Source organism: Mesoplodon mirus (genome assembly GCF_964341445.2).
Source record: "Mesoplodon mirus genome assembly, chromosome: 12".
Taxonomy (NCBI): Eukaryota; Metazoa; Chordata; class Mammalia; order Artiodactyla; family Ziphiidae; genus Mesoplodon; species Mesoplodon mirus.
The window spans coordinates 82785600-82913275 of record NC_138988.1 but is presented as its reverse complement, the minus strand read 5'-3'; the positions used below and the strand labels follow the sequence as shown (position 1 = coordinate 82913275).

The 127676-nt window shown below is 49.0% G+C and overlaps 10 protein-coding genes across 24 annotated transcripts; 4 read left to right on the top strand and 6 right to left on the bottom strand.

Moving 5' to 3' along the window:
- Nucleotides 1–2273: 2273 nt before the first annotated feature.
- On the bottom strand, nucleotides 2274–4692 carry PRRT1 (proline rich transmembrane protein 1; the record flags this gene model as incomplete). Its single annotated transcript, XM_082639085.1, has 4 exons — nucleotides 4619–4692; nucleotides 3168–3703; nucleotides 2629–2814; nucleotides 2274–2450 (listed from the first exon to the last, which is right to left on the bottom strand). The coding sequence occupies exons 1-4, from the start codon at nucleotides 4635–4637 to the stop codon at nucleotides 2274–2276; spliced, it is 918 nt and encodes a 305-aa protein (XP_082495211.1). The 5' UTR covers nucleotides 4638–4692.
- A 1485-nt stretch (nucleotides 4693–6177) lies between these two features.
- On the top strand, nucleotides 6178–14467 carry PPT2 (palmitoyl-protein thioesterase 2). 4 transcript variants are annotated; one of them, XM_082637329.1, is made up of 10 exons: nucleotides 6178–6595; nucleotides 6866–7003; nucleotides 7490–7705; nucleotides 7951–8104; nucleotides 8570–8665; nucleotides 8757–8864; nucleotides 9659–9742; nucleotides 9862–9946; nucleotides 13434–13488; nucleotides 13669–14467. In XM_082637329.1, exons 2-10 carry the CDS (start codon nucleotides 6869–6871, stop codon nucleotides 13810–13812), a joined length of 1077 nt encoding a protein of 358 aa, XP_082493455.1. In that variant the 5' UTR covers nucleotides 6178–6595; nucleotides 6866–6868; the 3' UTR covers nucleotides 13813–14467. The 4 variants fall into 4 exon arrangements, with proteins under 4 accessions (XP_082493455.1, XP_082493458.1, XP_082493457.1 ...); XM_082637332.1 differs by having other exon boundaries at nucleotides 6492–6595; nucleotides 6866–7007; XM_082637331.1 differs by lacking the exon at nucleotides 6178–6595 and having other exon boundaries at nucleotides 6915–7177; nucleotides 7512–7705.
- An 87-nt stretch (nucleotides 14468–14554) lies between these two features.
- On the top strand, nucleotides 14555–18207 carry EGFL8 (EGF like domain multiple 8). 4 transcript variants are annotated; one of them, XM_082637327.1, is made up of 8 exons: nucleotides 14555–16102; nucleotides 16316–16438; nucleotides 16546–16658; nucleotides 16759–16854; nucleotides 16961–17131; nucleotides 17222–17301; nucleotides 17379–17532; nucleotides 17832–18207. In XM_082637327.1, the coding sequence occupies exons 1-8, from the start codon at nucleotides 16002–16004 to the stop codon at nucleotides 17879–17881; spliced, it is 888 nt and encodes a 295-aa protein (XP_082493453.1). In that variant the 5' UTR covers nucleotides 14555–16001; the 3' UTR covers nucleotides 17882–18207. The 4 variants fall into 4 exon arrangements, with proteins under 4 accessions (XP_082493453.1, XP_082493454.1, XP_082493451.1 ...); XM_082637328.1 differs by lacking the exon at nucleotides 17379–17532; XM_082637325.1 differs by having other exon boundaries at nucleotides 17379–18207.
- On the bottom strand, nucleotides 18134–25942 carry AGPAT1 (1-acylglycerol-3-phosphate O-acyltransferase 1). 2 transcript variants are annotated; one of them, XM_082637334.1, is made up of 7 exons: nucleotides 25918–25942; nucleotides 21158–21354; nucleotides 20796–20929; nucleotides 20328–20503; nucleotides 20077–20172; nucleotides 19890–19962; nucleotides 18134–19367 (listed from the first exon to the last, which is right to left on the bottom strand). In XM_082637334.1, the coding sequence occupies exons 2-7, from the start codon at nucleotides 21343–21345 to the stop codon at nucleotides 19183–19185; spliced, it is 852 nt and encodes a 283-aa protein (XP_082493460.1). In that variant the 5' UTR covers nucleotides 21346–21354; nucleotides 25918–25942; the 3' UTR covers nucleotides 18134–19182. The 2 variants fall into 2 exon arrangements, with proteins under 2 accessions (XP_082493460.1, XP_082493459.1); XM_082637333.1 differs by lacking the exon at nucleotides 25918–25942 and adding an exon at nucleotides 25208–25472.
- Nucleotides 25943–27988: 2046 nt separating this feature from the next.
- RNF5 (ring finger protein 5) lies at nucleotides 27989–30390 on the top strand. Of its 6 annotated transcripts, none has more exons than XM_082638292.1 (6): nucleotides 27989–28170; nucleotides 29126–29144; nucleotides 29241–29353; nucleotides 29488–29517; nucleotides 29594–29711; nucleotides 29818–30390. In XM_082638292.1, exons 1-6 carry the CDS (start codon nucleotides 28031–28033, stop codon nucleotides 30028–30030), a joined length of 633 nt encoding a protein of 210 aa, XP_082494418.1. In that variant the 5' UTR covers nucleotides 27989–28030; the 3' UTR covers nucleotides 30031–30390. The 6 variants fall into 6 exon arrangements, with proteins under 6 accessions (XP_082494418.1, XP_082494420.1, XP_082494419.1 ...); XM_082638293.1 differs by having other exon boundaries at nucleotides 27995–28170; nucleotides 29463–29517; nucleotides 29818–30031; XM_082638296.1 differs by lacking the exon at nucleotides 27989–28170 and adding an exon at nucleotides 28290–28406 and having other exon boundaries at nucleotides 29444–29517; nucleotides 29818–30031.
- A 171-nt stretch (nucleotides 30391–30561) lies between these two features.
- On the bottom strand, nucleotides 30562–33800 carry AGER (advanced glycosylation end-product specific receptor). Its single transcript, XM_082638840.1, has 11 exons — nucleotides 33655–33800; nucleotides 33370–33476; nucleotides 33044–33236; nucleotides 32803–32867; nucleotides 32600–32687; nucleotides 32322–32504; nucleotides 32048–32178; nucleotides 31492–31633; nucleotides 31192–31218; nucleotides 30949–31075; nucleotides 30562–30826 (listed from the first exon to the last, which is right to left on the bottom strand). Exons 1-11 carry the CDS (start codon nucleotides 33704–33706, stop codon nucleotides 30727–30729), a joined length of 1215 nt encoding a protein of 404 aa, XP_082494966.1. The 5' UTR covers nucleotides 33707–33800; the 3' UTR covers nucleotides 30562–30726.
- A 1487-nt stretch (nucleotides 33801–35287) lies between these two features.
- Nucleotides 35288–39413, bottom strand: PBX2 (PBX homeobox 2). 2 transcript variants are annotated; one of them, XM_082638838.1, is made up of 9 exons: nucleotides 39178–39413; nucleotides 38118–38191; nucleotides 37632–37879; nucleotides 37342–37532; nucleotides 37023–37158; nucleotides 36747–36903; nucleotides 36274–36362; nucleotides 36065–36151; nucleotides 35288–35942 (listed from the first exon to the last, which is right to left on the bottom strand). In XM_082638838.1, exons 1-9 carry the CDS (start codon nucleotides 39396–39398, stop codon nucleotides 35850–35852), a joined length of 1296 nt encoding a protein of 431 aa, XP_082494964.1. In that variant the 5' UTR covers nucleotides 39399–39413; the 3' UTR covers nucleotides 35288–35849. The 2 variants fall into 2 exon arrangements, with proteins under 2 accessions (XP_082494964.1, XP_082494965.1); XM_082638839.1 differs by lacking the exon at nucleotides 36274–36362.
- Nucleotides 39414–40323: 910 nt separating this feature from the next.
- On the bottom strand, nucleotides 40324–42573 carry GPSM3 (G protein signaling modulator 3). The gene is made up of 4 exons (XM_082637124.1): nucleotides 42074–42573; nucleotides 41758–41866; nucleotides 41342–41541; nucleotides 40324–41094 (listed from the first exon to the last, which is right to left on the bottom strand). The coding sequence occupies exons 1-4, from the start codon at nucleotides 42113–42115 to the stop codon at nucleotides 40957–40959; spliced, it is 489 nt and encodes a 162-aa protein (XP_082493250.1). The 5' UTR covers nucleotides 42116–42573; the 3' UTR covers nucleotides 40324–40956.
- A 1074-nt stretch (nucleotides 42574–43647) lies between these two features.
- On the bottom strand, nucleotides 43648–66959 carry NOTCH4 (notch receptor 4). 2 transcript variants are annotated; one of them, XM_082639542.1, is made up of 30 exons: nucleotides 66778–66959; nucleotides 65895–65976; nucleotides 65416–65708; nucleotides 63478–63825; nucleotides 63256–63378; nucleotides 62909–63145; nucleotides 62629–62784; nucleotides 61977–62171; nucleotides 60399–60512; nucleotides 59205–59318; nucleotides 58996–59118; nucleotides 57813–57972; nucleotides 56814–56959; nucleotides 56251–56403; nucleotides 55911–56028; nucleotides 55585–55672; nucleotides 55072–55225; nucleotides 53203–53387; nucleotides 51210–51462; nucleotides 50848–50960; nucleotides 49349–49872; nucleotides 48390–48773; nucleotides 48105–48280; nucleotides 47342–47561; nucleotides 47081–47162; nucleotides 46848–46986; nucleotides 46038–46333; nucleotides 45650–45797; nucleotides 45029–45126; nucleotides 43648–44860 (listed from the first exon to the last, which is right to left on the bottom strand). In XM_082639542.1, exons 1-30 carry the CDS (start codon nucleotides 66839–66841, stop codon nucleotides 44171–44173), a joined length of 5976 nt encoding a protein of 1991 aa, XP_082495668.1. In that variant the 5' UTR covers nucleotides 66842–66959; the 3' UTR covers nucleotides 43648–44170. The 2 variants fall into 2 exon arrangements, with proteins under 2 accessions (XP_082495668.1, XP_082495669.1); XM_082639543.1 differs by lacking the exon at nucleotides 63478–63825 and having other exon boundaries at nucleotides 43649–44860.
- Nucleotides 66960–82764: 15805 nt separating this feature from the next.
- LOC309813156 (butyrophilin subfamily 1 member A1-like) lies at nucleotides 82765–96573 on the top strand (the record flags this gene model as incomplete). The annotated part of the gene is made up of 9 exons (XM_082637739.1): nucleotides 82765–82849; nucleotides 85457–85804; nucleotides 89349–89630; nucleotides 89746–89946; nucleotides 90215–90235; nucleotides 90330–90356; nucleotides 91435–91461; nucleotides 95472–95498; nucleotides 95909–96573. 9 exons carry the CDS (start codon nucleotides 82765–82767, stop codon nucleotides 96571–96573), a joined length of 1683 nt encoding a protein of 560 aa, XP_082493865.1.
- Nucleotides 96574–127676: the final 31103 nt, after the last annotated feature.

Below are 127676 nucleotides of genomic sequence, written 5' to 3'. Positions count from 1 at the left end.
TTGGGAATGGAAGCGTATTTCAAAGGGTTAAGAAGCAGTGGGTATGAAAGAAAGATATTTCTGACAGCAATACACCCTATTCAACAGGGGAAAAGTGAGTAGGTAGTGAGGAAGTGCAAGCTGCAGATGTCAGTTCTTTTTTCACGAAATTGGGTAAGGAAGGCACATGAAACCTGAAACATCCAAAGGAGAACCCATGATTTCCATACTCCATCCCATCCTCATCCCATGTCTCCTATCACAGTGCATGGCTTTCCTTCTTGATTATAAACTTCATGAGCTTCAGTGTTCACACCTGCTGTCTCGGACGATGTCTCAGCAGTATCCTGCATGGAATACAGGATAGGACCCTGTCCTGCAGGTGTACAACTGAAGATACCAAGTCCACCGCTTGTGCCTCCTCCCCCTCCCCAAGAGGTCTCCTGGTTGACCTCAGAATAGGAGAGAGCAACTAGCTCCAGGCAGACTTGAGAGGCTATGGACTTCCTCCCCGGCACTCAGCTTTGGTCAGAATGTTTGTGTGCCCTCCCCTCTCCCCCAGTACATATATTGAAATTCTAATGTGCAATACAATGGTATTAGGAGGTGAGGCCTTTGGGAGGTACTTAGGTCATGAGAGTAGAGCCCTCATGAGTGGGATTAGTGCTCTTATAAAAGAGACCCCACAGAGCTCCCTAGCCCTTTCGGCCAAGTGAGGATACAGTGAGAGGTCTACAACCTGGAAGAGGGCCTGCGCCTGATTGTGCTGGCACCCTGATCTCAGACTTGCAGTAAACTTCTGTTCTTTATAAGCCATCCAGTGATGGTATTTTTGTTATAGCAGCCCGACTCCCACAGCTCTTTGCTCCCTTTGCCTTCCCTACACTGGTACAACACACCAAGTAGGGCTAATCCAAGTTGTCTGCCACCCTTCAGCCTGCAAGCAGGAACAGCTGTGGGCAGCTGGCATCTTTTCCCTGCCCCATGCCACCCTATCCCTGGCCAACTTCTTCAGAATGGTCTGCCTTCTTTCCTCCTGACTTCCTGGAGTTCTGGGGATAGATCCCTGGGTCTGCTTGTAAATCTTCCCTCCTCTCCAAAGTCTTAAGCCCAGTCTGGTAGGGAGTGGAAAAGGTATGCTGGGTAAAGACATCCCTACCAAGGATGGATCTCAAGGTCTTCCCCAGTAGGATTCCCAGGGAGGCCCCTTACCCCATATTTGTGTTTGTCTCTCTGGTGTCCTGGGAATCTGTCTCCTCTCACTTTTGTCTGTCAGTTTTCTTCCCCCACTTTCCCCACGCCCCCAGAAGGGGAGATGAGGGGAGGTGAAAGGGGAAACCAAAAAAGCAGGGTCTTTGCAAGGCTGCAGTCTTCGGAGTTGCATGTGATAAATCCACTTAATCTATTTAATATTGTCTTTCAGAAATTCACACACACACTCACACACAGATCAGAACAAGGTGAGGACTACCGAGGGGACGGGGAGGGACCGGCTCCCTCCGGACACCGGAAGGTTTGTACCCTAGGTTCCCTTCTGCCCGACCGCCCAGGAGTTGGGATAGGAGGAAGGGAGTATTTACAGAGAACGGGGACGTAATCTTCATCCCAGGGTGAAGGTTCTGAAACCGGTAACCTCCCAAATCTCATTCCAAAAAAATCAAAAGTAGACAGAGGTTCCGGGATTAGCAAGAAAGGAGGCGGGGATGAGGTGGAGGAGAAACGGAACTGTACTCGCAAAAATGGGAGTGAGCGTGGGGGCGTGGCTACCCTGGGGCTCGGCTCTCGCGCCGGGCAAAGGGGAGGAGTCTGTCAGTAAGGGGGCGAGGCCTGGCGCCACAAACCCAATCACCGGACTGAATCACCCCGCGGGGAAGAAAAGAAGGCGGAGCCTGCCGACCTGGAGGCGGGGCTTTATCAGAGCCGGGGCGGAGCCTATACAGGAGGCGCGGCTTTAGGGACAAGTTTCCAGGCTGGGGAGCAGTGACCGAGGGAGCTCGGCCAGGGGCGCTGTATTTAGAGGGGGTGGGGGCCTGGAGCGACTGAGGGGCCCGGCATCTGGCCGGAATCCCAGGAAGCGGCGTCCCTGTTAGTGTGGGTTTTGGCGGGGTTCCTGAGGAACTGGATTCGGAGCGTGGCCGCAAGGCGAGAGTTTCCGTAGAGGCCTAGTTTAGGATGTAACCAAGTCCGGTGGCCCCAGAAGCGGGTGTGCAGGGGGCCCGCTGGATCCGCGGCTTGACGGCAAAACGCGCTTGGGAGGTCGAGGGGCGCAGAGTGGGGCCGGGCCGTAGGCGTCCTTACGGATCCCAATAGTTCTCGTGGTGCTGTGCAGCAATGATGATGACTACGGTGAGGATGGTACAGAGCACCATGGCTGCTATGCCCACGGCCAGGGAGATGAAGGAGAAGTTCCGGGCCTCGCGTGAAGCGATCTCGGCTGACACCATGTCTCCGCGGGCCAAGGCCGTGCGCACCTGCGGGGGAGGGTGGGGGAGAGCAGATCAGAGAGCTGCTACCTCGGCCGCACGCCTCAGCCTCCCTCTAAGGTGCTCCCCAAAACGTCCAGCACTCCCTGGGACTAAGGAAGACCTCGCGAGCCCTACTCTCCATACTCCGCCTCCATTCCCTCCCCCCTCCCCCGCCTCCACGCACCTGCACTGCCTTGAAGATGGCAATGATGCCCGTAGGCCAGAAGCAGCAGATGGTGGTCAGCACCGCGATGGGCATGTAGTCATGGGGCGGGCGCCTCGGCTCCAGCAGGGCCAGCCCTGGGCCTTGGGGCGGCGGGGGAAGCGTGGAGGTTACTCCCGTTCCCCCCGGGGTCCCGCCGGCATAGGGCTGTGGAAGGAAGGTTGTGGGGAGAGGACGTCACTCTTACCCTCCTTGAGCCCACCAGCTTTCCACGTCTGGCAGAGAAAGAGGGTTGTTTCCTTCTTTCAAACCTCCTCTGGACTTTTAGGCTGTTTCCCCTGCCAGGCCTTGATCTTTGACTCCAGCTGACCACCAGACCACTCCCTCCCCGCCCCGCCCCATCCCCAGGCTTTTCCTTAGTCTCTCCTCTCCCTTGGCCCCAGAACGCCGCCTGGTCCCCTGGCCCTGTTTCTCTATCCCACCAGCCCCCAGTGTATCCCCAATTCCAGGTCCTGTTCCATCCCCCCCTCCCCCCAGGCCCCTGTCCGCCCCGTACTCACCGCGCCCACCGGGTAGACTGGCACGTAGGCAGTGCAAGGCTGCAGCTGTAAGGGGTAACCGGGGGCTACGTAGCCCCCCAGTGGCAGCGTGCCTACCGCTCCAGTGTGCGTGGGCACCACGAAGCCCGGGGCCTGGGCAGTGTGAGCGGGCGCCGGCGGGGGCGGGGCGGCGGCGGCGGGCGGCGGCGGGGGTAGTGGGCCCTCGAAGCGAGTCTCCTGCAGGTAAGGGTCGGGTGGCATGCGGGGCAAGGTAGCGCAGCCGGGTGGGGGTACCCCAGCGGCCGGGCCGGGCGGGACGTGATGCGGAGGCCTCGGCAAGGTGGCGGAGGATGAGGGACCGCGCTGAGCGGCGGCCCCGGAAGCCAGGCCCCCAGCCCCTAAGCGCGGGAGGGTGGCAGTGCCAGACTGGTGGTAGTGGTGGTGGTGGTGATGGTGCGAGGAAGGGGCTGTCTGTGGGGGCGGGGCGGGAGGTTCGGCCGGGGGCTGGGGGGCATTGTAGGGTGGTGGAGAGGTGTGAGGGACTGAGTCGGGGAGGCCTGGGGGCGGTGAGCAGAGGTGTGGGGAGAGATAAGACAGATGAGATAAGGAGGGGCAGGGGGAGACACAGAGGGTCAGGGATGGAGGAAGGTAACGGGAGAGACAGAGAGGAGATGGGTGAGAAGCCATCTCTCATTCTTGGGGCAGCAGAGAGGTTGTATCTAGGCCATCAGCTCCCCCCACCCCGGCCCCGCTTTTCAATCTAGTTTTGAGGTCATAACTCTCTTCCGCTCCTCTCCCTTCTTCAGCAATGGGCACACAGCTTTAACCTGCAGATCCAAACTCATATGCTCCTTGGCTTATGGCTGCCTTTGGGCTAGCCTATGCGAGCTACTCCTGTGTGTGCACGTGTGTAGACATGCAACACTGTTAACATGTGCTCAGTTCAACAGTTGTATAAACACATGTAGGATAACATGTTCCTCTCTGCCATTCCTTCAGTGGGGAGGGGGTGCCCTAGTCTCTTTGGGAGTCTCAGTACCACTTTTAGGACAGATTAAAGAAGGGTCCTCTGGATTTTACTCCCCTGGCAACCCCCATCTGATCATCTCTCCATATTTCCCCATTGGATGTCTCCATGCGAGCCAGTGTCATCTGTCCATCTGTCACTTGCAATGATGCTATCCATGCAGTACCTGGCTGATGCTAAGTCACTCTTGTACTTCCCTCACCCTCTCAACCTGCCCCCCTAACCCATGTTGTTGACAAGGGACTGAGGCTGAGACTGGCAGGAGGAAAGGAAGAGAAGGGAGGGATATAAAAAGAGGAGGGGGTTTTGGGGTCGGGGTGTGGAGAGCTGGATACAAGGGGAATGAAACAGAACCAACCGCTAGGGAGGGGTAAGGGAGGGGGTGGCGGGGGGGAAGAGTCAGGAGACACTGGAGAGGGCTGGAGGTTTTGTTGTTGTTTTCTACCTGACTTTTCGGATGACATGCCTGCTGTCTCGCTGGGACAGGATCCGTGCAACCGGAGTCTGGAGTCAGGGTCCCTGGCTAGCACCGGAGTCTGGGTGCGCAGATTGCGCAGCCGGCAGCAGCGCAGAGATGGAGAGATGAAGACTGTGGCGGCGGGGGGCGGAGGGAAAGCAGGGAGGGGGGGAGCTTAAAGGGACCGAGGCGAGGGAGGGGGAATCCTCCAGACGCATCCCCACTCGGTCTCCGCTTTTGGACTACGTCTCGCCTCCTCTCACCCCGGCATTCAAGCCCCCAGTTTGGGCTCCTTTGGAGTTGTCATGGAAACTGGGAGGCAAGCAAGACCAGGCAAGGCGGGTGGTACTAAGGGAAGGAAGGAGGGAGAAAGAACTCTCTAGAGTCTTCCCCTCCAAGACTGGCCGTAGTGATTATATTGTGGGAGGCAGCGAGCAGATTGAATACCCCAGTTCCCTCTGGATCTTTTTCACCCCAGTCAGGCCTCCCCTCCTCAGCTTCCCTGTAAGATCTCAGGATCTTCTCCCAAATCCTTTGCTCTTCGTTTTCCCCTCTGTAGGAGAGATGACTGTATGAGAGAGAACCATAAAAACAGAACCAAAAACAAACAAACAACAAAACAAAACAAAATAGAGAGAGGGAAAAAACTGTGTGCAGAGTTGAGGCCGGCCATGGCCTGAAAAGTTCTCAGGGTTATGACCTTGACCTGCCACCCTGGCCTGGGATGAATCGGGAGGTAAAGTGAGAGGCTCTTGGTCTATAGCAGTTCAGAGGTAGGAGGCCTGTGGTGTGTTGGGGGCTGGGGGGTGCAATGTAGGGCGAAGAGGAAGCTTGGGGGATATACAGATACATTTCCTCTCCAGGATGAAGGAGCTGAAGCCCGCTGGGAGGAGGGGATGGATCAACTACTCATTGCTGGCAGCTCGGTTTGGGAATACGTGCTTGGTCCTCCTTCCCCCCTTTACTTATTGGGCTTCTCAGAGTTTCCAGGGCCCTCAGTGCTCAGATCCATTCCTGAAATCTCACCCACCCACCACCCCCGCCAAGACGCAGCGCCATTGCCTGAGTCGACCTGGGGGCACAGCGGTAACTGCAGTCTTTTTATTTTGCTTATTGTATCTTGGGAGCTTGTACGTGGGGATGGGGGGTGAAGATCAGCAGTCAGCCAAGATTGACCAGAGTTGGGCTTTTTGCAAAAACGTAACTGGGAGTCATTATTACCCATCCCACCCTCCCCCTTTAGACTAGTACTTCTCGGCCCCCGTCTGAGGCAGTCGCTCTCCGGAGCTCTGTCCTTCCCCTCCGACTCCAGGCAGAAACTACAGAGCTGTAAGAGAGGCGCTTGTCAGGGCGATTCCCAGGCCCCAGAGATTTAGATCACAGCCCCATACCGCTCACTTGGCTTCTAAGGCGTTCGCGTTCGCGTGAGCCCCTAACCCCCTACCGCCACCCCATCCTCTACACAGCTCGGGGCGCAAGTTGGTTTTATTGGGAGAGACTTAGACTGGCAAAGACCTTGTGAACAGAGAGAGGAATTCAGAGAAGCTGTGATTTTTTTTTTTTTTAAATCAAGGGAAACGTCTTTAAATGCTAAGTAAAAGCCCTAACCCAGGCACCTGGGTATCAGTAGGGGTCACAGGTAGAGAGGTGCGGGACCCCTGGAGTTCAGAAGTCCAGACCGGGTGGGAAGGTCTGAGTAAGGAGCCGCCCACAAGGAGCTCCAAGTTCAGGACGGGGTTGTGGAGTCACTCTGGTGGAAAGACTCATCCGAAAGCAAAAGAGCCTGAGTCATTGCTGCCCTAGGGGCCCTCCGCCCCTGGGGGGCGGGGGTGTGTCACAGATGGGCCCCGGAGTAGAGTAGGGCAGAAGAAACTGGGCCAAGCTGCACTTTTACCTCGAGGGGCCTCGAGGGCTCTCCGTGTCTCTGGAAACAAGGGCACTACAAGCACTTCAGGATGAAGAGTTGTAAGACGCAGATCCGGCGCGGGCGGGAGGGAAGGGTTAGGAGTAGGGTCCGCCTGGGCTACCTTCAGCCCTCATCAGACGGACGACGAAATGCGAAGGACTGCCTTTCCCCAGTCTGTTCTCCCAGCGCCTCCCTGGGGAAAGAGAACTCCGTGTTCCGTTGCGGAGCCGGACGCCTGAATTGGGAAGTAGGGCGAATCAAGGCCGGGAAATGGGACCCTTGGGTCGCTGCTGCCGCAGGGACTGAAGAGGCATTCTCTCAATTCCCAGGACATGTTTGCTGCTTCTGCCTCTCCCCGCCGGTCTAAGTGGATCGCTCCACCTATTTCCTCCCCCGCTCTTTGGGCGCAATGGATTGTTCCATTACCCCTCCAGTCTCGGGCCTGCGTTGCGGGGGACACTGGCACGGTTGGTAGGGAAAGCCCCGGACGTGACGGCTGAGTGCGACCCTGAGCAGCCTCCCCTCTCCCATCCGTCATTCCCCTGCGCGCGTTCTCCTTACACCCTTCCCCTCCCCCACGTGGGTTCCAAGCTGCAGGGAAGTAAACAGCGAGCAGAGCGAGGCTCACGGACCCAGGCCAGGTGGGACTTTGCACTCTCCCGGGGTCCTGCGCTGCTGCTCAGGGGTCTTTCTTGCAAAACCCCTGTCTTGCATGGCTGGGATGATGCATTAGGAAGATGCTGGCCTGGGGACAGAGTCCCCACTGAGTTGGGGGCGGGGCTTGGGTGAGCGTCAGTGCGTCTACAATGTGGTTGGGGGGTGTGTTTGTGGGGGGAGGACTAGAGTAAAAGTAAAATATTTTGTGACAAGGACCTGGTGTGGGAACGGGCAGGGGAGGCTTGATTGCCGGCGATGTGTTCGGAAGGCAGGGGGTGTTGTCATCTCTCTCACAGGCCCTCATCGCCCCCTTCTCAGGCGGGAGCATGCTGGGGCTCCCGGGGCTGCGGCTCCCCCCGGCGGGGTTCCTGCTCCTGTTGCCATTCCTGATGCTGCTGCTGCTTCCCGCAACCCCCGCGCCCCATCGGGCTTCCTACAAGCCGGTCATCGTGGTGCATGGGCTCTTTGACAGCTCGTACAGCTTCCGCCACCTGCTGGAATACATCAACGAGGTCTGGCGGGGGACCGCCGGTTGTGGGGCGTTGGTGGCGTCTGCAGAGGCTGGGGAAGGAGAATGGGGAACTGAATGCTGGGCCTGCCAACTTCCTCGGGGAGCTGGTGCTGGTGTGGGGAAAGTCTGGGGACGAGAGATCCTTGGTTCTAGCAGGGCACAATAGGCATGTGGGCGCTGGCCAGGGGGCGGTGTGGAGGGGCTTCATCGTCCATCCCCGGTTGGGGCATTGCCCCCTTCCCACAGACACACCCTGGGACTGTGGTGACAGTGCTCGATCTCTTCGATGGGAGAGAGAGTTTGCGGCCCCTGTGGGAACAGGTGCAAGGGTTCCGAGAGGCTGTGGCCCCCATCATGGCAAAGGCCCCTCAAGGGGTGCATCTCATCTGCTACTCGCAGGGTAGGCAACTTCCCCCACCCCAGCTCCTAAGCCCTATCTGAGGCTTGATCCTTATCTGAGGGACACTGCCTAGTGTTCCATTTTTTGAGCCACATTGCTTCAGCCAGAGCCCTGATACTTGAGCCCTCCTTTTCTGACTTTCCTCAGTACCTGGGTCTTATCTCTGTGTGTGTCCTGCGTGGGAGGGAGGCTCCCTGCACTGCTGCCCCTTTCTTTGCCCATTACCCATGGTTCTTGGACAGAAAAGGTAGTGGGACAGTAAAAAGCACCCCACAGTTAGTCGGGACACCCAGTATCGAATTCTGGCTCTGTCACTTACATGACATGGATGTTTTGACACAGGGTGTGTGCCTTCTCTGGGCTTCAGTTTCCTTTAGGTACACTGTGTGTGTGGGGGTGCGGACGGGGGGCAGTGTTGGCCCGGCTGTCCCTAAGTCCCTGCCCAATGTGGTGTTCTGCCTGCAGGGGGCCTGGTATGCCGGGCACTGCTGTCTGTGATGGATGAACACAATGTGGATTCTTTCATCTCTCTCTCCTCTCCACAGATGGGACAGTATGGAGGTGAGTGGGCACTGTGGGCTCCATGGGGGGGGGACCCTGAGTCTTGAGGGCACAAGCTTGGAGCCACCTGGCACTGCTGTTCTCTTGCCAGACACGGACTATTTGAAGTGGCTGTTCCCCACCTCCATGAGGTCTAACCTCTACCGCATCTGCTATAGCCCCTGGGGCCAGGAATTCTCCATCTGCAACTACTGGCATGGTGAGTAGGACATGCCAAACTGGGGCCTCCATGGAAAGGGCATCCTGGAGGATAGGGCCTGCTGCTCCCACCTCTACCATAACCAACAGCAATGATAATGATAACTTAACAGTTATTGAGCACTTACTATGTGAACAGGCACTGTTCAAAATGCTTTATGTGGATCACCTTATTTGCCTTAGAGAGTATAGCCTGCTGCAGGGGTTGGCCGACTGTATCCTTAAAGGGCCAGATAGTAAATATTTTGAGTTTTGCAGGCCGTACAGTCTCTGTCACAACCACTCAGTTCTGCCACAGTCATGTGAAAGCAGCCATATATCGTATGTAAATGAATGTGTCTGTGTTGGCAATAAAATTTATTTACAGAAACAAGCAGTGAACTGGATTTGGCTAATGAGTCATAGTTTGCAAACGCCTGGTATAGTTTTTAAGACCATGGATGCTGCTGGGTCCAGACTGCTTGGGTTTGAAGCCTAGCCCTGCGGCATGACTTTGGGCAAGTTACTCAACCTTCCTGTGACTCAGTTTTCCTCATCTGTATAATGATATAGTACATACCTTATAGGGTGGTTATGAGGATTAAATAAATTAATGAATGTAAGGTACTTTGAACAGTATCTGGCTCATAGTGTTAGAAAAAGGTGTTTGCTATTATGTTTACAATTATCATGGCTACTATTATATTACTGTTCACCTTGTCTATTACTTTAGCCTCCTGATTGGTCTTCCAGCCTCTGGTCTTGCCTCTTCTCCCTGCTTCTCTGACAACCTTTCTAACTGCTGTTTGTACCCAGACCCCCACCATGATGACTTGTACCTCAATGCCAGCAGCTTCCTGGCCCTGATCAATGGGGAAAGAGACCATCCCAATGCCACTGGTAAGACCCCAGGCTCCTACCCTGGTCCCATTTTCTGCTTCTCTGACCCCCCGTGTTCCCCTCTCCAACCTGGCCTGACCCCTGTGACTGACTCAGGCTCTCTTCTTCCCACCCTGCAGCTTGGCGGAAGAACTTTCTTCGTGTGGGCCGCCTGGTGCTGATTGGGGGCCCTGATGATGGTGTCATTACCCCCTGGCAGTCCAGGTAATAAGGGACTGTGTGGCCTGAAGACTGGCTAAGGACACCTCAGCCCCCACCAATCTTTATCTCATTTCTAAAACTGGCCTGCTCCTTCCACTGTTCAGTTAATACCCCTACCCTCCACTCATCTTGTCACCCAAGACCAAAACCTGGGAGTCATCTCCTAGCCTCTTATATGTAGCCAGTCACTAAGCCCTGCTGACTCTACTAGGTAGAGTCTGCTTGCTCTCCCTCCCTACCAACTCCCCTTTGTAAAAACTTTTAACTTTGAAATATTTACAGATTTGTAGGAAGCTGCCAAGATAGTTTAGAGAGGTCCTGTGTATCCTTCACCCAGTTCCCCTCAATGGTTGTATCCTATGTAACTATAGCACAATATCAAAACCAGGAATATGACATCGGTACGTCTGTATAGTTCCATGTGCCATGTCATCACATTTCCTACCACCTCTTTTACTTGCCTGGACTTCTGTAATAGCCTCCAGCCTCGTCCCCTCTATCCTATTCCTCAGGAAAATCCATGGCTTCATGGCACTATGTGCCTGCCTTTGATCATCGTAAGTGGTCTGAAATGTCACCTGATCTACTTTAGTCACTCAACAAATACTCTGTGTGCCTAGGCACTGTTCTGGGTCCTGGGGATGCAGTAGTAAATGAAAGAGAAGTCTGTGGTGTTATGTAGCTTACATTCTTGTGGGGGAGACAGATAATAAATGTCGATCTGTATGCCAGGTGGTGATAAAATAAGGCAGGGGAAGGGATTACAGGATGGCCAGGGCCTATATTAGCTGGTGGCCAGAGAAGTCCTTCTGGAAGAGTTGCCATTTGAGCAGAGACTGAAGGAAGTGAGGGAAAGAGTTGCGCATCAAACTGGGGGAAGAACAACCCAGGGGAGAGGAGTAGCACCTGCAAAGGCCCTGGGGCAGGTCTGAGGAATAAGGAAGCCCATGTGGCTAGAGTGCAGGGAGCTATGGAGAGGGTGGGAGAGGAGGTGAAAGAGGTAGCAGGGAGCCAGTTACGGAGAGCCTTTGTGGGGCAAAGTAAGCACCACGCTTTTTTTCCTGAAATATACACAATATAAAATTTTACTTTTTTTTTTTTTTTTTTTTTTTTTTTTTGCGGTACGCGGGCCTCTCACTGCTGTGGCCTCTCCCGTTGCGGAGCACAGGCTCCGGACGTGCAGGCTCAGTGGCCATGGCTCACGGGCCCAGCCGTTCTGCGGCATGTGGGATCTTCCCAGACCGGGGCACGAACCCGTGTCCCCTGCATCAGCAGGCGGACTCTCAACCACTGCACCACCAGGAAAGCCCTTACCATTTTTGAGTGTATAGTTCGGTGGCATCAAGTCCATTCACATTCTTGTGTAAGCATCACCACTATTTATCTCCAGAACCTTTTTTTCCTTCCCAAACTCAAACCCCAAACCCTTTACAGAATGGTAACTCCCTCATCCCTGCCGCTCCCTGGCCCCTGGCAACCATGGCCCTTGATTTTTGAAAATTCTGAGTGAGAGGGGAACACATTGGAAGGTTTTAAGTGAATGAGTAACATGCCTTATAATAGTTAGAGGTTGGATTTATTTTTATCTCATGTCAAACAATCCTATGAAGATAATAATGGCTCAAGGTTATATAGCACCTTTGATGTCCCAAAGCATTATTCTAAGTACTTTCCAAATAAAGCTCATTTAATTCTCACAACAACCCTATAGGGTAATTACTATTATCCTCTTTTGACATATAAGGAAACTTAAGTACAAAGAGATTAAATAACCTGCCTACATTCATAGAGTTAGTAAGTGGTGAAGTCAGGCTGTCTGACTTAACCACAGTGTTTTGCTTCCTCTCTACAAAGGAGGTATTCTTATACAGGGCAAAGAAGATAAGCAACATGATCAACCACACACAGTGGGGAGTGTGTGGCAGAGCTGAAGTTTAAATCCAGGTCTTTGTACCCCTACTGCTTTCCTACCCTGTGAAATCCAGCCCTTCAACAAGGCCTCCAGGCCTCCAACTCAGCAACCCCCGCACCCAGCTGTGCCTTACCTCTGTGCTGCTCTTGCTGTTCCATTTGCCTGGGACAGCCTTCCTTAGTCCAGGGTAATCGCTGGGAAGCCTTTGTTGATGCTCTAAAACTAGGGTAGTAGCCTCTCCTCTTTGCTCCCATAGCCCATATTGGCATCTGTTCAGTTATTTATGGCCTGTGTCCACTCAGTGCCCATGCCAGTTAAATATTCTTAATTTTAAAAAATTTAAGAGCTTTTTTTTGTTTTGTTTTTGCGGTACGCGGGCCTCTCACTGCTGCGGCCTCTCCCATTGCGGAGCACAGGCTCCGGACACGCAGGCTCAGCGGCCATGGCTCACAGGCCCAGCCGCTCCGTGGCACGTGGGATCCTCCCGGACCGGGGCACGAACCCGTGTCCCCTGCATCGGCAGGCAGACTCTCAACCACTGCGCCACCAGGGAAGCCCAAGAACTTTTTATTTTGAAATAATTTCATACTCAAGAAATTACCAAAGTAGTACAAAGCAATCTTGTATACTCTTCACCTAGATTTCCCAAATGTTAACATCTTACCGAGCTTACCTTAGCATCCTCTCTCCCTCCCTCTCTCTCTCCATATATATATATATATACACACACACACATATATATGTACAGAGTATGTGTGTGAACCATTTGAGAGCAGGTTGCATGATATCTCTTCACCCTTGAAAACTTCAGTATGTCAGTGTCTATTTTCTATGTACAGGACATTCTTTTACATATCCACAATACAATGATCAAAATCAGGAAATTAACATTGATACAGTACTCTGTAGACCTCATTCAAATTTTCCCAGTTGTCCTTATAGAAAAAAATCCAGTGCAAGATCCAACCCAGGATCCCGTGTTGCATTTAGTTGTCATGTCTCTTTAGTCTCTCTCTCTTTTTTTTTTTTTTTGCGGTACATGGGGCTCTCACTGTTGTGGCCTCTCCCGTTGCGGAGCACAGGCTCCAGACGCGCAGGCTCAGCGGCCATGGCTCACGGGCCCAGCCGCTCCGCGGCGTGTGGGATCTTGCCGGACCGGGCACAAACCCGTGTCCCCTGCATCGGCAGGCGGACTCTCAACCGCTGCGCCACCAAGGGAGCCCTCTTTAGTCTCTTTTAATCTGGAATACTTCCTTGGTCTTTGTACACGACGTTGATATTTTTGAAGCGTATGAGCCAGCTGTTTTATAGAATGTCCCTCAGTTTGGCTTTGTTGGCTATTTCCTCATGATTAGATTCAGATTATGCATTTTTGATGGGAATTCTGCAGAAGTGATGCTGTACCCTCAGTGCATCACCTCATGAGGTACATGATACCCAGTTAAATATTGGTATTTTGAGTGTCCTCCCTGCTGCTTGTGTCCTCAACAGGCCATGAGTTCCTGAAGGACCCTAGCCCACCTTGATTTTCTCCAGCTCTCCTGATAACCTCCCCCTTACCCCCCAATCTTTTTGCAGCTTCTTTGGATTCTATGATGCAAATGAGACGGTCTTGGAGATGGAGGAGCAACTGGTGAGTTCGTTGGAATTACTTGCCCTCTCTGCGCGCACTGTCCCAGCTGTCCATGGCTCTCTCTGCCACTGACACGGGAGTTGAAAGGTTCACCCTGTGGGGAGGGGGTCTGGGACACCAGCAGGAACTTACTTTGTCCTCCCTATGTCTTTCTACCATGCCCCTTTGCCCACCTTGAAGGTTTATCTGCGGGATTCTTTTGGGTTGAAGACTCTCCTGGCGCGGGGGGCCATAGTGAGGTGTCCAATGGCTGGGATCTCCCACACGGCCTGGCACTCCAACCGTACCCTTTATGAGACCTGCATTGAACCTTGGCTCTCCTGAGGGATCCCTCAGGAACTCCCCAGCCCAGAGACCAAGTGGTAGCCTTGGATGTCAGGCCCTGGTGTGCCCGTGACCACCTCATCGCTCCCCCACTGCCCCCACCAACCAGGGCTCCCAGGGCCCCTTCCTCCGCTCCTCTGTGAAAGGCAAATCCTGGTTTCCGCCATCTCGTGTCCTCTCGTTTGGGGCTCGCTGCGAGCTCCCCCATCCTCTTAAGGCCAAGCTTGGGAAGTGAGAAGCCAGGTTTACTCGTGGCTGCTCCTCGACTCTGGCTGGAGACGCAGAACCCAGCCCCTGCCCACCACAGGGGTCTCCTTCCAGGCCACTCAGGACATTTTTAGCTTCTGTTTTCCCCATGTTCCCTGTTCGTCTGAACTCCCCTGTTGTGAGCCCTCCCAAACCCCAGGAAGGACCACCCATAGAGTGGGGTTCTGAGGCTCCCCTATGGGGACATTTCCGTTCTTGAAGTGTCAGTGTTGGGGAATATCTGTGGCCCATGAGGCCCATCTCAGGTTTGGGGATCCCCCAGTCCCTATGTTCAGTATTGGGGTGCCCTTGGGGAGCTCAGTTTCTTTGAGGCTCCAGCCCCTCTTTTAGCTACCCTTGAATGGGTGTTACCCCTGTATTTATGGAAATAAAGAACCATTTACTCAGTTTGGCTTGACTTATTTCCAGGTGAGGGAGACCTGGCTCCCCAAGGAGGGTGGGGATGGAGAGCCTGAGGCCCGGGTGCCCGGATGCCTGGTCTGGGGTGGGACCCCCTTGGTGCTTCCGCTCTCTCAATGCCCATTCTGTGTGGGTTCCTGATTCTCTGCGGGTTCTTTCCTGCTGAGGACAATTCTCTTCCTGTCCCAGCCTGTGATTGGGGGCTGAGCCCAGGGCTCTAGTGGTTTGGGCCCCAGCCTCATGGGTGGAATGCGCCAGCCACCCCCAGGCTAGACGAGGGGGCTAAGGGTCAGGGTAGGCATTTGTTGTGCCCCTTTTTGACCTTTGTAGGCCAGAGCTGGGTGAGGGGCTGGACAATGAGCCTCCTCTTCCTTGAAAGAAGGAATCTTGGTGGAGACAATAAGGCCCTGTCTGCTCTGGCATGGGGGGCGGTGGCTGACTCAACTTTGCATACCCCCCACCAGGCCCTAACAAATGTCATCAAGAAATGGGGGCAATTTTCCCTTTACTGCCCTGGGCAGTCCCCACCACACCCTTCTTTCTTTCCTCATCTGATCTTGCCTTTTCTCCCATGACTTGACCCCACTTTGTTCTCTGCCAGCTCTGCCTTTTCCTGCCCCTCAGTTCTTCCCTAGTCTGTGTTGGGTTGAAGGGTGGAGGGCAAGGGCCAGGGGTGCTGCTGGTGTTTAAAGCTAGTAGTCTCTGCTGATTTGGGGGAGTTCCAAAAATAGGGGGCCTCATAGGGTTGAGAAGAGACTTCTAAGGGGCCCTTTGCTTGGCTGCGGGGGTGAAGGTAGTGGGATCTGGACCCCACTGAACTGACCAAGCTCCAGCTGTGGAGGAGGCTTGTGGGAGGGGGCAGGAATGGGAGGGCTCTGTCTGGCCCGCCCCTCCTCTCCTTTGTAGCCCGCGCAGCCCGCCCACCAGTCTGAGCTGCTGCTTCTGAGGCTGGTGGCCTGAAGTCTCCAGGAGAGGGGGAAAGACAGGTGGGGAGAGAACGTCAATGGGGAAAGACTGGGGGTCACTCAGAGTCTTAGAGTTGAGTGTGAGTTGGGTGTGTTGTCTGAGTGAGGGGAGTGGGTCCAGGGTGTATGTGGTGGTGTGGGTAGCAGGAATGTGTTGAAGGTGGGGTTTCCAGGTGTGTGGGTGTGTACAAGGTGTAAAGGGGCGTAATGGTGCACATCTGATATTTTGAAGGTAGGAGGATTAGGATGGAAGAGGGCACGTCAGAGCCAGGAGGGTCATGAGGGGAGGTGGAGGGAGTGTGTCGGGCTGTGAGCTTGTAGGGTGCTGCATGGACCATGATGTGCTAAAGGAAGGGGGGTGTTAGTTAAATGTACCTGCAGGTGTAGACAATCCTGGTGGCTAGTGCAAGCGTGCAAATGAATGTCCTGCCCCACTTAAAGGGCACCAGCAGACTGCTCTTGGAAGGGTTGGAACTGGAGAAGTTAACAGGAGAGGGGAAGGGCCTCCACTAACCTCTTCTTGCCTGCAGCTGGCAGAGTCTGAAGTCAAGGAGAAACATGGGGTCCAGGGCTGAGCTGTGCACTGTCTTAGGCGGACTCTCATTCCTCCTGCTACTGATGACAGGCGAGGGGGCCAAGGGTGGATCCCTCAAAGAGAGGTGATAACAGAGGGGGCAGGGCCAGGGGTGAGGTCTTCATGAAACCTGCTGGGGCTGGGGCTTCACAGGTGACAAAACAAAGTTTAGAATGGGGGGGAGGCTGTCATTTTTAGGGAGGGTGGGGCCTCAGTGGAGCCTGAAGGGAAGTGGGGCTCCTGGCTCCCCAGGGCCTGGCCCACTCAATGCCTCTCACTTTCCCCCGCATGGGTGCAGTCAGGGGGTCTGCTCCAAGCAGACGCTGGTGGTCCCACTCCGTTACAACGAGTCCTACAGCCAACCCGTATATAAGCCCTACTTGACTCTGTGCTCTGGAAGGCGTGTCTGCAGCACCTACAGGTGAGGGGTGGGGAGCCTGGGCTCTGGGGTCTCCCAAGAGGAACGAACCCCCCAAACCGGGACCAGGACCCATATGCCAATGTCCAGAGCCCGGCGCTGTGTTCCAGGACCACGTACCATGTGGCTTGGCGGGAGGTGAGGAGGGAGGTGCAGCAGACCCACGCCGTGTGCTGCCAGGGCTGGAAAAAGCGGCATCCCGGGGCGCTCACCTGTGATGAAGGTGAGGCTGGGTCTTCCCAGGCCTCGGGGGAGGTGCGCCCCGCCGGGCTGGAGAGCCAGGCCTTCCGCTCGGTTCTGAACCCCGCTTCCTGCGCCCGCAGCCATCTGCGCCAAGCCCTGCCAGAACGGAGGCGTCTGCGTTCGGCCAGACCAGTGCGAGTGCGCCCCGGGCTGGGGTGGGAAGCACTGTCACGTGGGTGAGTTGCCTCGCCCTCCCTCGGGGTGGCGCCAGGACCTCCCTACCCGCTGTGGCACCCCCCTCCGCCCCGCCCCCCTCAGCCCCCTCCTCTTTCCGGTAACTAGACGTGGATGAATGCAGGGCTGGCGTCACTCTCTGTTCGCACGGATGCCTCAATACAGCCGGCAGCTTCACCTGTGGCTGCCCACAGGGCCTGGTGCTGGGCCCGGACGGGCGCACTTGCGCAGAAGGGGCCCCAGAGCCCCCAACCAGTGCCAGCATCCTCAGCGTGGCCGGTGAGTGGGTGGGTGCGTGGGGCATGCGGGGGGCCGGACCAGAGGCGGGGCCCGGGCAGTGGTCACGCTCGGCTTGGTCCTTTGTCCCAGTTCGGGAGGCTGGACACGGTGAGCGTGCCCTGAGGCGGGAGATTCGCGAGCTGCGAGGGCGCCTGGAGCGGCTGGAGCAGGTGAGTGGAGATGCCTGGGGCCCAGTCTGGGTGGCAGACCCCACCCCCAACACCCTGAGGTGTCTCTTCCTTTGTAGTGGGCCAGTCAGGCTGGGGCCTGGGTCCGAGCAGTGCTGCCCATGCCCCCAGAAGAGCTGCAGCCCGAACAGGTGGCAGAGCTGTGGGGCCGAGGCGACAGGATTGAGTCTCTCAGTGACCAGGTTCTGCTGCTGGAGGAGAGGCTGGGTGCCTGTGAGTCCCCATGCCCCTCGCTGTGGGGACCCCCATCTCCCAACAGCTGCCCTCAGCTCTTGCAGACACCTTTTCCCAACTCAGTTTTCTCTTGTCCAAAATCTCTTCTCCTCCACTCACTCACCCCATACCTTCCCCAGATTTGCGCACTTTACCACCCCTTCTCCCGGTCTGTCTCCAACTTGGTGGTTCCACTCACTGGTGAGTGGGACTGTCAGTCCTTCAGTGTCCAGGGCCCGCTCCAGGCATCCGAGAAGTCCACAGTCAATGTGTCTGCCTGTCTCCTTGTCATTAACCAGGCTCCTGTGAGGACAACAGCCTGGGCCCAGGCCTCAATCGGCGGAGCTAAGGAGCCTCTGCAGAGCCCCTGCCCCACTAATTTATACAGAAACTGGACCCACTAATCCTCTGGGATTGGCCGGCTGGGGAGCTGCAGTTAAGGCTATCTGCCACTAAGGAGCAATGCACAATGGAAACTTTGGAAAGCTGAAGAAAGGAGGAAGGCGGGTTGTCTTGCCTGCCCCTGGGTCTTCCGGCTGGGGCAGAGGCCTGGATGAGAACTGCTTTTTTAACTCCTTAACAAACGCAGCCAGAAAAGTGCCCAGATCTCTCTCAATCTTTATTCTCGGTTTCTTGCTGTTATCCAGATAATTAATAAAAATCAACCACGCAAAACTGGGTCCCACCCTCTCCTTTTGCTCCCAGCCCACCTCCGTGGTTGTGAGCACAGGTCTGGGGTGGGAGGCAGGGAGTGGCTAATGCCACAGGGAGGAAATGAAAACTGGCTCAGAGAGGGGAAGCCTCAAAAGAAAGAGAAATAAATTAAAAGCCCTCCCATCCCCTCCAGTCAGGGTTCAGTTCCTTTCCCCAACTCCCCAGGGTGAAGTGAGTGCAGCACCTGATGTCTGCCTCTTCCCCTTGTGTCTGGTTAGAATGGTACAGCAGGGCTGTAGGGGGCTTGGTGGGGCCAGGACCACTGAACAACTATACCCAGGGGATGAGGGGAAGCAGAAATGTGGCATCCAAGAGTGTGCTCAACCCTGGGCACTTGGACAAGGGCAGGGATGAGACCTCTGAGTGACAGAGTCCAGCCCCCACTGACAGGAGGCTCCACGGGAAGGAGGGAGAAGGTGCTGAGGAATGTTTCCAGGATGAGCCTGGGAGAAGTGTTCCAGGCATCAGCTTCCAGCCACAGCGTGAGGAGTCGTCCTCACAAATGGATGAGTCCACTGAATCCGTGGACATGGGAGTGAGAAATTGTTCCACAGAATGGATGAATCCACTGGCCAATGTGGGATGGAGAGGTAGAGAAGACCACAAAGGAAGAGGGTCCACTGGGGACAGAATGGAGTGTTCCTACCCTTGTGTAGGCTGAACTGCTGAAGATGAGGGGGAGGCAACTGTCCCACAGACAGGATGGCACAGAAGGTGGGGTTCAGAGTGGAGCCCGCACCTAGGCAAGAGACCGTTGGGGAGCGGTGCTGGGAAGGGGGCAGGGAGCGGTGCTGTAACCACATTCACTTCAGAAGTTGAAGATTCCAAAGAAGAGAACAAGTGGGGAGAGGGGAAATGAGGAAGAGGGCTTGGCCCAGCTTCAGGCCCACTGGGCTGGTAGGTGTGGAGACGGTGGGGGGTAGGTGGGAAGGGAGCTCAGAGCTGGGCCTCGCCCACCCCTCCAGGCTTCTTCAGATAGTCACCACCACCCCTGCCATCAGTGGAGATTTCCCGGAAAACGGTGAGCATGGAGTGTCGGACTGTGTCAGCCAGAGCTGGGACGTCATCTGGTGTCAGCCCTTCTGTGGGCACTGGGGGCAGCACCCGTACCTGACATCGCCCTGGGAGGGGGGTGAGCACCATCACAGCCTGTGTACCAGGACTCTGCCCACAGGTGGAGCCTGGTTTCCGAGCTCACCGGATACTTACTCCCCTCCTCAACCTTTCAGTTCTCTGCCGTGGACAGCTCCCCCTCAGCTTACCAGCTGCCACCTGTTCTCTGAGGCCCTCCCACACAAAGCCTTCCCCAGCCCCAGTCCAGACACCTCAGCACCCTGCCAGCCCCACTGTCTGGGTTTAGTGTTCACCGCCGAATGCTCTAACTGCACACACAGGCTTTATCTTTCCGGCTAGACAGTAATGGCCTCTCTTGGAGGGACCAAGTGTTACCCATCTAGCAGGGTATAGGGGGTGCTTAATAAATAATAAATACTTATTGGCTGATGTGGGGTCACATTAGATGATCCTGTGGACATCTCAGTGCTGACGCTGACTGAAGCTCCTGCCCCACGGGGATGTCCCACTAGCCTCTCCCACAGCCCTTCTGGCCGCCCCCCAACCCCAGATCTGCACGGAGCCCTCACCTGAAGTGAAGCGGCGCTCCTTCTTGCAGTAGAAGTCTTGATAGGAGGACATGACTATGGGAACGATGGGAACCTGAGGGAGAGGAAAAGCGATCAGCCTTCTGAGGCCCCGGGGACCAGCCTCTGCCAGGAGAGGAAGGGGTGGTGGGGGCTTGAGGGTCAGCAGTAGACGGGAAGGAGTAGTCACCTGGGCCTGCACTGCGAGGTGGAAGGCGCCACGTTTGAAGGGCAGCATGGAGCCATTGTGGTTTCTCGTGCCCTCGGGAAAAACCCAGACCCGCACCTGGGAAGGAAAGAGAGTCAAGGAAGATGCACATACAGAGGGATCAGAAAATGGCTGTGACGCTCCAATGGGACTTGTGAGGCCTGGTGGCCCTGCACGTCAGTTTGTTTACAACTGTTCTACTCCATAACCCCCGTTTCCCCAGGGTGACTCACATCCTGTGTGAGCAGGGTCTGGGCGACCTCAGACATGACACTGATGGCATCCCCAGTGCGCTTCCGGTCAATGAAGATGACTCCCGCCAGCCAGCAGGCCAGCCCGGCAGAGCCGGCCCACAGCAGCTCGCGCTTGGCAATGGGCACACAGCGGCCTGGCAGCACCTCCATCATCCCTAGGGCAGAGGTGGGGGTGGGGTGAGGATACCTCACCCAGGTCATCACCCAGGGACTAGAGCTAAAGGAAGAGGCAGACCTGGGGGCGAGGGGTAGGGGAAGCCCCAGAAAGTAAGAAAAGGTGACTAAAGGTATATGATCTTATGAGGGCAGCTCTACCCCAGGCAAAGAGGCCTGCAGAGGGAGCAAGGGGGCAACGCCCCAGATGAGGGAGGGTTGAGGACCTCTAGGGGGAGGAGATCCCAGGGGGGGACTGCAGGAGGATGGGCGTGGCTAGGGGAGGCTGCTCACCAAGCAGGTCGAGGGAGCTCTGGTGGTTGGAGACGACAACGTAGGGCTGTGAAGGAGGGAAGTGGTGCGCCCCTCGTACCTCCACTCGGATCCCGTACAGGTATTTGATGTGGAGCAGCATCAGACGCAAGATCCTGTGGAGGTTCCACATGGCAAGGGGTTCCTGTGGGACCTGCTGACGTCCACCTACAGGCCTCAGCCCCCCTCCCCCGGCCCCTGTCTTCCTGGGCATCTTTGCAGTCTTCTCCGCTTCCTTGTCCCTGGGCTCGCTCAGTGTCTCCTACACACTCAGTGCCCTCCCCAGCCACTGCCTGCTTCTGACCCTAAGGTTCCCTCATCACCCAAAACCCCTTGCCCCTCACTTCATGTTCTCGACGTTGCGTCCTCGCACGGCACACACAGGGATGGCGAGCACAGCCAGGAAGAGGATCCAGCCATTGTAGAAGGCCATCTTGAAGAAGTACTTGGCACTGGGGCTGCAGAACCACAGAGTGGGCAGCAGGAGGGAGAGCAGCAGCAGTAGAGTCCATACCCCTGGCCACAGCTCCATCCTGGTCACCTGCAGGGGACGGGGCGAAGGACAGGGGGCCTGGTTCCTGGACTGGGGGCGGGGCGGGCAAGGTGCAGAAGGGAGAGTTTGGGGGGGCTCTGGGGGCCAGGGCTCCCATTAAAACCTGTCCAGAAAGCCTCTCTCGGATGGGGGCGGTGGGGATGGGAGCTCAGGACTGCTCTCCCACCCCTCTCCCTGAAGGATCCAGATACATTCAGACATGAGACACAAGGTACGGACATCCACAACTCACAGACACATGACAACAACAGGACATTAATAATAGCTAACGCTCGTAGCTGGTAAGGATCTTATAATGGTCTATCCCTCTGCTGTCCAATATGGTAGCCACCAGCCACATATGGCAACTGAGCACTTGAAATGTGGCCTAGTCTGCATTGAGGGGTGCTTAGAGATATAAAATACACATCAGATTTCAAAGACTTTGAATGAAAAACAGAATGTAAAGTATCCCATTAATAATCTTTTATATTGATTACATTGTGAAATTATAACCTTTTGGACATACTGGGTTCAATACACTAAAATTAATTTCACCCTGCTACTTTCACCTTTTTTATGTAGCTACCAGAAAGTTAAAAATTACATATGTGGCTTGCATTACAGTTCTGTTGAACAGGGCTGGTCTATATACTATGTTAAGTCCTTAAATATGAAACACACGATTTACGTTTTAAAGGAGACAGACCCAGAAAGGTTAAAAAAACTTACTTGAGGTGATATGACTCCTAAGAGGCACTTCCTAGCTTAAAGCTAAGCAGCTTGTGCTCCTAACCACTTGGTTATGCTGCTGCCTGTACATATACACACCAGTGCACACACAGCACGCAGCAGATACAGTGGAAATGACAAAACACAGACATTCTCCAGGGGCTGACTGGCAAGAATAAAGGCTGTGTCACTAACGCAAACTCAGACACACACAGTCATACAAAGACCGACCTGTTCACACACATACGCAAATTTACAATCACACCCATGACCGATAAAGGATGGTAAATTCATACCCAGTAAAACCCCTCTCCACCCAGGCAGGCTCCCTGTTCCCAGATAAACCCATGCACATACCTCTATCTATTAATCCTGCCTCCACAAACAGGCAAACAAATCCCACCACCCACTTCCCTCCCTCCCAGCAACACTGCAGGCAATGTGGTCAGACATGCAGTGTGTAAGGCGTCACCAAGCGAAAAAAGGAGGGCAGAGAGTGAAAGGGTCATTACACCACCTGCCCTGGGAGAGGAAAGAGCTCAGGAGGAAGAGGCACAGGCATGCGGAATCTGCTCTTCAGGCTCTTCCTCCTTCCTCCACTCTGCCTCACGGTTTGGGGCAGGGTCACAGTTCACACAAATGGTGTTCAGGCAAATATCTGTCACTTGTATCAAGGCCAAAGGCACGCCCTTCCAATGACAGAAGGGCTGTGCTCCAAGGTAAGTCCACTGCCAAGGGTGAATGTAACAGGTGGTAGAGGAAATGGGACTCTGCCAGCTCTAGGACAATAGGCTTTTTGAGTTGCTTCATCCTACTGCCCCCGCGAGGTGGAACAAGCGCGTCTCCCCTGGACTATCTGCAACAGGCTCCTAACTCTTCCCCTTCAATCCATCTTCCACATGGCAACCACAGATGTTTCTGTGACACAAACTTGAGCATCCCTCTTGCCCAAAGGCCCTTCTTGACCAGTTAACTTCTGCCTACACCTCTGGCCACATCCCTGCAAACGCCTTTTCGCTCTAGTCAAACTGATTTACTTCAGTTCCTCAGACACACCATTATCTTTCACGCTTCTGTGCCATGAACATGCTGTTCTCTTTGGCTGCAATGTTCTTCACTTGCCTTATACAGCTCAGTGTCACTTTTTGGAGGTCTTCCGGAACCCCTCCAGGCCTGTGTTTTCATTACACTTTTACCTTGATCACTGATTCTCCAAGTGCAGAAAAATAAATTCTTGGACCTCACCCCAGATTATTGAATCAGAACTTCAGGCCGTTGGGCCCATGAACCTGTATACTATTTTAAACAAGCCATCCAGGTGAGTCTGATGTGCACATAAGTTTGAGAACCACCCATCTTGACACTAGACAGGGTGTAACCACTTGAGGTTATCTTTGTTTCCCTCCCTAACGTGTAAGCAGCTTGAGGACAGAGATTGTCTTATTCCCAATGCCCAGGACAGAAGGAAGCAGAGAAGATGCTCAGTAAACATTTGCTGAACAGATTATAAGGCTGTGTACATACCCACATAGCCATAATTAACTAGACAACAGTTCTGAACACCAATCAGATAGCTACCCTCTCAAGGACTACTAACTATGAAAAGAAAAGCCACCAAGAAAGCAATGAACACACCAGGCCTAACAGTAACCTACTCTGGATATACATACACAATACAGGGTCACGGTGAAGTCAGAGTGACATCAATCTAGACAAGATGGCACATACAATCTTGCACACACGAGAAACATACAGAAAGGGGATTAACATGCCACAGGGGAAAGATGCCGCTGTCATCAAATACATGCCAACAGTGCAAAGAGCGGGGGACAGATAATGTACATGGCAGAGCTGACGCTGTGCTATGCACTGAGCTCCATGGACACAGACTGTTCACAGGCACCGGATGTAACGTGTCTGAAGAGACACAGGCCAGCAGGGTCAGCAAGGTAAGGCATATGGGGATGGTTCTTTAGGGACATGGAGGCCCAGTTACCTTTTTCTCTAATATGTGACATTAAGTGACTCTCTCCAGAGCAGGGATGTCCGAGGATTTATAACCATAATGGAGTGTCAAGTGAGTTAATGAGCATACTGCTCACAAAATATATTGGCAATAAAATTATAAAATAAACAGTATATGTAACCAGAAGCACACAAGCTGTGGACGTGTCACATCAGCACATCGTGCGAAGGGGCACACATGTGTGCGGTGTGAACTGGGATTGGGAAAACACATGCAATAAACAGGCCAATCCGATCACAACATGAGTGTGCGCTAGTCGCTAAGCCACGAGATCCCACACACGAAGATGACTGCATATGGTGGGACTATGCACGTAACCTGTGAGCCCAAACAAAATAAGGTATGACCTCTACATGCTAAAGTAAACATGCAAAGTAAACATAAGATGTGCAAGAAACATGAAACCACATAACAGATGCAACAGATGAGAACACACACATGTGAACACATCAAGACTGGACATGAGACACGGACATAAGATATGAGAACAGGCAATTCTGATGGAAGATAACACATCATTTCTCCACAACCCATGGAGAGCACAGGACAAACTGACCGCACACGAGCCATTAAACACATCAAAGGCACACCCACTCAATGTAGAAAACATGGCCCCCCACAAGGCATCTGTATGTCAGTAAGGGTCGAACACAGCATGGAAGGCCACTGAGAAACAAGAGGTCCTGTGCCTTGAGAGAAACAGGTGTCTCAGGGCATCCCTAGGAAGCACATTCTGCTGGGGAAAGGAGGGCACTAAACTGCCTTCTGCCTGCCACTACCCCCAAGGGTCACGTGGGGCCAAAGGGCAAGAAAAGGAACTGGGGAAGGTGTTGGGGCTTTCCTCTCCAAGATTCCCTGTCCACACCCCCATCTCAAGTTCACAGGGTCTCTCTCCATCTCTCCTCCCTCACGTCTCTTCCATCCTTCCTCCCTCTCAGGCCCCCTCTCCTTTCCCCAGCAGCCCTCTCCCAAGTCGGCCCGTATCCTTTTCCCACCAAGCCTCTCCACAGCCCACCCTCCCAGACCCAATCTTTCCCCCTCCCCTCCTCCACATCCCTTTTAGCCCCCTCCTCCCTCCTCCTCCCATCCCTTTCCTGCCCCCACCTCAGTGGGGTGGGGGGCCTGGGGGGCTGGCCCCCTCCCCAGCCAGGCTGCGGCAGCGGTGGTGGCGGGTGGCTGTGTCTCTGCCTCAGTCGGGGTGTCGGTGCCAAGGGGGCGACAGGATTTGGGGGTGTCCTAGCCCCGGCCGATGGAGGGGAGGTGAGAGTGGGAGGCTGGGCCCATAGCGGTAGGAATGGTGGGGGGTTGTCCCCCCAGCTCCCTCCCTCCCTCCCTTTCTGCTGTCTCTCTGAGGGCTGGGGCTGCTGCTGCCGCTATCCCCCGCCACCCCTCCCCACGCCCGCTGGTTTCCGGGGCTGGCCAGGAAGTAGGGGGCGGTGATGGGCGCCCTGTTTTGCCAATCGCCTCCCGGGGACCCAGGCATCTCCTCCCCACATCTTTCAGTCTCCTCTTGCTAGCTCCACCCCACGAGAGCTCAGCTGGACTCCGTCTCGGTCTCTCTGGCCTTTTCTGGCTCCAGCTGCATCTTCTTTTCTCCAACTTCCTTTCAGCACACATGGCTTGCGTGTCCCTTGGTGCTGTATTCCTTCCTTGGCCCGTTCCTTCTCATTCTCCATCAGCTCTCCTCTTATTGTCAACTTGTTTCTTTTCTTCTTAACTCCCACATCTGCTGCTTATTCCCTCCAACTCCAACCCTTTTCCATCTCCCTCTTCCTGTTCCCCCATTCAAGTCCAAATATGTATCAAGCACCTACTATATGCCAAGCTCTGAGTTCTTCACCTCTCTTCTTCTTCTCGCCAGGACTCCATCTCACCCCACCTCACCCTCCAGCCCTCTTGTCTGGTTTCTGCCCTTTGTCCCTGCCACTATCTCCCAGCAGTCCAGCTCCCTCCTCCACTGACCTCCTCCCACCCCCCACCCCTTCCTGGTCTTTGGAGAGACGGGACACTCTCAGGCCCTCTCCCTGCCCGTTTCCTTCTGTGATGTACTTTAACCTCAGTACCTTTTCTTTTCTAGTTTCTTCCTTCTTATCAGTCTCCTTACTCACCCAAGCTGAGACTACCCCTCTCCTCAACATAGAAAAAATGTACTCTTCTTCCAGTGGAAACTGGGCATTAGGGTTGCTTTCTTGAAAAAAATAAGTGAGGAAGAATGCTGATTCCTTTGGGATAAGCATGCCTCCTTAATTCTGTAGTATGTACCTAGCTCTCCCTCCAGCCCCTGCTGCCCTCTCCCCCATACTCCCATCATCCCCTTATCAGGATCATTCCATCACTCCTCCCTTCTTGGTCTCCACTTCTGCCTCTCAATAGGGTTTCCCCCTAAACCTCTACACGCTTCCCGAACACTAACCTCCCCTGCCGTAGGCAGCTCCTAACTTCTCACCGTTCCTCCCTGAGTCACGTGGGACCTTTTATCAGGATGTTGTTGAAGAACCCTCAGCTTGTGTCTGGCCACCAGCCCCACTGGACACCTTTGTCCAGAAAGAGTTTACACGCCCTGAGGAACAAGATGTAAAGAACACTGGTAATGGGAGGACTGTTACCTAGTTCTGCTCCTTGAGCCACAGTGAGGGCCACTGACTGTAGAAAAGGCCCAAACTCGTACGAAAGGCCCAAACTCTGAAGCAGCTTGCCCAAGTCCCAGGGGTCCAGCCCAGGAGGAAGACCCCAGTTCTGCGGGGCACAGTACAAGAAGGAAGGGGCGGGCCTAACCCCTTTCCGCCGCGGGTCGCCTAAAAGGGGGTGGGTCTTGCCTCTTCACCCACTCACAAAGGGGTGGAGCTAGACCTTTTCTGCTCTTAAGGTTTAAAACGGTGTCTAGGGCAACTCTGTTCTACTCTGTGTCACATTAAAAAGGGGATGGGCCTTTACTTCATTTCTGCTTTGTAAATCACCTAAAGAGGGGCGGGCTGAGTCGTCCAGCCGAGGGAGATGGGTTAACACCAGCACCGCAGATCGATGTTCGCACCATCCAAACGTCGGGCTAATCCCAGTTCTGCTCCCTTCTTCACTAAGAGGGAGGGGCGGACCCAAGTTCTGCTCTTTACGTCACCGAAGGAGGCCGGAGCCATTTTGAACCCTGCGACCCTAGCATTTGTCCTCTTTTCCGAGCTCTTCGCCGTCTTTTCCGACCTCGGCCAATCAGGGGCGAAAAAAACGGCCCAATCAGTCGAGAGACACCGCAGTCGGAGGACCCGGATGAGGCCGAGACAAGGCTTTTGAACACCAAATCCCGCCAATTGTAGAGCAGTCACCATGGCGACAATATAGCGGTGAAGGGGTGGGACCAGAGAAAGCGCAACTCTCATAGGATTGGCCCACCCCTTCCCTCCGCCTACTGCGCACGCGCGCTTTACCTGGCCTCCATTTTCCGTCGAGTTCTAGCCAATTAGTTGCTTAGGAGCTATACGCTCCAAAGTCCAAAGGAATCCGGACGTTCTCTGAAAGAGGAAGTAAAAGAAAGACTGGGGCTTGTAGTGGGCGAGGTCTAAATAGTCTTGAGCCAATTGCTTCTGGCCTTTGGTTATGACTGGCAACTACTCAGACGAATAAAGCCCTCCCTGGCCGGGGCGACAGGACGTATGGAATATCTACCAATCCCATGGCACTGCAAACTGACTATGACTGTATTAGCCAATAGTCATTATGCAAGGGCGGGACCGCGTAAACCTCTTTCCTCCCCCGCCCTTTGGGCCAGTCCTTTCTTTCGATTCTGTATGATTGGCAGGCACTGAGACCAATAGTGATTAGAAAACCTTGAAGCCTGCCAAAAGATCGTGGGCAGGAGGCGGTTTCTCGTTTGTTGCGGCGTCTGTATGTGTGTTTCGGGGGATTAAGGGGCACGCGGGGGGCAAAGTACCGGCCATGGCAGCAGCGGAGGAGGAGGACGGGGGCCCCGAAGGGCCAAATCGCGAGCGGGGCGGGGCGGGCGCGACCTTCGAATGTAATATATGTCTGGAGACTGCTCGGGAAGCTGTGGTCAGTGTGTGTGGCCACCTGTACTGGTGAGAATCTGAGAGGGGTGCGAAAAGGAGTGGGGCTCTGATTTATACTGGGGAGGCTGGGGGCGGGGGGACCATACAGTCATACAAATAATCGGAGGGCACATTCTCATAGGTGAGGCGTGAGGGGGGTTCTTACGTGTTTTTGGGTATGTGTGGGCGAGAGGGTCACGTCTGTACAGAGGAGAACTGTGGAAAGGAAAGTCAGCAACTAGGAGCCAACCTAGTTGTGTTAAGAGGTGCGTAAAGAGGAAGTGGGGGGCAGGGGGTGGGCACTGCACATCTGTGCAGGCGAGACGCGAGCCACCTTACCCCAGGGAAGGGAGGGGTCTTAGCTGTACAGGTGGGATCGGATTAGACTCAAAGGTTAGGGGAGGCACGCATCAGTTGAGTAGGGGGAGATCTAGGGAAGGTGGGATCACATGCAGGTGAGATATGGCAAGGGGCGGTATGAGAAACTTGGGGACAAGGGCACTGTGGAGGGGCAGCCCCCAAAGGTTAAGGAGTTGTGGAAATAGGGACTTTGTTGGGCATAGGAGAGAGGAAAAGGAGTAGCGGGAGAAGGTGCTGGTAAAGGGGGTTTGGTCTGGGAGTGATGGGGCAAGGATAGTGCTGGGGCTGAAAGAGGAGACCTGGAAATGGGTGGTTGAACAGGACTGGAAATTAAGTTGAAAGGCAGAGAAGGGAGGGGTGAGGATTTTTGTGTGTGTGTGTGTGTGTGTGTTTGCTGGGGGAGAGGAGAGAGGAGAGGGTTGAGCATGTGAGGATGGATGTAGCTTTAGGTGTTGGAAGATCAGAGAAGCAGCAAGGCCAAGTTGGCTAGTATGGTAGGGGTTGTGGAAAATATGAAAAGAAACAGCAGGTAACACCTGGTAAGAGGGGGAAAGATGGGACTCTGAGGTTGGGTCTGTGTCTCTCTTTTGTGTAACTGGTTTGACCTTTCTCGTTCCCCTTCCAGTTGGCCCTGTCTCCATCAGGTGCGTACGCAGAGGAGATGAAGAGGGAGATGGGGAGGTCTGAGGAGCTGGAAGACCCTTCTGTGTACTGGAAACCACTACATTTTTTTCCCCCAGTGGCTGGAGGCACGGCCAGAGCGGCAAGAGTGCCCAGTGTGTAAAGCTGGGATCAGCAGAGAAAAGGTTGTCCCCCTTTACGGGCGAGGGAGCCAGAAGCCCCGGGATCCCAGGTGAGAGAGGGGAGGTGATGCTGAGGGAAGGTGGAAGGTTCTGCTTGGGGAGTGGGGTCTGGAAAATGAGCGGCTATTTCCTGCTGATAGTCCCTCTCCTCTTCCTCAGATTGAAAACCCCACCCCGCCCCCAGGGCCAGCGACCCGCTGCAGAGAGCAGAGGGGTGAGTCTTGTCTGATTGTATTCCTTCCTTGCCAAAGACTTGCCCCGTTCCCCACTGACTTTCTTCGTCTCCCTAGGGATTCCAGCCATTTGGCGATACTGGGGGCTTTCACTTCTCATTTGGTGTTGGCGCTTTTCCCTTTGGCTTTTTCACCACCGTCTTCAATACCCACGAGCCATTCCTTCGGGGTACAGGTAAGAGCCTTCCCTCAGCTACTACCAGCGAGCCCTCTGAATCCCCTCAGCCCCGCTTCCAGCCTACGAGTGGATACTTCTTCCACAGCTTTCTTCTCTTCCACAGGTGTGGATCTGGGACAGGGTCACCCGGCCTCCAGCTGGCAGGACTCCCTCTTCCTGTTTCTCGCCGTCTTCTTCTTTTTCTGGCTGCTCAGTATTTGAGCTGTGTCTCCTTCCTGCCCACCTCCAGCCAGAGGAAAATCAGTACTGGGGGTCCCTGCTGACCCTTCCTTACTCCCGGACCCTCCCCTGTAAGCCCTCCATTTTTGTTGGCTAAGGGCAACCCTGGCCACTTTCCAGGAGGGTGTGGGGAGGAGGAGTGACACCTGTGCATGGAACGGGAGAACCTTTGCTCTGAACTGCTCGCTCAGTGGCATCGTAACTCCCAGCTCTGGGAGAGGAGGACGGACTGAAGACAAGGTCTGTCTCCCCTCTCTCCTGATCCTTTGCTTTCCCCCACATTTCTTGATTTGATGTTGAAAGGTGGGCAAGGCCCCTCTGACTCTCCCCCATATTCCCCTTGTTGATTTAATTTAATTTTTCTCTCCCCGCTGTCTAATGTGTGTCCTGACTCTTAAGTGCTTCCTTCCCCTCACTACCTCCTTTATTACAAATTCAATAAACAAGGTGAGATGTATTCACGGGAACTCTGCCCACCTTTGTCCATCCCTCCTTCCTTCCAAGACAGGAGCATTTCTCTCCAACTTCAGTAGATGTCGGTGTGGTGTGGCGAAGCATGGGGGTGAGACCCTCTCCTTCACGGCTCTCAAGGGTGCAGGGGCTGAGGGCATCACACATACACAAGAGCAACTGTGTCAGGTGTTTACTCATCACTGTTTGTGAGAGGCTCTGGTTGTGGAAGAAAGTTTGGGGAGGTGGGGTAGAGATTATACAGTGGAGAACTGGTCTGGGGCCAGAAAAGAGGGTGGGGGAAAAAAAGGGAGCTGACGGATGGGGTCCGGCTGTGGGCTTCTCAAGGCCGTCCAGCACTGCTTTCTGCCGCCTCGGGCCCTTCGGGCTGATTCAGCTCTGTGCGCTCCTCCTCTTCCTCCTCCTGGTTTTCTGAGGCCTTCCTGGGGAGGAGGATTGGGGAGAATTCTGCACATGGTTCCCAGCACTCCGTCATTTCTCCCCCCACACCCCTCTTTGCTGCCTGGAAGCCCTTAGTCTGAGGTGTCTGGCTTCCTCCACTCACCTCTCCTCTCCTCTGCGTTGCCGCCTTTGCCACATGATGACCCCAATGAGCAGGACGGCTGTCCCCAGGCCTCCCAGGATCCCCAGGACCAGGGCTAGAGTTCCCAGCTCCGGCCCTTCCACAGAGCCTGTAGGGAGACAGGGAGAATTGAGGGCACGGCCCTCACAGCTCCTTTCTTGTTGACCATCCCCTCAGTCATGCTGAGGTCTGTCTGCTTCTCTCTGAATTTATCCAACCCCTCACCTGCAGTTGGCCCCTCCTCGCCTGTTTCTGGAAAACAAAGTCAGAAGGGAAGGCTTCAGTTTGGGAGAAGGCTAGTGGGAGCCCCGGCGGAGCCTTTCCCTTTCTTCAGTTTAGAGGGGAGAGGGGACAGGCTGGGCTGCTCTCGGGTTGTGTGGGGCAGAGAAGGCCTGGGTGTGGCTGCACTGAGGGAAGCGTGGGGTGGCTCTCGGGGACAGTGTTAGCATAGGGTAGGGAATTGGAGCCTGCACTGTCCCTCAGCCGCCCCCAGGGTCCCTGGGATTTGGAGAGAGGTCTCCTCACCGATGATGCTGACGCTGACAGCATGGCTCTCCTGGGGCCCATGGCTGGGATGGGTGGCCACACAACTGTAGGTTCCCTGGTCCTCAGGCCCTACGTCAGGGAGGAGCAGCACGGAGCTGGGGGGAAGGGGCAGGGGCATGCCCTGGTGGGGAAAAGGGGACAGGAGACTATTTTTTTTTTTTTTTTTTTTTGCGGTACGCGGGCCTCTCACCACTGCGGCCTCTCCCGTTGCGGAGCACAGGCTCCGGATGCGCAGGCTCAGCGGCCACGGCTCACAGGCCCAGCCGCTCCGCGGCATGTGGGATCCTCCCAGACCGGGGCACGAACCAGTGTCCCCTGCATCGGCAGTCGGACTCTCAACCACTGCGCCACCAGGGAAGCCCCAACAGGAGACTACTAAAACCCCTGCCAACACATCCCATGCTGCTGCCTTTGCCTCCACATCATCAGATACCCTTGTACCGCCTCGCCTGCCTCACTCTCCACGAACCCCCTGCCCTCCTAGTTGCCAATGACGTATCTCGCTACCTGCCAGCCCCCTCTCCAGGTCACTCACATCCTTGATCCAGTGGATTTGAGGAGGGGGCTGGGCAGGGGCTTCACAGGTCAAGGTCACGGTACCACCAGGAGCTACTGCTCCACCTTCTGGCTCCACCACCAGCAGGACTTCCTCCAGCGGCACAGGCTCTGGGGGTGGGGAGGGGCATGAGGTTGAGAGTTACACCTGTCTACGGTCCCAGTGGCCACGGGCTTAACCCTCTCCTTCCTGAGGGTCATACCTTCCGACAGGTGCTCACCCAAGTTGGGGCCCTCCCCAGTTCTGCACTCACCCCAGACCCTGAGCTGGATGGGGGCCGTGTGCAGGGCTCGGCGCCGGGGAAGGCCAGGGCTGAAGCTACAGGAGAAGGTGGGATGGGGAGCTCCTCCCCGGGCTGGGGTCACCATCAGCTCCGAACGGAGTGTGAAAAGCCCTGTCTCAGGGTGTCTCTTGGTCTCTTCCTTCACAGACACTCCTATGGTGGGGGGAGGACAAGGCAAGACATTCCAGAGTGGGTATGGGAGAGCGATCAGAAAGAAGGCGGCTAGGAGGGGAGACGCTGGGACTCACCTTTGCCATCAGGTATCAGGGTTTTCCCATCCAAGTGCCAGCTAAGAGTCCCTGCAGGGTAGCCCCCCTTGGACACACATGTTCCCACCTAGGGAAAAAGTGACCTCATCATCTTTGAAAATAAGAGAATCCATACACATACACACAGCTACGCTCCCCTCCCATTCTCAGGACTCCTTTCCACATGTCGCCTTTTCTTCTACCTTATCGGGGACACCAGCCATGAGTTCAGAGGCAGGATCAACAATTTCTGGCTTCCCAGGAATCTCTGAAGGAGGGAAAATTCCAATCAGAGGCTGCAGCTTTGAAGATACACCCCGGCTGTGGGAACGGGGGCAGCTGAAGTCAAGTTCTCACATGCCAGGGCCCAGGAGTCAAGGGCTGGGGTAGAAGGCTTTTCCTTAGATGAGAGGTGGGCTGTGAACAAGGCCCTGGAACCCTTACGATAGACTCGGACTCGGTAGTTGGACTTGGTCTCCTTTCCATTACGGCTCATTGCCCGGCACCGGAAAGTCCCCTCATCCTGGATCCCAACAGCCGGCAGGAGGAGGGAGCCGTTGGGGAGGACACGAGCCACGCTATCCCAGGGGCCTCCCTCGGGAGATAGGACCTTCCAAGCTTCTGTCCGGCCTGTGTTCTGGGGACAGAGGAGAGGGGCCTCAACAGTGCAAGCCGTTTGGGAAAGGGCTGATGAGGTAGGGAGGTGGGGAGGAGGGGATGCGAAGCGTCATTGGTCTCTCCGGAAGTGGGGGGACAGGAGCCCCACTTACCAGTTTCCATTCCAGCTGCTGGGGTGGTTTCTTGGGGGCCCCCTTACAGTTCAGCACCAGTGGCTTCCCGATCCTGGCTGTGATGTTTTGATCCCCTACTACTGGCCCTGGGAGACAGCACAATGGAGGGGCAGGAAGGGAGATGGGAGCTAAGAAACCCAGAACAGGGCGGATGAGGGGGATGGAAAAGCAGTGCCCAGGTTCCTGGAAAGTTGTGGGGAGTTTCGGGGACGGGGCAGAGTGCTTTCTGCAGGGAGGATTGGTGTGGGGGGGGGCAGGGCTCACCCCACAGACTGAGGACCAGCACCCAGGCTCCAGCTGCTGCCCCTGCTGCCATCCTGCTTCCTTCCCAGGCTCCTGGCTCTGTCTGCCCCTTGCTGCTGTGGCCACCACCCTAGGTGGGGCTTGTACCCTCTCCCCTGCCCCCATCTCCCCCGTCTTGTCCCGTCACAGGGAATGCTAGGAATTCATGCCTCTCTCGGACAAGAGTCCTTCAGGTACTGGGAGCAACAGTTGTCACCCCACCCCTGGGCACTGCCAGCCTCTGGGTACAGCCACATCCATGGGGGTGGGGAGTGCATCTCCTAGGGTCTCTCATCCCCTCAGGACCCCCAACCTATTGCACCAGACCACCCAGGGCTACTGGACGACTAAGCGAGGTTGCCAGGCAACAGGGTTCAGGTCTGGCTGTTTCCCATGGAGAGGAGGCAGGGGTGAAACCTGGGGCCTGGGTGGTGAAGGCAAGGCCGCGGAACTCGGCTGGGGGTGGGGGGAACCCGTTTGGGGCTTTATGAGAGAAAAAAAGTTCTCATGTTTTTGAAAAGAATTCTCAACTAAACCCAGGGAAAAAAGAAATTTCTTTATTTAAAACTGCGTTTTTTGTTTTTTGTTTTTTTCTGTGAAACTACAAGTTTACAAGTGAGGAGAGAACTGCCCCCGGCCCATGCCTCCCGCCCCCACCCATCACACTCCCAACCTGCCCCCCAGTCCTGCCTGGATCTTTGACGGGAGGGGTTCCCTACTGACAGTCCTGTGAAATCCTGAGGATATTTGAGGGGTTCAGATAGTAGGGTTCAGGGCCGAGGGTGGGACAGTGGTGATGTTACCTTCCCTCATACCTGGCTTTTTGCAGCCTCCCTCCTCTCTCTCCCCACCCTCTCGATTTTGGACTGAGAACAAAAAAAAAAGATACCTCGTTTCTGGGGAAACTGAGGGAGATACATACACCAACACCCCAACCCATATTTAACATATTTGGCAATAACCCCCCTCCCCATTCTTCCCCCTCCAATCTGCAAATAGTGGTTTAGAAGAAAGATTTTAGATGTGTCCCTCACAGGGGAAGGTGACATTTGCTCAAAATTACCGAGTCTGGCCCTGCCCAAGGGTGGTGGGGAACAGGCTGGCAGAGCAAGCCCTGACTGCTTCCACACCAAACGCAGCAGAAAGCTGCCTGCACGAGCGAAGAACACCTCAGTGACCTTGGAAGCAAAGGAGGACACCTAAGTGATTTCAGGGGGGCAGGCTTGGTGCCCTGCTAAATGTACTTCCTGATGAACAGGAGTGGAGGCAGGCAGGCCTCTTCACCAGTTCTATTTGTTCCCCTTTCTCTTATCATGACCCCTTTGGCTATCACCCCTAATGTGGGAAAGCAAGAAATGAAAAAAAAAAAATCAACATATTTATAAAAACATCTACTTCCCCAAACTAAATTAAAAATTAAGAACCACCACCACCACCAAAAATCCCCGAAATAAAAATTAAGAAAAATACAGATGGATCCCAGGGTTAATTTTTCTTTCCTTAAAAAAAAAAGTTCAACCCCAAAGCCCAGTCAACAATTCCCTAAAGTAGCAGAAACTCCCTCCGAGGTAGATATCTGAGTCAGACACTCCCGTCCACCGAGCGATTCTATTGGTTTAAGATGAGCTGCGTATGAGGTAATAAAGCCGTCTGGAGGGGCAGGGGGTGGGGAGGCACAGGGGGCGTGGCCCATGTCCTCTGTCCAGAAGTCATGTCCCCATTTTTGGCATCTCTGGCTGGGCAGGGCTGGCATCTCCACAGATCCCAGAGCAGATAAGTGGGGTGAGGGAAGGAGAGTGGGGGGAGCCCAGAGAGAGAGAGAGAGAGAAACAGAATAGCTGTACGTGCGTGTATGAGAGAGGAGGAGAGGAAAAATCTGAAAAATAGGATTCTGGGTGCGTGTGTTTCTATGTGAGAGCAAAAGGGGGAGAAAAAAAAGAAGGAAAAAGGGAAAAAAGGAGGAGACAGACCCCACTCTCCCCTTAAGGGGCCCCATCTTCCCTGCCAAGTAGTCAGCACCCCCAGCACTGAGAGAGTCTGGCCAGGGAGGGGACGACCCCCGTTTGCCCTTCTCTATCTTGTGCTTCTCCTTTGTCTGGGTTTTGTCCTCTGGATGCCTGCGTCCTCTTCAAGAGGTGCCCTGTGAGCCCCTACCCCTGTGGCCCTGAGGGGCGAGATCAGTTGGAAGTGTCAGAATGAACGCTCCCTGGTCCCTCTGTTGGGGATGTCACTGAGGACGGGGTCACAGCCTCCTGCCAGCCACCGTTTGCCTGGAAAAAGAGGCAGACAGTTGGGGTAAGGCTTTAGGAAACCCAGCACAGGGGACAGCGCTGCCAGGGAAAAGGCCCTCCCATCCTGGTGAGAGGTGGAGAGAGGGGCTTCAGGTACTCACCCTCATTTCCCGAGGGCTATATATCTGGCCTCCCCCGAGGTTATCCCCGTAGCCCCCTGGCCCCATCGAGTGTCGGAGTGATTCCACCTGCAGGCAACAAAGGAGGACAGGACACAGTGAGAAGCCTCAAAAGACAAAAAGTCTCATATCCTCAAGTAGGGAAACTGAGTTTGGGAAAGCCCTACTCAAGGCGAGATGGACCACCTGACCTGGGAGGCAGAGTAGGAATCTCCGTTGAGCCCGGGCATCCCCAGAAACATGTCACCGGATCCTGAGAGATTGAAAGAGCCGCCAGAGCCTTGGGGGAGCAGAGGGGGAATTAGGGAGGAGTGGAACAGAGCCTGTGATGGCAGACGGAGACTCATCACAGCTCTCAGTTTTCAAAAAGCCCCCTGAACTAGCTCTCTGGGGGTGGGCCACCATACGCAAATTCTCCACCACACAACACTGCAACACTCGGAAGGAGCAGGCCGTTCCTGAGCCTCCCCTGGCCACTTGCTGGAAGAAAGGTAGAAGTAGCTTCACTAGAGTGGCCTCTGTCCCCTGATATCCCCACCCCATCTCAGCTTGGTCCCTCTCACCCCAGAAGGCCCCCTCTCTGCTATGATCCTGCCTAGATAGGAAGTTGGAACAAAAGCAGGAAGCGTGCAGAACAGCCAGCCAGGGTGGCAGTGGGATCCACCTGCGGAGGAAGGGGGCGTCGGGGAGCTGGTGCGGCTGTGGCCTCCTCCTTGGGTGACTGACACAGCGGTCTTGACGGCATAGATGTTTGCCTCCTCTTGGAACTTTCCAATATTTTTCTTATAGCGAATCCGCTTGTTGCCAAACCAGTTGGAGACCTGTGGGGTGTGGGGCAGAAAGGAGGGTCAGGTGGGAACCTGTCCCTCTGTAAGCACCTTAGTCAACAGGATTGGAGAGCGCTGTGCCCCCAAAGCCCCTCCCCACGCCTCCCCAGGACCTGAGAGACAGTGATCCCACACTTCTTGGCGAGCTCCTCCTTAGCCTCCTCACTAGGGTATGGGTTACTCAGGTGGGAGTAGAAATACTCATTCAGGACCTCAGTGGCCTGTTTGCTGAAGTTACGGCGTTTTCGTCTACAGAGGAGAGAAGGGGTGGTGAGGAAGATGCTGGTGTCCCGGCAGGGCCACCACGTTGATGAACTCCAGAGAGCACCACTGTCACGGAGTATATAGTGCTGTGCTGTGCAACCTGGTGGCCCAGAGGCTTGGAGAAGAACGTGAAGGGGCTGGGGGCTGGCCTGGGGCCCTGGGCCCCACCTGGCATCCAGGAAGCGGGAACGCAGGATCATGACGGCCTCGCAGGTGCTCTGCTTGAGCTGCATCTGGATGGCGCTGAACTTCCGGTGGATGATGCTCACCATACGCTCCATCTCCTTGGGCGCCACCGGCCGCGTGCGGCTCTGTTCCCTCAGCAGGTTCATGACGTGGGTTGTGAACTCGTTACACGCCTGCAGTGGAGGCCCGTGGCCTGGTGAGGAGGAGCCCCTCGGCCCTGGGATTCCCCCTAAGGGCCTCTCCCTCCACCCACTCCAGCTTCCTCTCCTCACCTGCTCATACTTCTCCAGCTCTGAGTGGTAAATGTGGCGGATCTGGGCAAGTTTGCTGCGATAGTCCGAGTGTTCGATGGAGTTGTCAGGGGACACGCCGCCTCCAGAGGCTGCGGCGGCAGCAGCTGCTGCCGCTGAGCCACCCCCTTTCTCAGGCCCAGCCACACCCTCTGCCAGAAGCATGTTGTCCAAGCGCATCAGCTGTGGGTCCACAGGCTCCTCCTCTTGGGAGCTTCGAATGCTGAGGCCTAGCGTGCAGGCGAGTGGACTTAGGGACTCAGGGACCCCACACCCAGCTCTCAGCCCTCCTGGTGCCTCCTGGAGACCCAAGTCTCCAGGCCTGGGTTCCCTCCCAGGCCCCCCTTAGCAATCTTCCTGACTCACACTTTCCTCAGGGCCCCAAGTTTTCAAACTTGTAGCTCCAGTTCTATAGTGAACAGGGTTTTGTCCCCAGAGTTGAGGAACCAGAAGGGGGGACCCACGTACCAGTTTTCTCCTTGATTTCACACAGGACGCTAAAGAGAGCAGGCTTCATTCGGTGGCAGTTTAGGGCGTGTTTCCTTGGGAGGAATGGGAGAGAGAAGTTGAGAGGCTACAGAAATGGGGGAGTGGGAAAGACAACCACAAAACAACACACCCATGAGGGTAAGAGAGGGGAGCCTGGGAATAAGGGAGGTGGTGGGTAAATCTGTGGCGGGAGAAAGCAGGATTGGAGGCCGAATGGAGTTGGGGGGTTCTTGGGAAGAGCTCAGCTCCCAGAGTGTGGAGACGTGGGGAAGCTGCTTGGCTTTGGCTGGACGGGTGCAGCAGGCTAAAGGCACCATGGCTGGGTGGAGGTTGTGGGAGATGGTCTAGAAGGGTACAGAGGGGATTTGGGGAATGGCTGCAGAAATGAGAGTGACTAGGTAAATTTCAGCAGAAGACAGAAGGAGGCTAGGGAGAAGAGTCAGAGTCTGAGGTGACAGAGGGGGCTAGGGGTGCTGAGCTGAAGTGGGGGTTCAGTATAGAGGTGTGTGAAGGGTCCTGGGACTGAGCAGGCTGGGAGGCTCTGATGCTCCTAGTGTCAGCTGAGCAGGGTCAAAGGGTGAGTGAGGACCCTTGGAGGCTGGGCCATGCATGGAGAGAAAGGGTTGCAGCCCTGGGAAGGGGTGTGGTGTGGAGGCCCCTAGGATGACGGTGGGCTGGAGAGTTAGGGGAGAAGACAGCATAGCTGTTTCTTAGTCTGGGAGCTAGAAGAGGGCTCTGGAGGTGGAAAGATGTTTCAGGGGAGAGTGTGTGTGTGTGTGTGTGGGGGGTGTCAGTGAGAGACCGGGGTGGGGGGGGAGTGAGACCACCTAGTGTTCCCCTTTTTGAAGGTTTCAGGGACTGGGGGTGAAAGAAGGTTTGAGAGGGATCACTTATCTTGGGGCTCCTGGGAGTAAGGGGAGGAGAGAAGAGCTGTAGTATCCTGGGGAGGGTCCTGGAGTTGGGGGGCTCCCAGAAGATTCAGAGCTTGTGAATGGGGCTTCTGCTGGGTCTGTGTGGGGACCGGGTTGGGGGCACTCACTTGGCCTGGGCCTCGTCCAGGCTCTGGTCGGTGATGGTCATTATCTGCTGCAGAATGTCCCCGATGTCTTGCTTCCCTCGGCCTCCCGGGACCCCCCCGCTACTCCCACCGGGGTCTCCACCACCGGGAGGTTCGCCAGGGCCCCCAGGCTCCCCACCCACCAATCCAAGGCCCCCCCGGCCCCCGCCTGGAGGGGGCGGCCCCAGCAGCCGCTCGTCCATAGTTGGGGGGGGCCCTGAGGCCCCCTCCCTGCTCCGCCCCTCCCCCCCCGCGCCTGGTTACTTCCCCCCCAAACTCGCTGGGGCCGCTGCTCCCTCCGCCCCAACCCCCGCCCGTCTCCCCCACTCCCGGCTCTCCCGGGGGTTCACCCCGGCCCTGAAGGGAGACCTGGGGTACCGTCTGGGCCCCCCACGGGAGACCCCGGCCCCCGGCGGCGGAGAAAATGGAGCCGGAGAGGGAGAGAGAGAGAGAGAGAGAGAGCGCGAGGGAGAGGGAGAGAGAGAGAGAGAGAGAGAGAGAGAGAGAGAGAAAGAGGGAGAGAGAGAGGAGGCCCAAGCGGGGGGGTGTGTGAGAGAGAGGGAGGAGGGAGAAGAGAGGAGAGAAGAGGGGGGGAGCGAGGGAGGGAGGCTGGGGGAGGGGAGCCGGGGAGGAAGAGGAGGGGAGAAGGGAGGAGGAGCAGGGAGGAGCTGGGGGCGGAGAGAGACACACAGAAACGGAGGAACGGAGACGACGGGAGGAGGGGAGAGGGGACGAGGGGAGGAGACTAGCCCATGGGGAAAATAAGGGAAGGTCCCAGGGGCTGGACTTCTGTGGCCTCGAAGCGGGGGTGTGTTGGAGGCTGGGGGGCCTTGCCTCTGGGTTCTGAATCCGGGATCTAGCTGATGAGGACTCTGGCCGCTGGAATGCCTGGGTTCACAGCTTAGTTCATATTTCTTATCCTAATGACTCCCCTCCCTGTTCTACTTAATTAAAACCAGGAGAGGGGGGGCTGGGGGGATAATTAGGGAGGTCTCCAGCCGCTGCTTAATGAACCAGCAATTAACCAGCCAGGGAGGGAAGCTGGCCTCTGGCCAGACTGGGGAGAGTGGTGGCCTCCGGCCTCACCCTCCTACCCTCCACCCCGCCACCCGAAACACCAGTCTTCAGTCCAGAGGAGAATTACATTTATTCATATAACCAAACATCAGACAGCTCAGAACAGCAGTGGGAAGGGAGGGTGGGCAGGGCTAAATGTCCATTCACAGCCTGTAGGCCCCTCAGTCCAGGGGCTGGGTGTGCCGGTGATGGTGGCAGAACAGTCTTTATGTCTTTGCTGTGCCCTCTCTTCCTTTCTTCTTACTGAGAAGGAGGGTGGAACTGTCTCTCAGGTGAAAACCTTGGGAGATTTGCCTTTCCTCTGGGAAATGAGCCCATTGAGCCTGCCTGGTGGCTTGACTACTGGGGGTGTCCCCACAGTTCAGGACCAAGACTCCCAGCCACTCCCTGAGATCAGAGGAGAGGGTGAGGTGTCCCACTGTGGCTGGGATCCTCTCATGGCCTCAAGCTCCTACATACTTGGTCACGGAGGGAGTTAAATGTCCATCCTACCTTGACTATTCCCAGGGTTTGAGGATTTCACCCGCTCCAGTTCCCAGGAAAGGTGGATGAGGGCGATGAATATTGAGATTTCTGCTGGGTCTTCCAGTCTCTGGTGCCCCTGCCTGGCAGGGTTGAGGGCATGCAGTGGGCTGCCCAGCCTCTGAGCCCCAGGAGTGCAGAGGGGCTGGTGGGGCTCAAGTCTCAGCAGGTGTGTGTGGGGGGCTGGGACCTTTGCTCCTCCATTCGACCCCCACCCTGAACTCTCAGCAGCAACTCCAGGAGCTCCTGTCCCCCTGGGGGTAAGGGAGGCTCTGACCGCTGGGCTTCCATCCGCTGGCTCTGGAGGAGGGGAGGGAGGGGAGGTTGTTGGTGAGGTTCTAAGAGGAGCAGGGCTTGAAAGGAGCCAGGGCTGGTGTGAGGGGCATATAGGACACCTGTGATGGGGGTAGGGGGAGTAGGACCTGGTGGGGCGGGGGGGGGCAGGTGCCTGAGGAGAAGGAGGGGTAGGACCCCCAAAGAGAACAGGGGCCAAGAGATCAGGAAGCCTGGGTCTTGCCTCCTGGTGGGAAGGGGATGGGTGTCTCACCTGGTGACTGAGGATGGTGCTGTAGAGCTGTTCTCTGTCCTCAAGAGGCCGGGGCGGGGCTTGCCCTAGGCTTGGACGGTTCTGGGGGGGATGGAAGGTGGCCCTCTGCTCTTCTAGGCGGCGGGACTGGGCCTCAGCCACCAGGTCCAGAAGGAGCTCAGTCTGCAGGGAGAGCAGGGAGGCCGAGCGGGGCCCCAGGGCTGGGGAGAGGAGGGGGAGGGCTCAGAGACCCAGAGAATTTGGCAGACAGCAGTGGTGTGTGTGTGTGTGTATGGGTGTGTGTGTGTGGGTAAGGGGGTGTGATGGGGAGTCCGGAGGAGGTGGGGAGAGAGCCCATGATGGATTGGGCCTTGGTCATGGGATCAGGAAGGATGTGGGCACCAGGGTCAGGGAGCTCCTTGGGTGGGTGGGGGTACCTGTGTGGCGGGACCCTGGAGGAGGAGGGGACGGAGGAGCAGATCGCCAAGGCCGATTGCTGGTGTTCACAGGGGGCCAGCCATGCTCATCCTGATGGGGGCCCTGATCCTGAGAGACATCCGTTCCAGTCAAGTGGGGGTGGGGTGGGCAGAGGGCTAGGCCAGCAGCCCATTTCCTCTCTCTGCATCTCTGTTCCTGCCTCTGTGCCCAAGCCTGTCCAAGTCCCTTGAGTCCACCATTACTCAGTCTCTGCCTCAGGTCCTCTCACCTCCCTCTCTCCCAATGCCAGCCTCCCCAGCCCAGTGCCGAGCTCACCTGCTCACCATCCTCTTCTTCCTGGGGTCTCTCAGCCTCCATCCCCTGGAGGGGAGAAACCGATGGGGGAGGGGTAGCTGGGATTTGGGAGGAGGGCCGGAACCCTGAGTTCCTGAGGGGAGTAGGGGCTGAAAGGGGTGGGGGTGAGCCGGGGGCTGGATGCCTGGGTACTGAGCAGGAAGCTGGGTTCCTGGTCAGCACCCCCCCGGGCCCCGCCCATCCCTGTCAACTTCCTCCAGTTCTCTTTTCCCACCCAACGGCTTGCTTGACCTCTCTCGCTCGGGGGGAGCACAGAGACTGGAAAAACTCCTCCAGCTGCAGTAGGGATGGGGGTTCAGAGGGGGAAGGACTTTTGGCTTTCTCATCTCCAGAGCCTCAGGAGCCCCCTAACCTCCTGCTCTGTTCCCTCCACCCCCCTCCTCCCCTTCAGTTCTGTCAACACAGGAACTAGCTACAGAGGAAGTGGTTTCACTCCTCAGAATCCCCCCACCCCCCAACTCCTTACCCCAGGTACCTTCCCTAAGAAGGACCTGCCCCCTGCTTCCCAGCTTCCCTCAGACTTATTGTGTCGGGGAGGGGCATGTTTCCAGTGGGAAGCAGAGAACTCAGATCCAAGGATGTCAGGCCCTCAAACGTACATATACCCGTAGTACTGTGTCTAACAAATACGTGCTGAATAGTTATCATTGCCCTATACGTGCTTAGAGTCTATTTAGGGCACAAAATATGCACCAAATGTAAGAGACGCAGGGGAAGATTTCCTCTCGTCATGAAATGGAAAAGGGAGAGGACCAAAACCTGGCTTGGTCTTTGATCAATGCCGGTCAGGCTGGCTGGCACCAAGGTGGGAACAGGACAGAGACATTTGGGACCTCTAAATGGCAGCCTGTCATGTTAGCTGAGTGACTTTGAGCATGAAATATGATGAAGAGGTCAGGTTCTGCCACTTAATGCTTTGCAATCTTGGGCAAATACAATCTCTGTGCCTCAGTTTCTGAAAGAGTAAAATGGAGGTTTTTTTAAAAAATAGCGTTGATATGAGGATCAAATATGATAAAGCATTTGGCCCATAGTGAATGCTCATAAATGGTAATTATTATTAGTTTTCAATATGCTTCCTGTCTCCGTGTCTCAGGTCTATCGCCATGAAAGAGGTATAACTATATTGCTGAATGGTGGTTAAAGTTTGAGGTGCTCTCTCCACCTCCCTCTACATGAGGCCTCAGGAATCTCCCAAGTGGCTATAAAAAAAAATGCCCTTGGAAGAGGGACAAAGGGTATATGCATGGTTTAGTGTGTGTGTGGTTTCTCATTGGGCTACTAGAGACTCTTGCCTTTAGATGATACGCTAAGTTAACATAGGACCCCAAATCTACTTATTCCTGCTCTTAAAAGTATACTCAAAGCTTCCATCCAAATGTTGAACCTAGGGCACAAAATTCTGAAAACACTCTGCAGTCAACCTCGTGTTTTTTCCATTCCCCAACCCCTCCAAAAGATGGTAACACTTCAAATCAGCCTTATTATGGGGTGACAGATTTGGAGTTCTTAGATATAGTGGTGGCTAGAAGAGTGGCACTTCATCCCTGCAGTGGTTTGTTTGGGGGTGGGGTGAGGTGGGGAGAATGCAAGGAGTCATCAGCTGGAGTGACCCTTGGCCCTGCCTTCTGTGCCTACACAGTGCCTGGCACACAGGAGGTGCTCAATAAATATCTGTCAGCCGTTTGTGGGTACTGGGGGTTACAGGCGATAGAGGCTCCCTTTGGGAACAATATACAGGAAAGAGCATCTTACATTCTGTCTGCAGTTCTTGGTTCAGGGGTACTTCTCCCATCCTACCCCATCCTCCTGTAACACCTCATCCTTATTTTCTGTGAGAGAGGCTGGGCCTGCTTCATCCCAGCACCCCGAACCCTCTTTCCAGGGCTGCAGTTTCTCCACGTGGAAGACGATATGGCATACACCATTTTGGGAGAGACACTACACTCATGACCCCTCACTTTTGAGGCTCAAGGATCTTAAAATCTGGAGGCCTTCCATACTGTTTGTCATTTAATGAGTACTCACTTTTAGAATCCCTCCCTGACATGCAGCCTTTTATTTCTGACCCTCGCCTCCCGCATTTAAGGGTATTACTTGGTGGGCTGGGGGACCCCATGCAACTTGAGGGGATCCCCGCTCAGGGGACGGAGTAAGGCAAGGAGGCGGGATTGGAGTGTTGGAGGCGGGGCCGCAGGCTCCTAGAGCCACCCAATCGCAGGGCCAGTCTACAGCTGAGGCCACACCCCCGCTCCCGGCCGCGACCCCGGATCTTCCTCGCACTATTGCAGGGTTGGACGGAGGCACGCGCATGCCTGCAGAAAACCTACGGCCGCGGAGGGGCGGGCCTTCTCCTGCTCCTTTCGATAGGCTTCGGCAGTGCGAATAGGCCCCGCCCCCATGGGCGGCCAAGTCTACGGACAAAGTCCGGGCTTGAGGATAGGCTCCGGCTGACAGCGTCCGGCAGCGCGGCTGAGCCCCGCCCCCACGCGGGGGCACGCTTCCTGATGCAGTCCGCGCGCGCTGCAAGGCGCCGGCGCCGCGGCCCGGCGTGGCTTTTTGACGAGCCTCCGGTGGTCCCGCCCCTTCCAGCAGCGTCAGCAGATCCCAGTGGTTGCGCTGGCGGGCGATGTCCCCGGGCGCTAGCCCGGCTTGGTCCCGCAGCCCTCGGGCGGCTCCCAGCCCCAGCAGCAGCTGGGCTACCTCCATGGCTCCTTCTCGGGCCGCCAGGAACAGCGGCGTCTGCTCCTGCCCGGGAGGAAACAGACGGGGGGGGCGGTCAGGGAAGGCCACGCCCACAGGACTGGCCCTCCTACTTGACCGGTGGTCCCTCCCCCTTCAGGTTTTTCGGAGTTCCGGCGCTTTGCACCTCTCCCGCGTCAGCTTAATTGTGGGGGGCCCGCTACCCGGTCTAACCCTGCCGTCCAGTGCGTCTTTATCGGCTCCGGCCTGGAGAAGGGAGCGGGCGGCCCGGGCGTTGTTCACGGCGGCGGCCCAGTGCAGCGCGGTTTTTCCTAGGGCACCACGTGAGAGGTTGTTACCCCGAGGCTGGGGGCCCGACGCCTGGGTTCCTGTTTCCCACGGATTCTGGACTTGGGGGAAGGGCTCTTCAGCCCGCCGGGTCCCTCAAAGGCGGAAGCGTTGCCCGGGTGACCGCCGGCTTGCAGGAAGCGTTGCCCCAGTGACGTCACCGGCGCGCGGGAGGGACAATGGGGCATTGTTCTGGGGTCGGTGGGACCGGCAGACCACGTCCCTCCCACGAGACCCCCTCCCTTCTCACACTCTTCCCCCATCCTAGTTCCCAGTGGACTAGGGTAGTGTGTGTGTGTGTGTGTGTGTGTTTGAGGATGATGAGGGAAGACTCACTTGCTGCCTACTGCTACCGCACTGCAGATTTACCGCCTTGACAGCAGGGTGGGAGGGAATGCCCCAGCTTCCAGTTGGTCCCTCTGCTGACCCCCCTTTTTTGCATCTCATCTCACACCCCATTTGCTCAACTTCTTGGATAGCACAACATCAACTTCCCCAGATCCATACCCCATTTATCTCTGGCCCCCACATCTGCTTGGGCTGCAATCAGTTCTTCAACCAGGTCCTCAACAGCTAGCCTGGCGGCCAGCATCAGGGCTGTGGTCCCATCCTCTGTCCGCGCATCTACTGCAGTCTGTCTGCTGCGGAGTAAGAGCTGGGGCGGGGTGGGGTGGGGCGGCAGAGAGGGCCAGTGACCCCTGGTATATCTGGACTGCTAGCTAAGGTCCCTCACACTGTTAACCACCTCCGAATCCATATTCATCATCTGTTCTTGTTTCTCTTTCAGTCCCCAGTCTCACATCACCTTCCTCTCTGCCAAATCCAGAGGATGCTATTGCCCAGCCTCACTTGTAAGTTTGCCTCGTTTCCTTTAGCAACCCCAGTGTGCACTGACCTGGCAAACCTCCCGAGCATCAGCAGCCACAGCGGTGTGAAGGGGGGTGCGCCCTGCCCGGTCTGGCTGGTTGGGGTTGGCTCCTGCCTCAAGGAGGCGGCGGGCAGCGGTTGGCCGGGAGAATCGAGCAGCCAGGTGCAGGGGGGTCTCCCCAGTGCCGACGGTGTGAACCTGGGGACAGGCCCCTCCACCCAGCAGAGGTTCCCAGGGCTCAGGGCTTCCCAGCCATGTCTCCTGATAGGTCCTGGACTCCACTCCCCCACAGCAGACTGCTGACATCAGGGGTGTCACCCCATCTGTGGGTGAGAGACATGAAGAATGGGAGACAACTGGGGAAAGGGGAGAACATGGAGGCTCAGGGAGAATCACAGCTTGAGGTGTCCGGAAGCCCAGCTTGGGTTCTTGATTGTGTGTGGCTTTAGTCAAGTGACTTTCTACTTTATTTTTCTCTGGGCTTTGGTTTCCTCATCTGTAAAAGGAAGCATCAGGCCTTAATACTCTAACGTTCTAGGGCAGTGATTCTCACACTTGAGTCCTGGATCAGACTCACCTGCAGGGCTTGTTAAAACACAGATTCCCCAATATTTTGAATTTCTGCATCAGTAGCTCTGGAGTGGAACCTGAGAATTTATATTTCTAACAATTTCCCTGGTGATGCTGATTCTTCTGTCCTGGGACCACACTTTGAGAATGGCTGTTTGAAGCACTCACTCTAATATTAGTTTCTCCAGTTCTGATATCAAAGGACTTTCTGATTCTAAAAGGGTCAAAGGGAGTTTTCATTTTCTTGGTCTGGGTTGGCTCACGTACCAGGTCCACGGGTGTCCACATCAGGGACATCCATCTCAGAATCCTGGGGAGGAGTCAGCATGGCTGCCTGGGGGAGTTCCTGGCAGTCACTACTCAGAGGCCAGAGCTGGCACTTGGAGGGTGAGGCCATTTCTTCAGCCTTGGGGATCAGAAGAAGGATCAGTGAAGGATGGTTGACTTGTCCCTTCAACCCCTCCATCACTTTAGGACCATTCCTGCCCCAGTGCTTTCACCTGGTCTGCCTCTTCTCCTTCCTTGGGGCCTGAGCACATCACAACTCCATCCTCATCAACTTCTGCCTCTGGTTTCAGTGCCCTGGAAGGGGGTGGGTGGGTAGAAGACCTTCAGGGTCCCTAAGATTTCCAGCAGTCTTCCCACCCCTCTCCCCTTCCCATGTCTTCAACTTCTGCATAGCATCTCTTATTGCTTCTGGTCATAAATATCTCCACAGGAAAGAGTCCCCTCCCTGAGCCCCAGTTCTTTCTCACTCTCACTTGAGGCCGATGTTGTCCTCGCCCAGGGGGGGCCGGCGTCGGCGGGGAACTGGCTGAGTCTGAGACCTTCGAGTGAACCCAGGGGGCAGCCAGAGGGCCCCGTGCTCTCGGCGCTTCCGGCGGATGAGCTGGAGGACGAGAAGAGCCCCGAGGGCCAGGAGAAGCACCCCGGCCACGGGCGAGCACAGTACAGGCCAGGGAAGCTGGTTGGCGGGGGGCTCTGGTGGAAGAGAGACAGTCAGAAAAAGAGGCCATTCCTGGTGAGGCTGGGTACTCTGGTGAGACCTTTGGACAAGTGCAGTAACCTCTTTTTGCCTCAGTTTCCTCAACTGTAAAATGGGAATAATAACAGTACTTGCCTCATAGGGGTCGTTGGGAGGATTAAATAAGTTAATACGGTAAAATGCTTAGAGCAAGGCCTGGCACATAGTAAGTGGTATATAAGAGCTATTATTCTTTCATGTGCTATGAATTGTTTGATACGGGGATGGTTGGATACTCTCGGCTTAGTAGAATAGACCAGAACCCAAGGTTTGTGAGTGGTCTGTGATAGAGGTTAGAATAAAGTACCGAGGGAAGTAAAGGAGATTGCAGAGCAAATGGGCCATGAGGAGATCTAGCTGAAGATGAACGTTAACAAAGGTAAGTCTCCACAAAGAACATTTGGGGTTCCAGCGCTTCTGTTTCATTTGACTTCATTGCTGGTTGCTGGCATGAAAGCTGGCCTGGGAGCAAAGTCAGGGGAAATGACGGGGCCACCTACCGGTGCCTGCACGAGGGTGGGCAGCCAGCAGGGGTCCTGGCAGTAGGGGCTCCAGGGCCCCCACTGCGGCCATCGCAGCAAGAAAGCGGAGCAGGAGCCCAGGATCCCAGGGACAGCGGGATGCAGGATGGTCGGGGCCACAGCGGGACAAGTCCACATCCATCACCACCACAAACCTGCGGGGAAGGCACCTCAGAGACCCCTCAGTTGGTCCCTGGTTCCCTTCCCTCTGCTGGTTAAAAAACTAATGTCTGCCCCCTCTCCCCCGCCTCTCAGCCTTCTTACCCAGTGCTGAGGGAGTCCGTCTCCTTGCCTGTAGGCTGTGTTTGAGGGGCTGCTCTCTCATGGTGAGAGGGATCTGGGGCTCCTCCTAGCTCCTCTTCGGCCTGGGCTCCAGGATAGGGGTACACCATGTTCCTGCCATCACTATCCTTCCTTACCCAGAGCCCTACCCTCAGAGTCAGGGACAGCACCCGGGCCAGGGCAAGCAGCTGCTGGTCCAGGGTTGAGGGGCTCAGCACCACCAACAGGGCCAGGGAGGGCCCCCACTCCGAATCCCCATCTTCGGGCCTGCAGTCGCCCCCATCCCAGCCACATTCTGCAGTGTTGCAGCCCTTCTCACAGTGTCCATTGTGGAAGTGATCACGGCAGTACTGGTCATAGGCTGGACTGTGGGTTGAGGAGACGGGGACTCAGGACCCCAAAAGAAACCTGACTTCCTCATCCCAGAGAGAATTCCTGATATTCCACAGCCTCTGGGGCTCTGGTTGCTAAGTGGGGGCAGCTCTGGAGTAATGGGCTTAGACCCTGGGCGGTAGGTAGTCCAGACACCCTAACGTCTACTGACACCTTTGTTTCCTAACACTGTCCCCACTCTCCACCCTCCCAAACTCCTGTCTCCCTGAAGGGAAGCCCTTTTGCCTCAGGGATGCTGGTTGCTAGGGGAGATACTCCATGGCAACAGGGCTTAGAGAGAGAAGCTTGAGGCCAGAGATCGCACAGCTCTCAGAGGGTAGCTCTGAAAGAGGCAGTGCCCTCTTTCTTGGTCCCCACATTAAATATTCATGCTGCCCCATTCCTCTGGGTTAGGGTCTAGCGTCTTATACCCCTAATTAGCAATGGTTATTAGGGTGGAAACTCCCTGAAGCTTGAGGCTGTGGTCATGCTGTAACTCGAGAGACATCTATGTCCTTCCTTCTGCCCTCACCCTGCCCCCGCCCAGACCGTCAGGGTTTCAGACTCACGTGCAGGCTGGAGGAGTCTCACAGTCATAGCCATCAAACAAACACTCTTCAGAGTCACACTGCGGATGGCACTGCCCATCCCGGAAGAGAAGCCAGCACCGAGAATGGGAGGGGCAGCCCTTCCAGGGGTCTGGGACCCCCAGGGAGCAGTCCCCACCATCCCAATTTCCTCCTGGGCCGCTGCAGCCAGCGTCGCAGGCCCCATCTCCACTTCTGCCCTCGCATCCCTTTGCTCCAGGCCTCTGGCACCGGGGCCCTGGAGAGCTGGGAGGGCAGGAGCATCGAAAGCCTGGGCCCCCCAGCCCAGGGGTCTCTGAGCAGCTGCCATTGTGTAGGCATGGAGAAGGAGGGCCACAGCCTGGAGGAACGGGTGGGGTCAGGCAGTCAGGGCCCCCATAGCCATTGAGGCAGGCACAGCGGGGTGGGAATCCAGGCTTGCGGGAGGGCAGACATAGGCCACCGTGGTGGCAGTGATGGAGACCGCAGGAGGGGGCTCTGTGGCTGCAGGTGGGGCCTTCAAAACCCTGCGGAGAGGAGGAGAGAGATTGTGGGAAGGACCTTGTATTATTCTCCCCACCTTCCCTTAAGATAACCCCTGCATTAAGATAACTCAGAGGGTCCTAGATTCTCATATCTGGAAGGGACCTCAGAGAACATCAAATTCATCATTTTACAGTAGTTGAAACCATGTCCCCCCCTTTCCATACAGTGACGTATTGCATAGTGGGGAGAATGGATGAACCACAGCTGTTCGCAAGAACGTGGGTGAAAGAATGAATATATGTACATGTATAACTGAATCACTTTGCTGTATAACTGAATCACTTTGCTGTATACCTGAACACAGCATTGTAAATCAGCTATACACCAATTTAAAACAAAACAAAACAAAACATGTGTGAACTGTCATCATGATGTGAGTCCTGGAAGATGAAACTGTTAATAGAGTAATAGTAATTGAACTAATACTATATTATCTTGATCCTTGGAGATAGGATTATGTACTTTCTCTTCTTCTGGAAGGGGAACAGGATACAGGAGGACATAAGTACATGAAAGTTATTATTAATATTGTAATTCTTGTTTTAGGTTCATGGGTGTTAACTTGTAAGGATAATTAAAAGAAGGCAGTACATAAACTAATGTTAGTTTGTACGTTAGTGTATCATGAACCAAGGCTTAAGATTAACCCACTTTTATGCATCTGAGGTCTATAAACAAATACACACATGGAGTTAAAAGAACTTATCCAAGCTCACCCAGCTGGCCTTGGGGACCTTCCCTTAGGCAATGCCCATGATTTCTGAAAGTTCCATTCATGCTCCCACCTGATCCTGCCTTTCCCCACGACTGCTGCTGAGAGCCACTTACCACTGTGGACATGAGATGGCTTTCTCCAATAATTCCCACTCCAGTGCTCCCCCAGGTTCCCGGCTCAGGCATTCTCACCTTACGTCAGCGTTGGGGGCAACAGAGAAAGCAGCTTTGTGGTCACTCACCTGGGGGCAGTGGCAGGTGAATCCTGGGGGTGGTCCTGCTGTGGCCTCACAAGACCCTCCGTGGGAGCAGGGCTGGCTCTGGCACGGGTCTAGCTCCACTTCACACCACTGGCCTGTGGCAGGGGTGGGGTTAAACATAACACTCTGTTTCAGTCGCTGCCTCCTTCCTAGCTCATTTCTGGGAGATGGCCCAGCACTAGCCGCACAGGCAAAGGGGTGGTGGGCATGTTCTCTGGCGTGGGGCGTAGAGGCAGGGGGATGGACTAGATGACTAGGCTGCCTCATGGGTGGGGATTGTCTGGGTTTCCATGGTCAATTCAGCTGTGCCCAGAAATGCCCATACCCCCTCTCTCAGACCTTACCTGTGTGTCCAGGCAGACACTGGCAGTAGAAGGCATTGGCCAGAGAGTGGCAGGCTGCAGTGCCTGTGGGGTGACAGGGCTGGTCCAGACACTCATCCACATCCCCCTCACAGCGCAGCCCCACAAAGCCTGGAGGGCAGGCACAGTGGAAGCCTCCAGGTTTGGGGATGCACGTTCCATGGTTGTGACAGGGCTGGGATTGACAAGCATCAGTTTCCTTTGAGCAGTTCTGTCCACTGTAGCCTGGTGTACACTTGTAGGCAAAGAGGGTCAGACAGGGAACCAGTAAATGAGCCCATCCTGGCACTCTAGGGGACCCAGCTCCAGGTAGTCTGCCAGCACCCCACCTTCCAACTCAAAGCATCACTCAGCTCACCATCCATCACAGCCACGTGTAGCTTAACCCTTTTACTTCAACTCCACATGATACACAATTATTTGATAATACGCAGCTTAATCACTTCCCAGTCCCAAACAATCTCTTTGATTCATTGCCACTAGATATAGCTCCGTTTTTGAAAAATCCTTCTTCCCCCAGCCACACACCCACTGGGTTCTCTCACGCTTAATTAATTTATAATCATTTATTGAACACCTGCTTTGTGCCAGGCACCTTTTCAGGCTCTAGGAATACAGAGAAAATTAGAACTCATCCCTGCTTCCATGAAATTCTCAGTCAACCAGAGGAGAGACAGCTGGCATTGATTGCATGATTTATATACATAACCTCATAAAACCCTCCTAACAACCCTCTATATGGATCATCTCATTTGAGTCTCACTTTGCAGAAAAGGAAACTGATTCCTTGAAAGATGAGTGACTTGCCCAAGCCACACAGCTGGTAGGTGGCAGAGCCGGGATTCGATGCAAGTCTATGGCTCCATAACTGATGACCTTAACCATTTTCTAATTATTTCATATCATTTTGCTAGTGAGAGAAGAGTCATTGATGAGGTCTGTATCATGTGCCAAGTTCTCGCAGGAGGAAGGAGAGTGGGCAAGAATGGAGTACCAGGAAGTCTTCAGAAAAATGGAGGAAAAGGGATTCATAAAGCATCCGAGGAATGGCCAGAGGGCTGGAAGAAGCAGACGAGGGGCATGTTTGGAAACTTCTGGAGGAAGGAGTTTCATGAAAGAGGAAATAGAGCTGAGTAATGGGTACATGGGGGTTCACTACTAATCAGTACACTGCTTTTGTGTATGTTTGAAAACGCTCATAACAAAAAGTTAAAAAATAAAATTTAAAAGTTAAAGAGGGTGGTTAAAGGATCACGCCTTCTATCCAAACTCGTGTTTGTGAGTACAGGGATCAGGCTGCTTGGACTTGAATCCCAGCTTTGCCTTCCTGTCCTGCTCAGTGACCTGAACCACCAAGGTAAGGCCCTGACCCAGTCTGGAGAGAAGTTAGGGACATTCCCCTGAGGCAGACGCCTCCTGGGCACCATCCAGTGGAAGAGGGGCGAGGAAAGCCCCCAGAGAGCCAGTCTGGGGTGTAGGGAAGTCAGCTGCAGTTTTGTGTTGCTGGAGCAGGGTTAGGGGTTGGCGGGGAGAGATGAGGCCTGAGAGGCAGGCAGGGCTGGGTCGCGCCGGGCTTGGGACTTCATTGAGAAAGAGGTGGGCAGCCACTGAAGGGTTTTAAGCAGGAGAGGGACAGGCCAGCTTAATATTTTCAACAGAGCACCCTAGTGGTGGAGTAGAGGCTGAAGCTTTAGGAGGACAAGCATGGAGGCAGGGGTGATAGTTAGGAGGCTGATGCAGGTGTCTGGGCAGAATGCAACGAAGCCCTGGACTAAGGCCGTGGGATGAGGGTGAAGGGGCAAGGACAGAGTTGAGAAATATTTAGGAGGTAAAATAACTTGACTTGGTGGTTGGTTGGATGTGTGGGGTAAATGAAAAGGAAATGCCCTCTCCCCCTCCCCTTTCTGCCCCATGACTGCTGTTTCCCACATCCAGCCCAACTTTGTCTTCCCCCACATCCTCTAGACCCTCTCACCTGGCAGAGATAACCATTAGGTTGGGCCATGCAGGTGGCCCCGTGCTGGCAGGGCCTGGACTCACAGGGGTTCACCCTCTCCTGGCATATACTGCCTTGGAATCCAGGGGGACAGTGGCAGAAATGGGAGGGGCCGCTGTCGACGCAGATGCCTCCATTCTGGCACAGGGAAGAGATTTCTGTGCCTGGGAAGAGAGACACACAGGGATTGATAAAGCTAGGTGGGGTGGAAGGATGCTCAGGGGCTCCAGACAATGAGCAGAGAGGTCCATGGAGGGGCCACTAACATTCCTGGGGTGGGTGGAGGCCACTCGGAGCCTGAGGAGTCAGTAACTCTTGACCCTGAAGAGATTAAAACATCAAATTCCCGACATGGATGGACCTACAGATTGTCATACTGAGTGAAGTAAGTCAGACAGAGAAAGACAAATATCGTATGATATTGCTTATATGTGGAATGTAAAGAAAAGGGTACAAATGAACTTATCTACAAAACGGAAATAGATTTACAGATGTAGAAGATAAACTTATGGTTACGAGGGGGTAAGTGGGGGAGGGATAAACTGGGAGACTGGGACTGACATATACACACTACTCTATATAGAATAGATAACTAGGGCTTCCCTGGTGGCTCAGTGGTTAAGAATCTGCCTGCCAGTGCAGGGGACATGGGTTTGAGCCCTGATCTGGGAAGATCCCACATGCCATGGAGCAACTAAGCCTGTGGGCCGCAATTGCGGAGCCTGCGCTCTAGAGCCCACGAGCCACAACTACTGAAGCCCATGTGCCACAACTACTGAAGCCCACGCGCCTAGAGCCCGTGCTCCACAACAAGAGAAGCCACCGCAATGAGAAGCCCGCTCATCGCAACGAAGAGCAGCCCCTACTCGCCGCAACTAGAGAAAGCCTGCGCGCAGCAACAAAGACTCAATGCAACCAAAAATAAATAATAAATAAATAAATTAATTTTAAAAAATCGATAACCAATAAGGACCTATTGTATAGCACAGGGAGCTCTACTCAATACTCTGTAATGGCCTATATGGGAAAAGAATCTAAAAAAGAGTGGATATGTGTATATGTGTAACTGATTCACTTTGCTGTACACCTGAAACTAACACAACATTGTCAATCAACTATACCTCAACTAAAAAAAAAAAAAAATCAAGTTCCTCCTCCTGCCTGTTTTGTCAGAATGGAGAGAAATACCTCTTCTTTGGCTTATCAGGGCATTATAAGCAACTATATTCTTGGCTTTAAATGTCTCAAGCAAGAAAGAACTCAAGAGAAACTTCAGGTGGGGACACCTGAAGTGGCTTAACTAATGGTCTAAGTCCATCCCCTGGGTTTTGCATCCTCTGATGTTCTCTCACAGTGATTCCCATCAGCCATCCCCTAACCTCACAATGGTCTCTTTCCTAAGTTCTTCTCATAACAAAACTTATTTGAACAAGGAGGGTGTTCTTTTACCCAGGGGTTGGTATAACATCCAAGTGAGTGGGGCATGGCGAAGTGTGTTGAGTGTAGTTGGTTAAGCGTGGTTCACTCTAGTTGAGTTATGGTGGTAAAGACAGTGCTGAGTTGTTCCACACTGGATCACTGGGTTGTGTCCCTGGTGGTTGTGTTAAACTGGAGTCTGGTGGACTGGGCTGGGTGGTGGGGCTTGTGTTGTGTTGAACGTGGTGCTAGGAGTTGAGTTGTGTTAGGCTGTCCTGGGTGTTGAGCTGCAGCATCAATAACTGGTTATCTGTGTTGCTTTGACTCTTGGTCCACTGTTTGTCCAAATGTTGTGTGTGGATGTCCTTAGGGGTGGGGTAGAGGAGGACACTCTTTTGCTCTTCATCTGCTCCATAGTCCTTGGGTCAGTACCTTGGCTCAGAGCAGCCTTCTGGCAGGAGGACAGAGGTAGGTTGCAGAGAGGTCCAGTCCATCCCTGGAGGCACAGACACTGGAAAGAGGGCCCAGTCTGGAGGCAGTGGGAATTGTGTGGACAGGGCTTCTGAGCGCATGAGTCCATCAGCATCTGAGGGTTAGGAGGGAGCGTGAGGCAGGAAACAGCATCAGGTTCCCAGGCCTAGAGATGGTCCCCTGCCAGTGTCTCAAGATCCCTTACCCTGAAAACTCTCTCCTGAATGGTCTGGGACTAGGTCACCCTCCCTGGATTCCTTGCATACCCACATCCCAGAACAGTTGCTGGGATCAGAAATCCTTTCAGTGAACCATACAAATCTCAAGCTAGACCTCAACTCCTAGACTTCCAAACCTCCTTTCACGTGGATACCTCTCCTAAGCTTCCTTGCTGCCACCTTTTAATACCGAGGCCCTCTCACTAGAGCTCTCCTGCCCCTCCCTCCTCAGCACACCTGGCTCAGTGCCCCTCACCTGGCAGCTGCCTCCTGTGTAGCCAGGGGGACAGAGGCAGCGGGGACCCTGAGGGCCATCTTGGCAGGTTGCCCTGTTCCTACAGGGGCTGGATAAGAAAGAGAGAGGGCACAGTAGGAGGAAGGCCAGGGCCACAAGGGGAGGGAGTGTGTGATGTGGTGGCAGGCAGCCACTGGGGAGATGGGAAAGTAGGAGGGAAGGCAGAGTGAAAGGATGTGGGATGTGGGATGAGAGGCAGCATGGCGCCCCCGAGGAGATGGAGAGGAAGGGTGGGGAGGGCTCCCTCCCTCCCTCCCTCCCTCCAGGGGTCTTTGTGCCCTGCTCACCTGTCAGCACAGCTGGGACGGATCCTTCCCTCGCAGCGTGGGCCCTGGAAGCCCGTGGTGCAGAGGCAGGAGAAGGTGCTGGGCCTGTTCACACAGGTGCCCCCATTGAGGCACGGTGCTGGAGAGAGGAGGCTGTGAGGGGTTGGGTTCCTTGCCTGTAACCTGGCCTGTGGCCTCAGTCACACCACACACGGGGCACCCCCCCAGCCCCCTGCAACTTCCCCACCCAAACAATGGCTCACTGTGTCCAGTTAATTTTTTTTTAAATGTGGTACAAACATACCCTGACTAGTTTCTCCATCCTCCTGTGGCCCAGCCCCAGGACATGGTGGGCACTCACCAGAGGCACAGTGGTCAATGCTGGTCTGGCAACGGAGCCCGGTGTGGCTCAGAGGGCAGGTGCAGGAGTAGCCCCCAGGACTGGGGCTACAGGAACCACCATTGAGACAGGGTGCTGAGTGACAAGCTGTCACCTCCTCGCTGCAAGTGGGCCCTGAGGGAAGCGGGTGGGGTCTGAGAAAGGGAAACCTCTTTTTCTCTTCTTTTCCTCCTCTTCCCTTTCCTTCCCTTCCTCATCCCCCTCCCCCAACCTCTTTTCTTTTCTCACTACCTCTTATGTCACCCGTACCCTCTGTAGCCCGTGCCCAGTTCTTTTTTTTTTTTTTTTGCCGCACCGTGGGGCATGTGGGATCTGAGTTCCCTGACCAGGAATGGAAACTGCACCCCCTGCAGTGGAAGTGTGGAGTCTTAACCACTGGGCCACCAGGGAAGTCCCAGCCTGTGCCCAATTCTTCTTGGTGGTGACTGAGACCCAGACCCCTTTGGACACATGTCTCCACTGGCCTTGCCCTTGATTTAGATGGTGGTCAGCCCAGGGTATATACGGTTTAGGGAGCACCTCACCTGTGTAACCTGTGGGGCAGGTGCAGTTGAAGCCAAAGGGCTGGGGGTGGCAGGTCCCTCCGTGGGCACAGGGTGTGGAGACGCAACCCCCCAGCTCTGTGTCACACTCTGGTCCTGTCCAACCCACATCACACACACACGAGGATCTGGTCATAAAAAGAAAGGGGGGTTTTCTCTTCTCCCCTCCCCATTGGTCAGACCCCTATGACTTCTTCTTTTTTTTTTTTCGGTACGCGGGCCTCTCACTGTTGTGGCCTCTCCCGTTGCGGAGCACAGGCTCCGGACGCGCAGGCTCAGCGGCCATGGCTCACGGGCCCAGCCGCTCCGCGGCATATGGGATCCTCCCAGACCGGGGCACGAACCCGTGTCCCCTGCATCGGCAGGCGGACTCTCAACCACTGCGCCACCAGGGAGGCCCGACTTCTTCTTTTTTGGCCCTGAGACTCTGGCCCCTTTCTCAGCATCTTTGCTCTCAGCATTGTCCCCCTTCTGCCCTACCTGCCCCACTCATTTTCTCCAACTAGATCTATCTGTCTATCTATTTATCTATCTATCTATCTGTCTATCCATCCATCCCTTCTATAACTTGTTTATTGTCTATCTTTCCTCATTAGAACCAAAGCTCCATGAGAGTAGATACCTTGTCTCTTTTGTTCTGTGTTACTCCCCCAATGCCTGGAAATGTATCCACACATAGTAGATGCTCAATAAATATTTGTCTAATGAATGATGAGATGAATTGGTCCTGGGATTTAATACTCTTCTTTCTGCTTTGACCTCCCTAGTCCTCTGTTTTCCCTCTTTATTTATGAACTCTCCCTTCATTGGATAACACTCACCAAACCCTCCCATTGGCTGTGATCTCAGAACTTTGCCATCTTCTTCCTATTCCCCATTGGTCATTTCCTACAGACTCACCCTTCACTGGCTCTTTTCTCCTGCCCTAGCTGAGGAGGACCCAGAGGAGACTATAAATGGGGAGGGCCTGGAAGATGTTACCTCTGGCAGTGCCCATGGTGGCAGGTGCAGTTGTCTTCAGCTGGGGCACAGCCAGGGCTTCCACTGGGGCAGAGGCAGTGGGCCTCTTCCTCCGGATCCTGGCATCTTTGCTTGGGCTGGCACAGGTTGGGGGCACACAGGGGAATTTCACAGAGATGACCTGGGGTGGGGAGATTGGTCAGAGAGAAAACAGAGTCCCTCCCTGTCCTTGATGGGGCCAAAGGCCGCTTCTTATGCATGACTTGCTCCCTCCCCATGAACCTGTCCTTCAGTGGCTCCCTTATGCCTCAGGATACCAACTTCTTCAGAATGACACATGGGGTCCTGCATGTCATGGCCTTCCTACAATTGCTATGTTTCTGACCTTTGCCCCATTGTAGCCTAAGCTCTGGATGTCCTATACTCCCTTAAGCGGGGTGTGCTTTTCTTCCCTCCGTGCCTTTGCACATGCAGTTATCTGCAGTTAAAACACGCTGCCTAGCATTCTGTCTTGACAAACTCCTACTCAGTCTTTAAGACTCTGTTCAGCCATCCTTTCTCATCTCTAGTCTGGGTTGGCCAGTCCTTTGTGTTCCTACAGGATCCTGTGCATTCCTCTCTCAGAGCACGTCTCTGGGCCATAATCAACTTGTTGGTCTCTCTACAGTAGATTTTTCCTCTCCCGTTGCGGAGCACAGGCTCTGGACGCGCAGGCTCAGCGGCCACGGCTCACGGGCCCAGGCACTCCGCGGCATGTGGGATCCTCCCGGACCGGGGCACGAACCCGTGTCCCCTGCATCGGCAGGCGGACTCTCAACCACTGCGCCACCAGGGAAGCCCTCTACAGTAGATTTAAATCCACTTGAGGATAGCAACTCTTACTCAACTTTGTGTCTGTGTCTGGCATAGTAGACACTTAATAAATGTTTGCTAAATAAGCAAACGAATGGCTTGCCTTTGAACCTCACCCTCTGCTCCTGTTCCCCAGTCATACCACTCATGTTGGGCCTGATGTGGGTCCTACAATAACACTCACCCTCAGCTCCTGTACGGTTGTGCAGGTTTTGCACTGCATAAATTTAAGGGATTCCATTCTCATTCTGTTCTCACATCCCAATCCTCAAATGCCCATCAGTGACCTCTACTGTACCCCCAAATGGACTCAAATACCCCTCCAGTTCTTTCCAATGCCTCCCCTGCTGACCTGTGAAGCCAGATGGGCAGAGGCAAAGGAAAGCTCCTGGGAGGTCAAGGCAGCTGGCTCCAGTGGGGCATGGGCCGCTCAGACACTCGTCCACCTCCGCCTGACAGCGTGGGCCTTCAAAGCCTATGGCACAGCAGGAGGGTCAGGGACTTGCACGGAAGTCTGCCCTTGCCCTCACTCTCGTCTCCAGTGTTTGAGCCCCAGTTTACCTGGGAGACACTTGCAATGGAATGATCCAGGCTGGTCCAGGCACTGCCCACCATTGGCACAGGGAGAGCTTCTGCACTCGTTGATGTCCTCCTCACACTGGGGGCCCGTGAATCCTGGTGGGGTTGGGAGTGAGGGTGGAGAGATGACCAAGGTCTTTTTTTTTTTTTTTTTCTTGTCTTGACTTTCTCTAGATTTATGAGGGAGTTTGTTACAAATGTTTGAGCTTTACAGGCATGATTTCATGGATTCAAACAAGAAATTAAGAGTTAACACTGGTATTTAGCCTTCTCTTTACAAATACAGAAATAACATTGCTACAAATTGCAAGGGAGAGAATCTTGTTTCAAATGGTTTGGTTTGGGGTTTTGTCTAAATGTGTCATTATATAATGAAGGCACCAATATGGGAGCTTCTCCAATAGTGATTTGGATTTCAGGACAAAATAGAGCATAACCGGGTAACTTTAGTCTTTATATAAATAAGGCATAACTGGATATGTGTACTAATGCTGAAAATACATTTTATCAAAAGAATAAATACAGGTCCTGGCCCTTTCCCTTGTTAGGAAAGGTGAACCTGGAGGACTTCCAGAGAAGACACCTGGGACAGGTGGAGATGACAGGAGGGTGATGCATAAAGGTGAAACAGCCACCTGCCAGCCCTGTGACTTTGGGCAAGCTACCCAACCTCTCTAGGCTCCATTTTATTCCCCTGTAAAAGGGAAATGATAATATAAACTACTCATGGTACCACTGAGAGAATTAAATGAGATAATGCCTGAAAAGTACATAGCCAGGTGCCTGGCTTAGAGTAAATATTCAATAAACATCAGTTATTATCATAACAGGGAATAGAGGGATGTCCCGTGAAGCTGGAGAAGGAAGGCCTGGGGCGACTTTCCCTGCCTCCATGGTGAACAGTGCCAAGAGCAGCCGGGGATCCCCGGCATGCAGGGGGAGAGTACAGGGGACTCTGCAGGAGGGCTGGAGAGGAGGGATATTTGGGTGACTTGGCAGGACAGAGATGAGGGTGGGCGAGTAAGCAGGGGAAGATTTGGAGGACGTAACAGAAGAGAGTTTGGAGAACAGAGAAGGAGTTGGAGAAATGGGGCACTCCTCGGTCTGGCCCGAGACAGCTTCAAGAGGCCACGGGCGATTGCCTGGCTGGAACCATGGAGTGGAATCTGCACTCACCGGGCCGGCAGATGCACTGGAAGCCATTGAGCAGGTCGTGGCAGTCAGCCTGGTTCAGGCAAGGGGCAGAGGCGCACTCGTCTGTCTCTACTTCACAGAGCTGCCCTTCTAAGCCTGAGGAGGGGTCAAGGGCGAGGCTCAGCCAGGCCAGCCTTGCCTTAGCTGCTCACCCCTTCTGCCCAGGAGGCCAGGGTTCTAGAACCAGCCCTGTCCCTGACCTGCCCTGTGTCCCAGCAGGCAGCCCCGCCCAGGGGGCCGTCTGCGTGTGGCTTGGAGAGATGAACCCGAGGCCCTGCTGCTCTGCTGTGTTTGGCTTTGCCCCCCCTCAGGTGTGAAAGCTCAGGGAGCAGGGCACCTGCCAGGACATGTGGGAGGGCTCCGGGGAAGTGCCTTTTGGGGCCATTCCTCTGTGCACAGAAGGCAGGGCTCACCCGGGAGGGCTGATCAGCCTGGAGGTTCTCGAGGTACCAATGTGACAAATGCACATCTGCTTGGAGGTGATTCACTCCTCTTGTTCTACCTGGGCAGACCTCTGTGCCAGGGAGACCAGGGATCCCCAAGGTGGGGATTTGTAGGGTGTCTGGGGACCTGTGTCACTCGCATACTTGTCCTGCTTCTTTGACCTCCTCCTGGTCTCCACTGTCTCACCCTGAACTGAAGCTGGATCAGACTCTGGACCTTGGCTGCCTCCCTCTTCTTGCCTGGGGAACCTGCCTCTGAAGCTCCTTGAGATCTACAACCTTGTCCCTTGGATTAGTGGATAGTTTTCTCAGCATTTTTCTTTGGATGCTTCTCAGCTTAGGAAGGCTGTGTAGTATAGTGGGTAAAACTATCAGAGCTTTGGGGTTGAATCCTGGCTCTGCCACTTACTAGCTGGGCAACCTTCAACAAGTCACATAACCTCTCTGTGCCTCAGTGTCTTCATTTATAAAATGGGCATAGTAATGCTGACTTCATAGGGTTATTGTAAAGATTAGACAATGCATGTAAGACGCTCAGGCGCAAAGTAAGCTGTTATTTTTCTGGTTTTATTCAGCTCCCTGATATTGGCTCTATCACTGTCTCCCTGGGGAGATGTTTACCCCCCTTAACACTAACTTGTAGGTAGGTGCAGCCTTGCAGCATTCCTTTCCCGTTGTACCAAATTCAAGCACACAGACCCTTTGGGATTTTAAAGGTTTACTCTCAGTCTCTACAGGGGAGAGATTCTGTAATTAGGAGGAACATTCTGGGTTGGCATAAGCAGAGGCTGCAGCATGAAAAGTTTATTAACTGCTGATCTGCTCTCCCTTGATGGGCCTCTGTGTACAGTGGACCCGTTTGTGTACCCTGCGGTGTCTATGAAATGAATGCAGAGTTGAGCAGTGCACAGCCTCACTACCGTCTGTGGCAGTCCTTCTCCCAGGGGCCGTCGGGTTTCCCAGAGTTTTCATCTGGGCGGTGAGGAGAGGAGGAGAAGCGTTCTTTGCTATCTGACCCCAACCGGCCTGAGGCTATCTGTGCTCTAGAGGGGTCACGTCCAATGGATTCGGGATTAGTCTCCCGTCTCCTCTACTTGAGGGCCCACTCAGCTGGTACCTGGTGGGCAGAGGCACTGGAAGGTGGCGAGCAAGTCCAGGCAGGTGCTGCCAGGGTGGCAGGGCTGTGACAGGCACTCATTGTGATCGGCCTCGCAGCGGGATCCCGTGTAGCCAGGGGGACAGAGGCAGTCAAAGGAGCCGGGCGTGTTGAGGCAGGAGCCGCCGTGTTCACAGGGACTGGGGCCTTGCTGGGCTAGGAGGAGAGAAGATCTGGGAGTCCACAGGGGTCAGTGGTGGAAGGGTGAGGAGGCCAGAGTGGCAGGGAAGGTGTGGGGACCCTGTTTGTGGCTGAAGAGATCAAAGTGGGGAAAGGGATTGTGGCTTTAAAATGGAGGAGGACTAAATGGGGCCTCGAGGGCTGAGGATTGGTGAGAAGACCGTGTAAGGCAGAGATGCCAAAAATGGATAAATTCAGGAAAAAAAGATGTTTATTTATTTACGTGGCCACCGTGTGGCTTGCGGGATCTGTTTCCCAACCAGGGATCGAACCCAGGCCCTTGGCAGTGAAAGTGCGGAGTCTTAACCACTGGACCGCCAGGGAATCCCCAAGATGTTTATATTTTTAATTTGGAAAACAATTTGCCTGTTTCCCTCTTCAGTGTAGAGGCTGTCTGGGGGCTCAGAGAGGGTCTCATGTGGAGGTGCCTCACCCATCTGACACTCGTCCAGGTCCTGGTGGCAAGTGGGCCCTGTGTAGCCAGGCTGACACACGCAGAATGTGGAGCCCCTCAGGGGGTTGGTGTTGCACTGGGCTTCCCGGTGGCACGGCTGGCTCAGACACATGTCCTCCATGTGGCACAGGAGGCCTGGAGGGCAGGGTGGAGGCGAGGCTCTCAGAGGCCGCTTGAAGCTCCCAGCTGCCCTCCTGGTGCTTCTGTCACGTACCATCTCCACCTCCCACCTCCCGCCTCCCTGTACCCCGTGTCACACCTGTGCGGCCAGGTGGGCAGAGGCAGGAGAAGGAGCCCACACGGTCGATACAGGTGGATCCTGGGGCACAGGTGGCGGCAACACAGTCATCCAGGTTCTCCTCGCAGCTCGTGCCCCCCCAGCCGCTCACACACACACAATGGAAGCTGCCAGCTGAGTTCTGGCAGGTACCCCCGTTTCTGCAGCGAGGGGGACCCTGAACCTCACATTCGTCCACATCTTCAGAGCAATCCCAGCCTGCCAAGGGGAAGGGGAGAGGTGCTGGAGCTGGGGGCCCTGTGAGGGGTGGAGAACAGGGGCTGACCATGTGGGCCACTGGTGCCATCAACTTGGCTGAAACGACTCACCTGCCCAGGCCTCTGGGCAGAGGCAGGTGTAGGTGCCCAGCCCATCCTGACAGGTGCCCCCATTCTGACACTGGTGCCCGACACAGTCATCTGGATTCACTTCACAGCTTGGGCCTGTGAAACCTGACAGGGTCATGCAATCAGCTGAGGGAAGGGGACCCATGGGAGACAACCTCCGTGCCCAGAGAGAGGGGCTGCAGGAAGACCCCTGTGAGGACATACCTGGGGGACACAGGCAGAGGTGGAAGGTGGAGTCTCTCCCTGGAACCACTTGACAGGTGCCCCCATTGGGACAGCCCCTGGGGGGGCAGGGTCCTGGCCAGAGCTCACAGCGTGGACCCCCCCACCCAGCGGGGCAGAGGCACTGGAAGGACCCCAGGGTGTTATGGCAGGAGGTGCCCTTGGGACAGGGTCCTGGGTCCAGGAAACACTCGTTGACATCGCGTTCGCAGGTATGGCCCTCAAAGCCAGGTGGGCAGCGGCACTGGATCTGGGGGTATGTGGCCAGACACACCCCTCCGTTGACGCAGGGGTTGGCTGAGCAGAAGTCCCGGAGCTGGCAGTGCTCACCTGAGGCAGAGGACAGGGGGCGCATTTTCCTAGCACTGCACAAATTCCAGCTCCTCTGAGATGACCCAGCTCTCACTCTGGATTATCTCCGTGTCGAATTTCCATATTTTCTTCCCTTCCCTCCCATACCCTCACTGCCCTATTCCGTCACCCTCACTTTTATCATTCTTTGGGAGGGTTGTATCTGGAGTGACCACGTTTTTCAAGCTGAAAGCTGAACATGTAGCTGTTGGTGGGAGTACTGTGAATCAGCCCTGCTTGGGAAAATCTGGGACCTAGGGTTCCTTTAGTGGTGACCTTGGTGGTGAATTAGAAAGCATGCAGCCTCTGCAAACAGGAGACTTAACCCCTTGCCTTGCCCCGGCCAGCTGTGTGCCCTCGGGCAGTCGTCTTGCCTCTCTTATCCTGATTTCCTGATCTTTAGTGGGTGTAATGGTCCGGATAACGGTAAAGAGACTCACTTCACAGCCGTGTGCACCAGTGGGAATGGTGGCGGTGGCGGCAGTGGCACTGGTACTGAGCTAAGTAAGCACTTCCTGAGCATCGCCCCCTTTCTTCCCCACAACAACCTTATGAAGTGCGGACATCGGCTGACAACTGAGGACCCAGACAGCTTAAATATCTTATGCAAGATCACATGTCTAGTCAGTGGCAGAGCTGGCAATGGACCCGAGGAGGGGCCGCCCAGAGCCCCTACTCTGAAGCACAAGGCATGGCAAGTTGCCACTGACCATCCTTCTTGTTGTCACATACCCTGGTCTCTCACACCCAGTCTCAGGCTTAGTTTCCTCAGAATTTCCTCGTCAGTTAAAAAATCTCCATGTCCTGGGCCCACCCCAGATGCACTAGGGCACGCTCTGTGGGACAGGGCATTGGTATTTTTAAGGCTTCCCAGGTGACTGCTGTGCCTCCCCAAGTTTGAGAATCTTTGTCTCTAGTGCATCCCCTCCTGGATGCACACACATCCCAAGCACTTTCTGACCTCATGGCTTTTGCTGCCTGGTCCAGCCCTCCCCATCCTGGTGAGGTGCTATGGAACCTTTCTCTCCAGGGTCTCGCAGCTCTGTCCAGGCACCCTGACCACTTCCTCATGGTAGCACACCCTGCCCATCACGTGTCCTGCTCTGTCGCTCCAGGGCTGCACCCGCTCCCCGTCACACTGCCCACAAACTGCAGTCTTCCCAGGTGACAGTGTGGGTTTCCACCACTCAGAATAGAAGCCATTCAGGTGCTCAGAACGCAGAGTCTTGGAAGTCCCCTGCTGTGCTAGGCATTAACCCTCTAGCTAGTGGACCGAGGGGAGGTTGAGGGGCTGGGAAAGCGGTCAGGGTGGTGTGCGAAGGGGGCTGTGGCAGTAGCTATTTACCAGCTGGCTTGGAAATACCTCAACATCTTAGCAATCAGTACTATCCTGTCGGTGAATGTCAATCTTGGGTAAATGGTTCACCAAGAATTGGCTTGTTGATTCCCTCGGCCTCTCTCCTCAAAGGGCTCGCAGTCTCTCAGGCTCTAGTTCCATCATTCCTACCCCACAGCCCAGCCCGTTGCTCCTGCCTGTCTCCCTTCCTCGCCGCCCCCAACAGGGCTCACCTGTCCATCCCGGCATGCAGGAGCACTGGGGGCGGCCCGAGGCCTGGATGTGGCAGCGGCCCATTTTGGAACAGAAGGAAGAACAGGGGTCCCTGAGCTGGGCCTGGCACCTCTCACCAGTGAAGCCAGAGGGGCAGGTGCAGAAGAAGCTGGGGGCCAAGGGAGAGGGAGGGCTGGGGGAGCTGGGAAGGGTGGGAAGCAGGGCTTGACAGCTGCCTCCATTCTGGCAGAGCTGGGCATCCTGGCAGGGGTCCGGAAACTGGCATGTCTCACCCAGGAAGCCAGGGGCACACCTGGGCAGGGGAGGAGACAGGAGAGCTTACTTCCTGGCCCTCTGCTTTCTCTCCTCCCTCCCTCCTTTGCCTTCATTTGTTTCCCTTCATCTGCTTCACCTCCTCCGTTTCTCCTTTCTTCCCACTTCTCCCCGTCCCCTCCCCTACTCCCCTTCCCAGTCTGCCACTCCCACAAGGTACACTCACTGGCAGGTGCCTTGCCCCTGAGATAGGCTCAGGCAGGTGCCTCCGTTGGCACAGGGTTCTGGGAAACTCCCGCACTGCAGCCCTAGAGATGGAGATGAGGATGAGATGGGAGCAGGGAGCATTACGCTCCACTTTTCCTCCCCTGGATGCTCCGGAGGGACCTGCCTGCAGCAGCCCCACACAGGTGCTCTGAACCACCATTGCCTTGATACTCCTGTTCCTAGTCCCCACGTGGTGCTCACTCCCCAGCCCCCTAGATCCCAGGCCTCTCAGTTACTAATCCCCACCCCTCCTTTCCTGTTTATTCTCTGGCCTCCCAAGTCCAGCTTCAGGCTCCATCCCTCGGAAGCAAGACAACAGGGATAAGGAGGGGGGGGCTGAGGGGACTCCTGGGAGGTGAATGGCTGAAGCATTGAAGGGATTTCCTCCCGGAAGGGCCCAGCATTGAGCCATCGGGGGGGTGGGGACAGCTGGACCTAGAAAGGGACTTGGTGGGCCCTTGACCTTCCCGCGTCTCCATCTCCTGTTCCCTGTCATCTCTTCCCCTAGCAGGTGGTCCCTCTTTTCCCTCTCTTCCTCCTAAACGTGACTGTAAGAGCACGCTGTCCCCCAGTTCCGGGGCCAACTTGGTTCTCCCTGGGGGTGAGCACCTTCTCGCCCATCCCCCCCTACCGTCACCACCCCTGGCACGGGGCCCATAGCCTGGGTCTGTGTAGCTGCAGGGGCAGAGTTGTCTCTCCCTGCCGGCAGTCCCATTTGGGGGCTGAGAATCTTCTCCATCCAGTGTCGCCTCAAAGCATGGGGCTTGACCCTCTGTCCCCAGCCCACTGGACATCCTCCTAAGGAAGGTGGGTCCCCTCACTTCTCCCACCCCACGCCTCACCTCTGGTCCGGACGACTGACCGACACAGCAGCAGCAGCGGGAGCAGCAGTGAAGGGGGCTGCATTCCAGAGCCCCTGCCCAAGCCCAGATCCCCCCCTGCCTCTTCCAGTGGGACCCTCAGAGCCCTCACTGAGGCAATAACCACCCACTCTGCTCCCACGGCCCCTTCTTCCTCCTCTTCGGCCTGCTGCGAACCTCACGTCTGAGCTGTTTCCTGAGTCACACAATGTCCTGGACACCCTAGTGATGGGGGGGGGGCGGAGTGGAAGAACATTGAGGGGGATGAGGGAGGGGCCTTCTGTCCCTGACAACCCCTGGGGAGGTGGCGAGGAAGAAGGACAGTGTGGCTGGAGTGCAAGTGATAGAAGGGGGAACGGGGCCCCTGGGAGCAGTCCCAGTCCTGTTGTTGTTGTGGTCTCTCCTTTCTAGAGGTGGGAACTGCAAGGTGGCTGCCCTATGCCCTGGGGGCGGGGTGGGGTCAGGACCTGGAAACAGAGGTGTGGGGTGATGAGAGATCTCCTATTCCTCTTGCATGGAGAGGATGCTTGTTTGGCGAGGTCAGTACAGATGCTTCTCAGAGAATCTGCACGCTTTCACCCACTCATCTTGGCAGAAGGAACACAGGGGACTTCTGGGTCTACCCTTGGCCCTTGCTGGGCTGTTAGTTTTCTCCTTCTGGGAAATGGGGAAGATGCTGGGCTGGTTTGGGGGGAAATCTAGGCCTTCTTTTGGAGGGGAACGTGTAAGATCGTCATCAGTGATAAACGAGCATTGTCTCCACTAAATTTTGCAGTCTGGATTATCCATAGCAAATACTGCATTTGTGTGGGTTCCTCTCCTCCCATGTCCCCCTCCCTCCACCGCAGAGGTCCCTGGGATGCAAGGAATGCCAGTCATTGAATTAAAAATTGGAGTAAATAAAATCACAAAAGAGAATGCAGGGCCCTGACTCATTCAACCTTCTTGAGTCAACCCAGGACAGCTTTGGGGTCAGCCACATACCCAGTTCCTCTAGCAGCTCAGAGAACTGAGAGTCCAGGGTGGTTAGAGGTGTCATCAGCAGCTGTGCACAGCCCCAGCATTGAGGCACTCACAGCCCAGCCTGGTGCACCCTGAGTACCTGTCCACGCCAATAAGTATACTTTGCCAGCACAATTTTTTAAAATTACTAACTTTTTATTTTGAAATAATTTAAAACTCACAGAAAAGAGGCAAGAATACTAAAAATTATTCCAGGATATTCTTCACTCAGATTCACCAATTGATATCATTTGACCACATTTGCTTTATCATTATTTTTCTAAATACACATTAGTATTTTTTTCTGAACCATTTGAGAGTAAGTTGCACACAATATATCCCTTTCCTCATAAATACATCGGTGTGAATTTCTTAAGAACAGGAACCTTCTTTTTTTTTTTAGAGATGTTATTTTTATTTTTTCTAAAGGTTTATTAATTAATTAATTAATTAATTATTTTTGCCTGCGTTGGGTCTTCGTTGCTGCACACGAGCTTCCTCTAGTTGCGGCAAGCGGGTCTTTCTCTTCCTTGCAGTGCGCGGGCTTCTCATTGCGGTGGCTTCTCTTGTTGCAGAGCATGAGCTCTAGAGCGCAGGCTCAGTAGTTGTGGCGCACGGGCTTAGCTGCTCCGCGGCAAGTGGGATCTTCCTGGACCAGGGCTCAAACTCGTGTCCCCTGCGTTGGCAGGTGAATTCTTAACCACTGCAGCACCAGGGAAGCCCCAAGAACCTTCTTTTACATAACCACAGTACAGCCATCAAAATCAGGAAACTTAGAGTGATACAATACTATTAGCTAATCTACAGTCCATGCTCAAAATTTGCCAATTGCCTCATAATGTCCTTTATAAAGCTTTTTTTCTTGGTCCTGAATCTAATCTAGGATTATGCATTGCATTTATTTGTCATGTCTTTTCAGTCTCCTTTATTTTAACAAGATAAAAGGATACAGTTCCTTAGATTTTGTCTTTCATTATACTGATAGTTTTGAAGGATACAGTTCAGTTACTTTGCAGACTGTTCCTAAATTTAGGTATGTCTGCTATTTCTTCAGTTTATTCATTTCTGACCAGGAATACCACAGAAGTGATGTTGTGTCCTCTGTACAATACACCAGGAGACACGTGAGCCAATATCATTCTTTTTTTAAAAAAAATTAATTATTTTATTTTTGGCTGCATTGGGTCTTTGTTGCTACGTATGGGCTAAGCGGGGGTTACTCTTTGTTGTGGTGCGTGGGCTTCTCATTGTGGTGGCTTCTCTTGTTGCGGAGCACGGGCTCTAGGCGTGCGGGCTTCAGTAGTTGTGGCTCGTGGGCTCTAGAGCACAGGCTCAGTAATTGTGACCCACGGGCTTAGTTGCTCTACGGCATGTGAGATCTTCCCGGAGCAGGGCTCGAACCCGTGTCCCCTGCATTGGCAGGCAAACTCTTAACCACTGCACCACCAGGGAAGTCGGAGCTAGCTTCATTCTTTTTTTTTTTTTTTTTTTTTTTTTTGCGGTATGCGGGCCTCTCACTGTTGTGGCCTCTCCCGTTGCGGAGCACAGGCTCTGGACGCGCAGGCCCAGCGGCCATGGCTCACGGGCCTAGCCGCTCCGCGGCATATGGGATCCTCCCAGACCGGGGCACGAACCCGTATCCCCTGCATCGGCAGGCGGACTCTCAACCACTGCGCCACCAGGGAGGCCCCTAGCTTCATTCTTAATGGTTGCCTAGTATTCCACTGTTTGGTGAACTCTAGTTCACTGAAACCAGTTTCCTATCGTAGGGCGGCACTTAGGTGGCTCTCAATCTTTAAAAATATGAGAAACTATGCTGCAATAAATATTCTTGAACTTACATACTTGAGTGGTTGTCTAGTTATTTCCTTAGGCTAAATTCCTAGAAGAGAATACTGAGCCAAAGGGTCAAAGGATAGACTTAAAAATTTTTTTGGCTTTGAGAAGAATTAGGACATATATCTACTTGTAAGTCTCCTCCATTTTTCAATATGACATATTTTAAACATTCACTGTAGTTAAATACACAGTGTCTAGCACTAGTTACATCTTTCTAAAACTACAGTCATTTGTGACCACCCACACCATACCTGCACACCACAAGTACTATAATTTGTTTTATATATTTAAACAGTCTACTCCCTGTTTTTTTTTTTTTTTTTTTTTGGCTTTGCTGCGCAGCTTCTGGGATCTTAATTCCCTGACCAGGGATCAAACCCGGGCCCTCGGCAGTGAAAGCGCCGAGTCCTAACAACTGGACCACCAGGGAATTCCACCCATTTTTAAACTTAGATTTTAAAGGGAATCTTTTTCTGTCTGATTGTAAATAGAGAGTAGGCATCAAAAAACTTCAGTGAAAGCAAAACAATGTTAGTAAATTCCAGACTGATTCTCTTCCCTGCAGAAGGAGACTCCAAGTGAGGATAGACTTTAAAGCTTTTGGTACCTAAGTGTCATTCTCCAGAAAGCAGTGCAGGACTTTATATTCTTGGTTGTAGTGTCTGCACATGCCCTTACTCTCACCAACCCTGAGAATCAGGGTTGCCATCTTCCTGACCTCACACTTTTTGTGGAAAAGTAGGCTGGGGCACTAGGCTGGGACTTGAGAGAAAGAAGAGGAAATGGTAACGGAGACAGAGAAGGAGTGGTTAGGTAGCAGGGGAATCCAGAGAGTGGTGGGCAGAAACTGAGTTTAAGGACAATGTCAGGAAGGTGCAGAACCCACTTTGTGCCTTATCTCTGCCGAAGATCTTGGGTCAGACAATGACTTCTTACACATAACACCAAATGCACAAGCAACAAAATAAACTGGACTTCATCAAAGTTAAGAACATTTGCTCTCCAAATGGCACCTCAAGAAGGTGAAAAGACAAGCAACCAAATGAGAGCAAATATTTGAAAATCATATATCAGGTAAAGGACTAGTATCCAGAATATATAAAGGAGTCATAACTTGGGACTTCCCTGGTGGCACAGTGGTTAGGAGTCTGCCTGCCAATGCAGGGGACACAGGTTCGAGCCCTTGTCCGGGAAGATCCCACATACCGCGGAGCAACTAAGCCTGTGCACCACAACTACTGAGCCTATGCTCTCCAGCCCGTGAACCACAACTACTGAGACTGTGTGCCACAACTACTGAAGCCCGCGCACCTAGAGTCCATGCTCTGCAACAAGAGCAACCACAGCAATGAGAGGCCCGTGCACCTCAGCGAAGAGTAGGTCCCACTCTCCGCAACTATAGAAAGCCCGCATGCAGCAACGAAAACCCAATGCAGCCAAAAATAAATAAATAAAAATTAAATTAAAAAAAGAACTCTTATAACTCAATAGTGACAATTTAAAAATGGGTTACAGTCCCATAAATCTCTGAACCTCTGCTCATTTTTTAGTCTATTTTCTCTCAGTTGCCAAGATTGAGTAATTTCTGTTCATCTACCTCATACCTCACTGAATCTTTCCTCTGTCTTCTCCATTTTCCTGTTAAGTCAATCCATTGAGTTTTAAATTTTGATTATTGTATTTTTAAGTTCTAAAGTTTCTGTTTGGTTCTTCTTTATAACTTCTATTTCTTTGCTAAGACTATTAATTTTTTCATCTGTTTCAAGAAAATTTTTCCTAGGGACTTCCCTGGTGGTCCAGTGGCTAAGACTCCACGCTCCCAATACAGGGGGCCGGTTTCGATCCCTGGTCAGGGAACTAGATCCTACATGCTGCAACTAAGAGTTTGCATGCCTCAACTAAAGATCCTGCATGCTGCAACTAAAAAGATTCCACATGCCACAACTAAAGATCCCGCATGCCACAACGAAGATGCTGCATGCCGCAACTAAGACCCAATGTAGCCAAGTAAATATATAAATAAGTAAATAAATATTTAAAAAAAAGAGAGAGGTTGTCCTTGCTTGTTGCAGCATTCTTAATACTTACTTTAAAATACTTGTCTGTTGTAAATATGTGTCATATATTCCAACATTTAGGTCATCTTGAGTGTTGGTGTCTGCTGAGTGTCTTTTCTTATTCAGTTTGAGATTTTCCTGGTTCTTGGTATAAGTGCTTTTCTATTGTATCCTAGACATTTTGGGTATTACGTGAGGAGACTCTGGATTTTATCTAAATCTATTTTAACAGATATCCTCTGATGCTGTGCCAGTGGGGGAAAGAGGGTGCCGCCTCATTGTTGTCAGGTGGAGGTAGAAGCCCAGTTTCCTCACTTGGCTTCTGTTGACATCTTGTTAGTGCTGGATAGGGTTGGGAGTTCAGGCTCCCTGCTAGGCCTCTTCTAACACACATTTGCTGGGAGAGTGTGAAACACATTATTACTGCTTCCATTTGCTTTCCAGTGACATTGTGATGGAGAGCTGAAAGTCCCAGGTAAAATTCCAGCTCACCAACAGGGAATAAACCTACCTAAGGGGGTAAAAGACCTGTACACAGAAAACTATAAGACACTGATGACAAGAAATTGAAGATGACACAAATAAATGGAAAGATATACTGTTCTCATGGATTGGAAGAATTAATGTTGTTAAAATGACCATACTCCCAAGGCAACCTACAGATTGCAATCTCTATCAGAATACCAATGGCATTTTTCACAGAACTAGAAAAAATAATTCTAAAAGTTGTAGAGAGACACAAAAGATCCTGAATATTCAAAACAATCTTGAGAAGGAAGAACAAGCTGGAGGTATCATAATCCTTGATTTCAGACTATAAGACAAAGTTACAGTAATCAAAACATAATGGGGCTTCCCTGGTGGCGCAGTGGTTGAGAGTCTGCCTACCGATGCAGGGGACACGGGTTCGTGCCCTGGTCCGGGAAGATCCCACATGCCGCGGAGCGGCTGGGCCCGTGAGCCATGGCCGCTGAGCCTGCGCGTCCGGAGCCTGTGCTCTGCAACAGGAGAGGCCACAACAAAGAGAGGCCCGCGTACGCAAAAAAAAACCCCAAACCAAACAAAACATAATGGTACTGGCACAAAAACATACACATAGATCAATGGAACAGCATAGAGACACCAGAAATAAACCTATGCTTATGTGATCAATTAACCTATGACAGAGGGGTGGAATAGGGAGGGTGGGATGGAGGGAGATGCAAGAGGGAAGAGATATGGGAACATATGTATATGTATAACTGATTCACTTTGTTATAAAGCAGAAATTAACACACCATTGTAAAGCAATTATACTCCAATAAAGATGTAAAAAAAATTAACCTATGACAAAGGAGGCAAGAACATACAATGGGGAAAAGGCAGTTTCTTCAATGAACTGGGAATAAGATGACACAGGAGTTACTGTTAATGCTGTGATCTGGACATTGTGATTATGTCAGAAATTTTACTATTTTTTAGAATAGTATACTGAAGTTTGTGGGGGTAAAATGACAAAATGACCAGGATTTGCTTTAAAATACTTCAGGGAAAAAAGAGGGATGGATAAAGCAAAAGTGACAAAGTTGAAAATTCTAGAATCTGGGTATGAAGAGTTGATTATATTGTTTTTATCTATTTTTATGTTAGAAAAATTTTCATAATTATAAAAAGGAACCAGATTAGAAAGAACCCAGATACCGAAAAGGTAGTTTTCAAACTAGCAGCATTGGCATCACCTGGGAGCAGGAATATCAGACTTAGCAAATAACAATACAGGATGCTGAGTAAAATTTGAATTTCAGATAAACAATAAATAATTTTTAGTATGAGTATGTATGTTCTATGCAATATTTTACTTACACTAAAAAATTGTGAAAATAGTTTGGCAGGTTTTTTTTTTAAATAAAATTAAACATGTAATTACGACCCAGAAATAGCACTCCTGGGCATTTATTCCAGAGAAATGGAGACTTACTTACACTCACACAAAAACCTGTATAAGAATGTTTATAGCAGGACTTCCCTGGTGGTCCAATGGTAAAGAATCTGCCTTCCAATGCAGGGGATGCGGGCTCCATCCCTGGTCGGGGAACTAGTTTTCCACATGCTGCCGGGCAGCTAAGTCCGCGTGCCAGAACTACTGAGCTTGTGCGCCTCAACTAGAGAGCCCATGGGCCGCAAACTACAGATTCCACGTGCTCTGGAGCCTGCGCACCACAACTAGAGAAGAGAAAACCCCCGCTCACCACAGCTAGAGAGAAGCCTGCGCACCACAAGGAAGAGCCTGCGCGGTGCAACAAATGATCCCGCATGCCTCAACGAAGATCCCGCGTGCTGCAACAAAGACCCAACGCAGTCATAAATAAATAAAATAAATAAATTAAAAAAAAAGAAATACATTATTAAAAAAAATCCAGTAGGAGGGAGAAGTGGGTGAGAGTAAATATGGTTGAAGCTGGGAGATGGGTAAGTGGCTATTTATTATACTGTCATCTTTATACTATTCTGTCTACTTTTTACATGTTTAAAACATTTTATAACAAAGGTAAAATAAAGCAATCCAATACAATGATATAAATCTGATTTAAAAACTTCAAAAGGCTCTCCATCTCTCTGAGGACAAAAACTTCAGGCCATGAGGTGTAGAAAGCCCTCATCTTTGTGCCCGGGTCACACCCAGACCAGTTAAGTCTGAATCTCTGTGGGTGGAAGCTTCAGCAGTGGTCCCCAAAGTGTGGTCCTCAGCCCAGCAGTATCAGCATCACCTTGAAACTTGTTAGAAATGCACATTCTTGGGCTCTGCCCCAGACCTGCTGAATCAGAACCTCTGGGGTTGGAGTCCAGCAACCCGTTTTTTCAAAAACTCTCCAGGTGATTTGGTTGCTGATGCAGAGCTGGAGGGTCCAAGAGTCAGGCCTGAGGAAGCTGACGGAGGTGGTCTTGAAGGACAAGCTGGTGAAGGAAGCTCAGGTCTGGGGTCCACAGATCCCGGGAGAGAGACTAAGGTCATGGCCCCGAACCCTCTGCTCTCACCTTTGTCAGTGTGGATGGTGGGACCAGTGGGGCTGATTGGCTTGTGCTCTCTTCAGAGAAGGAGGCTGTGTGTGCACAGAACTGTGGCGGGTTGGGGATCCCCATGGCCAAACATGCTGGGAAAAAGAAGAGCGCCTTCGTCCCCGTGAAGGTTTATAGAGTGCTAATGAGACACCTCAGGGTGATGGCTCTCACACCGGGTCCTAGAGCAATGAGCTGAAGGCCAGGGTTTGAACCTGAGTCTCCTGATTCCATGCCCAGGGCTGCTCCTCTCTGCATTCTTGTGCTTGTCTACTGGATCCCATTATTAGTACCCTCTACATCTTGTGTTCTGGTTTCAAGGGGAGTGGGATGGGGGTTCATACGTCTGGGGACCTTAGATTTTTTAAAAACAACTCTAGGTTCACTCCACCCATCTTTTAATTTGACTTCTTTAATTTATTATTTTTTTATAAGTCTTTCCCACAGACAGATGTTTCCTTGCTGGTCTCCCCTTGGCTCTGGCCCCCACCTCTTTTTTCCATTTCTCCGTTTTGGATGACTAAGTCTCACCTATGGAGACCACCTCTCTCTGGGGCATTGAGCCCTCGACAGAGGAGGTGGGAGTAGTGGAGAGACCCCTTCTCCCCAAAGGAGTGCTCTAGGCTGGACGTGGGCAGAGGTTTTCTGAATCTTGCTCCTCTGGGTGCAGGAGCTCCTTGGATGCATTTGAAGCCCGAGGACCCTCCCCTTCTGTGACTTGGAAGATTGGGGAACCCCTAGGAAGGTTCTAGAAAACTTCTCACCCTCACTCCCACCCTATCCTTTGGTGAATGTGACCTGGCACCCACTCCCTGGGGGAAAGGCCTCTTTTTTTTTTGCAGTACGCGGGCCTCTCACTATTGTGGCCTCTCCCGTTGCGGAGCACAGGGTCCGGACGCACAGGCTCAGCGGCCATGGCTCACGGTCCCAGCCGCTCAGCGGCATTTGGGATCCTCCCAGACCGGGGCACAAGCCCGTGTCCCCTGCATCAGCAGGCGGACTCTCAACCACTGAGCCACCAGGGAAGCCCCGTATGTCCAAGTCTTGGTTGTGGGAAGGGAGGAGCAGGCTGACCCCTTCCTGCCAGGAGGTGGAAGTGTGGCTCTTCAGAAGCAGTGGCGGAGCCTGGCCCCTGGGAGAGGAGCTGCATACCTGTGCTGGGTGCAGCTCCAGGGAGACACAGGACCCTCACCCTGCAGTGAAGAAAGCAAACGGGAAAGACCAAGGCCGGGGAAGGCCGGGTCACCTTGGGGCGAGGCAGCCTGCTCTCCTGCATTTTTAGCCAAGGAGAAGGTATCCCTTCCGAGGAGGGCAGGGATAGAGTGGGAAATGGTGACCAGGGGCAGTGGACAACTTGAACCTCTGGATGTGAACTAGAATTTTCTAGTACCCCTTTGGGTCTCCTATCTGATACCTGATAGCAGGGGGCTGAGGCACTGGGCTTCCCTGAGCAGGCAGGTGGGGCAGGTGACAGAGGGACACCTGCAGAGAGAAATGGGGAAGAGCTTGGGAGTTCACTGGAGTCAGCTGTTTGGGGAAAGGAGTATGTCCATATCTTTGCGGGGGGAGGGTTGTCTTCTGGCAGAAGCAATAGGTGGGTCACCTGGGAAGGTGCTTGTGGTAGAGACATCAGGGTGGGAATTCTCATGTTACCCCCTCCCCCAGGCCCCTTTGCCCTTTGTTGTGTTACTCTCCGTCTGCACCCCCCACCCCCCCAATCCTTTCTCACTTTTCCCTGCCCTGCTTTGTAACCTGGGAGACTGACCTCCTTGGATTGATCACTGGGAGGGGGATGAGGGAGGGGGGACTTGCTGGCGGCGTCTCATTGGGTTTGGCTAGTGGGAGGCACGAGGGGGAGACCTGCTGTGGAAGGAGAGAGGATGGGATGCTTCTCTCACATTCCTTCCCTGTCAGTGTTGGGGTCCTCCCCTTGTCCCCTCAGGTCTGGTGTGTGTGTGTGTGTGTGTGTGTGTGTATGGGGTAAAGGCTCCCCAGTGCCTCAGAATCCCCTGCTGTTCCCTTCACCCAGTCCTCACCCATATAAATAGCCCCCTCTTCACAGCTTTGTACTGGAACCCTCTCAGTGGAATTCTGCTTCCCGCTGGGACCCTCCATCCCTCATCCTTCTCTTCTCCTCCCTGTCCTCACAGGGGCTGGACGAGAGCTGAGTTTCTCACGGGCTGGGGGCGCTGGGTGAGGGTGGGGTGGGGAGGCCCTGCCTCCTCGCTCAGGACTGTGCTCTTCCTCAGCCCAAGCTGGAGGGTAGAGTCTTCAGCTTCACCCTCATCTTCCAGCCTCCTGGGATTCAGCCTTCAACTCCTCCCTCTACCTTTGAAACCCTGGTTCCAGCTCTCTGAGTCAATGCCTTCTCAGCAAGGAAGACGTCTCCTCAGAGAGGTCAGCCTCTGACCAGCCATTTTCAGCTTCGTTCCAGGAATTCAGAATTTCCCCAGGGGAGCCAAAGCTGAAACTGAGGGCACTTCTCCGGCAACTCTGCCCAGGGCCTCCCTTAGCTGTGTTTTATCTTTGGTGTACCTGAGGGGTCTCTTGTTTTGTGATTTTCTCCACTTCTTCTGTCCTGTCAGGTGGCCAGGCTGTGAGGCTGCCTGAAGCAAGAGACTTTCTTTTTCTTCCCGAGATGCTGTCAATAAATGCCCACTGAACCAGTGAGTGTAGGGCGTGTGTCCTATAACCTTTGAGTACGGATGCCAGGAGAGGTGAAAGGGGCGGGGGCAGGTGGAGGAGGAAAGCTTTTGATTTGGGGGAAATGGCAGAGCCAAGGCTGGGCCTTTTGCAAAGTCAGGATGTGTGTGTGTGTGTGTGTGTGTGTGTGTGTGTTAGTGGGGAGGGGTCCATGAAGGGGGAGATCCTCACCTTCTCAGGCTTCAGGGAGCAATGCGATTGGGGAGCATCGTGGGATAGACGAGTGAGTGGGGACTGGGTTGGATGGAGATGCTGACATTTTCCCAGCACTGCCCTGTGAGAACTCAGTTTTGTTCTTAAAACGAACACTATTTTATTAAAAATAAATAAATCAAATAAAAATAATAGATAAAATGAATAAGAGCTAACTCTTCAGTAAGTCAGTAAATATTTGAATTAAGTCCCCCCACCCCAGGACACTCCCTGGTGTCCCTTCCTGTCCTAACTACCCTTTAGCGAGGCAGGGAACCCATCTGACTTCTGCCACCACAGACGCATTTGCCTGTGCTTTAACTTCGTATATCAGGGATCCTGTAGCGTGCAGTCTTTTGTGTCTGGTTTCCTGTGTCCCGGTCCACTTTTCTAAGATTCCTTTGTCTGCTTCTGCATTCCTTCCCGCAGTGTCTCCACCCGGGAAGCGCTCTGCCAGTCCACCCCGCTGGCCACAAGGGGGCAGCAGAACCCGGTGGAATCTGGGCTGACCCAGCGGGGCAGCCCTTCTCTTGGCCCCTGGGCTCCTCCTCCCACCCAGGTAGCATCCTCTTTCTGGGCTGCCTCCCAGGCAGCTGCTGCAGATGGTCCTGCATCGGCAGGCGGCCTCTCAACCACTGCACCACCAGGGAAGCCCTGTTTGTATATTTTGGAGATTAATCCCTTGTCAGTTGCTTCATTTGCAAATATTTTCTCCCATTCTAAGGGTTGTCTTTTCATCTTGTTTATGGTTTCCTTTGCTGTGCAAAAGCTTTTAAGTTTCATTAGGTCCCACTTGTTTATTTTTGTTTTTATTTTCATTACTCTAGGCAGTGGGTTGAAAAAGATCTTGCTGTGATTTATGCACTGTAACATTTTAAGAATCACAGTTCATTTTGCATCACCATTGTTTTATGGCTTAGGTAGGTGTTTATCTGAAAGTCTTTTGAAAGCACTTGAAGCAAATAAAAGATAAGAGGTACTACATGGCTGTTAAAGAAGAAAGTAAAATATTAACCCCATTAGCATTAGGATAATTTATACTTTGAGAAAGAAAAATCATTTGTGGCTAGTGAGCAGTCTTTCTTGTTGAAGCAGCTGGAACATGACCCTGATGTCTGGGAGAGGGCAGTGAAGTATGTTGCTTGATATCCATCTTGCCAGTGTGTTCCAGTGTCTTTCCAGTGTGCTTCCAGAAAATCTTCCCTGTACTTTGTCATCCCTACTGCTCTTCCCCTCCCAGTATGGAATCAAAGGGCTGGCATTCAGGGTGAGATAAGCTGTCTGGCCAGATCATCTTGTGGCATTACGGAGTCCAAGGTCCCTTTTTGCTCCTGCTTCCTGTGGAGTTGTGCGTGGAGCTGGGGGCTGGGCTGGGCTGGGTTTGAGGGCTGGAGGTGGTGGGCGGGGCAGCCTCCCTGCATCTCTATCCCCCCCTCCTCTGTGAGGGGCCTGGACTAAGTGTCCTCAGTGACAAGGCCCTTGTCTTACTTCATGTCTGTGTGCATGTGTGAAAATGATGTGGCATAAATTCGATTTGTGTGGCTCAGTTTCTGGCACTTAGTAGGTATTCAGTAAAATTTGGTTTTCATAAAATTCCTCTAATGTTTCTCAGGCCTTGACAAATCTCCTTGTGGGGAAGGGATTGGTGGAGGTAGTGGGGGGTGAAGGTTAGGCAGACCCGGAGGCTAATATTTGTTCTCATCTAATTAGGTACTTTTGTGTTAATGTGGATTTTCCAAATATTCCCGAGTGTAAGTAGATATTAGCAAAAATGGGATTTTGGGGGATGACAGAGTGGGCTGTATTTGGGTATATCCAGAAGTTCTGGGTAATAGCTCACGCCAGACTTTGGGCAGAAACCACGCATCCCAGGCATCAGCGGGTCGGTCAGTCCTTGTTTCATGAAGACAAATATAACAGGCCGTTCAGAACAACCCAGAGTGAACACAGGTTGAGAGAGATTTGCTGGGTGTGTGGTTGTCAGTCTGAGATTTGATTTCCTCGACTGTAGAATGAGGATAATAATGACAACCAGCAGGCAGAAGTGAGGTGTGAGAGACACTAGGAAAGTCACTTTACTGTGAACCCCTGACACGGGGCAGGCTTGAGGAAGCATCAGAAGTGGTTGAAGCTGATGTTTCTGGCCAGGACTGTACTCAGTGATGCGTTTATTTCTGGAGTCGATAAGAAAAAAGAGGAGCAGATGGTGTGGCTCTTGCATCTGTCCAGGGGCTGACTTTCAGGGTTAACAGTCTTTGTGTTTCTGTGGACTAAAATGTTTTCTGAAAATGGGCGAGGCTGAGTAGCCCATGTGCTGCTGAAGAGACTCCTGAAAATGAGCTCAAGTAATGTTTATTGAGTGTTTACTATGTGCTGGACAGGTGAACAGGACACACAGTGGCTCCTCTCCTGGATGCCCCAGACATTCCTCACCTGAGCACAGGTCAGGGCTGTGGAGGAGACAGGGTGCCACCCAAACCTCAGAAGCATGTGTATGGGGCCCACAATGGGGATCAGGAAGTCAGCAAAGGGTACCCCGAGCAAGGTCATTTTAGGTGAGAGCTGGACAGTGAGGAGTTTGGGGGAGGAGGGGGAGGGCAGGAGCATTCAGTGGCTGGTGAGGAGGTCCTCGGCTGGGAAGACTTGGAAAACTGGAGGATCTCACTTGAGGCCAGTAAGGCAGCACCTGGGAGAACCACGGGATGAGGTCAGAGAAGATGTTGGAGGCCTGGGAGCCACAGAGGAGAGGTTAAGCAGGGAGGCCCCTTGAGGGGTGAGCCAGAGAGTTGACAAGAGACGATATGAGAGGATCATGACCTTGGCAGGCAACTGACCTGGAGGAGGTGAGGCTGGAGGTGGGGTGGGGAGACCCATGAGGAGACCACTGCTTGAGCCAGCTGAGAAATGAGGGTGGCTTGGAAGTCGGTGCTGGCTGTTGACGTGAGTTTGTGGAAAATCTTGAACTTTTTGGAAGCAGACTGGGTGGGAGAGTGGGGTATGAAGAATGCCTCTCAAGTTTCTGGCAGAGAAAACTGGGTGAACACAGGTGTCCTTTACTCAGTAAGGAAACTGCAGGTAAGGGAGGGGCAGGAGAGGATGAACCAGTCTCCCTGGTTTTTCTTTGGAGACCTGCCCATTCAGCATGGGCAGGGCCAGGGTCCTGGAGCTGGCCGTGGAAGCTCCTGAGGCCTGGGGTTAACCCCTGGGCTGCCAGGTTGTGGGGAGCTCCTGGGTCATCTGTTGGGGAAGGAGAGAAAACAGCCACACTGGGGGCTGTGTTCCGGTGCAGTTTACCAGCTGACATTGATCATCTCAGCAGCGAGCCCCTGGTGCACACAGACCAGGCAGGGGGCCAGCGAGTACTCTTGGCTGTGCCACACACATAGTACCCACTCCCGAGGTTAGGAACCACCCAGGAGTGCAGTACTTGTCCAAATTATGGTTATCGAGTCTGTGAGTCTATCTGTCCCCCTCAGGGTGGTTTCAGCTTACTTGTATCTACTCTCTTTTGTTGCTCTGATCATGCTGTTTCCTTCTTGATCACTGGGTGACTGTCCAGAGGACAGGGCAGAGTCTGCTGGGATTGCTTTTTCCAAGTTTCACTTTCAAATAGTGGAAGGAACCAGAGAAAGGTAGACTCAGCTGTCTGGGATCGTTTCGGCGGGGTCCCTATGGTCTGGTCTCTGCAGACACCCTTGTGCCGGACTCTGCTGCTTCTCCACTCTCCTGGGAGCCACCTGCCCCTCAGACGTGAGGAACTCAGATTTGGATCTGGAATTAGGGTTTGGGGCTCAGAGTGACCAACTTCAGGTGCAAATTTTGAGGGCAGATTTGGGGTCTGCTGGGATCCCTGAACCTTCTCCTGCTGCTGAGTTGAGAGACACTTCAGAAGCCCCAGCCTTTCAAAGCAGGTAGGTTGGTTTTGAAGACACCTGTGGGCCAAGAAGAGAAAGCAGGGAGCAGCTGGCTGTGAGGAGGATGGGCAGGAGGTGGGGCTGGGGGCAGGGGTGGGTGGCGCTGGATGACGGTGTGGTTCTAGGAAGACCCAGGACAACTGCGGTGAGGGGTGTACCTTCCTTCCTTCATTTTAATGTTGTATCTCTGGCACTTACTAGTAATAGGCCCCGTTCTAATTACATGTAGTGACTCTAGAAATATAAATTCATGTGATTCTCATGAAAACCTTGGCATCTAGATGCTGTTAACATGCACATTTTGTAGATGAGGAAACAGGCAGAGAAGGTTGAGAAACTTGGATACGGTCTTCACACAGACAGTGCCCCAGCTTTCGGGGACTCAGCAGCCAGCCCCAAGAATCTGTCCTTCCCAGGACCCTAAGCTGCCTCATCCCCCACCCTGAACACTGCGTCATTTCTCTGACCAGGACTCATTTATCTCCTTGGCTGCTGAGTTTCCACTGGGATCTTCTACCCCAATGCAGAAATCTTCTTCAAAGACAGTGAGGATGAGGATTAACCTGTCAGTGGGGATGGACTGGGCACCTGGGTGCAGGACCATGTCTTGGTCCCTCTCAGGACAGGGCTGGGTGGGATTGAAGTTCAGGTCAACTGAACAAGCAACAGAGGCAGCACAGGGTACCTGTGATGGACCCACAGTGTCCTTGAGGAGGACGCAGTTTGTCTCTGAGGCTTCTCAGTGATTCCTGGTCACTCTGGGGGCCACAGAAGGACAACAAGTGAGAGCTGGCCTGTCCTCCGTGGTGAGGGGCCTGAGTATGGGTCTCTGTCCCGGGGCCTCACCGGTGGTCGTGAATAATGAGGAGATGGAGGACGTTTCCACCACGGGGCCCCTGGTGCTGACAAAGGAAGCACCTGGTTTTCTGGGCAGAGTGGGTTGTACTGCAGGTGCCATTGGGGTGGGAAGGGAAGGACTGTGTTTTTCCCAAGCAAACCTAGTGGTTGTCTAGCCCCACAGAGGCTTGCTCCAGGGGTGGGAAGCTCCAGACCCAGGGCTTTCTGGGTGTCAGGGTTGTGGGAGGTCACGCCCTCACCAGCATAGTGATCCAGCAGGGGGCTCTGCTCCTGGGGGCGCTGTTGCTGGCCCTGAGCCCTGCCTCCCCTCTGGGGCCCCAGCGCTCCGGGCCGGCCCGGCCTCCTGCCCCGTCTCCCCAGCTGAGGACATGGAGGATCTCTCCAGCTGCTGTGCGCTCTGCCGCCTCACCTCCCTGCTCCTCCTCATCCAGCTGCCCACTGGGGGGTCAGCAGGTGAGTGTGCCCCACCCCTCGTCCTGTGTCCTCGTGGGTGAGTGGATCCCCGGGAGCTGGGCTGGTTCAACTCCAACAACCGTCAGGAGTTAGTTGCTATTTGAGGAGTCCCTCCTCTAGAAAAATCATGATGCTTTTCCCCAACCAGTAATTGTTATTAAATATTTAACAAGAGTCTCTAAACCATAAAATAAGGGTAAGGGACCTTGACGGTTGTTCAGTTATGAACGTATGATGTTTTAAAATGTCAACTGTCAAAAATATGACCATACTTTTCCACTTAACTTTTGTTTCCCAGCTTTATTGGTATTGAAGTTCTTATTCATCCATTACTTCATTTCATTCCATATATATTTATAAGGTGTCGACTACGTGTTAGGTGCTATACTTGAATAAAACAGAGAGAATCCCTGTCTTTTTAGAGCTTACACTCTAGCAGGAGGCCATGAATAATAAATGCAAGAAATAGCTATATTAGTCAGTTTGTTAAAAGAGATGAGAAGAGGACTTCCATGGTGGCGCAGTGGTTAAGAACGCGCCTGCCAATGCAGGGGACACGGATTTAATCCCTGGTCCGGGAAGATCCCACATGCCGCGGAGCAACTCGGCCTGTCCACCACAGCTACTGAGCCTGCGCTCTGGAGCCCGCGAGTCACAACTACTGAAGCCCCCGTGCCTAGAACCCGTGCTCCGCAACAAGAGAAGCCACCGCAATGAGAAGCCCGCGCACATCAGTGAAGGGTAGCCCCTGCTCGCCGCAACTAGAGAAAGCCTGTGCTCAGCAACAAAGACCCAACACAGCCAAAAATAAACCGAAAAAAAAAAAAAGAGTTGAGAAGAGGGGGGCAGTGAAGCCGTGTGCGGGGGTGGGGGGGAGTCAGGGGTGTGGAGGTGGGAAGCGGGCAGCAGCGTGTTCAGTGAGGTGGTCAGTGAAGACAAGGAGATGAGAGCAAAGACCTGGAGGAGGGTGTGAGCCTGTGAGGGGTCCCTTGGAAGGATGGTTTCTGCAGGAGAGAACAGCAAAGCTTCCCGTGTGCCTGGGATGTTCAAGGGACTGTGGAGGGAGTGTTGGCTGGAACAGTGTGAGCGAGAGGGAGAGATGCAGGAGTTGGGGTCAGAGAGGCCCTGGGGGTCATCCCCACAGGGCCTGTGGTCCACTGGGGGGATGAGAAGCCATGGCAAGGCTTTGAGCAGAGTAAGGACCTGGTTTCCAGGTTGAAGAGCTGCAGACATGGGACTGGGGAGAGGAAGACACAGGGAGGGCGTCTACTGTCATCCTCCAGGTGAGACACGATGGTGACTCAGACCAAGTCTGAGCAGCTCAGGAGTGAGAAGTCGTTCTTTGGAGATCCGGCGGGGCTGTGCTGCAGGAGGGTCATGTCGTGGCCCATCCACGAGGCCTCAGAAGGCCAATGGTTCTGAGAAGATATCGGTGGGGTGAATATGGGCTCCTGTGGGTGACGAGAGTAAAGGCAGGTGTTTAATGAAAATAACATTTGCGTCTAGTTTTCAGTGCACTTGTAGGTCAGCTGAGGAGAAAGTCATGAGCACAAATAATTAAGTTAGGGGTGTCAGTGGGGATGTTTCTGGGTGTGGCTGAGTGATCAAGGAGTTCTGTCCTAGGCCACAGGTGTTCTCTTTGGTCAGGGTTCAGTCCTGTCCAAGAGGGGCCAGGATAGAGCTATGGTTCTCAAGGTAAGGTCCCTGGAACAACATTATCAGCATCTCGGGGAATTCTTTTTTTTTGAGGTGCACGGGCCTCTCACTGTTGTGGCCTCTCCCGTTGCGGAGCACAGGCTCCGGACGCGCAGGCTCAGCGGCCATGGCTCACGGGCCCAGCCGCTCCGCAGCACGTGGGATCTTCCCGGACCAGGGCACGAACCCGTGTCCCCTGCATCGTCAGGCGGACTCTCAACCACTGCACCACCAGGGAAGCCCTCGGGGAATTCTTTAGAAATGCAGATCCTTGGGCCCACCCCAGACCTACTGACTCAGAAGCTCAGGGCGGGGGTGAGGGGGTAGCACTGTGTGTTTTACAAGCCCTCTTTTTTTTTTTTTTTTTTTTTTTCTTTTTGCTGTATGCGGGCCTCTCACTGTTGTGGCCTCTCCCGTTGCGGAGCACAGGCTCCGGATGCGCAGGCCCAGCGGCCATGGCTCACGGGCCCAGCCGCTCCGCGGCATATGGGATCCTCCCAGACCGGGGCACGAACCCGTATCCCCTGCATCGGCAGGCGGACTCTCAACCACTGCGCCACCAGGGAGGCCCTTACAAGCCCTCTTGCTGAGTTTGCTGCATGCTGAAGGTTGCCAACCACTGACTTAGAGTTCTCCATGAAAGAGTGTGAAAACAGCAGTAGAGATGGATGAAGGATTCTCTGTGACATCACTTCTGGGTCATAAAATTGTGATCAGAGTGTCTTGTGGAGATTCAGAATTATCACAGCTCAATCCCTCAGGCCATGATGGCTCATGTTATCCAACATCTGTCCCCAGCCTGCCCGGGCCTTCCCACCAGACTGTGTGTGTTTCCTGCCCTCACTCTGTGCCTCTCTTCCTTTCTCACTCTGTGCCTCTCTTCCTTTCTCACTCCCATGTCTGTGTCCACAGAGGGGTTCTTCGTGACTGGCCCCTCGGATCCCATTGTGGCAGTGCTGGGCAGAGACACCGTACTGCCTTGTCGTGTGTTGCCACCCACAAGTGCAGAAGACATGGAGCTGAGGTGGTTCCGCTCCAAGTTTTCAGAAGCTGTGTTCATCTATCAAAACCGAGTCGAGCAGAATGAGGGGCAGATGGCTCGTTACGTAGGGCGGACCTCGCTGGTGAGCGACTTCCTTGCCCAGGGGGAGGCTGCCGTACGCATCCAGAAGGTCCAGGTTTCAGACACTGGGCTGTACACCTGCTTCTTCAGAAAGGGAGACTTCTACGAAGAGGCGAGTTTGGAGCTGAAGGTGGCAGGTTGGTGACTTGAGTTATGTTTTTGACCTGGAATATTGGAGCTGGGAGGAACTTCAGGGACCATGTAAATCAGCCCCTCATTTTCCAGATGAACAGGAGGCTCATCCACTCATTCCATTATTCAGTACAAATATATCGAAAGCCTACTCTGTGCCACATCCTATTTTGGGCACCTGGGATACATCAGTGAACCAAACAATGTTCCCTGCTCTGTGGCGTTTATATTCTAGAGGCAATCCATAAATACTAGATAACTAGGTTATAGAGGATGTTAGGAAGTGGTAAGTATTTAGGATAAGAGGCCAGGAAAGAAGTGGAAGGGGACCAGGGGTGAGGAGGGCTTCAGTGTTGCATGGGGCCTCAGGTTGGGCTTTTTTGACAATTTGAGCAGAAGCTCAAAGGAAGAAGGAATTTAGCCATGTGGATATCCGTGGGACCAAGAGTTCCCAGCAGAGGAAACACCTGGCGTGAAACCCTGAGGTAGGAGTGCGGCTGGTGTGTTCTGAGCACACAGGCCAGCACTCGTGTTTGATAAGATGAGTGAATGGGAGGGGGGTAAGAGGTGACGATAATGGGACGAAGAGATGTTCCTGGCTGAGGGTGCACAGAGAAGGGGTTGGTTAATGCTCTCTGGGGCAATCAGGCGGAGTTCACAGGTAATACACACTGGAGCAGGCACTTGCATTCACCAGACCAGGCTCCAAAAAGCCCTTGATGCTGATGGGCTGGACCATGAGAAGGCAGGGGCCACAGAGAGCATGGTGATGGCAGTTACTAGCAGTTAATCAAAGGGTCCTTGGGGCTGGAGTGTGTGGTCCCTGAGGGACATAGGTAGTGGGAATTGGGGGGAAGAGGAGAGGAGTTTGTGGGGGGAAGGCAAATTCGAGATCATAGAAGAGTTTGCATGCTGTGCTATGGGATGTTGATGGATTGCTGAGGAAATTTTAAACAGAGCAGTGCCTGGAACGTTCCCCTTGTCAGCTGTGAGGAGGATGGATGAAAGGTGAGCCAGGCTGCAGGCATGGATGCAGTGATGAGGTCAAGAGGATGACCTCACATAGAGGCAATGGGATCACATAGAGTGATGGGGGGATCAGACATGAGTGAGGTTTAGAAAGCCGACCCAATTGAGTGAGTGGATTTGGGGACACAGTTTGGAGGGGAAGAGGGGACTGCAGAAGCTCCCAGGGTTTTGCCTTGGCTGTTTGTTGTTTAGTGGTAGGAATATTGAAAATTTTGTATGTCGACTGAAGAAACACACACAACCTAAGAGCTGTGAGCTGAGTTTGATTCAGGGTCTTACTGAGGGCTATATAATCTGGGAAACAGTCTCTCAGTAGCTCTGAGAAACTGCTCCAAAGAGGTAGGAGGAGAAGCCAGCTTATACAGGATTTTGGCTATGAAATGTGTGCAGACAAGCATACATATCGGTGAAAGTTTACTGCTAATCACGAGGATCAGACACCTCAGTTAATGATTTTAGTGCTTTTCTATGTATGTGAAGATGCAAGAACCTGGGTTCATTAAATTTTTTTTCCCTGAGATATCTCTAACTATCTAAGGGGCCTGTTTTTCCAAAGCACAGAGTGCCTTATCCTATTTTTTTGTCCTGAATTCCTTTTGGGGTGTACGGTCAGTGATTGGCTACAGTGCTAATGACTTGATCCTTGTAGAATTGTGTGGTGGGCAACATTCTTTGTTTTACACGTGTTATCTGTTGCCATGATAATGCTGTGTAACAAACAGCCACAAAAATCACAGTGGCATATAATAATAACCATTTATTTAACTCAGGCGTGAAGGGAGTACAGCGAATCTGGACTGTATTTGACTAATCTTACCTGGGAGTTTTTATACATCTTTGGTGATGTTGGGGAAATACAATTAAAAACAAAATATCCCAAACCAGAAATTGTCTTCACAAAGTTAGTAGAGAAAGAATACAGTTTTATTACTGAATGGGCATTAAACCAGAGTGGGATACACATCACAGGCAATCTACTAAGAGATCACAAAGACAGAGAGAAAGCTCCCCCTTTTATAAAGTCAAGCAGATACAACCCATTACATACATGTTTTCAAGGTAAACAGTAACTAATCCTCAGGTCAGAGGACTTGATAGCACCATCTATCACATAGTTCACCCTCAATTTTCCTGGTAATTGAGGTGACTATCTATGTTAGCTAATTGGCTTTATCCAGAGGAAAAACAAATTCTATGGCTTTATGACAGAAGGTGGTTTTACAGCTTGGAGTTCAGTGTCCACTGAAGTCTGGCTCCTACCCTTCCACAGGGAAGGCGAAAGTTGGGTGCTATCTCCCTTAACATTTATATTTCAAAGAGATGGCTCCCAGGTCCTAGAGAAAGGCATTCGTGGTTCCCAAAGCTGGCAAGAGGCCTATGTAGTTTTCAAAAAGGATTTATATACATTTCAAAGTCGAGGCGGTGACTTCCCTGGCGGTCCAGAGGTTAGGACTCCGCCCTTCAAATGGAGGGGCTGCGGGTTCGATCCTGGGTTGGTGAACGAGGATCCCACATGCCGCGTGGCGTGTAGCCAAAAAATTAAAAATCGAAAAAAAAAAAGGAAGTGGGGAGAAAATACCTACAATTACAGGTTTTCTAAAGCAAGTGTTCTAAGAAAAAGGATGGGAGGGGAATCTCTTCCTTTATTTTCAATGTGGAGAATGATGCCTCTTAATTTTAATTCTTATTTGTCCTTACAGTCAGCTGAGGAGGTCACCATGAGGACCTATGCTGGGTTTGTTCAACTGGGTATTGGTTGATCTAGGAAAGCTTCAGCTGGCAAGGCTGCACCAGACCAAACATGTCCTCCCTGTGGCAGAGGGTAGCCCAATGGCACGAGGATGTTACAACCTCTGCTTGAGTCACATGGCCTAGTCTCTCACTGGCTAGTTGAGTCACCTGACCCGGCCCAGAGGCAGAGTGTGAAGGCCTCAAAAAGTGTGTGGCCGAGGGCCAGCTGGATATAAAGACGGAGTGAAGATTTGGGAATCTTTTTACAATCAATCTATCACAGATGGGGCAAAATCATGTATTCAGTTCTGGAATTTTAAGTTTGAAGTGTATGTGAGGAATCCTGGTGGAAATAACCCATTGGATGTGGATGTACAGAAGGGGAGTTCAGGGGACAGGGTTGTCACCTGACCTAATTTTGGTGGTGATTTTCAAAGAGAGGCAGTGGGTGTGGAAGCCAATGCCCTGGGAGAGTGTGTGAGGTGAGGAGAGTCGAGGATAAGGATGGGACCTGGGACCACATTCCTCCTGTTTCCACTCGGCGTCAGCCCTTGCACCTGCATGACTGGGGAGAAGATCCTCAGCCCTCTGAGCCCCCGGAGGTCCCCACACCCCTTCCTTGTGTTCCCCGTGGCAGGGCGGCTGCCTTTCTCCCTGCAGGGAACAGCCTGCCCCAGAGCCCCAGAATGCAAGGCGAAGGGCTCCCACTGGAGTTGTGCACACATAGGCACTGCTGGGGTCCCCAGGACCCAGACGGCCCCCCTGGGCTCTACATCTTGCCTCCCGCAGGTGTGGGCTCTGCCCCTCAGGTGCGCATCACAGGGCCCGAGAAGGATGGCGTCCGTGTGGTGTGCACGGCCTCAGGGTGGTTCCCGAAGCCCCAGGTGCAGTGGAGAGGCCTCAGCGGAGAGAAGTTCCTGGCGTTCTCCGAGGCCCACACCCAGGACGCTGAAGGGCTGTTCAGCGTGGAAGTGGCTCTGGTGGTGAGAGACAGCTCTGCAGGGAACGTGACCTGCTCCGTCCTCAACACTGTCCTGGGCCAGGAGAAGGCCATGGCTATTTTCATCCCAGGTCAGCGCTGCTCCCTGCTTCCCGCAGGGCTGGGTGAGAGGCTGGGCGTTCCTGAGTGTGCTGGGCTTGGGTGTCCTGGGTGGTGGCCCTGAGGGGGCCTCTGGCCGGGCCGCAGAGCCCTTCTTCCCCCAGGCCTCTCCCTGGAAGCTGGCTTTCTCAGTGAGCCTGACTGTGCTGATGGCCCTGCTCCTTGGGGCTGGATATTACACCACGAGAGAACATTCCAGGAAGTTGCTGGTGATGCGAGAAAAGGAGAATCTGCGCGTGGTGAAGGAGCTGGACCGGTGGACAAAGCAACAGGTGCTGAAGGACACAGGTAAGGCAGGACAGTGGCCAGGGCTGGAGAGCATGGCAGCCGCTCTGAGATGGATGACCGACCACAGGGCCTGCCTGAGTCCAGGGCTCCAGGGAAATCCGGGCTCAGGGCAGGTGGCTGGGGAGACCCAGGGTGGATGGCTGGAGCCAGGGAGGCCCCGATGGGTCTGGGGTTGGAACCTTCTCCAGGTTACACACAGAGAGGTGGTATTTTGTGGACTCTTTTTCTTAGGGATGGGAGCTCATGCTTCTTCTGCACTCTCTTTCAGCGGCACTCCAGACAGAACTCGGTAAGTTCTGCTTTTCCCCCTGAGCTCTCTGCATCCCCATCAGAGGAGACATTCTGCTTCTTAGTTCACCTGCTTCCTGTGTGTTGCCTTTCAGACTGGAGGAAATCCGCTTACCTGGCTGGTGAGTGACTCTCCTGATGTCCTTGGGTTTCCTGTCCTCCTGTGACAAGGCGTCCCTCTCCTTGCTTTTGTCCAGACACAGCCGTGTGGACCCCCTCCCTGGGGCGGAAGTGGAGGCTGCTGGGAGGCAGAACCCAGCTGCAAGGGCTCTCCCAGATCCGGGCTGCTGATTCCCACCCAGTGCTTGGGAACCTGGGTGTGACGGTGACCCCAGGGTCCATCATGCACCCTGGGTCTTATTCCAGCCTTGACTGACCCACCATATTGATAGTTTTCTAGCCTTGAATGCCCCTGGTTTTCAGACAGTACCTGGAAGCAAAAGTCATGTGCTCTGAGATTGCATTAAAGGAGCTATCCAAATCAGCGGGGTGATTCAGTTTAGGAGTGTGACCTCCTGTCTCCACCCCAAAACAGCATCCAAAGAGGGTCTGTTCCCTCTAGTCTCTTTGGGTGATGATCAAAAAGTTATGGGGGCATAGCTGGGCTGACCATGTATGGGAATATGATGGGAAGGGCTGTCAATGCCCCAGAATAGTGATGTTTATCTCTAGAAATATTTCATCTGAGAAATATTAGCCACTTTTACCCCAGAACTCATCTCACATTCCTGTCCTTAAATAGTTCCCATTTCAAGTTATTTCCCAAATATACCTTTGCCAGAAAAAAACTGAATATGATGATGCTTTCTTAAAATTATAGAATAATTTATATTGTATTCCCTAAAATGTTTTCACACATAGTAGAAAACATTTTGATCCTTCGCGGCAAAAGTCAATGTAGGTAGAATAAGAATTTTTGAGGTTTTTGAGGCACAGAACAGCTAAGTGACTTGCCAAACATCACACAGCAGCAGCGGGACAGTGGTGTAAGTCAGCCTGTAATGCAGGGCTCCTGACCTGTGGTCCAGGGAAATTCCCACAACACCTGCTGTCTGCACATAGCAGGGGGTCACCTCGCCTCAGCCTCTCCACGACCGTAGTTAGTCTTACCTGCAGAGCAGAGGGGAGGCACAGGCCAGTGGATTCACAGCAAGCAGGCTTGTTCTGGCTGAGGTCTCACCAGCGTGTGTTCCCTTTCAGCCTGGAGGAAGGCCCAGCTGTATGCAGGTAAGTGGTTCTGAGTTCCTGTAGCGTCCCCTCCCCAACCTGGACTCTTCCCTCTTCTCCATCAGGGGACACATGAGGGTGCGGTTGATGTCCCTGGTCTCCTTGTCACTTTTGTAGCCTCCATCCAGAGACCGCAGGGACTCCTCCTTGGAACACAGATCTGCCTCCATTCCGGCCTGTCCTCTGCTGCAGGGCACTGTCAGGGTTAGCAACGCCCTCCCCAAACCCCTGGCCCAACTGGAACTGCTCACTGGTGCGGTGACCTTGGAGAGGTCAGGTGTGAGGAGGGACAGCAGCAGGGAACGACTGTGTGGATCAGGAATCGCTCATCTCTGGAAGATTTCAGACATCATGCTTGCCTGCTTAGGACTCAGGTCTTCCCAAGGGGGCCCTCGGTTCTTGATCCCTCTTGCTCCAAAATTCCTACCCCTTTTGGCTCTAGTTTTGGTTTTCCTGCTTCTTCCTGGTCCTCTGGGATATTGGTCTTCTCTCTTCTTCCTCATGCTCTGACTCCCTGTCCAAACTCAGTTTCTTCCTCCAAGCCTCCTTGGTTGCTAAGGAATTAGTTGCTCTAGGGCAGGTGTTCTGGATCTGGGGTCCAGAACTTCTGGGATGTTGATGGACTCCTGGGGTGAGGGTCTGTGAAAGATCTGAAATCATATGAAAAATCCTGTGTATATGTTTGTGTAATAGGAACAAAAATGTAACAACCATTATGTCTCCTTTTTGGAGAACTCTGTGTTCGCTGATAGGCTCATTCCTGGTTAGGTGTATTAGGGGCAATGTGTGAAGAAACATAGAGGAGTCACAATTGTTTCCCAGAGAAAGGGTGTGGAGCAAATCAAGGAAGACAAGACCAGAAGGAGGAAGAGAGGAGGAGATGAGGAGGAAGTAGTGTATCTGAGATTTGTCTTATAGAGATTGGGGTTACTTGTAGTGGTGGAAGAGAGACCACAAGGCACAACCATGGTGGTTTGAGTTGGGGAGCACACAGAGGGTGTGCAAGTTATTTGGGTGCATGAAGGGTAATCAACTCCTTGATACCGCTTTGAGAAATTTCAGTCAAGACACATTTATTTTTAAGCCATGTTGAGGTAACCCTCTAATTGAGTTTGCCTCTGATAATGAGACCATCTCAATCTTCCCGTAGTGGTCAGGGCAGGAGTGTGGTATGGGGCATCCTAGTGCAATGTAAGGTTGTCCCAAGGACCCTTTAGCTTTGGGGTGAGTTAAAGATCTATACCCTCAAAGCCTGTGTAACACGCCCTTTCCCTGCTTGGAATGTTTTTGTTTACAGTCAGGAATATAGATCGTGAGAGACAGAGAGGGGTAAACCAAGGGGTGAAGAAAGCATGAGGACTGAGGATCTCATCTTAGGGATTCTTACCGATTCTCCCTGGGGTTTATATGTTAAACATGAAGATCAGAGAGTCCTGTTTTACCATCTCCCCCTTACCTGCTAGATTAAAGAGCATGTGTTTTAATGTACATCTTGTACACCCTTCTATTTTGCAAGGACAAATCCCATTACACTAGAATCAACATTTTCATATTGACAGGTTCATAGTGTGAGGTGGACAAATGTTTGATCTCTTTTTATTCATAGAATTGGAAAAACAATTTGTAATTTCATGATTTGCTGTGGAAATTAAGTGAAGAATAGCATCACACTCGATACATTGTGGAGTCTCACAATTAAATGCCAACTCTCTTTTCTGCTCCTCCCCCTTCTTCTTGTTAATCTCTATCACTTGTGATACATAAATTTATAGCTGGGTGTCAACTAGTGTCTTGGTGAAGAACAAGTAAATTAAAGTTCATTTTTTTTCTCAAAGGGTCACATGGGTCAGGCCAGGTTTTGTGATCTTATTTCCATCAACCAAATCAACAGAGACGGAAGTGCCAATTTCTGCATGAACCTGTAATACGTGGGGATGGTGGTCACAAATTTGCACCCCAAATGTGCACGGAAATGTCCTTTACTTACTTCTACAAATGTTCTAATGTTGTTCCCGCGTCTTCACCCTGTTGGAGGCAACAGCTCTCCCAGTGCAGACATTTCAGGGTCCCATGACTCATATAGGCTCTGCTTTGGGTGGCGGCAAGCTTCCTTTCTTCTTCCCAAAAGGGAGTATGGAGGTTGGAAGAGATTGTGTGGCCTTGGGTCAGTGGAGAAAGGGGTCCCTCTGCTCTCCCTTAGTCATATCAGGCCATCACCCTGGAGGGACTAGCCTGACCTGGTCCTTAAGATCCTTGGTCTGGGGTCAGCTGAGGAGCGGCAGGTCCTGTCTAGCTAGTTAGGCGCTGTTGTTTCCCGCCTACCCTTGACCCCATCCCAAGGTTTTTAATACATCCATAAAGTTCCCTTTACCACAACGTATTTACACATTTTGGGGTGTAGAACATGGACATCTTTGGGGGCCTCTCACTGAGGTTCTCCTAGAAGCTTACAACCTCTCTGGGCAACTATAGGGGGAAGCAGATGACTAGATCCAGTATTTTGGGTTCTCCCTCGCATATAGGGATGTTTTTGCTTCACTAACCCTGTGAAAAGGGGGAAGAGAATTTATTAGTGTCTTTCCTCTTACTGAATGTGTGACTTTCTCACTTTGAACATCTGTCTCCCTTCCTTGGAACCTTTCCGTTGCCTCCTAACTGGGCAAGATTTCTCTGATGCTGTATTCCGAATTCGCTGCGCTAATGGTTTATAGTCATCCTTTGAGTTCAGTTAAGCCAAGTTGTATTCTCTCTACCGCTGGCTTAGAGATAACCTGCACATTCAGCTCAATTAATTCTTTTTTTTTTAAATTATGCCATATTTTACTTCATAAAAATAAAATGCTTCCCTCATCAAAACACCATAATACAACAACAAAATACAAAGAAAAATGGCAAAAAGGAAGAATACTTGCCCTGGATGTGATATACAAAGGCTTAAAATGCTAAATAGAGAAAGACCTAGTGTAAGTCAGTATAAAATTACCCCCCCACACACACTGGAACTGGCACAAACATGCAATTCATAAAAGAAGAAATTCCAAATCAATAAACACATGAACAAACATATATCTTCACTACCTATCAAAAGATGGGATGAAAAGGTAGTTTTATAACTGACGAAAGGAAATAATTAAGTACAACGTTCTAGAGGGAAACTTGACATTCCTTGTCATAAGCTCTGTTTTTTATTTTTTATTTTTATTGGGGTATAGTTGTTTTACAATGTATGTTAGTTTCTACTGTGGCTCAATTAACTCTTTTTTTTAAATTAATTAATTTATGTTTGGCTGTGTTGGTTCTTGGTCTCTGTGTGCAGGCTTTAGTTGCAGCGAGCAGGTGCTACTCTTCCTTTCGGTGTGCAGGCTTCTCACTGCAGTGCCTTCTCTTATTGCTGAGCACAGGCTCTAGGTGCGCGGGCTTTGTTAGTCGTGGCTCGCGGGCTCAGTATTTGTGACTCGCGGGTTCTAGAGCACAGGCTCAGTAGTTGTGGTGCACGGGCTTAGTTGCTCCGCGGCATATGGGATCTTCCTGGACCAGGGCTCAAACCTGTGTCCCCTGCATTGGCAGGTGGGTCCTTAACCACTGTGCCACGAGGGAAGCCCCTCAATTAATTCTTGATAATTACATGAAAGCCTTGGAAATTTTGATATCCCCAACTGTTTCTCCAGAAAACCTAGTTTTCAGGATGGATGAGTGGCTAGGGACTTCAGAAAGCTTTATTTTATAGTGAAATCTGGGCATTGACCTTTACGTTCAAATTGATATCAAGCCTCTCAATCCCTCAGTGTTAAGGTCTATGGCTTGGCCTTCAAGGGAGGCTGAAGCATGATGGTTCTGTGTGTGTGTGTGAGAGAGAGAGAGAGAGAAAAGAAATACATGCATCAGTTGAAAGTTTCCAAAACATTTTCCTTTATAACTCTCACATCAGTATGCTTCAGAAGACTAAGCACTGACCCTGATATGTACAGTCTCTGCGAACCCCTGATATGAAACGTGTGGTTCTCTTGTAGATTGGCGGAAGGAGAAGTTCCAGGCCTGTGAGTGACTTCGTGTTCTTTCTGGATGTTCCTACTGCTGGCCCCGTGGCCTCTCCTTCAGTTCTCAGTGGTGATGCAGATGCTGGCACCATCAATGGTGGTGGGGCGTTGTGGTGCTGATAGTCACATAGGTGGGGCTGGTGGGTGTGACTGATATTGGAGGCTAAATAGATATTTTTCAGTCTTTGAAGTCCAGGCTGGTCCTCAGGGCCCTGTGACATATGTAACTCTGAAATTAGTCTTGTGGATCCTTTTCCTGCTTGGAAGGCTGTGAACTTGAGTCACAAGTTTCTAATCTAGGGGGGCTTAGCCTTCTCCCCATGCAGCTGAGAGTCCAGGTTGGCGGGTGGTTGTGTGCTCTTATTATGGGGCAGGGGAGGGCCTTGCATGATAGGCAACTTTCTCTGCAGGGCCTGTCACTCTGGATCCAGGATCTGCCCATTCAAACCTTGTCTTCTCTCATGAAAACACGACTGTGGCCTTGAAGGACACCAATGTGAACGTAGAAGACACCTCGAGCGTATTGGGCTTTGAGAGCATCACATCAGGGTGCTGTTACTGGGAGGTGGAGATCAGGGTTGGAGACCGAAGCTCTGAGTGGGCTCTGGGGGTCTGTAGGGAAGGTGTGAACAGGAACGAATGGTATGTAGAATCCCCAGACAAGGGGTTCTGGGTTGTGGGGCAGTTTGAAAGTGGATATTGTGCCTGTACTGCACCTCAGACTCAGCTATCCCTCAGACAGGTTCTCCACAGGGTAGGGGTGTTCCTGGACCACAAGGAAGGGGATGTCTCCTTCTACAACATGACTGATGGCTCCCACATTTTCTCCTTCCCCCAGGCTTCCTTCTTTGGGACCATCTTTCCATACTTCATGATCAAGTCAGGAGATGTGTCCCTGACCGTCTGTTCCAAGGAGGGATGGTCTGAGGGGCACCGTGTGCCCCATAACAGTTTTTTTCTGGAGGAGCCTGTGAGCCTCCCAGGGGAGGGGTTCAGCTCAGGCTCTGGTGCTAATGCTCCGCCAGTGGCTGAGTCTCCATTACTCCCCTGCCAACCAGAGGCTGTGTCCCCATAGGGCCCGTCACTGTCCTGGACCCCTCGCTGTGGGTCTTCATGGAGCTGCAGACTCCATGTTACAGAGGCTGCTGCGGTGAGTCCTGGATGGCTGGGAGTCTTGCCCTGTTGCTGTGGAGGCTGACTCCTGGGTGTGTGGTTATAAGAATCATCAGCTCCTGCCTTGTGCTCAGGGAGCAGATTATAAAAGCTGACTCTGAACGCGTTTTGGGGTAGCCTGAATTTTACTATGGGAAGTTGTTTTTCTTTCGGTAATGAAAAATATTTCATGAGGTTTTTATACTGTTTGGATGTGATAGATTGAATTACTCTGCAGAATAAAGTGGTGTTTACTTTATCCAATTTGAGTTTGTGCAGAAGAACCCAGAGGCTGATGGTTGGTCCCCAGATCTGTTTTGGGATATCTGTACTATTAAGCCAGAAAAGGTGGTCATCCAAAAATTTCCAGGGAAATGGGTGGCTGATGGACTTCTAAGAAGTCTAGTATTTTATTTTATGTGTTTCATATTCTGAGATGGATAAAACACACCCATTTTTCCAACCCTCAGTAAATTTCTGTTACCTGTGAAAAACTTGTGTTGTGTTCATTTAAGGAATTAAGGAGAAGGATCTGGGTTTTTCATTTCTGTCAACAGCAGATGGAAATAAAAGAATTGCTATCCAAATTAAGATGTAAATGAAGAAGAGGATTTTCACGGGCAGGGTGAATTGTAGAAAGCTTTGACCATGAGCATGGAGCCGGTTATCAATGTATTGCCTCTCAGTACTTCCAAGTCCAATGGTAAAGGTTAATGGAAAACCACAGCAAATGAAAGGAAGCAGGACTATTAAGGACCCAGACCTTTGGGAATGAAGTTGTGGTCACTCGACCCAGTAGAGAATCTGACCTGTGGTTCTGGGTGAGAAGATAGAGAGTAGGAAGTGGAAGAAGGCAGTCATGGATATTGATCTACCCTGTGATCAATCACAGAAAGAGGACTTTAATAGCTTTGCATATTTTCTCTTTCTTGTCATGTGTATGTGTGCGTGTGTGTGTTGATTTCTATTTATTATCCATTTTCTTCCTCTTTCTTCTTCTTACCCTTGTGTTTTTATTCAAGTTGTTGGAGGTTATGTTTGTAATACAGTCTTCAGGTAACAGAAGAGTCAAAGGTATTGTGATTGCATTTGAGGAGCAGTGTGGATCCAATGTCTGGGACTGTCTGTCTCCTCATTTGGGGGAAAGGGTGAGAACCTCTTCCCTTGCAAGGCCAGCTTTGTCTTGATGGGTAAGAAGGCAGAGCTGTGGTGCTGTTACGTGGAAGTTCAATTGTGTATAAAATGGTGTGTGTGGAAGCTGAGTGGCCAAAGGTGCAGGGTCTGCCTCAGCCCTAGAGGTAGTGTGTTTTCCCCGTATCTGCTATTTCTGTATTCCTTAGAGCTTTCTTTCCCTTCTTTATAAGCTAACTACCTTTTGGTAGTTAATAGTTCTTCATCTCAATTTTCCCCTTTCAAATGACTGATGTGGTTTTTGTCTCCTGACTGGACTCTGATATAAACATCTCGACTGCAGTGTGGCTTAGAGGAGGGCCCTGCCCTGCACCCAGTTTGTGGGAAAGAGTAGTTGAGGCATTGACAGATTCATTATAATGGTTTCCCCAGCACTGAAGTCACACAAATGGACTCTTTGGGGTCCTCATGTGGATTTTAAGTATTCTGTATGTTAATATATTTTCTGTTATATTTATCCCCACTTCCATTTATCTTATACCTTTATGACACTATATTACTTTTGGATGAGCTATGGGCATATTTCCTTTGAAATAGAGAGAAAAAGAAGATGTTCGTGTGATACGAATTATCCACACAACAGAGGAGTAATCTTTTTAAACAAGGGGACCAGCTGCCTAAGTATTTCCAGAAAGAATGATTAAGGTCATCAGTATGGTAGAGCTTTGTCAGAATTGACTGATATAAATGTTATGTAGATGTATAATTTTGTTGTCAGTTTTTTTGAAGTTTATATTGGTCAAAGTTGCAAAGTGCTTTTCTGTGCCTTTTATTATGTTGTTTAGGAAAACATTTAATTAAACAGAAAGGGTTTTTTTTCATCGCTAATTTTTTTAAAAATAAATTATTTATTTGTTTTTGGCAGCGTTGGGTCTTCGTTGCTGCATGCGGGCTTTCTCTAGTTGAGGCTAATGGGGGCTACTTTTTGTTGTGATGCACAGGCTTCTCACTGCGGTGGCTTCTCTTGTTGTGGAGCACGGGCTCTAGGCCACGTGGGATTCCGTAGTTGTGGCACACAGGCTCAGTAGTTGTGGCTCACAGGCTCTAGAGCTCAGGCTCAGTAGTTGTGGTGCATGGGCTTAGATGCTCTGCGGCATGTGGGATCTTCCCGGACCAGGGCTCGAACCTGTGTCCCCTGCATTGGCAGGCGGATTCTTAACCACTGCTTCACTAGGGAAGTTCCCCCTTCCCCATTTTATTAGCTTGCTCATCCACACAGCTGAGTACTGTCCAGCATCCATTTAATCAAAGAGTTCTTGGCTGGCATTTCCGTTGCCTCATTCTCTCTATTTGATTTGATTCTTGCCTATCACCTTCTACACTCACCTGTCTGACACTGTGTGGTCTCAGTGAAGACTGTATGTGGTGGAGTGCGGAGTTCTTTAGTCAGAGGTAGAGGAGTCCCCAGAAGGAAGGTCAGGGTGTTTCCTCATGAGGCCACATCCCCAAATGACTTCTGCTTCCCCTTATTGAGACCCCCTGTGTGTCCTCCCACCACACAAAGCTCTGTGGGGAAAAACCCTCCCTCTCAGGTTCGGCTCAGACTGGATATCTCTTCCTCCTCACTGGGGGAGTTCCCTGGCTTATCTTTCAATTCCATGGAGTCCCACCTTCTTTCCTCTTTTCTTTCTCTCTTTTTCTTCCTCTAATTTTCCATACCACATGGCTTTTCCCATGGAGGTGGAGGGATGCTGTAATAATCCTGTGTTGATCAAGATTATCACCCATGTGTCAGGTAAAATCATCCTCTCAGGTACCACCAGAGACATGAATCCCACATCTGGGAATGACTGGGAATACTGCCACTCAGTACTTTACAAAAGCTCCTCTGAGAGGAGCGCTGTGATGAAGGGCACACACCTATCTGGTCCTCTATACACTTACGTCTGATCAAGCCAGGTTAGTAGAAAGGTAGGTCCCTGGTCCACTTCCTCTCATTCTGTTTGGAGATTGTTCCTGTGACCTGGCTTTTGGCATTTTCCCTGGTCCACACCAGGGAATGTCATAAAGGATGACCTGACTGGACTTATGGCTGGGCTTAGTGTAGGGATTTTTAAAGGTACCTTTCTCAACCTATTAACTGGTATGTCCTCTTTCTGAGGAACCCCTAGGGTTTCTCTGGCCTCAGAGTTTGGAAGCAATTGCTGAATATCATAGGAATGCAAAGAAGTTCAACTATGAATTTTCTGCAAAAGAAAAGAAAAAAACCAAGCAGAACAAGGCAGCAATGTAAATGGAAAACTATTTCACTTGACTCAGGACATGTCAACCTTCGTTTGAGTGTGAAAAGGGAGATGTTAACTCTTGTTTGCTAATGAGACCTCTGTTCCCCAGGGTATCTCACCATTTGAGCCTGTTCAAGCACTGAGTGTGATTTCAATGTTTAAAATGAATTTTTTCACTTACTGCAACCCTGTTTATAATATTATGTTCATTATTGTGAAATTATACATTCACCTGTTTACTTTATGCATACGGTAGTCCAAACCTAACCATGGAGCTGTACTTGATGAGTAATATAAAGGATTTTCAAGGGTTGTTTTGACCATGCATAAGTTTTACCTTCCTGAGAACCAAACTCTTTGTGTAAGATGGGGCTACATACTACTGGCATTTCTATGGAGAAACAAATTTATTTTTTAATCTTACTGTCTCCTCTGAACTCCTTCTCTGGTTCATTGCTACTTATTAAGTTGATCCTCAGGCTCTCTCTCCAGTCTAAACGGGATGCATTCATTATTCGGTCTCACAGAATCCCTTTCCTTAATTTTGGAGCAGTTATTTCAATTTCTAGTTAATCCTACTTAATTGATTGATGCCCAAGTCTCTTCTAGAGTATAAGTCCCATAAGGTATATGCATCCCCAAAGCCTGGGGTTTCAATGCCTTTTATATCATGGCTGTATTTGTTGAATGAATATAATTGATCATGTTTCCCTCCTTGCATTCACTGCTAGAAGTTCAGGTCCATTTGTGGCTTATATATTTCTAATAATTGTGCATTTTGGATATAGACTCTCTTGATTTTATTTTACATTTTAATTCTTGTTTTTCATTTTTCTTAATTTCATTTCTTTAGTATTGTATTGTTGTTTTGAAAGAATTTTTAAAGAGCTGTTCAAAATTCTTGTTTAGAATAAAGTAGCATATAAATAAATATGTAAACATACAACCAAACAAATATGAATGAAATAACTCATCTAGCTGAGGAATGGGACTTTCCTGATCACAGCGTTCTCCTTGTCACTTTCTCCTTTTTGGCTTTTGCAATGTCAAACCCTTCCACTCAACTGTCTCAATCATTTCTTTTTCCTTGCAGACGCTCCTTATACTGGCTTTTAAAATGTTTGTTTCCTAGGATTCAGTCCTAGATTCTCTTCTCTTTTCCTCCTAAATATTATTTCCCATCTATGCCTTAGAAATCAGCTCTCACCCACATATTCATGACCTCCATATCTACATCTCCTGTTCAATCTCTTTCTTGAACTACAGAACTGCATTTCTATTTAATTTCTAGTCACCTGAGGTGTCATATGGCCCAAGATATTGCTTTTGTTTTTCATTAAAAGAGGAGGTAAATTGATTGGCAAATAATTTCCAAATTACATTTTATTTGTTTATTTATTTTTGAATTTTATTTTATTTTTTTAATACAGCAGGTTCTTATTAATCTATTTTATACATATTGATGTATATATGTCAATCTCAATCTCCCAATTCATCCCCCACCACCGCTTTCCCCCTTGGTGTCCATACGTTTGTGCTCTACATCTGTGTCTCTATTTCTGCCTTGCAAACTGGTTCTTCTGTACCATTTTTCTAGATTCCACATATATACATTAATGTATGATATTTTTCTCTTTCTGACTTACTTCACTCCATATGACAGTCTCTAGATTCATCCATGTCTCAACAAATGATCCAATTTCGTTCCATTTTATGGCTGAGTAATATTCCATTGTATAAATGTACCACATCTTCTTTATCCATTCTACTGTCGATGGGCATTTAGGTTGCTTCCGTGACCTGGCTATTGTAAATAGTGCTGCAATGAACATTGGAGTGCATGTGTCTTCTTGAATTATGGTTTTCTCTGGGGATATGCCCAGTAGTGGGATTGCTGGGTCATATTGTAATTCTAGTTTTAGTTTTTTAAGGAACTTCCATACTGTTCTCCATAGTGGCTGTATCAACTTACATTCCCACCAACAGTGCAAGAGGGTTCCCTTTTCTCCACACCCTCTCCAGCATTTGTTGTTTGTAGGTTTTTCTGATGATGCCCATTCTAACCGGTGTGAGGTGATACCTCATTGTGGTTTTGATTTGCATTTCTCTAATAATTAGTGATGTTGAGCAGCTTTTCATGTGCCTGTTGGCCACATGTATGTCTTCTTTGGAGAAATGTCTAGTTAGGTTTTCTGCCCATTTTTTGATTGCATTGCTTGTTTTTTTAATATTGAGCTGCATGAGCTGTTTATATGTTTTGGAGATTAATTGTCCATTGATTCGTTTGCAAATATTTTCTCCCATTCTGAGGGTTGTCTTTTCGTCTTATTTATAGATTCCTTGGCTGTGCAAAACTTTTAAGTTTCACTAGGTCCCATATTTTTCTTTTTGTTTTTATTTCCATTTCTCTAGGAGGTGGGTCAAAAAAATCTTGCCGTGATTTACGTCAAAGAGTGTTCTTCGTATTTTTTCCTCTAAGAGTTTTATCGTGTCTGGTCTTACATTTAGGTCTTTAATCCATTTTGAGTTTATTTTTGTGTATGGTGTTAGGGAGTGTTGTAATTTCATTCTTTTACATGTAGCTGTCCAGTTTTCCCAGCACCACTTATTGAAGTGCTGTGTTTTCTCTGTTGTATATACTTGCCTCCTTTGTCATAGATTAGTTGACCATAGGTGCATGGGTTTATCTCTGGGGTTTCTATCCTGTTCCATTGATCTATATTTCTGTTTTTGTGTCAGTACCATACTGTCTTGATTACTGCAGCTTTATAGTATAGTCTGAAGTCAGGGAGTCTGGTTCCTCCAGCTCCATTTTTTTTTTCCCCTCAAGATTGCTTTGGCTATTTGGGGTCTTTTGTGTCTCCATAGAAATTTTAAGTTTTTTGTTCTAGTTCTGTAAAAAATGCCATTAGTAATTTGATAGGGATTGCATTGAATCTGTAGATTGCTTTGGGTAATATAGTCATTGTCACAATATTGATTCTTCAAATCCACAAACATGGTATATCTCTCCATCTGTTTGTGTCATCTTTGATTTCTTTCATCAGTGTCTTATAGTTTTCTGAGTACAGGTCTTTTACCTCCTTAGGTAGGTTTATTCCTAGGTATTTTATTCTTTTTGTTGCCATGGTGAATGGGATTGTTTCCTTAATTTCTCTTTCTGATCTTTCATTGTTAGTGTATAGGAATGCAAGAGATTTCTGTGCATTAATTTTGTATCCTGCAACTTTACCAAATTCATTGATTAGCTCTAGTAGTTTTCTGGTGGCCTCTTTAGGATTCTTTATGTATAGTATGTCATCTGCAAGCAGTGACAATTTTACTTCTTCTTTGCTGGTTTGGATTCATTTTATTTCTTTTTCTATTCTGATTGCCATGGCTAGGACTTCCAAAATTATGTTGAATAATAGTGGCAAGAGTGGACATCCTTGTCTTGTTCCTGATCATAGAGGAAATGGTTTCAGTTTTTCACCATTAAGAATGATATTTGCTGTGGGTTTGTTGTATATGGCCTTTATTATGTTGAGGTAGGTTCCCTCTATGCCCACTTTCTGGAGAGTTTTTATCATAAATGGGTGTTGAATTTTGTCAAAAGCTTTTTCTGCATCTATTGAGATGAACATATGGTTTTTATTCTTCAGTTTGTTAATACAGTGTATCACATTGATTGATTTGTCTATATTGAAGAATCCTTGCATCCCTGGGATAAATCCCACTTGATCATGGTGTATGATCCTTTTAATGTGTTGTTGGATTCTGTTTGCTAGTATTTTGTTGAGGATTTTTTGCATCTATATTCATCAGTGATATTGGTCTGTAATTTTCTTTTTTGTAGTATCTTTTTCTGGTCTTGGCATCAGGGTATGGTGGCCTCATAGAATGAGTTTGGGAGTGTTCCTCCCTCTGCTATATTTTGGAAGAGTTTGAGAAGGATAGGTGTTAGGTTTTCTCTAAATGTTTGATAGAATTCACCTGTGAAGCCATCTGGTTCTGGGCTATTGTTTGTTGGAAGATTTAAAATCACAGTTTCAATTTCATTGCTTGTGATTGGTCTGTTTATATTTTCTGTTTTTTCCTGATTCAGTCTCAGAAGTTTGTGCTTTTCTAAGAATTTGTCTATTTCTTCCAGGTTTTCAATTTTATTTGCATATAGTTGCTTGTAGTAATCTCTCATGACCCTTTCTCTTTTTTCATTTCTAATTCTTTTGATTTGAGTCTTCTTTTTTTTCTGGTTGAGTCTGGCTGATGCTTCATCACTTTTGTTTATCTTCTCAAAGAACCAGCTTTTAATTTTATTGATCTTTGCTATTTTTTCCTTCATTTCTTTTTCATTTATTTCTGATCTGATCTTTATGATTTCTTTCCTCCTGCTAACTTTGGGGTTTTTTTTTTTTGTTGTTGTTCTTCTTTCTCTAATTGCTTTAGGTGTAAAGTTAGATTGTTTATGTGAAATGTTTCTTGTTTCTTGAGGTAGGATTGTACTCGTATAAACTCCCCTCTTAGAACTGCTTTTGCTGCATCCCATAGGTATTGGGTGGTTGTGTTTTCATTGTCATTTGTTTCTAGATATTTTTTGATTTCCTCTTTGATTTCATCAGTGATCTCTTGGTTATTTAGAAGTGAATTGTTTAGTTTCCATGTGTTTGTATTTTTTACAGTTTTTTTCCCTGTAATTAATATCTAGTCTCATAGTGTTGTGGTTGGAAAAGATACTTTATACGATTACAATTTTCTTAAACTTATCAAGGTTTGATTTGTGACCCAAGATATGATCTGTCCTTGAGAATGTTCCATGAGCACTTGAGAAGAAACTGTATTCTGTTGTTTTTGGATGGAATGTCTTATAAATATCCATTAAGTCCATCTGGCTTATTGTGTCATTTAAAGCTTGTGTTCCGTTATTTATTTTCATTTTGGATGTTCTGTCCATTGGTGAAAGTGGGGTGTTAAAGTCCCCTACTATGATTGTGTTACTGTCAATTTACCCTTTTGTGGCTGTTAGCATTTGCCTTATGTATGGTGGTCCTATGTTGGGTGCATAAATATTTCCAATTGTTATATCTTCTTCTTGGATTGATCCCTTGATCATTATGTAGTGTCCTTCTTTGTCTCTTGTAATAGTCTTTATTTTAAAGTCTATTTTGTCAGATATGAGAATTGTCACTCCAGCTTTCTTTTGATTTCCATTTGCATGGAATATCTTTTTCCAGACCCTCACTTTCAGTCTGTATGTGTCCCTAGGTCTGAAATGGGTCTTTTGTAGACAGCATATATACAGGTCTTGTTTTTTGTATCCCTTCAGCCAGTCTATGTCTTTTGGTTGGAGCATTTAATCAATTTACATTTAAGGTATTTATCGATATTTATGTTCCTATTATCATTTTCTTAATTGTTTTGGGTTTGTTTTTGTTGGTCTTTTTCTTCTCTTGTGTTTACTGCCTAGAGAAGTTCCTTTAGCATTTGTTGTAAAGCTGGTTTGGTGGTGTTGAATTCTCTTAGCTTCTGCTCGTCTGTAAATGTTTTAATTTCTCCGTGGAATCTGAATGAGATCCTTGCTGGATAAAGTAATGATTGTTGTAAGTTTTTCCCTTTCATCACTTCAAATATGTCCTGCCACTCCCTTCTGGCTTGCAGAGTTTCTGCTGAAAGATCAGCTGTTAACCTTATGGGGATTCCCTTGTATGTTATTTGTTGCTTTTCCTTTGCTGCATTTAATATTTTTTCTTTGTATTTCTTTTTGATAGTTTGATCAATATGGGTCTTGGCGTGTTTCTCCTTGGATTCATGCTATATGGGACTCTCTGCACTTCCTGGTCTTGAATGACTGTTTCCTTTCCCATATTAAGGAAGTTTTCAACTATAATCTCTTCAAATATTTTCTCAGTCCATTTTTTTTCTCTTCTTCTTCTGGGACCCCTATAATTTAAATGTTGGTGCATTTAATGTTGTCCCAGAGGTCTCTGAGACTGTCTTCAATTCTTTTCTTTCTTTTTTCTTTATTCTGCTCTGCGGTAGTTATTTCCACTGTTTTATCATCCAGGTCACTTATCCGTTCTTCTGCCTTAGTTATTCTGCTATTTATTCCTTCTAGAGAATTTGAAATTTCATTTATTGTGTTGTTCACCACTGTTTGTTTGCTCTTTAGTTCTTCTAGGTCCTTATTAAACGTTTCTTATATTTTCTCCATTCTATTTCCAAGATTTTGGATCATCTTTACTATCATTACTCGGAATTCTTTTTCAGGTATACTGCCTATCTCCTCTTCATTTGTTTGGTCTGGTGGGTTTTTACCTTGTTCCTTCATCTGCTGCATATTTCTCTGTCTTCTCATTTTGTTTAACTTACTGTGTTTGGGTTCTCCTTCTCTCAGGTTGCAGGGTCATAGTTCCTCTTACTTCTGTTGTCTGTCCCCACTGGGTGAGGTTGGTCCAGTGGCTTGTGTAGGTTTTCTTGTGTGCGGGGGACTGTTGCCTGTGTTTTGGTGGGTGGAACTAGATCTTGTCCCTCTGATTGGCAAGGCCGCATCTGGTGGTGTGCTTTTGAGGATCTGTGAGCTTAGTATGAATTTAGGCAGCCTGTCTGCTAATGGGTGAGGTTGTGCTCCTGTCTTGCTAGTTGTTTGGTGTGAGGCGTCCAGGACTGGAGCTTGCTGGCCGTTGGGTGGAGCCAGGTCTTAGTGTTGAGATGGAGATCTCTGGGAGAGTTCTCACTGATTAATATTCCATCAGGCTGGGAGTTCTCTAGTGGTCCTACATCCTGGACTCAGCTCTCCCACCTCGGTGGCTCAGGCCTGACACTCAGCCTGAGCATCAAGACTCCACAAGCCGTATGGTGCAGAAGAAAAGGAAGAAGAGAAAAACAAGCAATGAGAATAAGGTGGTAGTAGATTTGGAAGTTAAAAGAAAGTGGAATTTTTAATAAAATTGATTGCAAAATAAGGGAATGCAAATGGCTGGAGATGCATAGGAGCATAACCAGATAGTACTGGTGTTCAAAAGTTGATAGGTGACTTCACAGGTATAAAAGAAACAATCTACTAATTTCTGTGAGTTGTTATAGCATGATAAGTTGCCAGTATAAGAAACGGATAATTAGATCAATTCATATTTGGAATTTTGCCAGGTCGATGTGACAGGGCAATGACACCAGGATTTTCATTTATTAGTAAGAGAATACTTGAAATGAATAGCTATGGCACCTAAATAGGAAAGAGTATGAAGTGAAGTCAGGAGTGACTGATGAATTAGAAGAAATAAAGAGGCCTAAGGAGACTGGCACACTGGAGGTGTAGGAGGAGCTACGTGATCAAGTACAGGACTCTGTGCCTCTAGGGTCACCTGCATATTCAATTGTGTATGTAATTTGCTGTCAAACATAAAGGGAGAGTGCACCAGTAAGGGTAAGAATCAATCACACAAATATCCAACATATGATTAAAGATATAAAAGTTTATGTATCACAGAAAAGATTCTAGAATTGGGCAATAGAGTAGCTCCGTGAAGTTTTCAAAAACCCATGTTCATTTTAATTTCTCCACCATCCATGTCATATTACATGTCATGTAGTTTTTTGAGTTCTACCCATCAGGACATATTACAGCCAACAGAAAAAGTAAAGAAGAATAGAAAGGCACAATTTTCCTTTAAGGATACATGCTTATAATTTAGCTAATAATATGGCATCATCATCTATTCACATTCAGTAGAGGAGTCTAGGAAATCTAATATTTATATGAGGCTGTCATAGGAAAGGATAATAATAAGGATCTATAACTGAAGAAGAAGGGATAATTGATATGAAGGGCAATCATAAGTCTGTGCCCAGAGCTTCATCTAGCAAATGAACCAGTAAGGAGTAGGAAAAAATCTATTTATGTCTCACTTGGTGAGAATTGTGATCTTCATTGGGGATCAAAGTAATCATTTCTCATGGAGGGGTAAGCATATGAATTACAACATCAGTACATTCTCTATCACCTGGACGGATAGTTAGGGGGCCTGAGTCAGCAGACCAAAGTCTGAAAAGTGGTCTTAGGACACCACAGAATGTGTTCTGTGGAAAGGTGAAAATGTGGGATCCATCTGTCATATTGTAGAAGGATACATCTCCAGCCTCATAATCCAGGAATAACCCCACACTAAGGGGTTTTTCTCTTAGAGTAAGAAGGGTTTCTGGGGAGGTGAGGGCCCAGTACTCCCTCTTGTAGAGTCTAATGGCACAGAAACCATTCTGTGGGGACATTGTGACCCTCCCATTCCTTGGTACATTATCTCTACAAACTCCCAGGTCCCAGGAACACGCGTCCCCAACCTCCACCTCCCAGTAGTATCTCCCTGAGTTAATGTGCAGTTGACCTAGCACACAGGGAATGGAGTTGAATCTCTCTGTGGAGCACGGTAGATCTTGACATCTTTCTTGCCAAGTAACTCGTCTCCCGTTTTCAGACAGGAGGAGGGCAGGATGAGCAGTGGCTGCATCTAGGGTCACATTTACTGCAAAGACAAATGGACCATCATGCTTCTGGGAAGGGTCTCAGTAGACCTGGGCCAGAGGGTTCCCATTCTGTGAGGACTCCTCTGGCCCCGGGTAGATCCAGCTCACTTCTACCCAACAGTCCTCCAGACTATTCCACAAAGAGCAAGGTCCCTCATGGATCATCACATACTCACCAGCTTTGAATTCTTCTTTCCTCCAATCTACAAGGAACAAGTGAATATGAGAACCTACCATCTGCAAAATAAAGCTGTCCGTCTGTCCAAAACACTATGAGTATAAATTCCCTAGGATTAATATAAGAATAATAACAACCAAAGAAAATACTCTTCATAAGTTAAACTTATTTTTTTTACAATCTACTAAATTATGTCTGACTTGAGACCTGACCCGTTCCTATGCCCTCTAACTTGACATTCTTGGAGGATAAATATCTGTAATCTATTTAGGATGTTTGAGAGGAAATAGGGAACATGGTGTGTCCGACGAAATAACATTTTTCAAGTTAGTATCCTCAGATTTTAGCCGATGAAAACCACTTTATATATAATGTAAGATGCAATTAAAAAACAAAAAATCTGCTCAGTTTTAACCTTTCAAACATATTATTATCTGTTATAACATTGTGTAATCTAAGGAGTTCATGTTATGTATGCTTTGGAGTTTTTTTGATTTTCAGTATATTGTTTTACTCACAGCAGATGTTCATTTAAAATAACTTTGATAATAGGATTTTCTTCATCAGAGTCCATGTCACTCACCAGGATATAATGGTACATTCGTCCAGGCTGCAAAAGAACAAAATAGGAAACCCTTTACTTTTTTTCCTTCCCTGGTTTCTCTTACTATATTTTCCATTTCCCCCTGTCTTTATCCCATTTCTTCTTTTGAATCCCTTGGACTTCCTCTTTCTATCCTGTGTTATATTCATATTCTATTTTTTTCAAACATGATAATGATAAAAGTGGTCACATGTAGGAAAGGTAGAAATATAGAAGCAACAAAAGATAGGAGGGACAATGGGGAAGTGTGAGAGGAAGATTAAATAAAGAAAAGAAGGAAGGAAGCAAGAAAGGAGGAAAAACATGCTGAATCCCTCGTCATTTACCTTTCAAGGAGAATTCACTGAAATTACAGACATTTAAAAGAAGATAATGCTAGAAATGCTTCTTTGCCAACTACAGACATTTTAATTTTATTTCCGCATCCTATCCTACTGCACTAGAGGCAGGACCCACGAAAAACACAAGAATGGAGCTTTCTGAGAGATAAGCATTACTCACCGTCCTTGAATTGAGCCCTCCTCCTATCTGAGAGACAATACACAAACACACATATATGAGACAGGATTTCTTAACATCACAAGGAAGATGCAATTAAAGCTACACATCTGCCAATGTTTGTGTCTGCATATTGATCAAATAATGCCCATTTCAAAAATAATGACAGAAATCTCTAAAGTTCATTCCATATGAAACATTTACTAGAGTATTAAGAATACGATCTGATATATAGGGACATGAGAATATAAATAATTCTTATAAAGGGAAAGTAAAAATAATGTAGGAATATCTTAGAAAATAGCTTTAGACTTTAGAGATACATTATTAATGAAGTTTACTTGAGTCAAAAATGGGATACAAAAGACCCTGAAGGATGAACAATTTGTTGAATGATTGAATTAATTAAAGTAACTATGAAAGAAGAGTAATACCTATGGTTGGAAACAAAAATAACAAGGCAAAATCAAGAAAAATATCTATATACCTTGGTCAGTTGTGAATATGGTCCCTAGATGTTCCCTAGCAAATCTCAAGATTACATTTGATATCGGTAATATACAAAGTGTGTAAAAGTCCATCAGGAGGAACTTATCTCACTCACTAGGTTTGGAGTCTGAACACTTCTCCTAAGAACTGGGACAATATCATGTACAAAACAATGGACAATCCATCTCCAAGGACATGTTCGAGAACCCAAGTTAAAGAAAACTTTCTATTTAATGGAAAAACCGCACTCTTTTTAGCCTAATCCCATTCATCTTGACAAGCTTATGCTGAAATCATGGTAATCATCTGAAGATAGACGCCTAAGAATATATCAAAGGAAGGAAAGGAAACAAAGAAAATATTTTTCTTGGAATAATATCACTAAAAGAATGTCAGAAAAACAGTTACCAATTTCGTTCTGCAGAACTTCTGAAAAGTAAAATGGAAAAACTGAAGTTAGTGTCAAGGAAAAACAACACAGAAATTTAAAATGAGCTGAAAATTGCCAGTTCACAGAAAATTGGTAGGCTGAATGTAATTAGAAAAAAAAAAAAGAACAAAAATAAGGAAAAATGAATCCCATTTCTATCTTAGAAAAGTGAGAAAAAGGAATGAATTTCATAATTGACTGAATAGCAGAAGAATGGTGATGATGTGGACAAAAAACAACTAGGATTTTATCTGGTACATATTTCTTTTATGCATAATTTTAAGGATATAAGAATTCAAAATTTAGATTAAAATATATACTTAATATAATAATCTTATACTAAATGTTATCTTGGTTGTAGTGTACTGAAATAGATTTTTTAAATTTTGCAAATCTTTCTGGATTTATCAGATTAAGCAAGATATCTTTAAGTGAAAACATCATTTGTATAATTAGGGTAAACCTGTATAAGTCCTGAAAAAAATCTTTTTAGAAAATGTCACAACCATTGAGAAAGTGAATGACTGTAATAAGTCAGGGTACAATGCTTTTGTAAGGCTGATGGTTTCTAATTCTTTACACTTAACAAAATTGCAGTCATATTCAATTTAGTTGTCAACTGAAGGACTTTCAAAATTAGCTTTGAAAGCTTGTACTCTCTGATTTTATCATCTACTGCAGAAAGTCAAAGGATTGAGTGACTTGGCTCTAACCAAATTCTTTCCATTCCTATTAACTTACATAATTGAATGTTTTCTAGAAAATATATGTAGAATAGAAACCATCTACCTATCAGCTTCATGTCTTTCATCTCATCAACTTCTTAATGAAACTGTGGCAAGTCCCTGCAAGATAGAAGCCAGTCTTTATAGGGAAGGCATGGTATGAAGTGAAAAAAGAAGGAAGGGAAAAGTAGAGAAGGTAGGGAAACAGAAATGGACAGAATTAAAATGGGAGAAGTCCAACACCAAAATATTGGGGTGGAACTAGTAGATATGCAGGAGAAAGGCATGCCAACAAAAGGCATATAGACGAAAAGTCAGGCAATGTTAAATGCTGAACCAATCATTTTAAAGAGGATCAAGAGTAATGGGATATCAGAAATTTTACCAATTTTTTTCCGAAGTTCTTCTGAAAAAAAAAAAAAGGTAAGTGTAAATGTCATAGGAAAGAACTACAAAGAGAATTCAAATTCACTGGAAAATTCATATTTACAATGAACCCTTTCCAGTTTCAGATACACACACACACACACACACACTTATTGGCCCAGAGGTCAGTATTGTCCAGAGATATTCTACAGTAAATGAAAAAAGGGGAAATGGAGTTAATATAATTAATTGACAAGTTTTTTTAGGAATTAATATTCTGGTGGTTAATCTGTAAAAATATTCTCGATCTCTTTGGCAGTATTTAGGCTCCTATTGTCCTGTTTGTTAGCTTTATTAGTATGGTCATGGCTGCTTTTACATGTATCATCATTGCGATAGCTACATGTATAAAGTTGCCACAAACACTGCATAAGGGAATATTGAAACACTGTTGGTATAGGTAGTACACTGTCAAGTTTCTGGGTGCCCCTTTTCACAACGTTCTTGCCATGGATTAATTCACAACCTTGTTGTATTTGAGTTTCTGTTTCAACTTATGCGTGAATGAAACTTATCTTAACCAAATCACATGGGTGCTGAATCCAGGAGAGAGAAAGGAATGGGTTCTCTGAGAGAGATTCTGTTTCTCACCCATCACACTTTTATTGTGCCTCCTCCTCTCTGAGAGAAAATATCTAAACACACATATGTGAGACAGGTTTTCTGAACGTTATAAAGAAGCTGCAACTAAAGCTCTACTTCTAATGGTTTTTTCTGCAACATTTTCAAGCCACGTCCATTCCGTAATTAAAGAGGCAGATCTCTAAAACCTATTCCGCTGAAAACATCACTACAATTTAAAGAACATCATTTAATATGTAGGGATGCGAAGGTTTAAATAATTTTTGTGTTACGATACTGAAGAGAGGTGTAGAAATATCTTAGAATATAGCCTTAGATTTTTTTTTTTTTTTTGCGGTACACGGGCCTCCCACTGCTGCGACCTCTCCCGTTGCGGAGCACAGGCTGAGGACGCGCAGGCTCAGCGGCCATGGCTCCCGGGCCCAGCTGCTCCGCGGCACGCGGGATCCTCCCGAACCAGGGAACGAACCCGCGTCCCCTGCATCGGCAGGCGGACCCCCAACCACTGCACCACCAGGGAAGCCCAGCCTTAGACTTTTGAGCCATGTTATCAATGAGATTTACTTGAGTAACTATATATATATATATAGATCGATCCCAAAGGAACAGCAATTTGGTGAATTAATAATCAAACGGGTAAAAATGAAAGAAGGGTGAGAACTATGGTTGGAAATTGAAAATAATGAGGCAGAATCATGCAAAAATATCTATATACACTAGATCATTTGAGAATATTGTCAAGGGAAGTAGAATAGCAAGATTATACTTGACTACAGTACGTTCAGAGTGTTTAAAAGGCCAATGGAAGAAAGAACTTAACTCAGAAACTTTGAAGTCTGATCCCCTCCCTTAAAAATTAGGATATTTTCATGTGACTAGCAATGGGAACTCCAATTCAGAGACCATGTTGGAGAACCCAAGATAAAGGAAATTTTCTAGACGATATTTGAATAGAAAAGCACATTCTTCTTAACCTGATCATCTTCATCTCACCAACCTTAAAATGAAATTGTGCTAAACATCAGGAAAATAGAAGAAGCCTAAGAATACATAGCCAATGAAGGGTAGAGAATGCAAAAATGTGAAGGGAGAGAGTGAGAAGGGATATCGATATGGGAGAATTCCAGGAAGCAAAAAAGAAATGCACAGAGTAATTGAAATTCACAAAACAAGGAGCAAAGGTAAGGGTGGGTAAAGAGTTAAAGATTCAGGAAATGACAAGACAAACATCATTTCTTTGAAACTCATCACTAAAGGAAAATCAGTCTGAGGAAATTTACCAATTTCTTCCTGAAGTTCTTCTCAAACAAAAAAAGGTAAAAGGTTTTGTGTATAGAGAGGAAAATAAAAACAAAAAATTAACATGAGTTGAAAATTGTCAATGCTATGTAAATTGGTAGGACAAATACAATGATAAAAACAATAAAAAACAAACATTGAAAATTGGCAAAGGAGCACATGTTTGTCATGAAAAGGAAGAAAAAAATAAATGAATTTTATCAGATGACTGAATAATGGGTGAATGTTGAAGAAGTGTCAGAGAGACCAACTAGAATTTTATCCCATACATACTTCTTTATGGATAACTTTAGGTATTTAGAAAATTCAAAGTTTTAGCTAAATATACATTTAATAAAATAAGGTAATTTTGTAACAAATATTATCTTGGTAGTAGTGAATCAAAATTGATATTTTACTTTTACCAATTTTTTACAGGTATGTTAGACTAAGCAAGGTGTCTTTACAATTTGTACAAGTAGTAGTCAATCTATAAATCCTGCAACGTCTTTCTTGTAGGTGTTAAAGTCATTGAGAAAGAGAATTACTATAATGTGTGCACACAAATCTTTGTGCAAGTTTTGATGGTTTCTAATTCTTGGCATTTATCAAACTTGCAATATAACTGAACTTTCAATAGATAGAAGTTTAAAAATTATCTTTGGTACACACTCTTTTTATTTTAACATTTTCCTCAAAAAGAAGTTCAAAGAATTGAGTGACATTGTTCTAACCCCAATTTTTCCATTTCTATTAACATATAGAAGGACCCAATTTCTTGGGACATATGTTTCTTATAAACAAAAAAGAAAATAAAGGAAATAAAATTGATGCTGAAATTGGTTTGGGGAAATACAATAAAATATGAGTTAATGGTGCTAAAGAAATCTGTGAAATTTCTGAGTATGATAGAAATGTATCTTCATGTGCTTTTTTTTTTTGCGGTACGTGGGCCTCTCACTGTTGTGGCATCTCCTGTGGCAGAGCACAGGCTCCGGACGCACCGGCTCAGCGGCCACGGCTCACCGGCCCAGCCGCTCCGCGGCATGCGGGATCTTCCCGGACCAGGGCATGAACCCGTGTCCCCTGCATCGGCAGGTGGACTCTCAACCATTGCGCCAAGAGGGAAGCCCTCTTCGTGTACTTTTTAATTGATCAAGCTATGTATAAAATAAAACAGTGAATGCTGGGAAAGGCAGTCCTTGTGCACAGAATATCAACTCCTGCTCAGCCACATAAGAACAGTACTTGGGACTGGAACACTTCCTTACCGAGGATCAAAGAGCCCACACAGCCTGTGCTGGGCTTACTACCTCTGTGGGAATATCTTTTCCTATTTTAGGCTCAGTGAATTCTCTTTTGTCTCTACTTAAAGCATGTTCATTATATGGTACTTAGCCAACCCCACTTTTATACCTGTTTTCTGAGGAGAGGGGATGGGTCCTTCCACTGCAGCACAAAAGGGGTGCATGTAGACAAATTACCCCGTGTCAGCCAACAGGTGAGACTTGCTGGCCATCAGGGACCAGCAAACAATACTGAAGCCGATCTTTGTCTATTCTCTGTATAAGTTCCATTGTTCCATGCAGTGCTTGAGTGCTTTGAATTCTTGGTGATTCTGATACCAAAATGCAGTGGGCAGAAGTGTTTGGAGTCTTCCCCTGGGATTGATACTCAATGCTCCATACCTTACTCCCTTGGGATTGATAACTGATGCCCTGAACTTTGCTAGACAGTGACAGTTTTTTCTTGAAATATCTATATGAAAATTCGTAAAAAATCTTAAGATGCAAGCTTGTGAGGTCAAGTTTAAATTGTGTAAAACAGTTTAGACTATTGTTTTCCAAAAAAATTTTAAAGGTAACACAAGTAAAACATTTGACAAATGTTGCTTTACATTTTCTTATTCTTTCTGTTTCATAAAGGTGACTTTAGGCTGCATTTAAATCCCTTCAAAATTTCCACTTAATTTTCAGAAGATTGGCTCATATTCTTGAGTTCACAGATTATTTTTAAGGCAGAAAGTTGCATGTGGATTTTCCTACAGCTTATCAGCATTGAGCTTTAATATTTATGTATATCGGCATTGTCTTACTTTTTTAAAGAAAAGTCTTTATTTTTGGTGTTAATCCTGCATGACTCTTTCCCACCCCACCTCCCCTTCTTGCATTATTTAACACCTCACTCACTTATTAGTCCTCATCTCTATCTCTCAAGTTTTAGACATCCTGCAATTACATAGTTTCTAGTCCAACTTTCCTCATAAAAATTTTAGGTCATTATTACCTTTTTCCATTCCAAGAAGGAAAACCTAATTATTTCTAAATTAAACAACATAAAAGAAAGAAAAATGAAGCATTACATGACATGTGAATTGGTTTCAGAATCAAATGACCTAACTCTCTTTTAGGACAACATTTATCCATCTGTTTATAAAAATACTATTATTCACAATTCTGTTATTAATAAGATTTTCTTGACAGAAATTATTTGTCTACATAGATTCAAAGGACAGGAAAAGCTGTAGAGGTAATAATGAGGGAAATTGAAATACAAAATAGAACTGCAAACTTTAGTTGGAAAGAGAAAACAATGAAGCAAGTCATATAAAAATATGACCACCTAGAGGGGTGGGACAGGGAGGGTGGGAGGGAGGGAGACGCAAGAGGGAAGAGATATGAGAACATATGTATAGGTATAACTGATTCACTTTGTTATAAAGCAGAAACTAACACACCATTGTAAAGCAATTATACTCCAATAAAGATGTTAAAATATATATATATATATATATATATATATATATATATATGTATCGTGGAGTTGAGGAAGATATTCAAAAGACATTTAATGAAAAATGCACAAGAATCAGATGAAACAAAGACTATGCATACAGATTGTAATGAGTTAATAATATTTGCTTCTTAATACACTTATCTGAAAAAGAAAGGAAGAACCAATTCATTCAAAAGGAAAGAGCAATATTAGGAAGGGGGGAGAAAAAAACTTGAAACTCTTCTACAGTTTTTTCTCTGGTGCAAAATTACCTACATTTCTGAGCACTGGAAACATAAATTTCCAAGACTCTCTTCACCAACTATAAGTAATTCTGGTTTGTATCTCCTGCTTGCTATGACTACATTTTTGTCCTTATTTTAAGAAAATAAAGTGAAGAGAAATGGATTAAGGTTTTCTCTGGAATAGCCAATGCCAATTATTCATCTTGCTTGGATCTTCTATCATTTTGAAAATAATATGCAAATATATATATATATTTATACTTATGTATATATATGACAGGTCATTCAAAAATTATGAGTAAGCGTGCAGTAATAGCACTCATTCACCAATAATTGTATTTTAGCTTTACTCATATCATGTGTGCTATATAACTTAAGGTGATATATTCCTAAATTCTAATCCCTGTGAAAATACAAGTAAAACTGAATATTCCCTCTATACTCACTTTCTGGAAAATTTTTTAAAATCATATATTGAATACTCACTTTCTGGAGAGTTTTTTTTTGAATCATAAATTGAATTTTGTCAAAAGCTTTTTCTACATCTATTGAGATGATCATATAATTTTTTCCTTCATTTTGTTAATATGATGTATCATATCGATTGATTTGCAGTTGATGGACCATCCTTTCATTACTGGGATAAATTCCATTTGATCATAATATATAATACTTTAATGTATTATTGAAATTGGTTTGCTAATATTTTGTTGTGGATTTTTGTATCTATGTTCATTAGGGGTATTACCCTATAATTTTTTTTTTTCTGCTGGTGTCCTTGTGTGGTTTTGGTATCAGGGTAATGGTGCCCGCATAAAATGAGTTTGGAAATGTTCCCTTCCTCTTCTGCTTTTTTGGATGATTCTTTTTATCTCTATGGTATCAGTTGTAATATCTCTTTTATTTCCAATTTTATTTCTTTCAATCTTCTCTCTCTCTCTCTCTCTCTCTCCCTCCTCCTCCATCAGTCTAACTAAAGGTTTGTCCATTTTGTTTACCTTTTCAAAAAAGCTCTTACTGGGGCTTCTCTGGTGGCGCAGTGGTTGAGAGTCCGCCTGCCGATGCAGGGGACACGGGTTCGTGCCCCAGTCCGGGAAGATCCCACATGCCGCGGAGCGGCTGGGCCCGTGAGCCGTGGCCGCTGAGCCTGTGCGTCCAGAGCCTGTGCTCCACAACGGGAGAGGCCACAACAGTGAGAGGTCCGCGTATCGCAAAAAAAAAAAAAAAAAAAACTCTTACTTTCATTAATCCTTATTATTGTCTTTTAGTCTGTATTTTATTTATTTCCATTCTGATCTTTGTTATTTCCTTCCACTATTTGGCCTTTGTTTTTTCTTCTTTTTCTAGTTCCTTGAGGTATAAAGTTACATTGCTCATTTGAGATTTCTTTTTTTTTTTATTCTTGAGGTAAGCGTTTATCTCTATGAAGTTACCTCTTAGAACTGCAACTGCTGCATTTCATATGTTTTGGTATGTTGTATTTCCATTTTTATTTGTCTCAAGATATTTTTAATTTCTATTTTGATTTCTTCTCCATGGGTTGTTCAGCAAATGTTGTTTAATCTCCACCTATTTGTAATTTTTCCAGTTTCCTTTATGTAATTGATTTCTAGTTTCATACCATTATGGTCAGAAAAGATGCTCAATATTATTTTAATTTTCCTAAATGTATTAAGACTTGTTTGTGGCTGTGATATAGCCTACAGAATGTTCCATATGCACTTCTTGAGAACAGTGTATATTCTGCTACTTTTGGATGGAATGTTCTGTAAATGTCTGTTAAGTCAATCAGGTCTAACATGTCATTTAAGTCCAATATTTTCTTATTGATTTTCTGTCTGGATGATACATCTATGTATGAAAATGGATATTTAAGTCCCCTACTATTATTGTATTCTTGTCTCTTTCATCCTTTAGGGCTTTTATTATTTGCTTTACATATTTAGGTGCCCTAATGTTGGATGTATAAATATATTATGCTAAGCACTTGACATATGTAAACTAGTTTAATCCTCACAAAAGACACCATTAATTATCCCCATTTTGCAGATGAGGAAACTGAGGCACTCTGACATTGCTCAAGATTGCACAGTAGGTGGTCCACTGGTACGTGAGCCAAAGAAGCTGGTTCCCAAGTCCATGCACTAAACCTCCATGCTTTGTTGCCTCTCAGTTGGGTTCTTTTAGAGAGGGAGAATCTGTGAGTAGTGTATATGCTGTTAGTCCTCTTAAAACTGAAAATGTTTTTATTGTGCCCTCATCTATGAATGACAGTTTGACTATCATTTACTTGCATTTTCACAGCGATTAGAATTTAGGAATATATCACCTTAAGTTATAAAATTCAAGTTGAAAATTATTTCCTTCCATTTTGTCCTAGATCCTACTGTTGACGTTGAGAAGTGGGCTGTCATCTAAGTCATTCCTTTGCAGGTCCCCTGCAAGCTGTTAATAGTGGTTATTTTTCCCTGAAGTTCTGCAGCTTAATGGTATGTCTAAAGGTGGATTTATTTTTATGTATCCTGTGCAATGCTCCAAGTGCACCTTCAACCCAAGAGCTTATGCCTTTCTTCAGTACAGGAATATCTCAACTGCAGTCTCTTCAAATATTGCTCCTTAAACTTTCCCTCCATTCCCTTCTTCTAGAATTCTTGTTAGGCAAATGTTGAAACCTCTCAGGCTTGACTTTTAATTTTTCTTTCCCCTTTTAATCTTTTTGGCTTTCTGTGCAATGTTTGGGGTGAGTTTGAGGTTTTTCTATGTTATTTTTCAATTTGTTGGTTCATCTTTAAAATATGTCCAGTGGGAGTTTATTGCCTTATTCCTTCTATTGTTTGTTTTTTTCAGTGATTCTATTTTTCATTTCAAAATTTCTTTCCTATCCATCTATTCTTATTTCATTTAAACCAAGTTGTTCATAATTTCTCATTATTTTAATTTTTTATATTCTAGCTTTATTGAAGTATAACTGACAAATAAAACAGTCTATATTAAGGTGCATAACATTGTTTTGACATTTCTATACACTCTAAAATGATTACCACAATCAAGCTACTTCACATATCCATCACCTCTCATGGTTACTTTTTTTTGTGTGTGTGGTGAGAATGCTTAAGTTCTTTTAGCATATTTCAAGTATACATACAGTATTACTACCTATACTCACCATACTGCGATTAGATCTCTAGAACTTATTTGTTGGGAAAGACAGTATTATGCGTGCAGTCTTTTGGCCCCAACTCACCTGCATAAGAATGGACCTTTGGCCTGGAACACTTTCTCACCAAGAGATAAGGAGCCTACACAACCTCTGCTGGGCTTATCACTTTACATGGAAATGTCTTTCCCTGTTTCAAGCTAAATGAGTGCTCTTTTGTTGTTATTAAGTGTGAACATCAATGGCCCTCAGGCATACACCTAGCTTTCAGTATTTCAGGCTCCACTGGGTCAGGGTTGGGGTTCTTATACTATGACACAAGAGAGGCACATTTAGGCTAATTGTCCTGAGTTGGCTGTCAGGGGGGCCCACTAGTCATGAGGGACTAATACGTACTATTGGAGCTGATAATGCTCTGTCTCTTCTCAATGTAAGTAAATCATTGTTCAATCCAGTGCTTGACTGTGTTTTGTTTTCCTTGGCAACTTTGTTACCAAGATGAAATGGTTAAAGCATTTGGAGTCCTTCCCTGGGATTGGTACCCAGGGCAGGGTATTTTGCTCAACACCCTTCATCCTGCATGAATAAAACTGTACCCTTTGACCAACATCTCCTGATTCCCCCCACCCTTCAGCCCCCTGGCAAATACCATTCTACTCCCAGCTTACATGAGTATTATTTTTTAGCTAAAACAAAACAAAACAAACAACAATAAAACACCTAACTACTGGTTTGACTATGAGTGTGAGTTAAGCTCAGTTGTTTTCAAGGTGGAACAGGAGCCACAATAAACAAATGATTAGACATTAGCTATAATATTAAGGCAACTTGACCTTAACGTTTTACATTACTACTTTTTAATCTCCTTTGTGATTGGGGAAGCCAGTCAAAATAATTTTTAAAACTGCTTGTGTCATATTTGCGTTTTAAGTTCATAAGATTTGGAACAGCAGAGCAATACATGGTGTGTTTTATGCCATTCTGATTTAAATATAAAAATGTAAGTGAGATCATGTAGTATTATCTTTATGTGTCTGGCTTATTTCACTTAGCATAATGTCCTCTAGGTTTATACATGTTGTTGTAAATGACAATTTTCTTTCTTTTTTAGGGACAAATAATATTTTGTTGGATATATACATGCCATATTTTCTTTATGTGTTCATTTATTGATGAGCATATAGGTTGTTTCCATATCTTAGCTTCTGTGAATAATACTGCGATAAACATGGGAGTGCAGATATCTGAGTTACTGATTTTATTTCCTTTGGATTTATATCCAGAGGTAAGATTGCTGGATCATATGGTAATTTTAGTTTTAATTTTTGGAAGAACCTACATACTGTTTTCCATAGTGGCAGTACCAATTTACATTCTTACCAACAGTGTACAAGGGTCCCTTTTTCTCCACATACTTGCCAAACTTATCTTTCACCTTTTTGGATCTTTTGTCTTTTTGATAAAGCTATTCAACAGCTATAAGGTGATAGCTCATTGTGGTTTTCATTTGCATTTCCCTGATGATTAGTGATTTGAGCATTTTTTTACAAACCTATTGGCTATTTGTATGTCTTTTTGGAGAAATGTTTGTTCATGTCTTTTGTCCATTTTTTTTTTTTTTTTTTTTTTTGTGGTATGCGGGCCTCTCACTGTTGTGGCCTCTCCCGTTGCAGAGCACAGGCTCCGGATGCTCAGGCTCAGCGGCCATGGCTCACGGGCCTAGCCGCTCCGCGGCATGTGGGATCTTCCTGGACCGGGGCACGAACCCATGTCCCCTGCATCGGCAGGCGGACTCTCAACCACTGCGCCACCAGGGAAGCCCTCTTTTGTCCATTTTTTAATTGAGTTATTTGTGGTTTTTTTTTTCTATTGAATTGTTTTAGTTCCTTATATATTTTGGATATTAACCCCTTCAGATACATGGTTTGCAAATATTTTCCTCCATTCTGTAGGTTGTCTCTTTACTCTGTTGATCACTTCCTTTTTGTGCAGAAGCTTTTTAATTTGAGGAAATCCCACTTGTCTATTTAAAAAAATTTTTTATTGCCTGTGCTATTGGAGTCATATCAAAAAAAAAATCATTGCCCAGACTAATGTCAAGATTTTGCTCTAATTTTAGGGTTAGGGTTTTATAGTTTCAGGTCTTGTGTTTAAGTCTTTAATCCATTTTGAGTTGGTTTTTGTATAATTTTGAAATAAAATTCCAACTTATTCTTCTATTTTATGTTATTGGTGTCACAATTTACCTCTTTTTATATTATGTATCTATTAACAAATTATTGTATCTTTAGTTATTTGTAAAAGTTTTGTCTTTTAATTTTTTTAAACTAGAGTTAAAAGTGATTTATGCACCACCATTACAATATTACAGTATTATGAATTTGACTACGTACATAACTTTACCAGTGAGTTTAATATTTTCAAACATTCTTATGCTACTAATAAATATCCTTTCATTTCAACTTGAAAAATTTCATTTAACATTTCTTGTAAAGCAGGTTTAGTGGTGATGAGTCAGCTTTTCTTTGGTCTGCAAATTTTTTCTTTCTCTTTCATTTTTGAAGTATAGTTTTGCCAGATATAGTATTCTTGGTTGGAAGTTATTTTTCTTTCAGCAGTATGAGTATATCATCCTAGTCTCTCTTTACCCACAAGGTTTCTTCTGAGAAATCCACTGATAACCTTATGAGGGTGCTCCTGTATATAATGAGTCTCTCTTCTCTTGATCCTTTCAAAATTCTCTATTTTCTTTGTATTTTGGCTATGAAACATTTAAGAAAAAATTACTGCCAAACTTTCTCAAATTCTTTCAAAAAGGAAGAGGTGAGGAAACTTTCAAACTAATTTTATGAAGCCAGCATTATCCTGATACAAAACCAGACAAAGGCACAAGAAAAGGAATCTATAGGCCAATATCCCTTATAAATATATATATTTAAAACTCCTCAAAAAATACTAGAAAATTGAATCCAATAGCATATTAAAAGGATCATAGGCCATGAACAAGACCACATGGAATTTATCCCTAAGATACAAGGATGGTTCAACATATATAAGTAGATTAAAGTAACAGACAACATTAATAAAATAAAGTATGAACATTATATGGTCATCTCAATAGATACAGATAAAGCATTTGACAAAACTGAACACCCTTTTACCCTCTCACAAACAGGTTATAGAAGGAATTTACTTCAACATAATAAAAGCCATACATGAAAAGCCCACAACTAACATCATACTCAATGATGAAAAAGCTAAAGGCTTTTTCTCAAGATCAGGAATAAGGCAAGCATGCTCACTCTCACCACTTCTGTTCTACATAATACTGGAAGTCCTAGCCAGAGCAGTCAGACAAATAAAATAAATAAAAAACATCCAAATGGGAAAGGAAGAAGTAAAATTATCTCTGTTCATAGAAGACATGATCTTGATTGCATAAAGCTCTAAAGATTTCATAAAAAAAACCTGTTAGAACAAACAAATGATTTCAGTCAAGTAACAGGATTTAAAATCAACATTCAAATCCTTTGAAAAGGAAATTAGAAAAGTAGTTTCTCTTACAATAGCACTAAAATGATTAAAATACTTAGGAATAAACCTAAGAGTTAAAGACATATATTGAAAACTACAAAACATTGATGACAGAAATTTAATTTCTGATGACAGAAATTAAAGAAGACAAGCAAATGGAATGTTATCCATGTTGATGGATTTAAAAACTCAATATTGTTGGACCTACTGTATAGCACAGGGAACTCTGCTAAATATTCTGTAATAACCTAAATGGGAAAAGAATTTGAAAAATAATAGACACTTGTATATGTATTACTGAATCACTTTGCTGTACACCTGAAACTAACACAATGTTGTTAATCAACTATACTCCAATATAAAATAAAAATTTTAAAATGGAGTGAAAAATGACTCATATTGTTAAAATGTCCATGTTACTCAAAGCAATCTGCATATTCAGTACATTCCCTGTCAAAATTCCAATAGTATTTTTTCACAGAAATAGGAAAAAAATTCTAACATTTATATGGAACTACAAAAGACCATGAATGGCCAATCAATTTTGAGAAAGAGCACAGCTAGAAGTGTCACCCTTTCTGATCTCAAAATATATTATAAATCCACAGTAATCAAAACAATATTGTACTGGCATAAAGAAAGACAGGTAAACCAGTGGAACAGAATAGAGATCCCTCATCAAATTCCACACATATGTGATCAGCTGATCTTTGTTAAGGGAATCAAGGATACATAATGAAGAAGGAATATTCTCTTCCACAAATGTTGTCTGGAAAACTGATATTCACATGCAAAAGAATGAAATTGCCCCTTATCTTACACCATACACTAAAATCTATTCAAAATAGATGAAAAATTTAAACATAAGACCCCAAACTGTAAAACTCCTAGAAAAGCACATAAGGCCAAAGCTTCAAGATATTGGTTTTGAGAATAATTTCTTGGGTATGACAGCAAAAGCACAGGCAAAAATAAAAAGCAAAAATAAACAAGTGGGGTTACATAAAACTAAAAAGCTTCTGCACAGCAAGGGAAAAAAATCAATAGAGTGAAAAGGCCACCTATGGAATTGGAGCAAATATTTTCAAATCATATATCTGATAATATGTTAATCTCAAAAAATATTTAAGAAATTTGTGTAATTCAATGGCAAAAATCCCCTAATAACCCTATTAAAAAATGATCTAGGGACTTGAATAGACATTTTTCCAAAGGACATGCAAATGGTGAACAGGTATATGAAAAGGTGCTCAACATCACTAATCATCAGTGAAATGCAAAGGAAAAGCATAATGAGATATTTCACAACTGTCAGATGAGGATTATTGAGTAAAGACAACAGGTGTTGGTCAAGGTGTAGAGAAATTGGAATCCTTGTACACCACTGATGAGAATAAAAAATGGTGCATCCTCTATCAAAAACAGTATGAAGAGTCCTCAAAAATATTAAAAAGAGACTACCATATGATCCAGCAATCCCACTTCTGGTATTTATCTAAAAGAATTGAAAGCAGGATTATGAATAGGTATTAGCACTCCCATGTTCATTGCAGCATTATTCACATTAGCTGAGATGTGGAAAACAACCTAAATGTCCATTGATAGATGAAAGAATAAAGAAAATGTGGTTCATAGTACAATGGAATACTTTTCAGCTTTAAAAAGAAGGAAATTTGGGTGAACCAACATGGGTGAACCTTGAGGACATCATGCTAAGTGAAATATACCAGCCACAAAAAAACAAACACTGCATGATTTTACATACATCTAGTATTTACAGTGGTCAAATTCATAGAATCAAAGTCTGGAGTGAAGGTTGTCAAGGGCCAGGCTGAGGGTCACATGGGGAATTACTAAGGAATGGCATAAAGTTTCAGTTAAGCAAGATAAATAATTTCTAGAGATTTGCTGTGCAACATTGTACTTATAGTCAACAACATTGTATTGTACACTTAAACATTTAAGAAGGTAGATCTCACATAAGTGTTATTACCACAATAAAATGAAATTTAAAAAATTATGCCATGAATTTGAATTATAGTATGTCCAAATTTCCAATGAGCATTTTCTTTCTATGGGAAAACTTCACTCAAAAATTTTCATAAGCGTAATAATCAATATTGCTACTATGAACCTGTGTCTTCTAAAAAAAAACAGAGGTGAAAAATGAGAGTTCAGCCCCCCCATATGTCAATTATTACAGTTTTTTTCAGTTTTCTCAGTTTTTTTCCTTTTACTCATGTTGCTCAGAGAACAAAAGATTATTTATTATCTAATATCCATTCTAATAGAGGGTAATTAATTCTAAACGTCTGCAATAAGAAGTAAAAATAAACTTTACCTAATTTGTACAGTCGTTCAAAAAGCAAATGATCTGAGTGCATTTTAGACAAAGTGTATGTTTCCCCCACTTAAAAATTCCATAAATTCTGAAGTATATAATTAATGGAATTCATTATCAAAAATGGTCATGTACATAGATTCTTTATAGAGAACATCTCGCAGCATGAATAATTGATAGTGTTTAAGTGCAAATGGAAATAATTTTGTTGACTTCAGTGGGAATGAGAAAAGAATAAGGCATAATCATGTAAATTTAAGACATACAACATAAGAGGAACATGTTCATTTCAAGGACAGTAAAAGAACAAGGAACAAGGCAACACTTGACAAAAGATCCAAAAGGCTATGTGCACAATGTAAAAGTAGCTAATGGAACTTACCATTTTCTACTACAACCTCATCTGAAAAACAAAGAGAGAGAGAGAGATACAAATATTATTAATTTGTTCAGTTGATTATTCAATCAGAATAATCATAGGTTGTTGTTAGTGTCATATTCTCTGAAAAAATATAGATAAGATTTTACTCAAATCCAGAAAGTCAGGGAAATAATATTGAGAATGACCCACTCTGATGGTTTTTATAGACATATTTCTTGGGAATGAATATGGGAAAAAGAATAAACATTAGAAAGGAAATATTCACTCCTCTCTCAGAATAGTTGAAAGAATACAGTGTGCACAGATAGAGACATACCGACTTAAAGTCAAAAGGGTCGTAAGGAACAAATTTTTGAAATTTTATCCAGAAAAGGACCCTGATGACCATGGCAGTCGATTCCATAATCTACTTCTCTTTCTCTCAACATCCTTATCATGAAGCTGTAGAAAACTTCTGAAGCACAGACTAAATGAAGATAATAAACAAAAGGAAATAGAATAAAGAAAGGGAAGAGAAAGGAAGAAGGAGAAAGGATAAAACAGAACACAGAGTAGTAGATCTGAAAAGCAGAAAAGTAGTATGGCATATTGGAATCTAAGTAGGGGTAAGAGAAAGTGGGAGGCAAAAGAAGAAACAAAATGAGAGAGTGAAAACAAGGGAAAGAATTATCTCTAAAATACAAATTAGCAGAGTGCTTGAAGAACAAACATTACCAGGTGTTTGCAAAAGTCGACCTGAAAAATGAAACGGAGAATACCATATTAATGATGTGGGAAAAAAACATAGATTAAGATGTTAAGATCTGCTTGCACAAGGGTAAAGGTAATAAACTGAGGATTAAGAAGAGATTAGCAACCATTGATTTTTCCGTTTCCAGTAACATTCATCTCCACTATGCTACGATAACATAGCCTTATATTTCCACCAAGGATTGTCAACATGTAGATCAGTTTACTATGACATTTTAAACCCCCATGTATCCTCAAATCCCTTATACCCCTTTCCCCAATGCATGTTGTATTCTTATTCTTTCTCACTCTATCATTTTCCTTTAACTTGCCCGTTGACATCATTTGTTCTCTTTTCTCAATACTTTCTGAGTCTTTCGCCATTTTCCATATAAAAACAGGAACTTGGTGCCAATCTCATGAATTATTCTCTTGTAAAATTACTCAACTCCCTGTGCTTATTATCCTTTTACTCCTTCATCTTGTAAAACTCCAATTGAAGATCATTTCTCCAGTCCACTTCCTCAGTACCATATGCCCAAACAATGGAATAAATTTATGTATGTGTGTGTGGGAAACAAACATCTTTGCTTATATAAGACATCTAATTTCAAATGGTTCTCCATTGCTGACACATGATCTTTTAAATCATCATGTTCAACAGAAACATCAATTACCTTGACAATTATTCCAAATGTTTATCAGTCTCAGTAAGTTTTTCAGTCTAATTCCACCAGCTCATTT

What these genes read in the sequence shown, in the direction of transcription:
- PPT2 (XM_082637329.1), top strand. Translation starts at nt 6,869, where the DNA reads ATGTTTGCTGCTTCTGCCTCTCCCCGCCGGTCTAAGTGGATCGCTCCA. An exon ending in TTGCGGGGGACACTGGCACG is followed by an intron (nt 7,004 to 7,489) that starts GTTGGTAGGGAA and finishes TCTCTCTCACAG; the next exon opens with GCCCTCATCGCCCCCTTCTC. An exon ending in TGCTGGAATACATCAACGAG is followed by an intron (nt 7,706 to 7,950) that starts GTCTGGCGGGGG and finishes CCCTTCCCACAG; the next exon opens with ACACACCCTGGGACTGTGGT.
- EGFL8 (XM_082637325.1), top strand. Translation starts at nt 16,002, where the DNA reads ATGGGGTCCAGGGCTGAGCTGTGCACTGTCTTAGGCGGACTCTCATTC. An exon ending in GGTGGATCCCTCAAAGAGAG is followed by an intron (nt 16,103 to 16,315) that starts GTGATAACAGAG and finishes GCATGGGTGCAG; the next exon opens with TCAGGGGGTCTGCTCCAAGC. An exon ending in GGCGCTCACCTGTGATGAAG is followed by an intron (nt 16,659 to 16,758) that starts GTGAGGCTGGGT and finishes CTGCGCCCGCAG; the next exon opens with CCATCTGCGCCAAGCCCTGC.
- AGPAT1 (XM_082637334.1), bottom strand. Translation starts at nt 21,345, where the DNA reads ATGGAGCTGTGGCCAGGGGTATGGACTCTACTGCTGCTGCTCTCCCTC. An exon ending in AGACCCTGCTCACACAGGAT is followed by an intron (nt 20,173 to 20,327) that starts GTGAGTCACCCT and finishes TTTCCTTCCCAG; the next exon opens with GTGCGGGTCTGGGTTTTTCC. An exon ending in GGAGCGCCGCTTCACTTCAG is followed by an intron (nt 19,368 to 19,889) that starts GTGAGGGCTCCG and finishes CCCCCCTCCCAG; the next exon opens with GGCGATGTCAGGTACGGGTG.
- RNF5 (XM_082638292.1), top strand. Translation starts at nt 28,031, where the DNA reads ATGGCAGCAGCGGAGGAGGAGGACGGGGGCCCCGAAGGGCCAAATCGC. An exon ending in CAGAAGCCCCGGGATCCCAG is followed by an intron (nt 29,354 to 29,487) that starts GTGAGAGAGGGG and finishes CCCCGCCCCCAG; the next exon opens with GGCCAGCGACCCGCTGCAGA. An exon ending in GCCATTCCTTCGGGGTACAG is followed by an intron (nt 29,712 to 29,817) that starts GTAAGAGCCTTC and finishes TCTCTTCCACAG; the next exon opens with GTGTGGATCTGGGACAGGGT.
- AGER (XM_082638840.1), bottom strand. Translation starts at nt 33,706, where the DNA reads ATGGCAGCAGGGGCAGCAGCTGGAGCCTGGGTGCTGGTCCTCAGTCTG. An exon ending in TGGCTGGTGTCCCCGATAAG is followed by an intron (nt 32,688 to 32,802) that starts GTAGAAGAAAAG and finishes CTTTTTCCCTAG; the next exon opens with GTGGGAACATGTGTGTCCAA. An exon ending in AAATCCACTGGATCAAGGAT is followed by an intron (nt 31,634 to 32,047) that starts GTGAGTGACCTG and finishes TTTCCCCACCAG; the next exon opens with GGCATGCCCCTGCCCCTTCC.
- PBX2 (XM_082638838.1), bottom strand. Translation starts at nt 39,398, where the DNA reads ATGGACGAGCGGCTGCTGGGGCCGCCCCCTCCAGGCGGGGGCCGGGGG. An exon ending in CTGGACGAGGCCCAGGCCAA is followed by an intron (nt 38,192 to 39,177) that starts GTGAGTGCCCCC and finishes ATTCCTCCCAAG; the next exon opens with GAAACACGCCCTAAACTGCC. An exon ending in AGCTGGAGAAGTATGAGCAG is followed by an intron (nt 37,533 to 37,631) that starts GTGAGGAGAGGA and finishes CCTCCACTGCAG; the next exon opens with GCGTGTAACGAGTTCACAAC.
- GPSM3 (XM_082637124.1), bottom strand. Translation starts at nt 42,115, where the DNA reads ATGGAGGCTGAGAGACCCCAGGAAGAAGAGGATGGTGAGCAG. An exon ending in AAGAAGAGGATGGTGAGCAG is followed by an intron (nt 41,867 to 42,073) that starts GTGAGCTCGGCA and finishes GATGTCTCTCAG; the next exon opens with GATCAGGGCCCCCATCAGGA. An exon ending in TCCAGGGTCCCGCCACACAG is followed by an intron (nt 41,542 to 41,757) that starts GTACCCCCACCC and finishes TCCTCTCCCCAG; the next exon opens with CCCTGGGGCCCCGCTCGGCC.
- NOTCH4 (XM_082639542.1), bottom strand. Translation starts at nt 66,841, where the DNA reads ATGCAGCCCCCTTCACTGCTGCTCCCGCTGCTGCTGCTGTGTCGGTCA. An exon ending in CTGCCCACCTGGCCGCACAG is followed by an intron (nt 62,785 to 62,908) that starts GTGTGACACGGG and finishes CCTGCCCTCCAG; the next exon opens with GCCTCCTGTGCCACATGGAG. An exon ending in CCACCCTCGTGCAGGCACCG is followed by an intron (nt 47,562 to 48,104) that starts GTAGGTGGCCCC and finishes CTCTTCCACCAG; the next exon opens with AGCCCCCCGCCAACCAGCTT.